The sequence below is a fragment of the Coregonus clupeaformis genome, chromosome 11 (genome assembly GCF_020615455.1).
Source record: "Coregonus clupeaformis isolate EN_2021a chromosome 11, ASM2061545v1, whole genome shotgun sequence".
NCBI lineage: Eukaryota > Metazoa > Chordata > Actinopteri > Salmoniformes > Salmonidae > Coregonus > Coregonus clupeaformis.
The window spans coordinates 21,138,166-21,254,958 of NC_059202.1; the positions used below are offsets into that span (position 1 = coordinate 21,138,166).

The following is a 116,793-nucleotide window of genomic DNA, read 5'->3' on the forward strand; positions in this document are numbered from 1 at the left end:
GGCCCAATGGTATCAAACGTAGGGCCCCAAACTGACAAGGGGGGGGTTCCTAGAAATGTGATCCTGGGGCTACTGCGAGCTAGCTCAAGCCTATATCATAGAACTAAATAAGTAAAGAGGAAGCGGAAATGCTGGCAGTCTGTACAGTCTCTACCAGAGGTTGGTCAGTCGAAGCATTAAGATGTGAAAAAAATGTCTGCTCAATGAGCTGTGAGTAAATCCTGTCATTCCTTCCCTATGAGTGGACTCAAGGGAAGACGCCTGTAATAGCTTCTTGCTATGTTGTCTTCAATTCTATTTTTGCAATTCTTGATGACCATCAATAGGGTGATTTAGTTGAGTGCGGAACGTAACGCTGTTGGTTAAAAAATCTTGTCACTACAAATCACACCGGTGGGCCATTGTCCTTATTTAACAAAAAAAATTCTCACCAAAACAAAATTTTATGAACAGTTTAAAGTATTGCTGGAGAAGAAAGGTCACATGGTAGAGAGCTAGATTATACTCACCAAATGTAAGCAAAGAGCACATGCAACATACTCCAACAGCAGAGAGGAGGTACAGGTAACTGCCAAAATAATGTAAATGAGGGATACAAAGTGTATTGAAAGCAGGTGCTTCCACACAGGTGTTAAGAAATTAACATCCCATCATGCTTAGGGTCATGTATTAAAATGCTGGGCAGGCCATTATTTTGGCTACCATGGCTATGCCCCCCCATAGGATGACAATGCCCCCATCCACAGGGCACGAGTGGTCACTGAATCGTTTGATGAGAATGAAAACAATGCAAGTCATATGCCATGGGCATCTCAGTCACCAGATCTCAACCCAGTTGAACACTTGTGGGAGATTCTGGAGCGGCGCCTGAGAGCGTTTTCCACCACCATCAACAAAACCAAATGATGGACTTTCTCGTGGAAGAATGGTGTCGCATCCCTCCAATAGAGTTCCAGACACTTGTAGAATCCATGCCAAGGTGCACTGAAGCTGTTCTGGCAGCTCGTGGCGGCCCAACGCCCTATTAAGACACTTTATGTTGGGGTTTCCTTTATTTTGGCAGTTGCCTGTGTCTCTCACAAGACTTTGTTAGTTTGTGCATCAGTCCATCTTCCATTTTCCTCGCAAGAAAACCTTGGTTTGGACGCAACACTTGAATAAGGGTGCCTATTTTTTTGTTATATATATAGTTGTTTAAGAAGTTAGGGTGTATAACAAAAAAATAGGCACCCTTATTATATAAAATATATTTTGAGCTACAGTTTGGGGTCACTTAGACATTTCCTTGTTTTCGAAAGAAAAGCAAATTTTTTGTCCATTAAAATAACATCAAATTGATCAGAAATACAGTGTAGACATTGTTAATGTTGTAAATGGTTATTGTAGCTGGAAATGGCTGATTTGTTATGGAATATCTACATAGGCCCATTATCAGCAACCATCAGTCCCATGTTCCAATGGCACGTTGTGTTTGCTAATTGATCATTAGAAAACCCTTTTGCAATTATGTTAGCACAGCTGAAAACTGTTGTGCTGATTAAAGAAGCAATAAAACTGGCCTTCTTGAGACTAGTTGAGTATCTGGAGCATCAGCAATTGTGGGTTCTATTACAGAATCAAAATGGCCAGAAACAAAGAACTTACTTCTGAAACTCGTCAGTCTATTCTTGTTCTGAGAAATGAAGGCTATTCCATGTGAGAAATTGCCAAGAAACTGAAGATCTCGTACAACGCTGAGTACTACTCCCTTCACAGAACAGCGCAAACTGGCTCTAACCAGAATAGAAAGAGGAGTGGGAGGCCCCGGTGCACAACTGAGCAAGAGGACAAATACATTAGTGTTTAGTTTGAGAAACAGGCGCCTCACAGGTCCTCAACTGGCAGCTTCATTAAATTGTATCCGCAAAACACCAGTCTCAACGTCAACAGTGAAGAGGTGACTCCGGGATGCTGACCTTCTAGGCAGAGTTGCAAAGAAAAAGCCATATCTCAGACTGGCCAATAAAAAGAAAATATTAAGACACTGGACAGAGGAAGAAAGTGTTATGGACAGACAAATCGAAGTTTGAGGTGTTCGGATCACAAAGAAGAACATTTGTGAGACGCAGACCAAATGAAAAGATGCTGGAGGAGTGCTTGATGCCATCTGTCAAGCATGGTGGAGGCAATGCGATGGTCTGGGGGTGCTTTGGTGGTGGTAAAGTGGGAGATTTGTACAGGGTAAAAGGGATCTTGAAGAAGGAAGGCTATCACTCCATTTTGCAACGCCATGCCATACCCTGTTGACGGTGTTTGATTGGAGCCAATTACCTCCTACAACAGGACAATGACCCAAAGCACAGCTCCAAACTATGCAATAACTATTTAGGGAAGAAGCAGTCAGCTGGTATTCTGTCTATAATGGAGTGGCCAGCACAGTCACCGGATCTCAACCCTATTGAGCTGTTGTGGGAGCAGCTTGACCGTAAGAAGTGCCCATCAAGCCAATCCAACTTGTGGGAGGTGCTTCAGGAAGCATGGGGTGAAATCTCTTCAGATTACCTCAACAAATTGACAACTAGAATGCCAAAGGTATGCAAGGCTGTAATTGCTGCAAATGGAGGATTCTTTGACGAAAGCAACGTTTGAAGGACACAATTATTATTTCTATTAAAAATCATTATTTCTAACTTTGTCAATGTCTACATTTTCTATGCATTTTGCTATATTTCCTATTCAAACTCATTTCATGTATGTTTTCATGGAAAACCAGGAAATGTATAAGTGACCCCAAACTTTTGAACGGTAGTGTATATACACACAGTACATCCATTGGATCCATGTGGTTCGTATTAGAAGGATCTGTGGCCTGAGAGCAGTTCTATCTTCATTCTACCAATCTCATTGCCAACATTGACCGGAACTGACCAGGAACTCAAATGTTGGGCCTGCGTGTTCAAGCCTTTCACTTTTTCCATCTCTCCAACAGTTCAGTTGACCTCAAATCACCCAGTCGCCTAATGAGGCGCCACTATTTCAGTGGGCCCCAAGAGAACGTTAGAAGATAATTGTTTCGTTTAGAAAAAATTGGCACTGGATAAAAGGATGAGGCAGGCCTTAACCTGCTGTAACAGTCTAATGATTTGCTGAAAAATTAAGCAACTGTGAAGCACAGAGCCACGTCAGTACCATAGTAAACACTAAAAGCCAAGCTTACAGATGACCACGACCGAAGACGTGCAAACCGCAGCTTCTCAAAAGGGCTGTATGTTATTTTATACAATTCTGATTTCTACCGTACAACGTTGTATTTATTGATTACAAGGAGCACCCTGTGATCGTATAGTGATTTAGATTAGCCATTTTATTTAGTTGTACGTTTTTTAGCTGATTTACCTGGCTTTGCGTTTAATTAATTTGAGAAACGTAAAATAAATGGCTGGTGGTTTGTCAAGCCCCCAAAAACACATCTTTGAGGTGACTTGGATGGAAAATGTATTCCATATCAGTGTTGAAATTCTCACTGATCCGTGTGGGTAACATACATGCCGGTTGTGTTACCTTTCACATTTGTGCCAATGTCATTCACTGACCTACAGCTGTGAACTGAAAACATGTCATCATTGACAATTCATTGTTTCTCTTCGCTTGCTTACAGAAAGTGCTAGCCCTTTTCCCTAAATCTGAATCAAATCAGTGTCATTTATTACGCTTGGCCTGTAACAAGGTCCTCTGTTGACTTCATAAGGTGCCCAATAAAAGAGAACATATGGATATTCCTTCAATGTTATTAAAACACTTTGTTTTCCCCAAATTAAATTAATCTAATCCCATTGTGAATGATGAAGATCCAATGAGAAATGTGTCCCTTTTAAGACAGGAAAGACATAACAAAATGGCTGGATGAAGTTTGGTCATTTTACACCAACATGGCTGCCAGTGAAACTATCCCCAACTCCTGAAAGCAAAATGGGTTGTGTTGATTCCTCAGCTCAGACATCACCTGTGACAACAGAGCACCATAGCCCTTAATGGCCAAAAAAGGATGTCCTATAACACTGATAATCGGAGGCTTGACCACAGCGCTCTATAAGATGCACCAGTATTAAAAGGGTTTAACCTGAAATAGTGACCACATTGAAATGTGCCTGTGCAGTCCCACTGATCATGTTAGTTAGCTGGGACCAATGGTTTGTAGGCTTCAGTAGTCGAAGGTGATCAACCTCCCTGTATTTGACCATGTCATTGTATTTCCTTACAGTCTTCAATAGTTGTATTCATCATATGAAACAACTATTTTGTAAGAGCAGTCGTGACAGCGAGTGCTCTACCTGATGGGATGCTGAGCCTCAGGCGGCAACGAACACAGTGTGTAATGTTTTTTTTTTAAGTCTCCTTGACATACATATTCAAAGTCATTAAAAAAAGCAAAATTAAAGAAGCGAAGCGGCATGCATTGTGTTGACATGTGGACGGTCTTGCCTTGGGGATTGAGGTGGAATATTATCCAGGCGTCAAAGTAGTATTTTTAGAGGTTCGCCCTTTAACGTCGTCAGAGTTTGGACAAAGTTCTGAAAACGGAGGAGCGCACATCGAGAAAAACAAACAGACGTTGAAATTGTACCCCAGTTCTCCTTTCGATAATTAGCATTACATTTAGTGATCACCACAAACACAAATGAATGCACTGCCTTTTGGCTGTTGGATCTATTCGGACAGGCTTCATGGATTCGTCGTTATTTGTTTGTTTTAAGCCAGTGAAACCCAGGGACGTGGTGCCATGATTACTGACAGTGATATTGTGTGAAATTATAATCACTTGTTATGGAAGAATTGTTTTTATATAGTCTTTTCACACCAGATTGTTATTTTTTTTTTTGTCAGGAGTTGATATTGTAACCAATAAAAAAAAGCTTTTAACCATGGATTTCCGTGTTGAAGTCTATTATATCAACAACAAAACCGCTATAAATTTGTTAACAAATGCCTTTTCAAACATAGTTGCTTGAATGCTGACCATCTACCGTTCAGTAAAAGCTTCTCTTTTTTGAGCAACTGTTACATCCCCTTTCCACTTGTAGGAATGTGAGTCCATTAGAGATTCTACAACATGCTATTCTTGAAAAAAAAAAAAAAAAGCATCTAGAGAATCAATTACATGTTCTTTTAATAAATTCTGGTAAATCAGATGTATTTAAATTTGTTAATCAAGAAAGGAAACCATTTTTTTTTTTAACAAAGTGGAGATTGTTCAAATGTATTCTCATGAGGGGTCTAATTAGTACAAACAGCAAAGGAACTATAAAATGCATCTAGTTAAAATAATATCTACACTGTATTTCCTCGGTCAGACATGCTTTGTCAGTAGTTGAGACTAAGAATGTTGCTTCTGAAGAGAACAATAGCATCTTCTTTCAGTCAAATGGATTTCTTCTGAATTTAAGCAGGTCCTTCACAACAACAAAAAATACATACAGTGCATTCGTTAAGTATTCAGACCTCTTAACGTTTTCCACATTGTTACGTTACAGCCTTTTTCTAAAATGGATTAAATAAATATTTTTCATCAATATACACACGCAATACCCCCATAATGACAAAGCAAAAACAGGTTGAGAAAATGTTGCACATTTATTAAAAATAAAACAGAAATACCTTATTTACATAAGTATTCAGACTATGACACTCGAAATTGATCTCAGGTGCATCCTGTTTCCATTGATCATCCTTGATGTTTCTACAACTTGATTGGAGTCCATCTGTGGTAAATTCAATTGATTGGAAAGACACACACCTGTCTATATAAGGTCCCACAGTTGACAGTGCATGTCAGAGAAAAAACCAAGCCATGAGGTCGAAGGAATTGTCCGTTGAGCTCAGAGACAGGATTGTGTCGAGGCACAGATCTGGGGAAGGGTATCAATACATTTCTGCAGCATTGAAGGTCCCCAAGAACACAGTGGCCTCCATGTTTAAATGGAAGAAGTTTGGAACCACCAAGACTCTTCCTAGAGCTGGCCACTCGGCCAAACTGAGCAATCGGGGGAGAAGGGCCTTGGTCTGGGAGGTGACCAAGAACCTGATGGTCACTGACAGAGCTCCAGAGTTCCTCTGTGGAGATGAGAGAACCTTCCAGAAGGACAACCATCTCAGCAGCACTCCACCAATCAGACCTTTATGGTAGAGTGGCCAGACGGAAGCCACTCCTCAGTAAAAGGCACATGACAGCCCGCTTGGAGTTTACCAAAAGGCACCTAAAGGATTCAGACCATGAGAAACAAAATTCTCTAGTCTGATGAAACCAAGATTGAACTCTTTGGCCTCAATGCCAAGCATCACATCTGGCGGAAACATGGCACCATCTCGACGGTGAAGCATGGTAGTGGCAGCATCATGCTGTGGGGATGTTTTTCAACGGCAGGGACTGGGAGACTGGTCAGGATCGAGGGAAAGATGAACATAGCAAAGTACAGAGAGATCCTTGATGAAAACCTGCTCCAGAGCGCTCAGGATCTCAGACTGGGGGCGAAGGTTCAGCTTCCAACAGGACAACGACCCTAAGCACACAGACAAGACAATGCAGGAATGGCTTCGGGACACATCTCTGAATGTCCTTGAGTGGCCCAGCCAGAGCCTTGAGTGGCCCAGCCATACTTGAACCCAATCGAACATCTCTGGAGAGACCTGAATATAGCTGTGCAGCGACACTCCCCATCCAACCTGACAGAGCTTGAGAGGATCTGCAGAGAAGAATGGGAGAAACTCCCCAAATATAGGTGTGCCAAGCTTGTAGCGTCATACCCAATAAGACTCAAGGCTGTAATCGCTGCCAAAGCTGCTTCAACAAAGTACTAAGTAAAAGATCTGAATACTTATGTAAATGTGATTTCTATTTTATTTCTATTATATTTCATAATATTTTTAATTATTTGCTAAAATGTCTAAAAACCTGTTTTTGCTTTGTCATTATGGGGTATTGTGTGTAGATTGATGGGGGGAGGAAACAAGTTAATCAATTTTACAATAAGGCTGTAACGTAACAAAATGTGGAAAAAGTCAAGGGGTCTGAACACTTTCTGAATGCTGTGTGTGTGTGTATTTATTTTGGGGTACCAGTGCCAAGGGTCAACCAGAACAAATTCAGCTCTGAATGAAAATCACATGCCTACATGTGTCTAAACACTCACACACCCATTTACCTCAGGAGTTAGTGAAAGGCATATTCACAGTTAAGAGCAGTAGCGTCAACCCAACCTCCAATCACAACCAAGGCTTTATGTCCCGACCTTCAGAACAGTATTCACATGTCCGATTCACACAGTTACACAGTTTGTATTGTGTTACAGGTAGTTGTGTTCGCAGAGAACAAACTTCCTGTTAGTTCAACAAAGTCATTCTATAAAGTGCGTGGAAGACTGTACACTTCCGCAAATCTCTTGGAGAAACATCTGTTTGGAGGTGGGGAAATTCTGGGAGGAATACTATCAAGGGTGGACATATTTTCTCCGAGTGGAGTGGAGAGGGGAAGGGAGTACAGGCATGGCGAGTCAATGCCAGAACTGAGGCTCCAGGGAAGCCAGAGAGGCCCAGTCCATCAATGATGGGGATTCAGATATTGGTCTGTAAAAGTCCCCAACTGCCTCTCCAACTCTGTGGCTTTGTGCCTGAAACCATGGAGAAAAAGCGGTTACACACAGACCACACCTATTTGTACAATATTGTTGTAGAACCAATTATACTGGAGGTGAAAATGCCTACTGATAAATGAATGCTGTTCAACAGAAGAGAAACAAAATAACTACACATGCAGTTCAAAAGGGTACAACTCTGACCTTTAACCCTCAATACAACCAATGGTGAAAAAATTACAAAATGTGACATTCTTTTCTAGGCAAAACAAAGACTTACCAAAGCGCCACGGGCATCAAAATGTTAAATGGAAACCATTGGGGACTAAATTACAACAGAGCTATGCAGGGGGGGCAATACCGGACCCAGGAGGGGGGGCAATACCGGACCCAGGAGGCAGCTAGACTGACCGGAGGGTCTTGGAGCGGGACTGGACTGTCTCCAGAGTCTGGACCTTGGCCGTCAGTCGGCTGATCTCTCCCTCCAGCTCCCTCTTCGTCAGGTCAACCTGCTGACACAGCCGGGCAAAGGTCGTGGCCATCTCCCTGGGCAACGCAAAGATAAAAGCATTTTTATCACTTATTTTATTACCCACTTCACAGAAAAGGAGGGGGCAGGACGTAGATTTGTCTATCAGCAGATTCAGCCCCATACAATACATCAGTAGTGAATCGGTTCATAAAGGAAGTGTCTTCAGAAACCTCTACATACGAGGCTCAACTATGAGTTACTGTACTGGGATTGAGGCCTGCAGATTTGTCAGAATGCACAAAACAGGATCTACTCGACAGATGACACAGGAATATTGACTGTCATTAAGATTGCACTGAATGAGCTGTATAAGGCCATAAATCAACAGGAAAACGCTCATCCAGATGCAGCGCTCCTAGTGGCCGGGGACTTTAATGCAGGGAAACTTAAATCCGTTCTACCTAATTTCTACCAGCATGTTAAATGTGCAACCAGAGGAAAAAAAAAAACTCTAGACCACCTTTACTCCACACACAGAGACGCATACAAAGCTCTCCCTCGCCCTCCATTTGGCAAATCTGACCATAACTCTATCCTCCTGATTCCTGCTTATAAGCAAAAACTAAAGCAGGAAGCACCAGTGACTCGGTTAATAAAAAAGTGGTCAGATGACACAGATGCTAAGCTACAGGACTGTTTTGCTAGCACAGACTGGAACATGTTCCGGGATTCTTCAGATAGCATTGAGGAGTACGCCACATCAGTCACTGGCTTCATCAATAAGTGCATCGATGATGTCGTCCCCACAGTGACCGTACGTACATACCCCAACCAGAAGCCATGGATTACAGGAAACATCCGCACTGAGCTAAAGGGTAGAGCTGCCGCTTTCAAGGAGCGGGACTCTAACCCGGACGCTTATAAGAAATCCCGCTATGCCCTCCGACGAACCATCAAACAGGCAAAGAGTCAATACAGGACTAAGATTGAATCGTACTACACTGGCTCTGACGCTCGTCGGATGTGGCAGGGCTTGAAAACTATTAGACTACAAAGGGAAGCACAGCCGCGAGCTGCCCAGTGACACAAGACTTCCAGACGAGCTAAACCACTTCTATGCTCGCTTCGAGGCAAGCAACACTGAAGCATGCATGAGAGCACCAGCTGTTCCGGATGACTATGTGATCACGCTCTCCGTAGCCGATGTGAGTAAGACTTTTAAGCAGGTCAACATTCACAGACGGATTACCAGGACGTGTACTCCGAGCATGTGCTGACCAACTGGCAAGTGTCTTCACTGACATTTTCAACATGTCCCTGACTGAGTCTGTAATACCAACATCAAGCAGACCACCATAGTCCCCGTGCCCAAGGACTCTAAGATAACCTGCCTAAATGACTACCGACCCGTAGCACTGACGTCTGTAGCCATGAAGTGCTTTGAAAGGCTGGTCATGGCTCACATCAACAGCATTATCCCAGAAACCCTAGACCCACTCCAATTTGCATACCGCCCCAACAGATCCACAGATGATGCAATCTCTATTGCACTCCACACTGCCCTTTCCCACCTGGACAAGAGGAACACCTACGTGAGAATGCTATTCATTGACTACAGCTCAGCATTCAACACCATAGTGCCCTCAAAGCTCATCACTAAGCTAAGGATCCTGGGACTAAACACCTCCCTCTGCAACTGGATCCTGGACTTCCTGACGGGCCGCCCCTAGTGGTAAGGGTAGGTAACAACACATCTGCCACACTGATCCTCAACACGGGGGGCCCCTCAGGGGTGCGTGCTCAGTCCCCTCCTGTACTCCCTGTTCACCCATGACTGCATGGCCAGGCACGACTCCAACACCATCATTAAGTTTGCCGACGACACAACAGTGGTAGGCCTGATCACCGACAACGATGAGACAGCCTATAGGGAGGAGGTCAGAGACCTGGCCGTGTGGTGCCAGGACAACAACCTCTCCCTCAACGTGACCAAGACAAAGGAGATGATTGTGGACTACAGGAAAAAAAAGAGGACTGAGCACGCCCCCATTCTCATCGACGGGGCTGTAGTAGAACAGGTTTAGAGCTTCAAGTTCCTTGGTGTCCACATCACCAACGAACTATCATGGTCCAAACACACCAAGACAGTCGTGAAGAGGGCACGACAAAGCCTATTCCCCCTCAGGAGACTGAAAAGATTTGGCATGGGTCCTCAGATCCTCAAAAGATTCTACAGCTGCACCATCGAGAGCATCCTGACTGGTTGCATCACCGCCTGGTATGGCAACTGCTTGGCCTCCGACCGCAAGGCACTACAGAGGGTAGTGCGTACGGCCCAGTACAACACTGGGGCCAAGCTTCCTGCCATCCAGGACCTCTATACCAGGCGGTGTCAGAGGAAAGCCCTCAAAATTGTCAAAGACTCCAGCCACCCTAGTCATAGACTGTTCTCTCTGCTACCGCACGGCAAGCGGTACCGGAGTGCCAAGTCTAGGTCCAAAAGACTTCTCAACAGCTTCTACCCCCAAGCCATAAGACTCCTGAACAGCTAATCATGGCTACCCGGACTATTTGCACTGCCCCCCACCCCATCATTTTACGCTGCTGCTACTCTGTTAATTATTTATGCATAGTCACTTTAACTCTGCCCACATGTACATATTACTTCAACTACCTCACTAGCCGGTGCCCCCGCACATTGACTCTGCACCGGTACCCCCCCCCTGTATATATAGCCTCCCTACTGTTACTTTATTTTACTTTTTTTCTCAACACTTTTTTTGTTGTTGTTTTATTTGTACTTTTTTGTTAAAAATAAATGCACTGTTGGTTAAGGGCTGTAAGCATTTCACTGTAATGTCTGCACCTGTTGTATTCGGCGCATGTGGCTAATAAAATTTTATTTTATTTTGATTTGTCAGACATTTTCATACCTCAAAAGCGGTCTACAATAGAAACATCCCCTTTTAAGCGTATCCTTATTCCCAGAGCTGCAGCATGTACTTACTGCTGGACCTGGTGGCTGCAGTTGGCACTGGTGAAGCTTACAATCAGCTGCAGCTTCTCGGTGGCGTAGTCCACAAACTGGCGCTTGAGGGCGCGCTCCTTGGCCTTGGTGGTCCACGTGAGCTTCTCCCACAGGTAGAGCAGGCCGTACATGGAGGCCGACAGGGCTATGAGCCGCCAGCCCACCGTCCGCCACACCTAGGGGACAGACACGGGAGAGGAGGTGGGTTATAGTTTGAGCAGTGTACCTCTATGGGGTGACAGGCCTAATCTGGGAGGGTGGGTTGTTATACAATAGTTTCCAAAACATTCGAGGGAAGTTGGGAGAGCAGCGCCCATCTACATTGTTGCAAAACACAGTTGTATTTATGTGGGGAAAAAACTAATGTATTGACATGTACTGTATGTATAAAGCCCTGGTGATACGAGCCCTGTATAATGGTAAACAGGTTGCCAGATTGGTGACTTGAAGGAGGGGCGGGTGCAGTACGACTACCACTGACCACTCCTCCGACGATGACCATGCTAATGGATGTGCGGGAGGCGAGGGAGGCCAGGTTGGTGGCCACGGACATCATCAGGTCCTCCTGGGAAAGCGCGGCTTCCTGGGGCTGGGCCACCGCAACACTGGAGGGGCCGTTAGATGGCGTGGTGGACAGGGAGCGCGTCATCTAAATGGGACAGGAGAGACGGACACAGGGTTACTGAGTGTGGTGAGATTACATACATACATACAAACAAAACATGGGCTGTTATTGGGACGATGTAGGAAATTAACTACCAGTTCATTTGAATAAAAAAACCACTAATGATAACCTGGCATCCAAACCGATCTATTGTTTCACCGGTCAAACGGACCATATCAGTTATGAATGGGCAGAATATGAATGGAACATAAGGAGTACGAAACATTTGGTTGATATTTTGAAGTGGTATCGATGCCATGTCCATTCTATATCATTCATTACATGTTAAAACATATCTACTATGGATCTATTCTAGTCATGTTAAAACATACACTATATATACACACACACACACACACAAATGTATTTGGACACCCCTTCAAATTAGTGGACTCTGCTATTTCAGCTACACCCGTTGCTGACAGGTGTATAAAATCGAGCACACAGCCATGCAATCTCCATAGGCAAACATTTGCAGTAGAATGGCCTTACTGAAGAGCTCAGTGACATTCAACGTGGCACCGTCATAGGATGCCACCTTCCCAACAAGTCAGTTCATTATATTTCTGCCCTGCTAGAGCTGCCCGGTCAACTGTAAGTGCTGTTATTGTAAAAGTGAAAACGTCTAGGTGCAACAACGGCTCAGCCGCGAAGTGGTAGGCCACGCAAGCTCACCGAACGGGACCGCCGAGAGCTGAAGCGTAAAAATCGTCTGTCCTCACTACAGTGTTCCAAACTGCCTCTGGAAGCAACGTCAGCACAATAACGGTTTGTCGGGAGCTTCATGAAATGGGTTTCCATGGCCAGCAGCCCCACACAAGCCTAAGATCACCATGCACAATGCCAAGCGTCTGCTGGAGTGGTGTAAAGCTCGCTGCCATTGGACTCTGGAGCAGTGGAAAGGCGTTGTCTGGAGTGATGAATCACGCTTCACCATCTGGCAGTCTGACAGACGAATCTGGGTTTGGCAGATGCCAGGAGAACGCTACCTGCCCTAATGCATAGTGCCAACTAAAGATTGGTGGAGGAGGAATAATGGTATGCGGCTGTTTTTCATGGTTCGGGCTAGTTCCCTTAGTTCCAGTGAAGGGAAATCTTGACACTATAGCATACAATGACATTTGAGACGATTCTGTGCTTCCAACTTTGTGGTAACAGTTTGGGGAAAGCCATTTCCTGTTTCAGCATGACAATGCCCCCGTGCACAAAGCGAGGTCCACACGGAAATGGTTTGTCGAGATCGGTGTGGAAGAACTTGACTGGCCTACACAGAGCCCTGACCTCAACCCCATCGAACAATTGTGGAATTAATTGGAAATGCCGACTGCAAGCCAGGCCTAATCGCCCAACATCAGTACCCGACCTCACTAATACTCTTGTGGCTGAATGGAAGCACGTCCCACACAGCAATGTTCCAACATCTAGTGGAAAGCCTTCCCAGAAGAGTGGAGGCTGTTATAGCAGCAAAGGGGGGACCAACTTCATATTAATGCCCATGATTTTGGAATGAGATGTTCGACGAGCAGGTGTCCACATATACTACATATCTATTCCAGTCATGTTAAAACATATCTACTACGTACAGTTGAAGTCGGAAGTTTACATACACTTAGGTTGGAGTCATTAAAACTCACTCCACACATTTCTAGTTAACAAACTATCGTTTTGGCAAGTCGGTTAGGACATCTACTTTGTGCATGACAAGTAATTTTTCCAACAATTGTTTACAGACAGATTATTTCACTTATAATTCACTGTATCACAATTCCAGTGGGTCAGAAGTTTACATAAACTAAGTTGACTGTGCCTATAAACAGCTTGGAAAATTCCAGAAAATGATGTCATGGCTTTAAAAGCTTCTGATAGGCTAATTGACATTATTTGAGTCAATTGGAGGTGTACCTGTGGATGTATTTCAAGGCCTATCTTCAAAGTCAGTGCGTCTTTGCTTGACATCATGGGGAAATAAGCCAAGACCTCAGAAAAAAAATTGTAGACCTCCACAAGTCTGGTTCATCCTTGGGAGCAATTTCCAAACGCCTGAAGGTACCACGTTCATCTGTACAAACAATAGTACGCAAGTATAAACACCATGGGTCCACGCAGCCTTCATACCGCTCAGGAAGGAGACGCGTTCTGTCTCCTAGAGATTAACGTACTTTGGTGCGAAAAGTGCAAATCAATCCCAGAACAACAGCAAAGGACCTTGTGAAGATGCTGGAGGAAACAGGTACAAAAAAGTATCTATATCCACGTAAAATTAGTCCTATATCGACATAACCTGAAAGGCCGCTCAGCAAGGAAGAAGCCACTGCTCCAAAACCGCCATAAAAGACAGACTACGGTTTGGAACTACACATGGGAATGTGATGAAAGAAATAAAAGCTGAAATAAATAAATCTCTCTATTTTAAGAATGTGAAATGTCAGAATAATAGTAAAGTGGTGATCCTAACTGGCCTAAAACAGGGAATTTTTACTAGGATTAAATGTCAGGAATTGTGAAAAACTGAGTTTAAATGTATTTGGCTAAGGTGCATGTAAACTTCCGACTTCAACTGTATCTATACAACACCCAGAACACCACCAATCCTCACCAATGACTAATGAATGTTCCTCAGCCTTGGGTTTTGATGCTTAAATTAGACAACATGGAAACAGAGGTGGACACAGATGGAAAAGACAGTGAGAGAGGTAGACGCATTGATTGAACACCGATCTCTGGGGTCGTACATTGAGGGAAAAAAGTATTTGATTCCCTGCTGATTTTGTACGTTTGCCCACTGACAAAGACATGATCAGTCTATAATTTTAATGGTAGGTTTGTTTGAACAGTGAGAGACAGAATAACAACAAAAATATCCAGAAAAACGCATGTCAAAAATGTTATAAATTGATTTGCATTTTAATGAGGGAAATAAGTATTTGACCCCTCTGCAAAACATGACTTAGTACTTGGTGGAAAAACCCTTGTTGGCAATCACAGAGGTCAGACGTTTCTTGTAGTTGCCACCAGGTTTGCACACATCTCAGGAGGGATTTTGTCCCACTCCTCTTTGCAGATCTTCTCCAAGTCATTAAGGTTTCGAGGCTGACGTTTGGCAACTCGAACCTTCAGCTCCCTCCACAGATTTTCTATGGGATTAAGGTCTGGAGACTGGCTAGGCCACTCCAGGACCTTAATGTGCCTCTTCTTGAGCCACTCCTTTGTTGCCTTGGCCGTGTGTTTTGGATCATTGTCATGCTGGAATACCCATCCACAACCCATTGTCAATGCCCTGGCTGAGGGAAGGAGGTTCTCACCCAAGATTTGACGGTACATGGCCCCGTCCATCATCCCTTTGATGCGGTGAAGTTGTCCTGTCCCCTTAGCAGAAAAACACCCCCAAAGCATAATGTTTCCACCTCCATGTTTGACGGTGGGGATGGTGTTCTTGGGGTCATAGGCAGCATTCCTCCTCCTCCAAAGACGGCGAGTTGAGTTGATGCCAAAGAGCTTGATTTTGGTCTCATCTGACCACAAGACTTTCACCAAGTTCTCCTCTGAATCATTCAGATGTTCATTGGCAAACTTCAGACGGGCCTGTATATGTGCTTTCTTGAGCAGGGGGACCTTGCGGGCGCTGCAGGATTTCAGTCCTTCACAGCGTAGTGTGTTACCAATTGTTTTCTTGGTGACTATGGTCCCAGCTGCCTTGAGATCATTGACCAGATCCTCCCGTGTAGTTCTGGGCTGATTCCTCACCGTTCTCATGATCATTGCAACTCCACGAGGTGAGATCTTGCATGGAGCCCCAGGCCGAGGGAGATTGACCGTTCTTTTGTGTTTCTTTCATTTGCGAATAATCGCACCAACTGTTGTCACCTTCTCACCAAGCTGCTTGGCGATGGTCTTGTAGCCAATTCCAGCCTTGTGTAGGTCTACAATCTTGTCCCTGACATCCTTGGAGAGCTCTTTCGTCTTGGCCATGGTGGAGAGTTTGGAATCTGATTGATTGATTGCTTCTGTGGACAGGTGTCTTTTATACAGGTAACAAACTGAGATTAGGAGCACACTCTTAAAGGGAGTGCTCCTAATCTCAGTTTGTTACGAGTGTGCTCCTAATCTCAGCTCGTTACCTGTATAAAAAGGACACCTGTGAGCCAGAAATCTTTCTGATTGAGAGGGGGCCAAATACTTATTTCCCTCATTAAAATGCAAATCAATTAATAACATTTTTGACATGCGTTTTTCTGGATTTTTTTGTTGTTATTCTGTCTCTCACTGTTCAAATTATCCTACCATTAAAATTATAGACTGATCATGTCTTTGTCAGTGGGCAAACGTACAAAATCTGCAGGGGATCAAATACTATTTTCCCCCTCACTGTAGGCACACGCGGTAAGAGCCGGCCAGTGTTATCACCCATTACCACTCAACCACCCATGTGTTCTAACTGTGGTTACCTGAAAAGGTCCTGTCGACCAACATCACAACTATTAACCATCTAGTACAGTGATAGCATACCTACATGACATACAACAGAATACAGTACAGATGACACATCCATCGCCCTCATGCCTTACTGGAGGAGGGTGAAGTTGCCCCTACACACTGATCGTGGGTCAGTTTTGCATTCCCCCCCCCCCCTCACCAATGGTTATGGTTTGGTGGAGGAAACTGATCCTCGATCTGCACCTAGGGGAAACTTCACCCTGGAGCCACCCCTTATCCGCGTTACCGGGAAGTTCTTGTCGACCAGCATGAGGGCCCGATTGGCGTTGGTGGGCCCCAGGAAGCGGTTGACCAGCGCCGTCCAACCCATCGAGAACTGGAACTCTATGTTCTCCTGGAAGTCCGAGCAGAGCGTGGCACAGTTCAGGTCGTAGGTCAGGTCAAACTTGTGGCAGGGCACCAGCGTCTGTATCTGGTTCTGAACAGCAGGAGGCAGCAGAGGCTGCAGACTCTCTGGTGGTGGGATGACAAAGAAGGAAACACTGACACCAAGTCTATCAGGGGTATTCAACTCTGACCCTACGAGGTCCGGAGCCTGCTGGTTCTCTCGTTCTACCTGATAATTAATTGCACACACCTGGTGTCCCAGGTCTAAATCAGTCCCTAATTAGAGGGCAACAATGAAAAAAACGCAGTGGAACTCGCTTCAAGGTCCAGAGTTGAGTTTGAGGGGTCTAGATGACATCAGACCCAAATACTTTGAATGCTTCCTGCTTTCCTTGAAGTCAGAGATTTGACAGAACTGGATCAGTGGAAGCTATGTAGTAGAACCTGAATTGGCACCCTATTTAACAGTGTTAAAAACGGGGTCCTCCTTTCCATAACAGTGTCTAAATACACAATGATCTGAGAGGAACAGATGGGTGAGAAGCGAGCAATATGGAACAGTCCTGTAGCGCTAGGCGTACTCATTCAATTGGTTTACACTCTCTCGCAATAGTCCCAGTCCTGAACATCATAGAGGGCCATAACATTTATGTCAGTCTGATTTATGACTGGTTGCCTTGTCACACACACGAGGACTGCTACCTACCGATCATCTCTCTGGGAGGACTGCTACCTACCGATCATGTCTCTCTGGGAGGACTGCTACCTACCGATCATGTCTCTCTGGGAGGACTGCTACCTACCGATCATCTCTCTGGGAGGACTGCTACCTACCGATCATGTCTCTCTGGGAGGACTGCTACCTACCGATCATGTCTCTCTGGGAGGACTGCTACCTACCGATCATGTCTCTCTGGGAGGACTGCTACCTACCGATCATGTCTCTCTGGGAGGACTGCTACCTACCGATCATGTCTCTCTGGGAGGACTGCTACCTACCGATCATGTCTCTCTGGGAGGACTGCTACCTACCGATCATGTCTCTCTGGGAGGACTGCTACCTACCGATCATGTCTCTCTGGGAGGACTGCTACCTACCGATCATGTCTCTCTGGGAGGACTGCTACCTACCGATCATGTCTCTCTGGGAGGACTGCTACCTACCGATCATGTCTCTCTGGGAGGACTGCTACCTACCGATCATGTCTCTCTGGGAGGACTGCTACCTACCGATCATGTCTCTCTGGGAGGACTGCTACCTACCGATCATGTCTCTCTGGGAGGACTGCTACCTACCGATCATGTCTCTCTGGGAGGACTGCTACCTACCGATCATGTCTCTCTGGGAGGACTGCTACCTACCGATCATGTCTCTCTGGGAGGACTGCTACCTACCGATCATGTCTCTCTGGGAGGACTGCTACCTACCGATCATGTCTCTCTGGGAGGACTGCTACCTACCGATCATGTCTCTCTGGGAGGACTGCTACCTACCGATCATGTCTCTCTGGGAGGACTGCTACCTACCGATCATGTCTCTCTGGGAGGACTGCTACCTACCGATCATGTCTCTCTGGGAGGACTGCTACCTACCGATCATGTCTCTCTGGGAGGACTGCTACCTACCGATCATGTCTCTCTGGGAGGACTGCTACCTACCGATCATGTCTCTCTGGGAGGACTGCTACCTACCGATCATGTCTCTCTGGGAGGACTGCTACCTACCGATCATGTCTCTCTGGGAGGACTGCTACCTACCGATCATGTCTCTCTGGGAGGACCGCTACCTACCGATCATGTCTCTCTGGGAGGACTGCTACCTACCGATCATGTCTCTCTGGGAGGACCGCTACCTACCGATCACGTCTCTCTGGGAGGACTGCTACCTACCGATCATGTCTCTCTGGGAGGACCGCTACCTACCGATCACGTCTCTCTGGGAGGACTGCTACCTACCGATCATGTCTCTCTGGGAGGACTGCACGGAGGCGTTGACGGCGTTGGAGCAGCGGAAGGCCAGATTCTTGCCCATGCCCTCCTCGATGTGGCTCAGGAGCTCCTGTAAGGGAAGGGTTGGGTGTCAGAGGGTCACAGAGTGCATAGAAAGAGGTCACTACTGAGATGTGTGAGTCGTGATGCTCCTAACCTAAATGCTCTGTGTGCTACATTTGTGACAACGCTTCCATTTCATGGAGAAGACCGGTGTGTCAGTCATTGGTGTAACGGAAATCAAACTCACTGATTTGTAGCACTTGAGGATGTGGAGCGAGGGGTGGAAGTCAGAGTGGAACTCCTGGACGAGCACGTTGAGACGACAGATCTCCTCGCCCATGGCGCTGGACACCTTGAGAAAACAGCTGTGTTAGTACCTGGCTAAAACAATTTTTTTTTTTTACCATTTGGGGTAAGTAACCCTTGGAATGGATTGAGGATTAGTGCGGTATTAAATCCATAAATTGCCGTTGGCAGTATGACCCTGCAGGGCCATTCCATGCAGTGTTAAGAGGCTTTAGGATATTTCGAAACATATTGTAAACATTAATGTTATCCGAAGGCCACGGTTTACCTTGCTCTCCACCTCTACTGTGACAGCCTTGATCTTCTTCTTGATGTCTTCTATGAGCAGCTGGAGCTGGTTCTTCACAAACTCCAGACGGTCCATCTGGTACTCACGGTCCTCCAATGAGGCCACTCTAGATGGTGCACAGGACGTGGTAAGGTGAGACAAGTAGTAAGTCAGTGCTTCCACAGGAAGTGCAAAGGTTTTATGTTTCAATGTCCAATACTGACATACTACTTAGAAATGTACAAATGTATTGTGCCTGCCCTGTTGGATCCCACCAAAACATCTTAGTCATTGGATAACAATGCTAACTCATAATAAATGTTACCGTTTCCATACAAACTAGTTAAAGTCAGCGCTACCGAAACATTTGGAAATGACTGAATAAACAGAACATCCCGGAAGAAGATGGGTTGGGTTGTGAGCGGATGGATCAGAGGACACTCACCTCTTCTCTGCCGCCTCGATGTTGATGGCGTCCATGATGGATTTGACCGTTTCAGTGATCTGCTTGGCCCTGATAGTGTGCTGCTCAAACTTTGTTTTCACTGCTGACTGCGAGATACACTCCTGCGAGGCCACATAACAACACACGTTACCGTACCGGGGGGGGGGCTGCGACACATCCTACAGGGCTTTTCAATCTACTGAGCCGAGCCAAACCAAGCTGTGCTGGCCTGATTGCGCCATTAGCATCCACCATGGTTGCTTGAACTGTGCTGAAAAGGACCATGCGAAGCCAGAACAGTTTGGTTGGGGTCAGGGGTCAGCACGATAGTGAAAAGGGTATAGGCGGGACAAAAAGGAATAAGATATACAACTGCTGCCGTAACTAATGGTTGGGGGAATTACGGCAGCAGTTCTGCATCTCGAGGCCCACAGCCCCTTGGTTCTTAGGCTCACAGTAACGTGCTAGTGAAGACAAAGCTAAATCATAGGAGAAAAGCCAGTACAACAGAAAAACTACTCTAAGAAAAAGGAGATTAGTATTTCCTGAACATAAAACAACTCCGACGAGACGGAATGCGGGCAACAGAACGGAATGAAACAAAACGAGACAGTGAACAGAATGAAAATTTGAACTGAAAGAAATGGATGATCCTCGCCTAAGTAAATCTAGACTTCAGCAATGAAGACGCAGATTGATGGCAATGTGCACATTGATTGGCCTAAGCAGGGACTTAGCGGGGCGGGCTTGGTTTGGAGACGTGATTGGTGGAGAGACTAGTAGTCCGGTGAGGAGATGGAGAGACTAGGTGTTTCTCACAGCACAGGACCATAGAGATAGTGATTAGAATGGTTCACCACTACTCTCTGCAGTGGTATGGAATATAATATAGTTAACCTCCTATCCAGTACACAGATTTCCCTTTAGGTGTCTGACCCCATAGAGGTAAATGTTTTGGGGCAGCGTAACTAAGCTGGGTTTTAGACAAGGAATTAACTCTATTGCTAATATTTTCTCTACCATAACACAAGCACACACAGACGCAGTTCTGTCCCTCCTCCCACATCACTCCAACACCACGTTCAGAGTCACACTGGCAAAGCCAGGCCAGAAAGTTCAGAGAGAGAGAGAGTTTACCTGGTATGCCTTGCGCCACATGTCCTGAGGAGCAGCCATGGTGTTGTTTGGCTTGACTACACATTGTTTTAACTTTCATCTTGATTGCTTGGAATATGCGTCATTGTAGTTCTGTCATTCTGCCATTTCATTTTACATTCATTACTTCATACTGCTTTTTCATTCAATTAGAGATGTCGTATTTAAAAATCATTAAACAATTTGGAGGCTGAGAACGAGTGGTGTTAGACGTTGTCGTCACACCGCACACAGACGCACACACACACACACACACACTTGCCTCAAATATCCTCTCGAAACTCTGGAACTCCTTGAGCCTCTCCTGGAAACCTTCTGCTAAAGCTCCACCTGTGAAAACGGCACATTGTCATCCAAAGACCACCACATCACATCTCTCCAAAACGGAGTCTAGTACCATTTTGCCTTTAAACTACTACAAAACTTAATAATTTTAAAAAAAGGAACATTTCACTTTTGTTGTATCAGTTAGCAGAGAACTCAAAAGTACGGGGAAAGCGCTATGCAGGGTGCCGCTTTGGTCCACTCGCTTTTGAACGCACCGCTAACTGATCCAATCCATTCCACTAGCATTGCTACATTCTCCAAAAATGCTAGACGTTGCTAAATAACCAGCTAACACAATTTGGATGAAACGGCAACAGGTACGTTGAAAATAAGCTAAAAGTTCCAGAAAGTGAAATATCCCTTTAACCTAGAAAGGATCAGATAAACTACATCAACACAGACTGAGAAGATGGACGCCAGGCTAAAAACAGAGCTCAAGACCGACACCACCCAAACAAAAGGTCATGTTGGAGCATGTGAGCCAATGGATTGCATAAGTGCCTTGATCCCATGTAGCTGGTGTTAGCCAGAGTTGATAGTGAAGTTTAAGTTTGAATGTTTTATAGCTTGGCTGGGGAGGTGTTGTTTGGAGACACTCTGGATCTAATTTAGAGAAGCCCATCAGTGTGGACAGGACAAAACCTGTGGCCTGAGTGAGCCTGCCTGCCCACCCCACACACCCATCGATCCACCTATCCGTCCACACAGTCACCAACACAGTACACACCCAACAATTGACCCACCCACTGACCGACCTACCAACCAAACAAACAAACCACCTGGTTTGACCACAGCGGACACGATGGTTTGCCACTATTCACACATGCTTGGCTACCCACCCACTAACACACCCTCCTGGTTTGACCACCACCACCGGCCGGGCTTACCGGACTCTGGCATACCCTGGGCGCGCTGCATACGGGAGTTGAGCACCTCCTTGGCTGACACAAAGAAGATGTGGTTGGGTGCCTGCTCCCGGTCCACCACCTTCAGCTCCTCCACTAGGAAGTCGACACAGCGGTCCATGTGCTGCTTGCGCACCTGTAGGTGGGGAACATTACTGAACTGTTACTACAACATTACCACAATGGTAAGAGCCCATAGCAATAACAGAAACTCTGAAGCCTAGGGTTGTAATGGTCATGGAATTCTGGGTAACGATTAATTGTAATGCAAAATGGCCACAGTTATTGTCATAATAGTCATTCTTGTTGAAAAATGTTTTGAGTTTGTAATGAATCTTTGAAAATTAACTACGACATACCGAATGAATACAAAAGCTTTGGTGACAACCCAGTCTCAAACTAATGGTTTTGACAGCTTGGAATTTTTGGAAATGAAGCTTCTCCCGACCATTCCGTTCTGGTCGTAAAATGATTACCCAGTAGCAGTTTTTCATTTTTACATGAGGGTAAAGTAGGTCAACTATATCTACATAAAAATCAAGTTGAATACACCCCCCCCTTTTTATTCTTAAACTCCCTAGTCCTTGCCAATGACAAGCATACCCATAACATGATGCAGCCGCCACCATGCTTGAAAATATGAAGAGTTGTACTCCGTGACGTGTTGGATTTGCCCCAAACATAACGCTTTATATTCAGGACAAGAAGTTAATTTCGTAGCCATTTTTTTGCAATTTTACTTTGTTCTTTTTACTAATGTGCAAATATTGTACAATCCAGGTGTGCAAAGCTCTTAGAGACTTACCCAGAAAGACTCACAGCTGTAATCGCTGCCAAAAGGTGCTTCTACAAAAGTATTGACTCAGGGGTGTGAATACTTATGAAAATAAGATATTTTATTTCATTTTCAATAAAATGTCACTGTCGTTATGGGGTATTGTGTGTAGATGGGTGAGAATTTTTAAAAAAAAATATTTTTTGATTTCAGGCTGTAAGAAAATGTGGAATAAGTAAAGGGGTATGAATACTTTCTGAAGGCACTCTACATGGAACAAGGAAACACATTCACCAGGCACCATAATATACATTTTTCATTCTATTTATTAACATTTGATCCCCCCAAAATAAGCGATATGAATTTTAAAACCAACAGTTTGCAAAGTATTTTTGAACGTTCTGGACGTTTGACGTTCTGAAACAGTGGACTTTGACGTCACTCGGTGAACCAATCAATCAACTGCAGCATACAGTGAGGGAAAAAAGTATTTGATCCCCTGCTGATTTTGTACGTTTGCCCACTGACAAAGACATGATCAGTCTATAATTTTAATGGTAGGTTTATTTGAACAGTGAGAGACAGAATAACAACAACAAAAATCCAGAAAAACGCATGTCAAAAATGTTATGAATTGATTTGCATTTTAATGAGGGAAATAAGTATTTGACCCCTCTGCAAAACATTACTTAGTACTTGGTGGCAAAACCCTTGTTGGCAATCACAGAGGTCAGACGTTTCTTGTAGTTGGCCACCAGGTTTGCACACATCTCAGGAGGGATTTTGTCCCACTCCTCTTTGCAGATCTTCTCCAAGTCATTAAGGTTTCGAGCCTGACGTTTGGCAACTCGAACCTTCAGCTCCCTCCACAGATCTATGGGATTAAGGTCTGGAGACTGGCTAGGCCACTCCAGGACCTTAATGTGCCTCTTCTTGAGCCACTCCTTTGTTGCCTTGGCCGTGTGTTTTGGGTCATTGTCATGCTGGAATACCCATCCACTACCCATTTTCAATGCCCTGGCTGAGAGAAGGAGGTTCTCACCCAAGATTTGACGGTACATGGCCCCGTCCATCATCCCTTTGATGCAGTGAAGTTGTCCTGTCCCCTTAGCAGAAAAACACCCCCAAAGCACAATGTTTCCACCTCCACGTTTGATGGTGGGGATGGTGTTCTTGGGGTCATAGGAAGCATACCTCCTCCTCCAAACACGGCGAGTTGAGTTGATGCCAAAAAGCTCGATTTTGGTCTCATCTGACCACAACAATTTCACCCAGTTCTCCTCTAAATCATTCAGATGTTCATTGGCAAACTTCAGACGGGCCTGTATATGTGCTTTCTTGAGCAGGGGGACCTTGCGGGCGCTGCAGGATTTCAGTCCTTCACGGCATAGTGTGTTACCAATTGTTTTCTTAGTGACTATGGTCCCAGCTGCCTTGAGATCATTGACAAGATCCTCCCGTGTAGTTCTGGGCTGATTCCTCACCATTCTCATGATCATTGCAACTCCACGAGGTGAGATCTTGCATGGAGCCCCAGGCCGAAGGAGATTACAGTTATTTCGTGTTTCTTCCATTTGCGAATAATCGCACCAACTGTTGTCACCCTCTCACCAAGCTGCTTGGCGATAGTCTTGTAGCCCATTCCAGCCTTGTGTAGGTCTATAATCTTGTCCCTGACATCCTTGGAGAGCTCTTTGGTCTTGGCCATGGTGGAGAGTTTGGAATCTGATTGATTGATTGCTTCTGTGGACAGGTGTCTTTTATACAGGTAACAAACTGAGATTAGGAGCACTCCCTTTAAGAGTGTGCACCTAATCTCAGCTTGTTACCTGTATAAAAAGACACCTGGTGCCAGTAATCTTTATGATTGAGAGGGGGTCAAATACTTATTTCCCTCATTAAAATGCAAATCAATTTATAACATTTTTGACATGTGTTTTTCTGGATTTTTTCGTTGTTATTCTGTCTCTCACTGTTCAAATAAACCTACCATTAAAATTATAGACTGATCATTTCTTTGTCAGTGGGCAAACGTACAAAATCTGCAGGGGATCAAATACTTTTTTCCCTTCACTGTATTACTATAGCAGAGGCCATAGAATAAAAACTGGGAAAGGGATGAATATTTATGAAATCGATACCCGATTACCTAATACCAGTATTAAGATGGACCTCCCTATTCATTTTTATAGGTATCTGATTCTAGAAATAAAAATAAATCTATTTTGAGCATCCACATATGCAACAGGCCTATATGATCAACGGCTTGCACTTCACATTTGAAACATTGATCATGCAATGCAATGCAATGCATGCACAGTCGGGAGCTAAAATAATCACAGTTGAAAAATGGATCATAAACGCATTTAGGTCTACTGGAACATGACTGCCAGCCAAAAAGGTAGGCCACTTCTTTTTTAAGTACTTTACTGATTTATTGAAATGACCGTAGCATTTGTCAATACTGCGACCACAATACAGTACTCTAGTAGTTGCTACAGTATCCTAGTAGTTTGAAAGTTGGCGCTGAAATGTGGAGACGAGGGCGCTCAAGTTGATTACAAGCGACGCCCGGTCCATCAATCAGGAGAATGTCCACCAGCTTTGCATAGTTTCTGTAATCTACACACAAAAGGTATGTGGTGTCGTGACTTTAACATTCATCTGAAGACTTTTCTCTAATTAACCAACTATGTTTAATTGTTACCCTACTAAATTAATCATGTAACAATTCACTCATTAGTATCTGGGGCACCACGAGAGTGGTTCTTTGAAGAGTTCCCATCTCCCGAATTAAACTCTAAAAAAAGGTATTTACCTATCACATCTATAAAAAACAGTCAACTTATCATAACCTCGTATCATATCATTCTGAAAGTCGTTACCTCCTTGCATCTGTAAAAAGCAGAGCCTTAGGATTCAGTACTACACAAATTGGTTTATTTATTTACTAGCTAATTAAAAAATGGGAACAGAGGATAAACATACACTCTGCACTGGTTACTGACTGGAGAAAACAGGTCCTTAGAATGACAACAATGATGCTTGAGTGGCGCAGTGGTCTAAGGCACTGCATCGCAGTGCTAGCTGTGCCACTAGAGATGCTGGTTCGAATCCAGGCTCTGTCGTAGCCGGCCGCGACCGGGAGACCCATGGGGCGGCGCACAATTGGCCCAGCGTTGTCCAGGGTAGGGGAGGGAATGGCCGGCAGGGATGTAGCTCAGTTGGTAGAGCATGGGTTGTGGGTTCGATTCCCACGGGGGGCCAGTATGAAAAATTAAAAATGATGTATGCACTCACTAACTGTAAGTCGCTCTGGATAAGAGCGTCTGCTAAATGACTAAAATGTTAAAAGAGAAAAGGAAGATAAAGAGAGAGAGACACTTAACCTTGATACACTCCGAAACTACTCTCACCTACAGTTATTACATACATTGGCACACGAACCGCTGCCCTCTTCGAGTAAGAAATCTAGAATGTATTCACGTGAAATGCCTGGTTCGCCGTGTATCTCAGTGGACAGCGCCACCCTGGAAAGCGAGTTGGGCCATCTCGCGGCACGCTTGTAAGGCTCAGATTGTCCAAAAAAGGTTCCAACAAGTCTTCTGTTGTTCTCTTCTTCCTAGTTGTCCGGTCTCCGATGACTTGTCGTGTAGTCCTGAACAGAACTACAGAACTGATTTACCTTCCATTCGCTCGAAGATGCTTCTTCGAAGATAGGCTAGCCAGCCGAATCGACGGTTCCCAGTACCCTACTGATGGGCTTGAGCAGAATAATAGGATGGGCCTAATTAAATTAGCTTCCGAAGATCCTTTACTTAGGACAGCTAACCAGCCGTACCGGTGATCGTCCGGGGAGGCGAGTTTATTATCTCCACAACGTGTTGAGATCCATAGTTCCAACCATTTAAAAACGTGTAGCTGCCGCTTTCACTTATTCTGGTCTAAGTGTGTTAATTCGTAACCCATCTTTTACACACTTTGGTCGAAAAGGGCGGTTCCGTCAGGCTGACACTCTCGGACCTCACTCGGGGCGTGACTTGTCCCTGTGCAAAGCTTATGGAAAACAATGATCTCATACAGCTTCTCAAATCACATCCCTCTTAACAAAAACAATTTCATAATTTTTCATATTACATGCACAACGTATATGATGGAACATTCCTACATGTAGTGGGTATACTTTCCAAGCTACAGTATTTATTTTATAACATTATTAATGACATCACAAAACACCAAACAGAATGACCTTAGTGTCCAATAGATCACATTTACGTCATTTAGCAGACGCTCTTATCCAGAGCGACTTACAAATTGGTGCATTCACCTTATTATGTAAAGTGGTTGTCCCACTGGCTAATTATTATTAATATATATATATATATATATATAAAAAAAATATTTTCATTTGTTATATATATTTTATTTATTTATTATACATTTTATTATTATTATTTAAAAAAAATTGTGGTAGGGTAGAAGGATTACTTTTATACTATCCCAGGGATTCCTTAAAGAGGTGGGGTTTCAAGTGTCTCCGGAAGGTGGTCATTGACTCCGCAGTCCTGGCGTCGTGAGGGAGCTTGTTCCACCATTGGGGTGCCAGAGCAGCGAACAGTTTTGACTGGGCTGAGCGGGAACTGTGCTTCCGCAGAGATATGGGGACCAGCAGGCCAGAGGTGGAAGAACGCAATGCCCTCGTTTGGGTGTAGGGACTGATCAGAGCCTGAAGGTAAGGAGGTGTCGTTCCCCTCACAGCTCCGTAGGCGAGCACCATGGTCTTGTAGCAGATGCGAGCTTCAACTGGAAGCCAGTGGAGTGTGCGGAGGAGCGGGGTGACGTGAGAGAACTTGGGAAGGTTGAACACCAGACGGGCTGCAGCGTTCTGGATGAGTTGTAGGGGTTTAATGGCACAGGCAGGGAGCCCAGCCAACAGCGAGTTGCAGTAATCCAGACGGGAGATGACAAGTGCCTGGATTAGGACCTGTGCCGCTTCCTGTGTAAGGTAGGGTTGTACTCTGCGAATGTTGTAGAGCATGAACCTACAGGATCGGGTCACTATTTTTGATGTTAGCGGAGAATGACAGGGTGTTGTCCAGGGTCACGCCAAGGTTCTTTGCACTCTGGGAGGAGGAAACAGAGTTGTCAACCGTGATGGCGAGATCATGGAGCGGGCAGTCCTTCCCCGGGAGGAACAGCAGCTCCGTCTTGCCGAGGTTCAGCTTGAGGTGGTGATCCGACATCCACACTGATATGTCTGCCAGACATGCGATTCGCCACCTGGTTATCAGAAGGGGGAAAGGAGAAGATTAATTGTGTGTCGTCTGCGTAGCAATGATAGGAGAGACCATGTGAGGATATGACAGAGCCAAGTGACTTGGTGTATAGATAGAATAGGAGAGGGCCTAGAACTGAGCCCAGGGGGACACCAGTGGTGAGAGCACGTGGTGCGGAGACAGCTTCTCGCCACGCCACCTGGTAGGAGCGACCTGTCAGGTAGGACGCAATCCAAGAGTGAGCCGCGCCGGAGATGCCCAACTTGGAGAGGGTGGAGAGGAGAATCTGATGGTTCACAGTATCAAAGGCAGCAGATAGGTGTAGAAGGATAAGAGCAGAGGAGAGAGAGTTCGCTTTAGCAGTGCGGAGAGCCTCCGTGACACAGAGAAAAGCAGTCTCGGTTGAATGACCAGTCTTGAAACCTGACTGGTTTGGATCAAGAAGGTCATTCTGAGAGAGATAGCAGGAGAGTTGGCTATAGACGGCACACTCAAGAGTTTGAGAGAAAAGAAAGGGATACTGGTCTGTAGTTGTTGACATCGGAGGGATCGAGTGTAGGTTTTTTGAGGGGTGCAACTCTCGATTCCCCACATTCTAAGTTAGGAATATTATTCCAGTATTCTCTTTTGAACGCGTTAAAGGTTTCAGCAGGAAAAAGTATGTTGAAAACAAAGAACATTCCATTGGTTAATCTTGAAGCCGCAGCCTGAATGTTCTCCTTTGATTTACAACAGGGCGTGAGCTGTTGATCACCACTAGTCCTTCCTTCCTTCCCCCCCGTCTAGGAGCAAGAACGGCTCGGCCGCAAAGTTGTAGGCCACACATGCTCACAGAACAGGACGGCCGAGTGCTGAAGTTCGTAAAAATTGTCTGTCCTCTGTTGCAACACTCACTATCGAGTTCCAAACTGCCGCTGGAAGCAATGTCAGCACAATAACTGTTCGTTGGGGGCTTCATGAAATAGGCGAGCAGCCGCACACAAGCCTAAGATCACCATGCGCAATGCCAAGCGTCGGCTGGAGTGGTGTAAAGCTCGCTGCCATTGGACTCTGGAGCAGTGAAACGCGTTCTCTGGAGTGATGAATCACGCTTCACCATCTGGCAGTCTGACAGACAAATCTGGGTTCGGAGAACGCTACCTGCCACAATGCATAGTGCCATAAAGTTTGGTGGAGGAGGAATAATGGTCTGGGGCTGTTTTTCATGGTTCGGGCTAGGCCTCTTAGTTCCAGTGAAGGGAAATCTTAACGTTACAGCATACAATGACATGCGAGACGATTCTGTGCTTCCAACTTTGTGGCAACAGTTTGGGGAAAGCCATTTCCTGTTTCAGCATGACAATGCCCCTGTGCACCAAGCGAGGTCCATACAGAAATGGTTTGTCGAGATTGGTGTGGAAGACCTTGACTGGCCTGCACAGAGCCCTGACCTCAACCCCATCGAACACCTTTGGAATGAATTGGAACACCGACTGCGAGCCAGGCCCAATTTCCCACACTAGCAAGTGCTTTGTTAACTTTATTAGAAGTAGCCGACTTTTTGAGAAGGGGAAATTGAACCCAACCCTTAAGAAACCAACCCAACTCCTCTGATGTAAAAAGAAACTTGAGCGTGTGGTCTCTGACAAACTCTCTCAGAACAATATTTTTTACCCTAACCAGTCAGGCTTCAAGACGTTTCACTCAACCGAGACTGCTCCTGTGCCACAGAGGCTTTCCGCACTGCCAAAGCTAAATCTCTATCCTCTGTTCTCATCCTCCTAGATCTATCCGCTGCCTTCGACACCGTGAACCATCCGATCCTCCTCTCCACCCTCTCAGGGATGTGAGTCTCTGCACACTCTTGGATTGCATCCTACCTGGCAGGCCGGACCTACCTGATGACGTGGAGAGGATCTGTGTCTGCACCACATACTCTCACGACTGGTGTCCCCCAGGGCTCGGTTTTAGGCCCTCTCCTCTTCTCTCTATACACCAAGTCACTCATATCCTCACATGGGCTCTCCAATCATTGCTATGTGAATGACACAACTACTTTTCTCCCCTCCCCCCGCAGATAACTCAACTTGGATGTCAGCCCACCACCTCAAGCTCAACCTCGAGAACACGGAGCTGCTCTTTCGTCCGGGGAAGGCCTGCCCGCTCAAAGACCTCTCCATCACAGTTGACAACTCCACTGTGTCCCCCTCCCAGAGCGCAAAAGAACCTTGGCATGACGCTGTACAACATCCATAGAGTATAACCCTACCTCACACAGCAAGTGGCGCAGGTCCTAATCCAGGTACTTTTCCCTCTCCCGTCTGGACTACTGCAACTCGCTGATGGCTGGGCTCCCCGCTTGTGCCATCAAACTCCTGCTACTTATCCAGAACACTGCAGCCCACCTGGTGTTCAACCTTCCCAAGTTCTCTCATGTCACCCCACTCCTCCACACACACTCCACTGGCTTCCATTCGAAGCGTGCATTCACTACAAGACCATGGTGCTTACCTATGGAGCAGCAAGAGGAACTGCCCCTCCCTACCTTCAGGCTATGCTCAAACCCTACACCAACCCGAGCGCTCCGTTCTGCCACCTCTGGTCTCTTGGCCCTCCCACCCCTACGGGAGGGCAGCTCCCGCTCAGCCCAGTCCAAGCTCTCCTCCGTCCTGGCACCCCAATGGTGGAACCAGCTTCCCCCTGAAGCTAGGACAGCAGTGTCCCTGCCCGTCTGCCGGAATTTGAAACCCAACCTCTTCAAAGAGTATCTTCAATAATCCCTCCCAGTGTGATATTACAGCTGTTATGATCGGCATGGTTTGATTCCCACGTGGGACCACTACGAAAATGTTTGCACTCACTACTCTAAGTCGCTCTGGCTGAGAGCGCACGCAAAATAACAAATAAAAGTAAATAATAAACTCAGCAAAAAAAAGAAACGTCCTCTCACTGTCAACTGCGTTATGTGTAAATATTTGTATGAACATAACATTTCAACAACTGAGACATAAACTGAACAAGTTCCACAGACATGTGACTAACCTGTCCCTGAACAAAGGGTGGGGTCAAAATCAAAAGTAACAGTATCTGGTGTGGCCACCAGCTGCATTAAGTACTGCAGTGCATCTCCTCCTCATGGACTGCACCAGATTTGCCAGTTCTTGCTGTGAGACGTTACCCCACTCTTCCACCAAGGCACCTGCAAGTTCCCAGACATTTTTGGGGAGGAATGGCCCTAGCCCACACCCTCCGATCCAACAGGTCCCAGACGTGCTCAATGGGATAAGAGATCCGGGCTCGTCGCTGGCCACCTCGATCCCGCTCCAGAGTACAGGCCTCTGTGTAACGCTCATTCCTGCGACGATAAACGCGAATCCGACCATCACCCCTGGTGAGACAAAACCGCGACTCGTCAGTGAAGAGCACTGTTTGCCAGTCCTGACTGGTCCAGCGACGGTGGGTTTGTGCCCATAGGCGACGTTGTTGCCGGTGATGTCTGGTGAGGACCTGCCTTACAACAGGCCTACAAGCCCTCAGTCCAGCCTCTCTCAGCCCATTGCGGACAGTCTGAGCACTGATGGAGGGATTGTGCGTTCCTGGTGTAACTCCGGCAGTTGTTGTTGCCATCCTGTACCTGTCCCGCAGGTGTGATGTTCGGATGTACCGATCGTGTGCAGGTGTTGTTACACGTGGTCTGCCACTGCGAGGATGATCAGCTGTCCGTCCTGTAGCGCCGTCTTAGGCGTCTCACAGTACGGACATTGCAATTTATTGCCCTAGCCACATCTGCAGTCCTCATGCCTCCTTGCAGCATGCCTAAGGCACGTTCACGCAGATGAGAAGGGACACTGGGCATCTTTCCTTTGGTGTTTTTTTAGAGTCAGTAGAAAGGCCTATTTAGTGTCCTAAGTTTTCATAACTGTGACCTTAATTGCCTACCGTCTGTAAGCTGTTAGTGTCTCAACGACCATTCCACAGGTGCATGTTCATTAATTGTTCATTGAACAAGCATGGGAAACAGTGTTTAAACCCTTTACAATGAAGATCTGTGAAGTTATTTTGATTTTTACGAATGATCTTTGAAAGACAGGGTCCTGAAAAGGGGACGTTTCTTTTTTTTGCTGAGTTTATATTTTGTGATGAATAGGCCTATACCTTGCAAATCACCTTGTCATCTGTTTATCACTATCGACATCTGTAAATGATCCAAAACGTGATATGTAATTTGACTACTGGGCTATTGTGTCAGAACATTTTGTTGGGAAATATCTTCATAGGATAGCTACATGACCTAAAAATGCACTCACTACTGTAAGTCGCTCTGGATAAGAACGTCCGCTAAATGACTCAAATGTAAATGTGTGCAATGCCAGTGCACTCAGTGGTTCCCCCCAGTGATGTCACAGAGCAATTGCCAGAAATCCAGAATGTCTCTGCAAATGCACAGAAAGTTTTTTTTATTTTTATTTATTTTTATTTTTTTAAATGGGGTGAAATTAGATTACTATAGGTTGTGAATAGGCAAATGGGTGGTTGGAGTTATTTACCCTGTTAATATTTTTTATATACACCTTTTAATACTTTTTTTTTTGTCCATAAATGTCATTTACACACACACTTCTGATTATTGTCCTACTGGAGCAATAAACGTAATTTCCACTTCAGGACCTGTGGCTAATTTGACTAATTCTAAACTTTTATTAATGCCCAGTTATTTGTTGGTAAGTCACTCACATCCTCCATGTACTCTGGCTCATTGGCTGAGGCGTCCCAGCGGTTGTTGAGAATAAAGATGTTGGGTTTGGAGAGCTTCTCGTTCACCTTGTGAAAGAAATGCTTCTCCTGGAAAACAAGAAAAATGCAAGGTCAGGAATAGTTAGTGCACTAATTAAGTCTTATTAATTCCAAAGTGTTGTGTTAACCTTTATTTTGCATTTATTTCTATTTCTTTCTGAGGAGAACTCCGAACTCCTTCAGTATTTTATTGACTTAATTTGACAGGACAGTTGGAAGAGAGACTGGGGTATAGATATTGGAGGAGGGGGCACAGACGGAAGGGCACAGACCGCAAGGGCACAGACCGCAAGGGCACAGACCGCAAGGGCACAGACCGCAAGGGCACAGACCGCAAGGGCACAGACCGCAAGGGCACAGACCGCAAGGGCACAGACCGCAAGGGCACAGACCGCAAGGGCACAGAAAGCTGGCTGACGTGAAGCTGGAAACCTCGTTGCCAGGGCTATTTGCATGGAGTTAAACTTTACAGCCTACACCAGACTTCCCCAGGTGTTTAACCTTTACAAACAATTCAGAGATAAAGGTGTCCCAATGCAGTTCTGTGTAAATACAGCATGTATGTGTGTGCATGCAGGTGACCCACATACATAAACACTCCTTTACTATAGAGAATGTGCAGTACACACTTTCACACAGTCTATCGGGGAAGGAGATAAGAGTTTGTCAAGGGCGTTTGTAAAGGGTCACGAAGATACTGTAGGTCATGACATAGCTAATAAGCTAGAAAAGGGCTCCATTCATTGAAACACTGTTATTGTCTGTTGTTTATCAAACAGTTGAGTTTACTTCCTAAACTAAACCAGAACAAAATGCTTATTTCACTTCATCTGTGTAACAAGTGTCCAGGTGCATCGCATTATCACAGTCGAATAATGCTAATCGAATGTACTTTATAGAGTACTTACAATCTCTAGGGTTCTGTGATTGAAAAATCAACAGAGGCTGGGCATCCTAGGGTGCATAGTCAAAATGGTGGGTGATGAGAGGGGGAAACAGGGCTTGTCCCTTGAAGAGATTGGGCACAGATAACGAGAGCCCAGTGATTGACTACGTGCCCTGACATAACGTGAATAAGACAAACAGAGCTGGGCCTGAGCGATGGAGCAAAATGGAGCCGGCCGTATCCTAGCACTGACGACTATAACAAGCTTTGGAAAGAAAACATCCTCCCCTTCCTTACAAGAAAACACCTCCTTTACTGTCAGTTAACATACCAATTCTGACAGTTAAAGTTACAACCCCTTAATCCCCCTTACACATGCTACATATACACTGCTCAAAAAAATAAAGGGAACACTTAAACAACAATGTAACTCCAAGTCAATCACACTTCTGTGAAATCAAACTGTCCACTTAGGAAGCAACACTGACAATACATTTCACATGCTGTTGTGCAAATGGAATAGACAACAGGTGGAAATTATTGGCAATTAGCAAGACACCCCCAATAAAGAAGTGGTTCTGCAGGTGGTGACCACAGACCACTTCTCAGTCCCTATGCTTCCTGGCTGATGTTTTGGTCACTTTTGAATGCTGGCGGTGCTTTCACTCTAGTGGTAGCATGAGACGGAGTCTACAACCCACACAAGTGGCTCAGGTAGTGCAGCTCATCCAGGATGGCACATCAATGCGAGCTGTGGCAAGAAGGTTTGCTGTGTCTGTCAGCGTAGTGTCCAGAGCATGGAGGCGCTACCAGGAGACAGGCCAGTACATCAGGAGACGTGGAGGAGGCCGTAGGAGGGCAACAACCCAGCAGCAGGACCGCTACCTCCGCCTTTGTGCAAGGAGGAGCACTGCCAGAGCCCTGCAAAATGACCTCCAGCAGGTGTCATGTCTGCTCAAACGGTCAGAAACAGACTCCATGAGGGTGGTATGAGGGCCCGACGTCCACAGGTGGGGGTTGTGCTTACAGCCCAACACCGTGCAGGACATTTGGCATTTGCCAGAGAACACCAAGATTGGCAAATTCACCAATAGCGCCCTGTGCTCTTCACAGATGAAAGCAGGTTCACACTGAGCACATATGACAGACATGAGTCTGGAGACGCCGTGGAGAACGTTCTGCTGCCTGCAACATCCTCCAGCATGACCGGTTTGGCAGTGGGTCAGTCATGGTGTGACATTTATTTGGGGGGCCACACAGCCCTCCATGTGCTCGCCAGAGGTAGCCTGACTGCCATTAGGTACCGAGATGAGATCCTCAGACCCCTTGTGAGACCATATGCTGGTGCGGTTGGCCCTGGGTTCCTCCTAATGCAAGACAATGCTAGACCTCATGTGGCTGGAGTGTGTCAGCAGTTCCTGCAAGAGGAAGGCATTGATGCTATGGACTGGCCCGCCCGTTCCCCAGACCTGAATCCAATTGAGCACATCATGTCTCGCTCCATCCACCAACGCCACACAACAGACTGTCCAGGAGTTGGCGGATGCTTTAGTCCAGGTCTGGGAGGAGATCCCTCTGGAGACCATCCGCCACCTCATCAGGAGCATGCCCAGGCGTTGTAGGGAGGTCATACAGGCACGTGGAGGCCACACACACTACTGAGCCTCATTTTGATTTGTTTTAAGGACATAACATCAAAGTTGGATCAGCCTGTAGTGTGGTTTTCCACTTTAATTTTGAGGGTGACTCCAAATCCAGACCTCCATGGTTGATAAATTTGATTTCCATTGATAGTTTGTGTGATTGTTGTCAGCACATTCAACTATGTAAAGGAAAAAGTATTTAATAAGATTATTTCCTTCATTCAGATCTAGGATGTGTTGTTTAAGTGTTCCCTTTATTTTTTTGAGCAGTGTAGAAAGATTGTCTTGAAAAAATAAATATGGTTAGAATATGTTGACAATTCCTTCTATAACTGAACAAAAATATAAAAACGCAACATGTAAAGTGTTGATCCCATGTTTCATGAGCTGAAATAAAAATGTTTACATGATGTTAGTGAGCATTTCTCCTTTGCTAAGATAATCCATCCACCTGACAGGTGTGGCATATCAAAAAGCTGATAAAACAGCATGATCATTACACAGGTGCACCTTGTGCCGGGGACAATAAAAGGACACTAAAATGTGCAAATAACAGCTCTGGTGGACATTCCTGCAGTTGACTGCAGCTATGTCCACCAGAGCTGTTGCCAGAGAATTGAATGTTCATTTCTCTACCATAAGCTGCCTCCAATGTCCTTAAAGAATTTGGCAGTAAGTCCAACCGGCCTCACAACCGCAGACCCCGTGTAACCAAGCCAGCCCAGGACCTCCACATCCGGCTTCTTCACCCGTGGGATCATCTGAGACCAGCCACCCGGACAGCTGATGAAACTGTGGGTTTGCGCAACAGAAGAATTTCTGCACAAACTGTCAGAAACCGTCTCAGGGAAGCTCATCTGCGTGCTCGTCGTCCTCACCAGGGTCTTGACCTGACTGCAGTTTGGCGCAGTAACCAACTTCAGTGGGCCACTTGCACGCTGGAAAAGTGTGCTCTTCTGGATGAATCCCAGTTTCAACTGTACAGAGCAGATGGCAGACAGCGTGCATGGCGTCGTGTGGGCGAGCGGTTTGCTAATGTCAACATTGTGAACAGAATGCCCCATGGTGGCATGGTGTTATGTATGGGCAGGCATAAGCTACAGACAATGAAAACAATTGCCCTGTATATAGCCTCGGTATTGTTATTTTAATAGTGTTACTTTTTATTTAGTAAATATTTTAACTATTTCTTGATCTGCATTGTTGGTTAAGGGCTTGGAAGTAAGCATTTCACGGTAAGGTCTACACCCGTTGCATTCGGCGCATGTGACAAATTAAATTTGAATTGCATTTTATCGATGGCAATTTGAATGCACAGAGATACCGTGACGATATTCTGAGGCCCATTGTCGTGCTATTCATCAGCCGCCATGATCTCATTTTCAGCATAATAATGCACAGCCCCATGTCACAAGGATCTGTACACAATTCCTGGAAGCTGAAAATGTCCCAGTTCTTCCATGGCCTGCATACTCAGACATGTCAGCCATTGAGCATGTTCGTGATGCTCTGGATCGACAGAGTGTTCCAGTTCCCACCAATATCCAGCAACTTCGCACAGCCATTGAAGAGGAGTAGGACAACATTACAGGCCCCAATCAACAGCCTGATCAACTCTATGCGAAGGAGATGTCACGCTTCATGAAGCAAATTGTGGTCACACCAGATAATGACTGGTTTTCTGGTCCACGCCCCTACTTTAAAAAAAAAGTTCTGTATTCCCAGTCATGTGAAATATGTTAGGGCCTAATTAATTGATTTCGATTGACTGATTTCCTTATATGAACTGTAACGCAGTAAAATCTTTTAAATTGTTTCATGTTGCGTTTATTTTTGTTCAGTGTAGTTGCGTAGAATAACTTTTAAAGTCTTGCTTCATAGAACACAAACCTCTTGATAGAATTGTTAACATGACTAAATCAAATCATTTTGTATTTCTCATCTCCAAAAAGAGGTGTGGTTGAAAAAGAACTCCAAGGAATCCATTTAAAAAAATCCATTAGCACACAGCTATCTGAGCTCTTGGAAGCTCTGCTACTTGACAAGGTTGTCAATCTTTCAGATGGACGCATTGATTGGTCAGATCTGTCTAAATACCATTGGGATTGGTCAGATTGTGAGCTCTGTTACCGTGTTCATGAGGGTTGATTCAGAGTTGGCCACCAGCACAAAGACATCAGCGTCCAAGCAGAACTTGTCGATCCAGCTGTCCAGCTGCGTGGTGACATCTGTTCCAGGGCTAAAGAAGATGGAGGATGGGGTTAGAAGGTCAACCTCAGCTTAGTCAACCTCAGCTTAGTCAACCTCAGCTTAGTCAACCTCAGCTTAGTCAACCTCAGCTTAGTGATGGTCAGTCCTTACCATGGGGCTTCGGACACTGGTGGTTGATGGCTATTCTAGTTAGGCTACTTAGCAATAGTACAGATCGTACCGTATGGACTCCAAGCAATCTACACACAGAGCTACAATTGCAATCCTCATATACAGGGAGGCACACAGAAAAGCAAAAAATATTAATGCAGGTTCACGTCTTCAGCCTTTATCGCTGTTTAGTTGATAGTGATCGTCATATACACAGATCATCAGTGTCTGGTCGAATAACAAACACAGCCAACATACAGTGTACATCTAGATATTCGTAAAGCTCTGGTGTACTGTACAAGCTGTCGGGACCAGCGGTGTAATTGGAAGTCAAGGTGTGGCGGAGTTGTCAACATTCCGTTACCGTACCTGTCTACGAGGACCAGGTCGTCTCGGAGAAGGGCACACTTGGTCTTGGGCCAGAAGACTCGGACCAGGCAGCCTGCGTCCAGACTCTGGTCCATGTGCAGCGCGTGACCCAGCTGGTTCACAGTCTGGAGAGTAAGAGGAGAGAGAGAGAGGGAGGCATATTATCATTTAATGGATTTCAAATCACTCAAACTCTGCCCGACTGACAATCTGTATGTAATGTTCAAAGTTGAGGCTGTGTCTTAGGTCAAAGCGAAGACTGCATAATAACCTTATCTAGACTAAAGTTGTTTAATAATGAATTGCTTAGGGTCAGAAAGGAAAAACGTGACTGAGGGTACTATGTACGAGTGGTAAAAATAATTAATCTCTAAGTAACTCAATCAGGTAGCACATTTCCAACCTCACTGAGGTGGGTAAAGCCCACTGTACGAGTGGTAAAAAGAGCTAGCCTAATCTTCCATGCATTTAGGCCTAAGCCAGTATATCCACGTCCTCGCCAGTGCACTTACTTTGATGCTCTTCTCCTCCTCTGAGCCCTCTGTCTTGAGGTAGGCATGGTCTGCGTCCGTGCCCTCCACACTCAGGAAGCAGTTGGTGGTGTGACCCATGCCACTGGGCAGCACCCGGTCCCTCAGCATGGCATTCACCACTGTACTCTTACCGTTACTCGTCCTACGCAAAGGACACAACGTAAGAGGTCTATAGAGACTCCTCATTTTCATCATACATCTCATGGGGACATTACTACAGGAATGTTGACCTGTTATGGTTTACGGGCTTATGGATAGGCAATTTGTCATTATGAATCTTGTCCAATAGCTAGTTTGCACATACAGAATGGTAAATTACCACATAGGTTGAGACTATTCATAAAGAGGTCTGGTTTTGTATGATAAAAGCCTAATGGAGCGGCGCGGTTTCAAAGAAAGTGCGCTTCAATGAACCGGCAATAGAAAGATAAGTGAAAGCTGCACAGCACCTTTTCCTCGTCATCCTCACGTAGCAATGCTGAAAGCTTGGGACACAAGCGTCTCCTAGAGTACAATACAGTGCTTTGTACGAATGGTGTAACAAGAATAATCTTAACTGATCAAACCAAACTCAATGTCACGATGCATTGAGCTTTGCTCAAATGTGTCTGCACACGTCGGTCTAGCCTCGAAGCTGTGTACAATAAACAAAAACACATGCAAAACAGTGGAGAAAACTAAATGCATCAGACTACACACATTTACCTGCCAAAGAAGGCCACCTTCATGTGTCTGCGTGCCAGCACATCTTTTATAGTTTGCAGTTTCCCGGCATACGCCCGAATCTGCTCCTGTTGCTCCCGACTTGCAATGTTCTCCAAGGCGTCATTTCGACACGTTTCTGACAATCACACAGCAAAGGAAAAGTGAGAAGAGAACACCGTGACTCACTCACAACATAACAAAAAGCAAACCCTTTCTGCATTTGATTACTTTGACATTCAAAATGTGTCCAACGCATCTGATTTACTATACAGCACATTCACCTTCTACAAACACCAAGCCTTCCGTCACATACTCCAGCAGTTGATCAAACACGTCACTGATCTTCTTCTTGGCTACTACAAAGCGTTTGAGTGGAGAGAAGTCCCCCTGAGGCGAATCCATGCTTCAGCTTTCTGATCTTGGAGAGAAAGTATGCAAATTACAAAAGGTGGAATGTTTGTCATAATTTGCGCACTATCGAATGGCACCTCATACACTGCAAGTTCTCCTTATCCCCAAATACTGACAAGTCTGTTCTTTGACAGACTAGCCCTGATGCATGAGCCTGGACCATGCTAACGTTAGATACTTATCATAAGTAAGCATTTCACTGTAAGGTCTACACCTGTTGTATTCAGCACGTGACAAATAAAATGTGATCATTACTTTCCCAATGTGCACACAGCTAGATAAGACATTCACACCCCAACTTAAAAATAACTAATAATTAAATATCAGCCTTCATGAGTCAATGCCAAATACAGCTGTTAGTTTTCATTACATGTAGTGGAGAAACCTAGCTTGCTTCCCACAAATACCTGCAGCAAGTGTTGTTATGAAAGCCATTGTAAGACTAATGTATGACAACTAGCTACATGTCTGGGTTGGTTAACAGGATCTGGTTTGCAAACAAAAACTGTGGTTGGCAAAAAAAAACATTCCATCAGTCAACAAACATTAGCAACTAGCTAAAGCTCGAGCAACCGTACACTGACAAGTGACAGATATTGAATGACATGTCAACAAACATCTTGGCTAAAAGAATGTGGCTGGGTAGCTAACGTTAGCTAGTTGCACCCAGCTAGCTAACAAGTCATTAGTGGAAACCAACTACCCACCCAACATTGGTGTAAACATTCTTTACATTACAAACGATGCTATTTGTATATATCACATCGCTAACTAACAAGTTCGTGTTATTTCGCATTATTGAAATTCAGCTGTTTTGTAACGCGTGTCATTATTTAGTGTCAGCTAGTTAGCTAACGTTAGCTAGCTATCTTCATGGTATTCAATTGAATTCCCCTTACCACAAGGCGAGATGGCCAAAGTCACCTTTTCATACCACAGACAGGAGTAAACCTTATTGTCGATATTTGGTAAAGTTATTTCTACAGGTAGCTCGCTAACCTTTCATCTGTCATTCAGTCCCAGCAGCTCCAAACAGTCAGAGCAAAGGGGTGGGACTATATAATCAACGAGTTGACATGTGACCATGAGACATCCAATCAATGGCCAAAGAATGCAGCCAACTCCTTGGTGTCCCCAGTTTCACTTTTGGCAAAGGGCCCCAACAAGTATTATGACATTTCTGTGGCCACTAATGAATTGTTTTGACAGAGTGCATTAAAAACCAAGCGTCAGAGTTTGTCTTATTTAAGATGATGGTCTCTGCTTCAACTCAGGGCCAAAGTTGAACATATGTCACTGCAAGATATGTATGTCAACGTCATTACCAAACAGCTGCAGATAGTAGGCTAATTGGTAGAGAGACAATGTACTACTGTGGATAGTAATGTTACTTGCTGTATCTGACTCAATCTGCCAGAATATATTTGTTTTAGTTAGGCACATTTTATTAAATAGAAAAGTAGTTGTAAATGAGAACTTGTTCTCAACTGGCTTACCTGGTTAAATAAAGGTGAAATTAAAAAAATTAAAAAATAGAAAAGTAGAGGAGCAGAAGAAAAATCTGCACCTTGTCTGGGTTGGTTAACAGGATCTGGTTATTTGTTACTTTTATTTGGTATTATTTTATATTGGATTTTTTTGTGATTTGTCTTTGGTATTCTTTCTTAAAACTGCATTGTTGGTTAAGGGCTTGTGAGTAAGCATTTCACTGTAAGGTCTACTACACCTGTTGTATTCGGCACATGTGACAAATACAATTAGATTTGACTTTTAAGATGTGGTTCACTGGATTATGAATAGTTAATTAGCTATGTCATGATGATTCTTGTCCAATAGCTAGTTTGCACATAGAGAATGGTAAATTACCACATAGGTTGAGACTATTCATAAAGAGGTCTGGTTTTTTCAAATAAAAGCCTGAGGAAGCAGAGCTGTTTCAAGGAAATTGTGCTTCAATGAACCAGCAATAAAAAGGAAACTGAAAGCACCACACTTCTTTTTTATTTTCAACTTCAAACAGCAAAGTTGGAATCTTGGAAAACAAGAAAACGCTATGCTTTGTATGCATGGTGCAACAACAATAATATTAAACTGATCAATAGCCAAGACTACAAAAGGCTGGAATGTATCAATATGAATATTTTCCCCTTAATGTTGAACATGACTGCAGTATGCTGAGAATAATACTTCCATAGGCTATGTTTAAAAGTGAGATAACGTGTAGCCATAGTTAAACTAATTGTCTTTATGTCCATGGGTAACATTTCATGTTTAATTTAGTAGCCTATATCAAGCTTTGTCCGATTAAATATCACTGACTACATAGTCTAAAGAAAACAAACACAGGCAGGTAGGCTATGCTGCCCTCTGTTGAATAATTAATGTATAACTCAATAATTTTTTTCAATTGGAATTACATTATAGCCTATTCAAAGCAGAAATTATAATTCATAACAGAAAAAAATATTCAAGTTCACGAAAATTATCTACCTTTTAATCATCAAGCCACAAACGTGAATTATGTGAATAACTTCCATGCCAGTGATGATGTGCTGCAGGGATGAATAGTCAGTCATCAATACTACATAATATCAAGGCATTCTTTATTTTACAAATTGATACATGAATGAACGGTCCGTGCAATCAGAATCCTTGGGACGTCCCTACCCCATTGAAGTTGACATTTAAAACGGTTAAGGTACTTGTTATGGTTAGGGAAGAGTTAGGGTTTGGTTCGGGTTAGAGTAAGGGTGTGGACGTCCCAGGGATCCCAGATAGTATGGACCTGAATCAACGCTGTCAGTGCTGCTACGGAAGTTATCGCCTTCTAGCATCAGTGGCCTATGGATGCTCGTAACCTGGCGACTGTCATCATCTGTCAAAGTCGATACATGAAACACTACCTACCTGTAGGACCTCAAGCACCACTTTAATTTTCGCCAAGCAATCAGAGGGACTATAATCCGAATAAATTGGATTTTCTCTCAGACAACCGACCATCTCAAGGACTTGGATACAATTATTTTTCTCATTTGACTTTTAAAAGGTGCGGATATAAATCATGGAACACTAACATGGAGAGGAAGAAAAAGGTATTGGTATTTGAGTAAGTATTGCCTCAAGTCTTTGTATTCAGTTGAATAGTAGTTTAGTTATAGTAACGTAGCACATACTTAAACTATTGGCATATAGAGCCTCTATTAAACTATGTCAAGTAGTTACATTTGAAGCACTAAAATATTGATGTGTTTGATAATTTAGAAAGAAAACATGTATGGCATTTTTTTTATCTCCCCTTTACATGTTTTGTATTGGACTTTATTGTCTTTAGTTTTCCAATGGACTCACAATTATGTTATTGAACTGTGACTTTGACACTTTAGATAGGTTTTTTCCAATGTCAAAGTCAGATTATTTTCAGTGGTGACAAACTATTTTTCTAACAGTTTCTCTATTATGTAAGTGCTATTGTGACTGTGTGTGGCACAACCGCTTGTGTGTATTGTCTGTGTGTCTGTGTGTGACCTTTGCTCTCTACATTGTACCCTGTTCTCCAGCACTCTCTCTGTGAAATTAGTTTACCTACCCTGAGAGTAGAATATTACCACAAAAACATCAAAATCCAATTAAATAGTCTATCTCACTTTTCCTTTTTATTGATTGAACATATTCTTCAGAGAATGGTTGCTATTGAAATGCCATTCGGGTATAACGGAGTTATAGTGCACTGCGTGCATGCAGTCAATAGCACAAAGAGAACTACAGGGTATCTCAAACAGAGGGGGGAGGGAGGGAGGGGTGACGTGGTTTCATTAATGTTTCTGTTTTCAGAATTTGTGGAAGCATGATGTGGGATGGATAGAAAAAACGCAACCTCTACTGTGAGTATCGTTTTGTGTGTGAAAGTTTCTTATTTTCACCTCACAACTATATTTGTTATTGTGATGCGTTATTAATATGTAGGCCTATACAATATATTTGATTAATATGTAGGCCTATACAATATATTTGATTAATATGTAGGCCTATAGAATATATTTGATTATCATGTGAGCCTATACAATATATTTGATTAATATGTAGGCCTATACAATATATTTGATTAATATGTAGGCCTATACAATATATTTGATTAATATGTAGGCCTATACAATATATTTGATTAATATGTAGGCATAGGCCTATACAATATATTTGATTAATATGTAGGCCTATACAATATATTTGATTAATATGTAGGCCTATAGAATATATTTGATTATCATGTGAGCCTATACAACATATTTGTCTACTCTATGACCCTGTCGACCTTCTAGGTAAAGCGTTGTTGGGGCGGGTTGACCATATATGGATGGACAAATTTACATTTTAGTCATTTAGCAGACACTCTTATCCAGAGCGACTTACAGGAACACCTAGTCGGCTCAGGGATTAGAACCAACAACCCTTCGGTTACTGGCACTACGCTCTTAACCACTAAGCTACCTGCCGCCTTACCTGATTTAGCCATTAGGATTTTCTTTCATTTTCTTCAATTCCAATTCTTTTATTTTTAAATTTCCAACTAATTCCCTTGACGACTGATTTCGTTTGAAATTAATTGACAGGAGAGTGTGCAACTGCCATTCTCTACACAAAGTCTATACATAAGAAAAGTATTTTCGGGTGCAGAGATAAATTGATAAATGTGCACTCACTGAATACAATTTTGATTGATTTATCATTTTAACCAGTAGCAGTAGTGACAGACACTGCTGTGTTTTATGCACGTTGTCAGGGTACATGTCTGTCTTTGTAGCCTCAGAGTACAAGAATATTGTCTTCAGTGAGGAAAGGTTTGCTCTCGTCATTGAACTTCATTGACCCCATAGTGATAGGAGAGAGTTTGATGGTTAAATTAGCTGTAACATTTTTTACATTTTAGTCATTTAGCAGACGCTCTTATCCAGAGTGACTTACAGGAGTGCATACATTTAGACCCTTTCACATGTGGAGTGAGTTTGTGGTTTGTGAACTATTTGAACTGGTTTAGATACTAAATAATAGTATATTGATTGTAAATGCAGGCAATATTCACATTGTTGATCATGTGTGTAAATCTTCTGACATCACTTCCTCCCCCTATAGATGGCCTCTAATGACCCTGACCCCCCCGGTACCCCCCAGCCTGGTGACCTCATTGAGATCTTCAGACCGGCCTATCAGCACTGGGCTCTGTACCTGGGAGACGGTTACATCATCAACTTGACACCTGTTGGTCAGTGAAAGCAGTGTTGACATGAGACTAAATCCTAACTTGAGTTAGAATATGTCGTATGTGTGTTTCAAATCTCAAGTTTAAAAGTTTGTCACATGCACATATGTTGTATGTGTTTCGTATGTGTTTCGTATGTGTCGTATGTGTTTCGTATGTGTTTCGTATGTGTTTCGTATGTGTTTCGTATGTGTTTCGTATGGGTGTTGTATGTGTCGTACTTGATGCTGCAGAATGTAAACGCTTCCAATGCACAATCTGCTTAAAACATTTGAATTAAATCACACTTATCTTACGTCAAGATTATAGCCTTTGTGAATGTATTCAGCATTTTCAAAGGGTGTGATTCAATCAAATCCACATTTATCCATACAAGTTTGATTGAATTTCAACCACTAATAACTGCAACATAATAATGCTAGTTCTTCACGCCCCCTGAATATTGTCTCCCTCCTGTAGATGAGAGTCAGGCTGCAGCCATCTCCAGTGTGAAGTCTGTGTTCAGTCGGAAGGCGGTGGTCCGAATGCAGCTTCTAAAGGAAGTGGTTGGAGACGACTCGTACCGGGTCAACAACAAATACGACGACGACCACACTCCATTGCCCGTCGAAGACATAATTCAGCAATCTCAAGTCCTCATTGGCCAGGAGGTGTCTTATGACCTGTTGGGCAGTAACTGCGAGCACTTTGTCACCTTGCTGCGCTACGGAGAGGGGGTGTCTGAGCAGGTATTTTACTCATTTTTTCTCTCTTTCTCGCACTTCCTGTCTCTTTCTTCCTGTGTATACGCTGCATTCTCTCTCTTTCTCTCACACTTCCTGTCTCTTTCTTCCTGTGTATGCGTTGCATTCTGTCTCTCTCTCTCTCGCTCTTCGCCGATGCCCAATCCGAAATCGATACCTAGCCACTACCCATACGTTTTTGTGTACAATACTCATATGATAAAAGCATATTATACCTTTTTTACAGGGCAGGTGGAGTTTCCGCCATATTTCTGTATACTTATGTAATCCTCTGAGATCTACGTGCCTAGGTGACAATTTGGACATTGGCCATTACTCACTACTTACAATCACTATACCCCGGGCGGCAGGTAGCTTAGTGGTTAAGAGCGTTGTGCTAGTAACCGAAAGGTCGCTGGTTCTAATCCCTGAGCCGACTAGGTGAAAAATCTGTTGATGTGCCCTTGAGCAAGGCAATTTACTCTAATTGCTCCTGTAAGTCACTCTGGATAAGAGTGTCTGCTAAATAATGTATAGGTCAATATGTAATCTTCCTCTCCACCACCATACACTTATAATTTCATGATGTTACATTAGGCGTTATTGTATTTACCAGGTACAATTGTTATTTTCTCTTGTGTCCACAGGCCACACGGGCCATTGGGGCCATCAGTTTGGTGACAGCTGCAGCAAGTGCCTTCTCTGTGCTCGGACTGATCAACACACGCTCCAGAAACCGACCCTTCTGAGGCCCCTCAACAATAGCAGCATTGTCCTGTGCTACTGGTCTGGGATACAAACTTCCTCTCAGTCTTTTGGTTAAGAGGATACCTCATCTTTACCCACTGTCATAAAAAATTATGCATTTACCTATTTTATCATCCTTTGTATTGAAGGCCAAGAAGACCAAGTACTGTATACAGTAGAGATGTTGCCTACATTAAAATATATGCGATCTTGCTGGAGATACACATTTTGAGATGTTGAAAGGATTGGTTGGGTGAAAATTATCAAAAATTATCAAATGTAACAAAGGAATCATTAATAAAGAAAACTGAAACATTATTGGAGTATTTAGTCTTTATTATTACAATAATAACCCCTTCTTTTCTTTTCTTTATATAACACAATTTTGTTAAGCACATACATAGTTTTGAATAGCATCTAAAATTCTAACACAAAAAGAAAACTGACAGAACTAATTGAATCATAATAAAAAATAATGAATTGTGAATTTTTTTTAATCAACTGTTATGTATGTTGACACACTTTACATAAAACATAAAGGCCTACATCAAATACAGTGCAGAATGAAGATAGGCTAAGACTACTTTTCCAATAGAAATCCCTGATCACACTTGTAGGCGATGTAATGGCGACGTTGGCAAGCTAAGCTCATGCATAGAAACCAATGAGATACTGTATATAAACCCTGGATTGCTGATGCCATGTATTGACCATTGAGAGGTTTTTGACCAAGCCACCGGTCAGCAGTATTGGGCTCTGTCCAGGCTCTGTCGTAGCCGGCCGCGACCGGGAGACCCATGGGGCGGCGCACAATTGGCCCAGCGTCATCCAGGGTAGGGGAGGGAATGGCCGGCAGGGATGTAGCTCAGTTGGTAGAGCATGGCGTTTGCAACGCCAGGGTTGTGCTTTCGTTTCCCACGGGGGGCCAGTATGAAAAAAAATAAAAAAATAAAAAAAAATGTTTTTACATATAAAGGAAAAAAGTGAAAAATAAAAAATATTAAAAAAGGGAAGAAAACATGAAAATATACAAATTATGTATGCACTCACTAACTGTAAGTCGCTCTGGATAAGAGCGTCTGCTAAATGACTAAAATAAAAATATTGGCACTCCACAGTAGGAGCAGGAATGAATGGAATTCTACAGTATTTCAATGAAACGTTTCAAAGACAAAATTACATGTATTTAAGTATTTTGTTGTTGTTGTGGGGACAGTAACATTAGTCATCTCTAAAAATTATACTTTAAGGAAAATGTTTAAATATATGTTTTATTTGTATGCTTAGCTCATTTACATTTACATTTACATTTTAGTCATTTAGCAGACGCTCTTATCCAGAGCGACTTACAGTTAGCACATACATTATTTTATCGAACCCACAACCCTGGCGTTGGAAACGCCATGCTCTACCAACTGAGCTACATCCCCTGCCGGCCATTCCCTCCCCTACCCTGGACGACGCTGGGCCAATTGTGCGCCGCCCCATGGGTCTCCCGGTCGCGGCCGGCTACGACAGAGCCTGGATTCGAACCAGGATCTCTAGTGGCACAGCGATGCAGTGCCTTAGACCACTGCGCCACTCACATAATATAATGTAAAAGTATACATGAAGGTGTCTGTAATATAATAAATGTGGCAAAAACGAATGTAGACATTAATACATTATTTTCTATAGCTTCCAAAATATGTTTTATACCGCTGAGGGAGTGCCAAAATGTAAGGCAAGGTGGCTAAAAACAGCGCCCCCAATGAATTATCTAGAATATATATAAAAACCACTGGGACACGTCCTTGGGTCACCGTCGTCTCGCGCCGAACTGCGCAAGTGCTGGCCGTCAACTCAAAGGCACTCCTTCGATATAAAGTTGTTTTTGACGAAAATGAAAACCTGTTAGTTTGTCACTTTCACGAGGTTGGAGTAATAACATGTTCAACTACTTAAGACATCGGTTCGAATCTAGGTTATGCCTTTAGATTTCGAGAAAATTAACAACTACGGAATAATTTTTAATTCTCAAACCCCAAACCCCTGCCTGGTCTGTCTGATGTTTCGCAAGCGTTCCCGGAAGTCTATGTTGAGCCTTTGGGTTTAGAAACTGTGCCTACATTATATATTTTATTTTTATTTTTATTACATTTACATTTACATTTAAGTCAATTAGCAGACGCTCTTATCCAGAGCGACTTACAAATTGGTGCATTCAACTTAGGATAGCCAGTGGGACAACAAATCAATACAAAAAGTACACAGGGGAACACAAGTATGTATAAAGAATATACAGAGGACAATTGGGCTAGGGGTTACAAAATCACATTACATAAAGACCTTAAAAGACATACACACACTTATAATTCTAACAGCTTTTTTGTTGGTAGAATATTTAATTGTCTTAAAATATACTTCAATTTATTTTTGTAAGGTAAGAAAATGTGGTGTTTTGTTTGTAAATTTACATTTGAGAATATGAAATTTGGCCAAAAGAATAATGAAATTAATTATGTAAAATTGTTTTAATTTATTTATATCGTAGGTAAAGAATCCAATCAGTACATCTCTCACATTATTTTATAGTTGCAGTGAATGTATCTGTCTGTTCCATGGTCTGTTCTGTTCCTTGGTTCAATAAAGTTTCCAGGCTTCAAACATATATGTGACGTAGATATCATGCGCAGAGAAGCCACACGTGTTATGTTTTCATGGAGGTGGTTGGTAATCTGCTTCGGTAATTTGTAAATCGTAATATTCTAAAGGAAACGCACAATTTAAATCATAAGTGATCAACAAAACCAGCAAACATGGGGAAGAAACTCAAAGTTGGAAAGACCAGAAAAGATAAATTCTACCACTTAGCAAAGGAAACGGGTAAGATTGGTCAACTCAGCCAGAGAACTCATCGTGCTATTAGCCCCATTTAAATGGCCTAACTAAATCAAGTCAACTTAATTGATACAGTAACTAAACAGTAAGCTAGTTGTACTGTGTGCTTTTGAGTTTAAACAGATACTGTATAATGTAACGTTAGCTACCTAGCTAATGTTGCTCATCAGGGATTGGCTACCCTTGATCATATAGCCATCAAAGATTCAAGAATATAGCTATCTAGATAGATACTGTAGCTAACTGGCTTCTCAGGGTTATGATAGTGATAATGATAGTTGAAGCCAGCTGGATCGTGTTGCATTAAAACAGCTGGCTATGTAGAAATGACATTGTCTGGTTATGTGTGTGTAATACTCTTTTCTCCTCTCCCTCAGGATATCGTTCACGTTCTTCCTTCAAGCTTATTCAGCTGAACCGAAAATTCCAGTTCTTGCAGAAAGCCAGGGCTCTGGTGGATTTATGTGCTGCCCCAGGTGGTTGGTGAGTACAGTAGCTAGCTGCATCACTTGTCACATTATTTTTAAAAAAACATTTTTAGTCATTTAGCGACTTACAGTTAGTGAATGCATACATTTTCATACTGGCCCCCCGTGGGAAGCGAACCCACAACCCTGGCATTGCAAGCGCCATGCTCTACCAACTGAGCTACAGGGGACCCTCAATATACTCTCATACGCTACTGACTGTCAAGTCGTACTTTAGCTAGCTATTTGATATGTTAAACATTAACCTGTCCTGTAGTAGGCCTATGAAGTATTGTCGTCTCTTGTTTTGAATAGCTGGGTCTGAATTATTTTACTTTTTGTTTTACATTCTTTCTCTCTGTCATACCTTAGGTTACAGGTGGCGTCCAAGTTTATGCCAGTCTCCAGTCTTATTATTGGTGAGTCAAACCTCGTCTCAGCCATGTCTAATATATACCAACTGCTGTTTTACGTAATACTGAGCCGACATCTTAAACGTGCTGTTATCGTTATTTGATGGTGTCATCACGTTCCTATCTCCTAAGGTGTCGACTTGGTCCCAATCAAATCTATTCCCAACGTGGTCGCTCTGACAGAGGACATCACCACAGACAAATGCCGGCAGGTATGTACATACACTAAGGTCATAGGTCAAATTAGTGAGTCTGTTATTTAAACCACAACAGGATGGTGTTTTAATGTAGGTTCATCACAGTAGAGTGTTGACATAACTCCTATTGAATGTTCTAGGACAGTATTCTCTGATACACTGTTATATGCATTGGTAACTTCATTTTTGCATCACCAAATTGTGACAACTTTAGTCCAAAGAGGACAGTGTTTGATGTAACTGTTGTTTTGGCCAGGCTCTGAAGAAGGAGCTCCAGACCTGGAAGGTGGACGTGGTGCTAAATGATGGAGCTCCAAATGTTGGAGCCAACTGGGTGCATGACGCCTTCTCTCAGGGTAGGTAACGCACTGATAACACCTTTTTATATGCAAACTCAGAGAAAATAAGCTTAACACATGAAACCAAGTTTGTCCGTCCATCAGCACTCTCATAACATATGTACAGTAGAAATGTGTATTAGATTAACAGTACATGAATGACATTCGCATTTAGTAAATAAGTGTCGAGGCGCAGAACACAATCAAAGAAGAAAAAAACCCCAGCTGTTTGTCACTTTGTCTTACTTGGAACCCTCCTCTCCCTACCAGCTCATCTGACCCTGATGGCCCTGAAGCTGGCGTGCGACTTTCTGGCCAAAGGGGGCACGTTTGTCACCAAGGTGTTCCGCTCCAAAGACTACCAGCCACTGATGTGGATCTTCCAGCAGTTCTTCAAGAAGGTGCAGGCCACCAAGCCCCAGGCCTCCAGAAATGAGTCGGCTGAGATCTTCGTCATCTGCCAGGGTGGGTTGGTTCACCCGGACTCTCTCTAGCAGATTTGGAAAAGTGAAAAGTGCCATTGATTTTCATTGAGGATTTTTCCCTTCTAATTGGAATTACTATTCACTTCCTGAATTGACATGGAATTGACTCCAACCCTGCTCCTTAGCACCAGTTATCTAGTGTCAATTGAGAAATATATACTTTGGGTTTATTGTGGTAAATGTTGGTCCTGTTGAGTAACTGAGGATGGGACTTCATTCCATTTCAGGCTACCTGGCCCCAGACAAAATTGACAACAAGTTCTTCGACCCCAAACATGCTTTCAAAGAGGTGGAGGTCCAAGCCAAGGCTATCAAAGACCTGGTGCCTGTGAAGAAACCAAAGGTGTGTGTGCGCCTGTGTGTAATTCTTCAGTCTTCTGAATGAACAGACTATAATTCAGTGGCTTCATTCATTCATGCTGTGTTTCAGGCGGAGGGATACACAGACGGTGATCTGACCCTGTACCACACCTTCTCAGCGACCGCCTTCCTCAAGGCTGACAACCCTGTGGATTTCCTGAGCAAAGCCAATGAGGTGAGACACATCATACATAACTTTACAATGGCAGTCAGCATTGATGGCAAGTTAGTAGTAAGTTAACTTGCTAGCCAGCTAAACAACATTTAGCTACAATAGCATTTTTGTCTCTGAGCAGACTTAAATATTGTATTTATTGGGGTGTCCCTCCAGATCAATTTTGACAACCCTGAGTTGGAGTCTCACGAGGCCACCTCCGACGAGGTCAAAGAGTGTTGCGGTGACATCAAGGTTCTGGGCCGCAAGGAGCTCCGGTAAGCCAATGAGATTGTTGTACTATAATGATAACAATACACTGACTTTATAAAGCGTTTTTTATAGACCCAAATATGTACTGCAACTCGAGTCTTGTCACCGGGCCCCCTCCTCTTGGGCTCTCATATGACCTTTGCCCTCTGAATGTGTGTGTCCCCAGTCTGCTGCTAAACTGGAGGTCCAAGCTGAGGAGATACCTGGCTAAGAAGCTAAAGGACGAGGCCAAACAGCTGGATGAGGACATCAAGTAAGAATCCCTTTGAACATTCCTTCATCTTCATAATTACAGCAAGTTCTGAGATAGACTCCCAGTCCAGATTCAACCCCCTAGACTCCCAGTCCAGATTCAACCCCCTAGACTCCCAGTCCAGATTTAACCCCCTAGACTCCCAGTCCAGATTCAACCCCCTAGACTCCCAGTCCAGATTCCACCCCCTAGACTCCCAGTCCAGATTCCACCCCCTAGACTCCCAGTCCAGATTCCACCCCCTAGACTCCCAGTCCAGATTCCCCCCCCTAGACTCCCAGTCCAGATTCCACCCCCTAGACTCCCAGTCCAGATTCCACCCCCTAGACTCCCAGTCCAGATTCAACCCCCTAGACTCCCAGTCCAGATTCAACCCCCTAGACTCCCAGTCCAGATTCAACCCCCTAGACTCCCAGTCCAGATTCAACCCCCTAGACTCCCAGTCCAGATTCAACCCCCTAGACTCCCAGTCCAGATTCAACCCCCTAGACTCCCAGTCCAGATTCCACCCCCTAGATTCCCAGTCCAGATTCCACCCCCTAGATTCCCAGTCCAGATTCCACCCCCTAGACTCCCAGTCCAGATTCCACCCCCTAGACTCCCAGTCCAGATTCCACCCCCTAGACTCCCAGTCCAGATTCCACCCCCTAGACTCCCAGTCCAGATTCCACCCCCTAGATTCCACCCCCTAGACTCCCAGTCCAGATTCCACCCCCTAGACTCCCAGTCCAGATTCCACCCCCTAGACTCCCAGTCCAGATTCCACCCCCTAGACTCCCAGTCCAGATTCAACCCACTAGACTCCCAGTCCAGATTAAACCCCCTAGACTCCCAGTCCAGATTCAACCCCCTAGACTCCCAGTCCAGATTCAACCCCCTAGACTCCCAGTCCAGATTCCACCCCCTAGACTCCCAGTCCAGATTCCACCCCCTAGACTCCCAGTCCAGATTCCACCCCCTAGACTCCCAGTCCAGATTCCACCCCTAGACTCCCAGTCCAGATTCCACCCCCTAGACTCCCAGTCCAGATTCAACCCCCTAGACTCCCAGTCCAGATTCCACCCCCCTAGACTCCCAGTCCAGATTCAACCCCTAGACTCCCAGTCCAGATTCAACCCCCTACACTCCCAGTCCAGATTCAACCCCCTAGACTCCCAGTCCAGATTCCACCCCCTAGACTCCCAGTCCAGATTAAACCCCCTAGACTCCCAGTCCAGATTAAACCCCTAGACTCCCAGTCCAGATTCAACCCCCTAGACTCCCAGTCCAGATTCCAACCCCCTAGACTCCCAGTCCAGATTCAACCCCTAGACTCCCAGTCCAGATTCCACCCCCTAGACTCCCAGTCCAGATTCAACCCCTAGACTCCCAGTCCAGATTCCACCCCCTAGACTCCCAGTCCAGATTCCACCCCCTAGACTCCCAGTCCAGATTCCACCCCCTAGACTCCCAGTCCAGATTCCACCCCCTAGACTCCCAGTCCAGATTCCACCCCTAGACTCCCAGTCCAGATTCCACCCCCTAGACTCCCAGTCCAGATTCCACCCCCTAGACTCCCAGTCCAGATTCAACCCCTAGACTCCCAGTCCAGATTCCAACCCCCTACACTCCCAGTCCAGATTCAACCCCCTAGACTCCCAGTCCAGATTCCACCCCCTAGACTCCCAGTCCAGATTAAACCCCCTAGACTCCCAGTCCAGATTAAACCCCCTAGACTCCCAGTCCAGATTCAACCCCCTAGACTCCCAGTCCAGATTCCAACCCCCTAGACTCCCAGTCCAGATTCAACCCCTAGACTCCCAGTCCAGATTCCACCCCCTAGACTCCCAGTCCAGATTCAACCCCCTAGACTCCCAGTCCAGATTCCACCCCCTAGACTCCCAGTCCAGATTCCACCCCCTAGACTCCCAGTCCAGATTCAACCCCCTAGACTCCCAGTCCAGATTCCACCCCCTAGACTCCCAGTCCAGATTCACCCCCTAGACTCCCAGTCCAGATTCCACCCCCTAGACTCCCAGTCCAGATTCAACCCCCTAGACTCCCAGAGGCTCCTGGTAGAACAGATACAGGTAGGTAACAGTATGGAAATGGCTCCACCTAGTCTTCTGTTTGTTCCCTCCATATTGTTTTACACCCATCCAGTCTTAACAGATATGAGTGTATCATGATTTGCCTATCTAGGGGTTGGGGCTGATTTTGGTAGACAAGATAATCTCTTTTACAAGGGTATGAGGTATTTGTCAGGTTCTAAATGAATATTATTTGAAGTTGCACATCCCATTATAAAGAGCAGTAGGCATCAACAACATTGGTCTTTATTGTTGTGGTTGTCTGCAGACTGAGTTCAGGTGAGGAGGCGAGCGACGCAGAGGAGAAGAAGGAGGAGAAGAAGGAGAAGAAGAAGGAGGAGAAGAAAATGACGGTGGCTGAAAAGAAGGAAGAAGAGGCCGAGTTGGAGGAGGTAGAGATGGACCAGAAGCTGGCCGAGCTGAAAGCCGAGGAGGTGGCAGAGCTGAGACGGTAAGTCTTTATACTGAGGAGGTGGAAGAGCTGAGACGGTAAGTCTTTATACTGAGGAGGTGGCAGAGCTGAGACGGTAAGTCTTTATACTGAGGAGGTGGCAGAGCTGAGACGGTAAGCCTTTATACTGAGGAGGTGGCAGAGCTGAGACGGTAAGTCTTTATACTGAGGAGGTGGCAGAGCTGAGACGGTAAGTCTTTATACAGAGGAGGTGGCAGAGCTGAGACGGTGTCTATACTCACTGCTCACCTACCTGCTCTCTAATGCATATACCAACAATGGTATTTGATGGATCAATATAGAATAACTTCACTTTTCCCAAGGGGAACTTGGTGTGGCATTCGGACTAGACAGTACAAAACATACATAATAGCACTGTGCACAATTCACACATTACAGATACAGTACACAAGTCCCAAGAATCAATGTTCATTAAAAAGCCTTACTGATGCCAGCCCAAAACTGGTCTCTTGGTCTTGAGAGGTAGAGATCTGAGTCTGCGGCCTGATGGCAACTGTTTCCTCATTGTTAAGGGGGAGTTATGATATGACCGATATGCTATATATTTCCTGTTGACATGTTTGTTGGTGTATTGTGTGACCAGTGCTGTATTGTCCAATGTGAGGTGTTGTGCTGACGTGCGTGCTGGTGTGTTGTGCCAACCAGGAAGAAGAAGAAGCTTCTAAAGGAGAGGAGGAAGCAGAGGGAGAGGGTGGCACTGAAGATGGACCTGCCGGGAGTCTCCATCGCAGACGGCAATGACTCCTCCATGTTCTCCCTCGCAACCATTAACAAGGCCAAGGTAACAGACGGATATGCATGCACACACACACACACACCAATTGACCATGGACAGAATGGACATTGTTTTAAATAGATTTTATAAAGGTTGTTTTTGTTTTTGACTAATAAAATGGTAATATATTGTTTCTCATCTTTCTGGTAATATCTCTTGATTCTGAAAAGTTTGAGTGCTATATAACATTCCTTCCTCCCCTCATTCCCTGTCCCTCTCCTAGGCCCTGTGTGAGATCACCAAGGGGGACATGAAGTTGGCTGATGCCATGGTGGAGGGGGAGGAGGACCTGTACTTCTCTGACGACGCTGACAGTGACGAGGTCTCCCTGGTCTCTGACCTGGACGATGACGACTTGGATGAGATCATAGAGAAACAGAAGGAGATGGCCAAGGACAAGGCCACCAAGAAAAAGTAAGTATTTCACTCAGTCTCTCTCTCTCTGCATCTGTCTCTCTCTGCATCTGTCTCTCTCTGCATCTGTCTCTCTCTCTCTCTGCATCTGTCTCTCTCTGCATCTGTCTCTCTCTCTCTCTCTGCATCTGTCTCTCTCTGCATCTGTCTCTCTCTGCATCTGTCTCTCTCTGCATCTGTCTCTCTCTGCATCTGTCTCTCTCTGCATCTGTCTCTCTCTGCATCTGTCTCTCTCTGCATCTGTCTCTCTCTGCATCTGTCTCTCTCTGCATCTGTCTCTCTCTGCATCTGTCTCTCTCTGCATCTGTCTCTCTCTCTCTCTGCATCTGTCTCTCTCTGCATCTGTCTCTCTCTCTGCATCTGTCTCTCTCTCTCTCTGCATCTGTCTCTCTCTGCATCTGTCTCTCTCTCTGCATCTGTCTCTCTCTGCATCTGTCTCTCTCTGCATCTGTCTCTCTCTGCATCTGTCTCTCTCTGCATCTGTCTCTCTCTGCATCTGTCTCTCTCTGCATCTGTCTCTCTCTGCATCTGTCTCTCTCTGCATCTGTCTCTCTCTCTGCATCTGTCTCTCTCTCTGCATCTGTCTCTCTCTCTGCATCTGTCTCTCTCTCTGCATCTGTCTCTCTCTGCATCTGTCTCTCTCTGCATCTGTCTCTCTCTGCATCTGTCTCTCTCTGCATCTGTCTCTCTCTGCATCTGTCTCTCTCTGCATCTGTCTCTCTCTGCATCTGTCTCTCTCTGCATCTGTCTCTCTCTGCATCTGCTCTCTCTCTGCATCTGTCTCTCTCTGCATCTGTCTCTCTCTGCATCTGTCTCTCTCTGCATCTGTCTCTCTCTGCATCTGTCTCTCTCTGCATCTGTCTCTCTCTGCATCTCTCTCTCTCTGCATCTCTCTCTCTCTGCATCTCTCTCTCTCTGCATCTCTCTCTCTCTGCATCTCTCTCTCTCTGCATCTCTCTCTCTCTGCATCTCTCTCTCTCTGCATCTCTCTCTCTCTGCATCTCTCTCTCTCTGCATCTCTCTCTCTCTCTCTGCATCTGTCTCTCTCTCTCTGCATCTGTCTCTCTCTCTCTGCATCTGTCTCTCTCTCTCTGCATCTGTCTCTCTCTCTCTGCATCTGTCTCTCTCTGCATCTGTCTCTCTCTGCATCTGTCTCTCTCTGCATCTGTCTCGCTCTGCATCTGTCTCGCTCTGCATCTGTCTCGCTCTGCATCTGTCTCTCTCTGCATCTGTCTCTCTCTGCATCTGTCTCGCTCTGCATCTGTCTCGCTCTGCATCTGTCTCTCTCTGCATCTGTCTCTCTCTGCATCTGTCTCTCTCTGCATTCTTCTCTCTCTGCATCTCTCTCTCTCTGCATCTGTCTCTCTCTGCATCTCTCTCTCTCTGCATCTGTCTCTCTCTGCATCTGTCTGTCTCTCTCTGCATCTGTCTCTCTCTCTCTGCATCTGTCTCTCTCTCTCTGCATCTGTCTCTCTCTCTCTGCATCTGTCTCTCTCTCTCTGCATCTGTCTCTCTCTCTCTGCATCTCTCTCTCTCTGCATCTCTCTCTCTCTGCATCTCTCTCTCTCTGCATCTCTCTCTCTCTGCATCTGTCTCTCTCTCTCTGCATCTCTCTCTCTCTGCATCTGTCTCTCTCTCTCTGCATCTGTCTCTCTCTCTGCATCTGTCTCTCTCTCTCTGCATCTGTCTCTCTCTCTCTGCATCTGTCTCTCTCTCTCTGCATCTGTCTCTCTCTCTCTGCATCTGTCTCTCTCTCTCTGCATCTGTCTCTCTCTCTCTGCATCTGTCTCTCTCTGCATCTGTCTCTCTCTGCATCTGTCTCTCTCTGCATCTGTCTCTCTCTGCATCTGTCTCTCTCTGCATCTGTCTCTCTCTGCATCTGTCTCTCTCTGCATCTGTCTCTCTCTGCATCTGTCTCTCTCTGCATCTGTCTCTCTCTGCATCTGTCTCTCTCTGCATCTGTCTCTCTCTGCATCTGTCTCTCTCTGCATCTGTCTCTCTCTGCATCTGTCTCTCTCTGCATCTGTCTCTCTCTGCATCTGTCTCTCTCTGCATCTGTCTCTCTCTGCATCTGTCTCTCTCTGCATCTGTCTCTCTCTGCATCTGTCTCTCTCTGCATCTGTCTCTCTCTCTCTGCATCTGTCTCTCTCTCTCTGCATCTGTCTCTCTCTCTGCATCTGTCTCTCTCTCTCTGCATCTGTCTCTCTCTCTCTGCATCTGCTCTCTCTCTCTGCATCTGTCTCTCTCTCTCTCTGCATCTGTCTCTCTCTCTCTGCATCTGTCTCTCTCTCTCTGCATCTGTCTCTCTCTCTCTGCATCTGTCTCTCTCTCTCTCTGCATCTGTCTCTCTCTCTCTCTGCATCTGTCTCTCTCTCTGCATCTGTCTCTCTCTCTCTGCATCTGTCTCTCTCTCTCTCTGCATCTGTCTCTCTCTCTCTGCATCTGTCCTCTCTCTCTGCATCTGTCTCTCTCTGCATCTGTCTCTCTCTGCATCTGTCTCTCTCTGCATCTGTCTCTCTCTGCATCTGTCTCTCTCTCTGCATCTGTCTCTCTCTGCATCTGTCTCTCTCTGCATCTGTCTCTCTCTGCATCTGTCTCTCTCTGCATCTGTCTCTCTCTGCATCTGTCTCTCTCTCTGCATCTGTCTCTCTCTGCATCTGCTCTCTCTCTCTCTGCATCTGTCTCTCTCTGCATCTGTCTCTCTCTGCATCTGTCTCTCTCTCTCTCTGCATCTGTCTCTCTCTGCATCTGTCTCTCTCTGCATCTGTCTCTCTCTGCATCTGTCTCTCTCTGCATCTGTCTCTCTCTGCATCTGTCTCTCTCTGCATCTGTCTCTCTCTGCATCTGTCTCTCTCTGCATCTGTCTCTCTCTCTGCATCTGTCTCTCTCTCTGCATCTGTCTCTCTCTCTGCATCTGTCTCTCTCTGCATCTGTCTCTCTCTCTGCATCTGTCTCTCTCTGCATCTGTCTCTCTGCATCTGTCTCTCTCTGCATCTGTCTCTCTCTGCATCTGTCTCTCTCTGCATCTGTCTCTCTCTGCATCTGTCTCTCTCTGCATCTGTCTCTCTCTGCATCTGTCTCTCTCTGCATCTGTCTCTCTCTGCATCTGTCTCTCTCTGCATCTGTCTCTCTCTGCATCTGTCTCTCTCTGCATCTGTCTCTCTCTGCATCTGTCTCTCTCTGCATCTGTCTCTCTCTGCATCTTCTCTCTCTCTTTCTGCATCTCTCTCTCTCTGCATCTCTCTCTCTCTCTGCATCTCTCTCTCTCTGCATCTCTCTCTCTCTGCATCTCTCTCTCTCTGCATCTCTCTCTCTCTGCATCTGTCTCTCTCTCTCTGCATCTGTCTCTCTCTCTCTGCATCTGTCTCTCTCTCTCTGCATCTGTCTCTCTCTCTCTGCATCTGTCTCTCTCTCTCTGCATCTGTCTCTCTCTCTGCATCTGTCTCTCTCTGCATCTGTCTCTCTCTGCATCTGTCTCGCTCTGCATCTGTCTCGCTCTGCATCTGTCTCGCTCTGCATCTGTCTCTCTCTGCATCTGTCTCTCTCTGCATCTGTCTCGCTCTGCATCTGTCTCGCTCTGCATCTGTCTCTCTCTGCATCTGTCTCTCTCTGCATCTGTCTCTCTCTGCATCTCTCTCTCTCTGCATCTCTCTCTCTCTGCATCTGTCTCTCTCTGCATCTCTCTCTCTCTGCATCTGTCTCTCTCTGCATCTGTCTGTCTCTCTCTGCATCTGTCTCTCTCTCTCTGCATCTGTCTCTCTCTCTCTGCATCTGTCTCTCTCTCTCTGCATCTGTCTCTCTCTCTCTGCATCTGTCTCTCTCTCTGCACTCTCTCTCTCTGCATCTCTCTCTCTCTGCATCTCTCTCTCTCTGCACTCTCTCTCTGCATCTGTCTCTCTCTCTCTGCATCTCTCTCTCTCTGCATCTGTCTCTCTCTGCATCTGTCTCTCTCTCTCTGCATCTGTCTCTCTCTCTCTGCATCTGTCTCTCTCTCTCTGCATCTGTCTCTCTCTCTCTGCATCTGTCTCTCTCTCTCTGCATCTGTCTCTCTCTCTCTGCATCTGTCTCTCTCTCTCTGCATCTGTCTCTCTCTGCATCTGTCTCTCTCTGCATCTGTCTCTCTCTCTGCATCTGTCTCTCTCTGCATCTGTCTCTCTCTGCATCTGTCTCTCTCTGCATCTGTCTCTCTCTGCATCTGTCTCTCTCTGCATCTGTCTCTCTCTGCATCTGTTCTCTCTCTGCATCTGTCTCTCTCTGCATCTTCTCCTGCATCTGTCTCTCTCTGCATCTGTCTCTCTCTGCATCTGTCTCTCTCTGCATCTGTCTCTCTCTGCATCTGTCTCTCTCTGCATCTGTCTCTCTCTGCATCTGTCTCTCTCTGCATCTGTCTCTCTCTGCATCTGTCTCTCTCTCTCTGCATCTGTCTCTCTCTCTCTGCATCTGTCTCTCTCTCTCTGCATCTGTCTCTCTCTCTCTGCATCTGTCTCTCTCTCTGCATCTGTCTCTCTCTCTCTGCATCTGTCTCTCTCTCTCTGCATCTGTCTCTCTCTCTCTGCATCTGTCTCTCTCTCTCTGCATCTGTCTCTCTCTCTCTGCATCTGTCTCTCTCTCTGCATCTGTCTCTCTCTCTCTGCATCTGTCTCTCTCTCTCTCTGCATCTGTCTCTCTCTCTCTCTGCATCTGTCTCTCTCTGCATCTGTCTCTCTCTGCATCTGTCTCTCTCTGCATCTGTCTCTCTCTGCATCTGTCTCTCTCTGCATCTGTCTCTCTCTGCATCTGTCTCTCTCTGCATCTGTCTCTCTCTGCATCTGTCTCTCTCTGCATCTGTCTCTCTCTGCATCTGTCTCTCTCTGCATCTGTCTCTCTCTGCATCTGTCTCTCTCTGCATCTGTCTCTCTCTGCATCTGTCTCTCTCTCTCTCTGCATCTCTGTCTCACTGCTTTTGACACTCAGGGCAGTCACTTCTAACTTCGTATGCTTTTACATTGAAGTACTTCTAATCAATCCACTTTTGGCTCATAACTTCATAAGAATGTTGGCAAAACTGCTGTTTCAATGTTACTGTTTTTTTCAATGCTTGGTGTGTGTGTTGCAGAGTGTCCTTCAGTGTGGAGGAGGAGGAGGAGGAGGAGGAGGAAGGGAGTGGACTGATAGTGGAGCTGGAGGGAAAGGAGGAGAAGAGAGACCGTGAGACCAGCATGTGGTTCAGCAAGGTCTGTAGTACAGACACACAACACGCTGTACCCACCCACAACACGCTGTACCCACCCACCCACCCACAACACGCTGTACCCACCCACAACAACACGCTGTACCCACCCACCCACAACACGCTGTACCCACCCACAACAACACGCTGTACCCACCCACAACAACACGCTGTACCCACACACAACACGCTGTACCCACACACAACACGCTGTACCCACCCACCCACAACAACACGCTGTACCCACCCACCCACAACAACACGCTGTACCCACCCACAACAACACGCTGTACCCACCCACAACAACACGCTGTACCCACCCACAACACGCCGTAACCACCCACCCACTAACACACTGTACCCACTAACACACTGTACCCACCCATCCACTAACACACTGTACCCACCCATCAACACACAACACGCTGTACCCACCCATCCACTAACACGCTGTACCCACCCATCCACTAACACACTGTACCCACCCATCAACACGCCGTACCCACCCACCCACAACACGCTGTACCCACCCACCCACACACACACACAACACGCTGTACCCACCCACACACACAACACGCTGTACCCACCCACACAACACGCTGTACACACCCACCCACCCACCCAACACGCTGTACCCACCCACACAACACGCTGTGTACCCACCCACACAACACGCTGTACACACACACCCACCCACACACAACACGCTGTACCCACCCACACAACACGTTGTACACACCCACCCACCCACCCACACAACACGCTGTACCCACCCACACAACACGCTGTACCCACCCACCCACACAACACGCTGTACCCACCCACACAACACGCTGTACACACCCACCCACCCACACACCACGCTGTACCCACCCACCCACCCACACACCACGCTGTACCCACCCACCCACACAACACGCTGTACCCACCCACCCACACACCACGCTGTACCCACCCACCCCACCCACCCACCCAACACAGATACACACACGCTCACCGACACATAACATGCTGTACGCATGCACCCACTAACACACACACTAACACAGACATCCTTGTGCACAGAGTACTTTATAATACACTTTGTTTTCTCATGCCTGTGACCTCTGACCCCCACAGGACATCTTCTCTGAACTGGATCTGGACGGAGATGCAGAGAGCGAGCTGCGGCAGACACAGATGCTACAGAACAAGGACCCCACAGGTACAAGAAGAGTACAGCATCTCAAGACTAAACATGTCTTCCTCCCCTCCTGTTTGATAGGTGTAAATTCCCAGTAGGTGTCCACCATATTGCTTTCAGCCCATTGTATGTAAAAGGGAGGAGTCCACTTTAGACTATTGAGATTCGTCCGTAGTGAGAAAAGAGTGTTGGATGAACCTTTGTCTCCTCCAGCCAAGGGGAAGAAGAGGAAAGCCCAAGAGGAGCCTGAGACGGCCCAGCCTGAGGGGGAAGAGGCGGGGCCTTCACAGGAAGCTGGGGCAGAGGGGGATAGCGACAGCTGCTCTGATGACGACAGCAGTGACGAGGATGATGAGAGGTCAGGGTTCATGACTTATTAAAGAATAGACTAGAACTTTGTCAACATTTGTCATTGTTAACAAAATATCCTTTCAATGATTTTTCAGGATTCTGATAGCCAACAGATTGAAAAATGATTGGAGGAATTATCTTCGATTTGATTTTAGATTCATATTAGATGGCACCGTCTTCTATTTGACAGATTCCAACAGGGGTAATGTAGGTAGACATTATGATTTGGCTTATGACCAAAATATGCACTTTCCCTGATGATCTAAAAGTGTAAACGTGTGGTCTACAGGAGTATCGCTCAGATGAAGAAGGCTAAAGGGTCCGGCGGTATCCAAGGAGACGCTGACGGCGACGACTTCCAGGTGGTGCCAGTGGAGAGCACCAGTGAGTAAAGAGAACATGGCTAGGGGCGGGCCTTAGAGTGACTGACCTCTGTTTAGACCAGGGTTCTTCAATTCCGGTCCTGGAGGGCCGAAACACTTCTGTTTTTTATTTCTACCTGGTAGTTAATTGCACTCACCTGGTGTCCCAGGTCTGAATTAGCCCCTGATTAGAAGGAGAGGATGAAAAACAGAGGTGTTTCGGCCCTCCAGGACCAGAATTGAAGAACCCTGGTTTAGACCAATGGCAAGATTTAAGCGGTCCTAAAGCTTTAACTGGTGTGTGTTCCCCCAGGCAAGCGTGCTCGCATCATGAATGCAGAGGGTTTAGCCCTGGGATGTCAGATCGCCACCTCCAAGAAGAGAGGGAGGGACCTGGTTGATGGTTCCTTCCACAGGCAAGATTAGCGGATTACTGTGTGTGTGTGTGTTCACTAATGATGCATGCAGGCACACCATATGAATGAACAATACTACTTATTTATCCATGCATTATTTGTGTGTGACGATGTATGTGTTCAGGTTTGCTAGCTCAGAGGACCAGTGTGAGGTGCCCGAGTGGTTCGTGGATGACGAGAAGAAACATAGGAATAAGCCTATCCCCGTCACCAAGGAGATGGTGGAGGAGTACAAGGCCAAGTGGAAGGAGATCAACGCCAGGCCCATTAAACGAGTGGCAGAGGCCAAGGCCAGGAAGAAGAGGAGGGTAAGAGAGAGAGATGGTGATGGAGGAGAGAGGGGAAAATAATGTAATGGGGGGTGGATGGTGGAACAAGAGGGGGGAAAATGGAAGGGAGACAGGGGAATGAGAAAGATGGGGGGAAGAATATTGAGGATAGAGGAGGAGGATGTAGGGTAAAAAAGGTGGGAGCAGATGGAGAAAGGGTGAATAGTCATGGTGGAGGATGCAGCATACAGTATGTGACCTTTTGTTTATCTGTGTGGTGTGACAGATGCTGAAGAAGATGGAGTCAGCCAAGAAGAAGGCGGAGGCAGTGGTCAACACAGTGGACATCGGTGAAAGGGAGAAAATGGCCCAGTTAAAGAGGTACGACTGCCATTTACACCACCAAAACCACTGCAACTACATGTACCATAACCATTTACAATGCTACGTCTGTGGCAGTGACCTGTACCAACACAATATGACTTTGCTACACCGGTGACTAGCTAAATAACTACCACTTTACTCTACTACACCTGTGGCAGTGACATGTACCAACAACAGTCTCTCTCTGTTTTAGTATCTATAAGAAGGCAGGCGTGGGTAAGGAGAAGAGGGAGGTCACGTACGTCGTGGCCAAGAAGGGCTCTGGAACCAAGAGGGTGCGTCGTCCGGGCGGTGTCAAGGGCCAGTTCAAAGTGGTGGACGGCCGCATGAAGAAGGACATGAGAGGCATGCAGAGGAAAGAGCAGCGTGAGAGAGGGGGCAAGGGCAAAGGAGGAGGCAAGGGAAAAGGAGGAGGCAAGGGCAGAGGTGGAGGCGGCAGAGGTGGAGGCAGAGGAGGTGGAGGAGGAATGAGGGGGGGAAGAGGACGTCCTGGCAGGAAATGAGAAAAAGAACCGCGCTTTGTCCCCTCCTTTTGTTTTCAGGGGGTTAAATTAACTTTGCCCTCACGATTTTGTATCTGAGCGTTGTCAAATAGGGAAGCTAAGATGGCCACCACACTGCTGCTTCTGCTACAGTGGAATTGTGGGTAACACAGAACTTCGCTGGTGTACTTTAAGACCCTCTACCGTACTGAAAAACATAAAACAATACATGCTTAAGTCTTAGGTATCTTCCAATCTTTTGGGTAAATAAAAGGAGTGCTATGTGTACATCTTTCTATGGGAGGATTACATACTTGCTTGACATCCAGTGTTGACTGGAGCTGTTTCAGTGTAAACCCTGAACCACTCTGTAATAAATGGTTTTGATCAAGATTTCACATGAATAGTAATGTGTATTAAAATACATATACATGTGCTTTCCACAGATGTTCTGACAAATCTTGTAAATACTGATTTCACAATAAACGTATTTTGATGAAACACGTTAATTGATATTGTCTGTACCTCACCATGTCCAGTACCTCCCTGATTCTCTTTACGAACTAAAGTTTTCATCCAATGTGGTGCTTGTGGTCGTGGTGACCCCTACATCAGAGATTTGGAATTCAATATTTGTATGCCTGATACTCATGTTAATCTGATGGATTGTCAACCCTTGCATCTCTGAAAGTATGGCTATGTTCGCGCCATCATTTGCTCATGATTGGTGAATGCATGGGTCAACGTCACCATCATCGGCCCGCTGGATGGGCGGGGTTTTCACTTTTAGTCCAATGGTAGGACATACATCGAGTGTGTACGGAAGTGGTTCAACGCGGGTGTTTTGTCGATTTTGCGAACAGCTGAAAAGACGAGAAAAGGTAGCTAAACTGCATCAAAGCTGCTTTCTTATTGAATTAATATGGCCTATTAGAAAGTGTACAAGCGTAAGAATAATTTTGATAGCCAACCACACTTCTGTCGACTAAAAATGCAGTCTTACAATTACTGCTAATGTTAGCTAGCTAACCCGTTAGCTTAGTCAGGACTTCCACTAGAGGATTTGGGCTACTTCTAGTAGCTAGAGAGAAGTAACGATAGCTATACATGAAAGTCCATCTATTAATTCGACTATTGAAATTTGGCTGCGTGCCAATCCGTTTGTGCCATCATCCCAACTCATTGTTTGTCTCGACAATGACAGCAACGGGGTTGGAAAGAGCACAAACCGATCTGGGACCAGGCTATAGTAAGAGGACCGACCTTTCTCGCTTCCCCCTCTCACCACATATCTTCTGATCCCTCCAATTAGTCATTTTATCCGTCGCCTCTCGTTCCTCATCATATAGGCCTAATATATCCGCTTATTTTTTTGTCAGAGTCGTTCAGGTGTGAAGTAAGGAGGATGGACTTTACTGAGTGTTACAGCGACACAGTGTCCAGTCTTGCCGTGGCAGCACGTGATAGAAATGTCAGGCGTGTGAGCTTACTGATCCAGAGAGGCTGCAGTGTGGACAGTAGGGATAACCGTGGCTGGAACGCCCTCCACGAGGCTGCAGCCGCTGGCACCATCGTATGTGTGCGGCATCTACTTAAGGCTGCCGGTAAGGTTTGAGTTGAGAGGGGGGAACCATCTCTCATTCTATGTCTCTTTGGAGAAAAAAAAAATCCATCCTCCTTTCCTTCATTGCTCTGATCTGAAGGAACTGACCAGGTGAAAACCAACTTAACAGTGGAGGCTGCTGAGGGTGGGACGGCTCATAACAATGGCAGGAATGGAGTCAATGGAATGGCATCAAACATGTGGTTGGTACCATTCCATTGACCCCATTTCAGCCATTATTATGAGCCGTCCTCCCTTCAGCAGCCTCCACTGCAACCTAATGATGAGCTTCCACCATATTGTTTTCACCTGTCAAGTCTTTTCCAATTAGTGAAGGGGAGGAGACAAGTAGAGGATGGTTTTTAATTAATTGGAATATAGCGTATCTGAACAGGGCACCTAAAAGTGCATCCTTCACTAACCTCCTTGGCTCCTCTTTCCATTGGCTCTGCAGCAGGAGCCTCCCGTGGTTGCCGTGCCTACGTGGGCTCTCTGACACATGAGGGTGAGTCTGCGTTGTACCTGGCCTCGCAGCGCAGACACCTAGCCGTGGTCAAGCTCCTCCTCAGAGCACACGCTGACATCAACCAGCCAACCAATGACCTGTCCTGCCCTCTCTACGCAGGTAAGACACACAGACACAGACAAAACACTTGGAACTGTGTTATAGGTTCTCTTAAAACGGTGTGTGTGTGTTTGTGTGTGTGTAGCAGTAGACTGTGGGCACACAGATATCGTGGAGTTGCTGGTGCGGAAAGGGGCAGAGGTTAACGGAACACACACAGCCTCCTGCTGGACCTGCCTTCATCAGGCTGCCTATAAGGGTCACAGTGACATTGTGCGTATCCTGGTGGGTGTGTGTCGCCTGGAGGTGTTTGACGACCACATGATCACACCCCTGTTTGTGGCTGCACAGTACGGACAGAAGCAGTGTCTCCAGATCCTCGCTGACGCAGGTAAACATCTGTGGGTGTGCGCTTTCTGAAAACATGTTTTGTTAAATCAATATCTGTATGTTAAAAGGCCCACTTCAGTCAAAATTCTGTTTTTTTTTTAATATCATATTGTACAACAGCTGATGAAACAAACACTGTAAAAGTGTGTAAAAATTGGATCAGTGTTATTTCCTGATAGTTGCTGGTTAAAAATACAATCTACACAGGACCTTCTAATCAGCAGGTTTGCATGGGCGAGAGTTGCGGCTTTCCACGGTGACATCACCATACAGTAAATTGGTTATTAGACCAATATTAAAAAGTTCAAAAACTCTGCCAATTACAGCTAGTTTTCAGTTTTCCCCTCCCTACACAGACCACTCCCAGACAGCCCCAGCAAAATTATTGCCAGAGTTTTTTTTTGGGTGCAATTTTAGCCTGTTTTAATGGAGATCTATAGGCCTTTTCACACTGCATTGTTCTTAGCCCCAGGCTAGACTGGCCCTGGGCTAGCTTATCCTGTGTTCACACAAGCATGTGTTAACCCTGGGCTAAGCTTTAGCCCTTGGCTAAGGAGTCACACTTGTATTCCAAAGCCCTGGGCTAACGGACAAACACACATGCGACCTTCGCCTCTCCCGAGCCCGTTGGGGAGTTGCAGCGACGAGACAAGATGGTAATCACGAAAAAGGGGGTAAAAATTACAACAAAAATCTAGAAAAAAAGAAAATGGAGTGTTCGCTGCCCTTCCAGCTATAGGAGTGTTTGCTGCCCTTCCAGCTGTAGGAGTGTTTGCTGCCCTTCCAGCTGTAGGAGTGTTTGCTGCCCTTCCAGCTGTAGGAGTGTTCGCTGCCCTTCCAGCTGTAGGAGTGTTCGCTGCCCTTCCAGCTGTAGGAGTGTTTGCTGCCCTTCCAGCTGTAGGAGTGTTTGCTGCCCTTCCAGCTGTAGGAGTGTTTGCTGCCCTTCCAGCTGTAGGAGTGTTTGCTGCCCTTCCAGCTGTAGGAGTGTTTGCTGCCCTTCCAGCTGTAGGAGTGTTCGCTGCCCTTCCAGCTGTAGGAGTGTTTGCTGCCCTTCCAGCTGTAGGAGTGTTCGCTGCCCTTCCAGCTATAGGAGTGTTTGCTGCCCTTCCAGCTGTAGGAGTGTTTGCTGCCCTTCCAGCTGTAGGAGTGTTTGCTGCCCTTCCAGCTGTAGGAGTGTTTGCTGCCCTTCCAGCTGTAGGAGTGTTTGCTGCCCTTCCAGCTGTAGGAGTGTTTGCTGCCCTTCCAGCTGTAGGAGTGTTTGCTGCCCTTCCAGCTGTAGGAGTGTTCGCTGCCCTTCCAGCTGTAGGAGTGTTTGCTGCCCTTCCAGCTGTAGGAGTGTTCGCTGCCCTTCCAGCTATAGGAGTGTTTGCTGCCCTTCCAGCTGTAGGAGTGTTTGCTGCCCTTCCAGCTGTAGGAGTGTTTGCTGCCCTTCCAGCTGTAGGAGTGTTCGCTGCCCTTCCAGCTGTAGGAGTGTTTGCTGCCCTTCCAGCTGTAGGAGTGTTTGCTGCCCTTCCAGCTGTAGGAGTGTTTGCTGCCCTTCCAGCTGTAGGAGTGTTTGCTGCCCTTCCAGCTGTAGAGTTTTTGGCTTCAGTTGGCTAGCTAAGTGAGAACAATGTTAGCCATAACAAGCAATGTTTTTGCACAGATTAAAGTATTTAGTTTTTTGTCAAGTTTTTGTCTGCAGATGGAAGGATGAAATAGTATAAATATACTTATTCAAATAGTGTGCAGAACGCATCACAAGCATGTGCAAATTAAGTATTTTGGCACCGTGTTTGAAAAAAAGTCGGTAACCCTGCTCCGGAGCAGGGCCAGCTAGCCCTGGGCTAAGGTTGGTGCTAGCCCACATTACAATGCGCAAGTGTCAACACTCGCTTAGCCCAGGGCTAAAATGCAGTGTGAATGCGCCTTATACAGTACGGTATTTAATCGTTACCCAGAAATTATTTGATATTGATATAAAAATGGCTGCATTGGGCCTTTAAGTCGCTATATAAACATTGTGTGTTGTTTGCATGTTGGGGTTGTAGGTGCCAATGTGAACGCCCAGGCGTCAGACTTGGCAACACCGCTGCTGATTGCGTCACAGGAGGGCCACGAGGGCTGTGTGGAGATTCTTCTGGACCACAATGCCAACCCGAACCTGTCTTGTTCCGACAACTGGCCACAGCTCCCCATCCACGCAGCTGCCGAGTTCGGCCACAACTCTATCCTGGCCAGGCTGATTGCTGTGACAGACCGGGTGTGTGACCGTGGAGAGAGTGAGTTGAGTCCGCTGTACTCTGCTGTGAAGAACAATCACAGCCACTGTGTAGATCTGCTGCTGAGGGCAGGCTTCAGCCCAGACGCCCAGGACTGTAGCTCCCTCTTCAGCTCAGACACCACATCGCCACTCGCCTACACCCTCGCCTTGAAATGCACATCCTCCCAGCCCTTCAGCGATTCGGCGCGTTTGTTGGTAGCCGCAGGGGCCACTTTGACCGGGCGGGAATGGTTCTACATTCTGGCCACGTGCAAATCCGATGTGCTGCAGTATGTCTTACAACACAGGAGCATCCCCGGACCAGAGCAGCTAAGCAGGACCATCTCGCTCAGCTCTAGGACAGAGCAGCAGAGCAAGATCCCACTCAGTCCAGAAGAGTTGCGTGGGCTGGTGTGTGAGGCGCTTGATATGGTGTGCCATGCCTCCTACTGGCTGCCACAGCTACTTCGGGCAGGGCTGGAGCCATCCCTACTGTTGCAGCAACCTTACATGCTGGGGAAGGCGGACAGTGAGGTTGTGAATTACTTCCTGCAGTTTGTCAATTGGTCGACTCTTTCCCACCCGCTAAAGGACATACTGCTACACCGAGAGGAGGTCACCTGGAGACCACTCGCGTACCACGGTAAGAAACACGTACAAATGACATTTTTAGCATTTAGCTGAACGTCTTATCCAGACTGACACAATAAGGGCATTCAACCACTGGATATTATGCACATAACTAAGACCGACACATGCACACACACACGGAAAACTGTCAACAGATAAATAATAATGGTGTGTGTATGTTACTGTGTGTGTGTGTAGAGTGTGTGCCCCCTCTCTCTCACCTCTGCAGGCTGCGGGTCAGGGAAGAGTTGGGTTCAGTGGTTCTGATGCAGACGGATGTGGTCCGACAGCTTCCTCTTCCCCCTCCACTGCAGACATACCTCCAGTTCAGAGACATCCCACCACCCTCACACGCAACGACAATCCCACGGAGAGGGTTTCCACAGCGACTAGAACGATGACATACAAGGCTTCATATAACCTGCCACTGAAGAGATGTCCTCAATTAAGAAATATCCACACACACACAGAGTTCCCTATGCCTTCCTGTTCTGTTGATGTGTATTATGTGAATAGATCAGCTCTATTTGTATACTGATGTTAGTGAAAATGAATACGTTTTCTTTGTAGAATTGCCTGTATGGTTTGTGTTTTGATTATTGTTAATTAAAACAAAACATCAAGCTGTTTTTGAATAAAATAAAAAATAAAATATCAGTTCCATTGTGGTTTTAGTTTGGGGGGAAAAGGTGTGCTGACAGTATGGTTTATAAAACGTATTTTTCTTGTTCAAATACCTTTTTTTTTTTTTTTTTCTAACCTTACCTCAACAATCATTTAACGCTAACCTTCACAATTAGGTATTTTATCTACACCGGACGAAAAATGAGGCCAGAATGAGGCCACGATCAGGATGCATGTTAGCACCAGGTATTAAAGTAATGTTCCTGTGTTCGCAGAGATTGCAGCGTTTATCGTGAACGCAATCAGAAATGGCCTATAACCCCGTGATCGGATTGAGTCCCGGCCTTACTCAGTTTGGCCCGACGTTCAGCACACTGCAGATGTAAATGCAAGGTGTACACAACCCTCTACTCCACATGATAGAGAAACTTTTCCATCTGCTCTGCTGAGTCCAGTTGGACCTTGCTCCAACTGGACTCACAATGACCCAACTCCTATCCGAACTGGGATGATCTCTGCATTGTCTGTTGGGGCCCTCCAAGACCTATACTTGGCAACAGACAGTGACTACTCCAGGGCCCTCCGAGACCTATACTTGGCAACAGACAGTAACCAGAGGGTTGCTACATTTACATTTTTGTCATTTTAGCAGACGCTCTTATCCAGAGCGACTTACAGTTAGTGAGTGCATACATTTTTTCATACTGGCCCCCCGTGGGAAACGAACCCACAACCCTGGCGTTGCAAACGCCATGCTCTACCAACTGAGCTACAGGGGACTACTGAAGGGTTGTCCAACTCCAGTCCCGAAGAGCTACTGGCTGTGCAGGCTTTCAATCCAGCCCTGTTGTAATGCACCGGGTTCAAGTATTCAGTATTGAACTATTAAGGTCTTCTCTCTGAACCATATTTAGCTGAAACAGATGTGATGGTGGGTGCTGAAACAGATGTGATGGTGGGTGCTGAAACAGATGTGATGGTGGGTACTGAAACAGATGTGATGGTGGGTGCTGAAACAGATGTGATGGTGGGTGCTGAAACAGATGTGATGGTGGGTGCTTATATTTGTGTCCTAGTGTGTATTATAAACGTGTGAATTGGAAATGTTTATAAACACACTCGGAGAGTGGTGTTAATATAGGCCCTGGAGAACCCTGGACCAGGCCCTGGAGAACCCTGGACCAGTGTGTGACCATGTACTGTACAGTGTGCCACTCTGACCCTGGATAGTACCCACCACCACTCTGACCCTGGATAGTACCCACCACCACTCTGACCCTGGATAGTACCCACCACCACTCTGACCCTGAATAGTACCCACCACCACTCTGACCCTGGATAGTACCCACTACCACTCTGACCCTGGATAGTACCCACCACCACTCTGACCCTGGATAGTACCCACTACCACTCTGACCCTGGATAGTACCCACTACCACTCTGACCCTGGATAGTACCCACTACCACTCTGACCCTGGATAGTACCCACCACCACTCTGACCCTGGATAGTACCCACCACCACTCTGACCCTGGATAGTACCCACTACCACTCTGACCCTGGATAGTACCCACCACCACTCTGACCCTGGATAGTACCCACTACCACTCTGACCCTGGATAGTACCCACTACCACTCTGACCCTGGATAGTACCCACTACCACTCTGACCCTGGATAGTACCCACTACCACTCTGATCCTGGATAGTACCCACTACCACTCTGACCCTGGATAGTACCCACTACCACTCTGACCCTGGATAGTACCCACCACCACTCTGACCCTGGATAGTACCCAGTACCACTCTGACCCTGGATAGTACCCACTACCACTCTGACCCTGGATAGTACCCACCACCACTCTGACCCTGGATAGTACCCACTACCACTCTGACCCTGGATAGTACCCACTACCACTCTGACCCTGGATAGTACCCACCACCACTCTGACCCTGGATAGTACCCACTACCACTCTGACCCTGGATAGTACCCACTACCACTCTGACCCTGGATGGTACCCACTACCACTCTGACCCTGGATAGTACCCACTACCACTCTGACCCTGGATAGTACCCACTACCACTCTGACCCTGGATAGTACCCACCACCACTCTGACCCTGGATAGTACCCAGTACCACTCTGACCCTGGATAGTACCCACTACCACTCTGACCCTGGATGGTACCCACTACCACTCTGACCCTGGATAGTACCCACTACCACTCTGACCCTGGATAGTACCCACTACCACTCTGACCCTGGATAGTACCCACCACCACTCTGACCCTGGATAGTACCCACTACCACTCTGACCCTGGATGGTACCCACTACCACTCTGACCCTGGATAGTACCCACTACCACTCTGACCCTGGATAGTACCCAGTACCACTCTGACCCTGGATAGTACCCACTACCACTCTGACCCTGGATAGTACCCACTACCACTCTGACCCTGGATAGTACCCACTACCACTCTGACCCTGGATAGTACCCACTACCACTCTGACCCTGGATAGTACCCACCACCACTCTGACCCTGGATGGTACCCACTACCACTCTGACCCTGGATGGTACCCACCACCACTCTGACCCTGGATAGTACCCACCACCATTCTGACCCTGGATAGTACCCAGTACCCACCACTGTGGTAATGAACATAGTGAACCCAGCCCTGGTATGGTTGAACCCGGGGGGTCGTGGCCCTCGCCACAAAGTCCCATAATGTAGAGCGCTGCCTGCCAGGGCTGATCAGCCACTTTCTGAGAGGAAAGATACAAAGAGGACAGAGAGAAGAGTTAAGGAGGAGGGGAGGCCATGAGGGAAGGTTTCAGACAGATGGAGAGAACTAGCAAGCGTACAGGTTAGAGGGAGAGAGGGGAGGCCATGAGGGAAGGTTTCAGACAGATGGAGAGAACTAGCAAGCGTACAGGTTAGGAGGGAGAGAGGGGAGGCCATGAGGGAAGGTTTCAGACAGATGGAGAGAACTAGCAAGCGTACAGGTTAGAGGGAGAGAGGGGAGGCCATGAGGGAAGGTTTCAGACAGATGGAGAGAACTAGCAAGCGTACAGGTTAGAGGGAGAGAGGGGAGGCCATGAGGGAAGGTTTCAGACAGATGGAGAGAACTAGCAAGCGTCCAGGTTAGAGGGAGAGAGGGGAGGCCATGAGGGAAGGTTTCAGACAGATGGAGAGAACTAGCAAGCGTACAGGTTAGAGGGAGAGAGGGGAGGCCATGAGGGAAGGTTTCAGAGAGATGGAGAGAACTAGCAAGCGTCCAGGTTAGAGGGAGAGAGGGGAGGCCATGAGGGAAGGTTTCAGACAGATGGAGAGAACTAGCAAGCGTACAGGTTAGAGGGAGAGAGTCGGGAGGCACAGGGCCCAGGGGTAATGGTGTGCAATAGAGAGATGGTAAACGAGGGAACGAGAGAGTGAGAGAGAGGGATTACCATCATTCACATGTTGCCCTCGATCATTCCCTCTATTGTACAGGCAGACAATGAGGGCCATGGGTGGAGGGCTTAAAAAGGACAGACGCACACAGACAGCCAACAACCCTGGACAGAGACAGCAACCAACAGGTATCTATCTGAAAACATTTTTATGGACTTTATACAAAGACATGTCTTTGGAGACACCCCTGGGTTTGGGGCCCTTTCCTGTTATTCAAGTTTATGAAGAATTAAAACAAATTAACTTTTTTGGAGTATAAATGGGCCGGTTTACATTTGTTTTAGAGCTTTTGGTCTTCTGATGAATTGAGGCTGCTGCAGGAATTGAAACGGCAACTATGGAATATTGTACCTTTTCTCACTATCGAGCTGCTCTGAACTGTACTGGGATGAAGTGGATATTTCTTCAAATCATATCTTTTCACATTGCCCTTTCCAGCAGGGTACAAGCAGCTATGGTGGATTCATAACTAGGCCAGCACAGGTACAATTCGGCACAGCTCAGTAGAGCGAAAAGGGTATTTGTATGGCACCCCATCACGCTGGTCACAGAGCAACATGCTGACAGATCTATTGCTCAGCATCAGAAGATTAGTTGTGAAGCGTTGGGGGAATTACTTGGAAACAATGGTTTGAATCAGCTTGTTCAGCATTCTCATTGACATGGCGGCATTTTGTGTTTTTGCTTTGGCACAATTTGCTGGTGTTTGCTTTTGTACTTGGTTGCTCTTGATCAGATGGAAATGTGCATTCAAAGATATTGAAATGAAATTACATTTTAGAATGGATTAGAAATTAGGTTTCAACTTGAGCAATTTATTTTGCAAAAACACAGCATAATGACTAGAAGTGCAGAGGTCATTGGTGTGCTTATATTAGGGTAGGTGTCACCACCTCCACATGCCATAAAACTACAGATGTGTCCACTCTAAAGCGTAAAGGTGTTAGGGTTGACTTCCAAATGAAGGCCCTGCTTGAATACTTCAAAAATGCATCCTTCCCTTCAGTCCTTCCTTTAAGCCTAATCACAGATCAGACTAAACTGCTTTCCACCGTGAAAGTATGCCAGATTAGACCCAAGGAAGGATGCATTTTATCAAATTGAACTCATGGCTGAAACAGTGAACAATGCCACACACCGTTGCGGCGTCTACTCCAGCAGGTGTCCACCCCAGCACGTGGGGAGGGTAAAGCAAAGGGCTGGTGGATAGCCTAGTGGGAACAATGTGCTGATCTGAGCTGTGTGGAAAGTTCACATTCATCACAGTCACCTTGCCCTCAGAGCCAACAACAAAAAGAACCTGAAGTATCACCAGAATTCTGTCATGCAGATTTTAAGGGGACCTTCCTTTACGTTTAGTTTGAACTTAGACTTGCTCGGTTAGACTGCAACTGTTGAACAGAGTTTTTAAAAAAAATAATCTGTTTCGCATTTGACGATGGTTTGATGTATTTCGATGTCTCTGAACCTGCTATAAAGGGCTTCTCTATGTGATCATATAACTTTATGGCTTGTTTTCTCAGAGGTAAAAATGATTAATTCCACAGCAAGTCTCTTCTATGTAATGCATGTCATGAGTATGAAGCATGGTTCCCTCTGATCTATTATAAAAATAACTTTAACTTTTAAAAAAAGTAACTGAAACGTTACCCTATACTTGGAGATGTACAGGATATAACAGCATACAGTGTATATAACCTCCCTACCGCTGTATATAGCCTCCCTACTGTTATTTTATTTTACTGCTGCTCTTTAATTATTCGCAAAACATATTTTTTCTTAAACTGTATTGTTGGTTATGGGCTTGTAAGTAAACATTTCACTGTCATGTTGTATTCGGCATGTGGCAAATAAAATGTGATGTGATTTGATTTGATTTGATTAGAGTGATAACACAGTGATGAACCATTTTCTATTATTCTCTCGTTTTTGTAGCTCAAATAGTTGCAGTGCATTTAGGAGGACTGTGCTATCCCAGGGTTCTCCTTGATGCTGTACACTTTAGCAGGAGGGGGTACACTCTGTGGTGTGGCCGCCCTCGTGCTCCTCATCGTCTCCACGGCGACCGACTTCTGGATGCAGTACCGCTACTCGGGAGCGTCGGCCAATCAGGGCCTCTGGAGGTTTTGCATCAATCACAAGTGCCACGCCCACACCATCACTGTGGGTGAGTACCGAGTAGTAGAGCGTACAAACTACTTTTAAACTTGTTGTTTTTGGATCCTCTCTATTAATTTGTCATACTTTGAGGTTGATTTGAGCATGCTACCTGGGGTCCATTGATTCTCAGTGTGTTTTTGTTATCAATGCTAACGTGGCTAATGCAGATGGCGGCTATGGTATCGCTATGTATACAAACACGTGGGGATCACACTTTTTCTTGGCCGATAGACTACTATTAAGGTATGGTAACATACAAGTTATTTTGTATTTTGGGTGAACTACCCCTTTAACCTCAACTATTGTGACCCAGTGCTATATACTGTCCTTTGTATGTATAGAGCATTCGGAAAGTATTCAGACCCCTTCACTTTTTCCACTTTGTTACGTTACAGCCTTATTCTAAAATTTATTAAATTACATGTTTTCCTCTTCAATCTACACACAATACCCCATAATGACAAAGCGAAAACAGGTTTGTAGAAATGTTTGCAAATTTATTAAAATTAAAAAAAGAGAAATACGACCCTAAGCACACAGCCAAGACAATGCAGGAGTCTCTGATTGTCCTTGAGTGGCCCAGCCAGAGCCCGGACTTGAACCCGATCTAACATCTCTGGAGAGACCTGAAAATAGCTGTGCAGCGACACTCCCCATCCAACCTGACAGAGCTTGAGAGCTTGAGAAGAATGGGAGGAACTCCCCAAATACAGGTGCCAAACTTGTAGCGTCATACCCAAGAAGACTCAAGGCTGTAATCGCTGCCAAAAGTGCTTCAACAAAGTACTGAGTAAAAGGTCTGAATAATTTTGTAAATGTGATATTTCAGTTTTTTATTTTTAATAAATGTGCAAAAAATTCTAAAAACCTTTTATTTTTTTGCTTTGTCATTATGGGGTATTGTGTGTAGGTTGATGAGGAAAAAAACTATTTAATACATTTTAGAATAAGGTGTAACAAAATGTGGAAAATGACATACCCAAATCTAACTGCCTGTAGCTCAGGACCTGAAGCAAGGATATGAATATTATTGATACCATTTGAAAGGAAACACTTTGAAGTTTGTGGAAATGTGAAATTAATGTAGAAAAATGTAACACATTAGATCTGGTAAAAGATAATACAAACAAAACATCATGCGTTTTATTTTTTTTGTTCCATCGTCTTTGAAATGCAAGAGAAAGGCCACAATATAATATTGCAGTTTAGATTTTGGCCACTAGATGGAAGCAGTGTCTGTGCAAAGTTTCAGATTGCTCCAGTGACGCATTGCAATACTGGACTATTTTGTATCAAGTCTACCCAAATGTGCCAAATAGGTAAATTGATACACTTTCAAGCACATAACTATAGAGAACATACAAAAATGATATGGTAATACAAAATGTAAGTTTACACTCTCCCAGGAATGTCATACATGTCGGATCATTAGCTTATACACTAACTTTCACACATCTAGATGACCGGGCGGGGTGGGTGTGGAGCCAGAGACAGCAGGGGTTCAAACTGTAGAACCCAGTTCCTACATTTGAATATAAAAATGGATTTGATCAAACAAAACTATGCTACATTTTATCTCTGGGACCCTCAGGATGACAAATCAGAGCAAGATTACTGAACGTAAGTACATTATTTACCGTCAGAGGTGAATGTATCAAACCAGTTGCCATGATAAGTTCTGTTGTTGTGCACTCTCCTCAAACAATAGCATGGTATTTTTTCACTGTAATTTCTACTGTAAATTGGACAGTGCAGTTAGATTAACAATAATTAAAGCTTTCTGCCCAAATAAGACATGTCTATGTCCTGGAAAGTTTGCTGTTACTTACAACAGTCATGCTAATCACATTAGCGCACGTTAGCTCAACCGTCCCGTATATGGGACACCGATCTCGTAGAGGTTAATATACTTACTTAAATGACGGTGTCCTCTCTGCACAGCCTTCTGGGATGCGACAAGGGCCTTCATGCTACTGTCCGTGCTGAGCTGCTTTGCTGGCGTATTGCTGGGCCTGAGTGCCTTCGTCAACGGCACCAAGAGCAGGAGGGTCCGGACGGGGGGCTTCGCTCTGCTCCTGTCAGGTAAACACCCCATCTGAAAAGACAGGAAAGTTAAACGCATGTAAGACCTACAGGGGGTTTACTTTGACCTGTCCAGTTCCTTCAAGGAGGGGAGAGGATAGGTGGATGAGAGGAGAGGGAGAGGAGGGGTGGATGAGAGGAGAGGGAGAGGAGAGGAAAGGTTGAGAGGGAGAGGAGAGGAAAGGTGGAGGAGAGGAGAGGGAGAGGAGAGGTGGATGAGAGGAGAGGAAGAGGAGAGGGGAGAGGTGGATGAGATGAGAGAGGTGGATGAGAGGAGAGGAAAGGAGAGGGTGGAGGAGCGGAGAGGTGGATGAGAGGAAAGGAGAGAGGTGGATGAGAGGAGAGGAAAGGAGAGGGTGGAGGAGTGGAGAGGTGGATGAGAGGAAAGGAGAGGGTGGAGGAGCGGAAAGGTGGATGAGAGGAGAGGAAAGGAAAGGAGACAAAGTAGGAAGTATGGGATAGTGTAGCAGTCAGGAATTACATTTAGTAAATTTGTTTATAGACTTGACATCACCATTCTTCAACAAGCGTTTCTGTTTTGGCCACAACATGTTTCTCTCTTCTTCCACCACTCGGTCTCATCCCTCAGGTTTCCTAGCTCTGTTAGCTCTGGCCATCTACACTGGCGTGACGGTCAACTTCTTTGGCAAGCGCTTCCTTGATTGGCGCTTCTCCTGGTCCTACATCGTAGCTTGGGTGGCCATCATCTTATCTTTCGCTGCTGGTAAACTCCTTCTCTAATAAACCCATCGGTCTTTAAATGTGTTTTAGATAGCATGTCTTGTACATAAGCTATATTTCAACGTATTGTACAGTCTGTAGTGGGGGTTTGGATCCGCTGCAATCGATCTTCGATTAGCAACACGCACTCCTTCAACAGATCTGTGGTTAGGATGGATCTGCCAGCAACGGACAGTGCAGGTGCTGTAGATTGTGTCAAGGTCACATTGGCTGCAAATAGCTTTTCAGGCCGTCCAAATTCAGACTTGCCAGAAGTCTTAGTCCCTCTAAGTACATGGTGTTGGCATATTGTCAATGTAACGCAGTGACTATTTCCTTGTTGCTCGAACTTTCAGGTGTGTTCCAACTCTGTGCCTTTCAGAAGAACATTGCAGAACCGCCCCCTACCAACGTTCAAGAAAGCTAAATGGAACTCATCTTTTACCTGCATACTAAAAGAAAAATCTACCAACCACTAGTCTTTACTATTGTCACTGATAGCAATGTGACAACAGCTATGGAAACAACCTGTGTCTGGTCAAATCTGCTGAACAGAATAAAATTGAATATTTGACTCCAGCCTGGTCTCTAGTTCATTGCTTAGTCTTAATCCGTTTTCTGGTTAATAGACAATGAAGCCATTTTTATTTTATTTTTTAACAAATGCAAATTGACCACCTTCCAGGTCACTGAGTCACACCCTTAAGCCTGGGGCGTGGTTTAAAGTAGGGTTAGGGTTGTACTTCAACATGTGTAATTTTCTTCCACAAATTCTTCTCTACTCACCTCTGGGTGGTGCTTTAAAGGCAATATAGTGATAGAAATATTCAAACCGCAACAGGAGCCTTCAAATACTGTAGGCTACATTTGCAGGCCAGAAAATATCTTTACATTAACATATGCATTTAACTGGGCGGCAGGTAGCCTAGCGGTTTTAAGAGCGTTCGGCCAGTAACCGAAAGGTCGCTGGTTTGAATCCCCGAGCAGACTAGGTGGAAAAATCTGTCGATGTGCCGTTGTGCAAGGCACTTAACCCTAATTGCTCCTGTAAGTCACTCTGGATAAGAGCGTTTGCTAAATGACAAAATTTCCAAATGTAACTTTTGCATTTAAACAAACGGATACAAATACAGTTGTTCTTGCAACAGTTGATTTATTGTTGAACAATACCAAAGCAAAATCTCACAGAGACTACTACTTTGAATTACATAGAATGCAAATAAATACAAGAATGAAGTAGAATGAAGGACATAAATTATTTACAACACTTCAATAAACGCAAAACCACACAAATACTGGGCTCGTCATTGAGATTCTTGCATTGTGTCCATTTGAATATATTTGACATGTGCTATCCACTGATGGAGAAGGAAGACAACGGACAGTACTGCTTTATGGCATGTAGGCATACATCTTTTAGCCCAACATCTGATTACAACTACCCAATCGTTATAACAGACGTCACTTCAACGCTCTTCATGTCCCGTCAACACAGAATACCCAGTACTGAGCTAGTCAGTCAGATGTTAGATTAATTGTCGATATGTTTCAATTTGTTCGTCGAAAAACATGAAAAGAAAAAAAACTAACAAACAACTTAAAACAAAAAATCACAGACTGATATATTGCAAAGGTACAATGTGATTCTCAATGAAAAGTGGATAGGGCATTCTCTCTGGTGGACAAGGACAAACTGTGTGTGTGACAACCCCGATCCTGAGTCGTGAAATGGCGAAGGAAAAGCAGTGACCCTGAAACTGTGGCAGGTTGCACCCACCCCTGAGAAGAACACCATCAAATAGTAACTAGAGAACAAAACACCTGCTTCCCCACCACCTCAGTCAAATGTGATGTCTTTGGATTTGGGCAGGTTCAACAACTGTTAAAGTGCCCTGGCTCGCTCACCAGAACCATTAATTTTCCCCTCATGTTTTTTTTTTTTAACAAACAATTCTCACCTCAACAGACTCCATTTAAAAAACAAAAACACCTACAGGTTACTAATCTCCCCCGGATAATCTTTATTACATATTGAAATTTATTTTTTGGACCACCTCTTTTCTTTCTGTTGAAAATAGGACCTCAGTAACAATGTCGCATGATAGTTACACTTTTATGTATGTTCTCTCAAAAGGTGACTCAAATGAGTGTGCATAATCCATCAGTCACTTATCTGATGTTCCAGACAGAATAACATAAAATACAGTACGTTGCTACTTGAACAGTCCTGAAACGTCTGAACCAGCAGGAACAAGCGTTTGTTCTCAACAGGCCTGTCAACGACTAGAGGTTAGATTTTTTGCTTTTTAAAACGCGTCAGTTCCTTCTAAACAGTACATAAGTCATCAGATATATTAAATCTGAACAAGACAATAGTATTGGTTTGGAATTTGCCAAAACTACTTTGATGATCGAAGTAGTAGAAGATGTAGGAAATGTTACCGAGACGACGACCTGATCATACTCGTTGAAGATGCATCCAGCGAGAATCGAGGGAGTGGCCTCCAAAGGATTGATCATTAAACAGGTTTAGAATTATGCGAATGGCAGGATTAATACTGCTGATCTTAAAAAAGAGAGGAGAGGAAGAGACTGTCAGGAGAGAAAATTAAAATGGCTGCTCGGCTAGCTGATCCGTGTAAGACAAGATATTAATCATGGCCGATTACCAGAAGAATCATCCAAGAGTACCCGCAGATGGCTTAGTGGTGAAAGATTAAATACAGATCGACTTGCAACTCCCTAATGAAATGATGGGATGCCATAGCAGGAGATAAAGTCAAAGTCATCTCCGTGCGCTCATGCAAAAGACGTGCACTCTGTATCTTTGGCTCTGCATAACACTTGTACCTTAGGGGAGGTGTTAAAGCAAACGCAGGACTACGCTGGATTCGGGTAGTCTGCACAGACCACATGCTCTTGAAGAGAATACGTAGAATGGAAATGCGTACATATTCCAGAGTTCTCTGGAAAATCTGAGAAATCGCTTCTTGTCAATCTGATCTGAGAGCAGATTGAGTTGACTATCGCCTCCCCTCTTCAGTTTGTGCTCAGTTTGAGCCAGTTGGCTTTGGTTTCAAGTCACAGACACACAGCAGGTCATTTGTGTTTGTGTGTGTGTGTGTGTGTGTTGGCTTGGTGCCGCTTGCTGCGAGTCGTGGCTGGCCTGGGTCTAGCGCTCTTAAATATAGCCCTTTGAGATACCCGTCTGTCTGAGATCATACAGGGAGGTGCTTCTACAACTCCTATATGCAAGGAAGTGACGGACCAGCACTAGAACACTGTCAAAATGTCTCCTAGTTCTTCCTTCAAGTTCTTCTGGGATGAGGACAGTATATCTTCAACACGAGAGCTCCAGTTCTCTTTTTTCATTGGTAGATCTTCAACTGGCACCATATTGTCACGTCCTCCAACATCTCCTCTGGCCAATCAGGGTTATGTGTCCTTGTACCTAAGAAAGAAGGCAGTTGAGTATAATTATTTTAAAAAATTAAGGCCTGAAAACACAATACGCCTCTTTGCGATACAAAATAATTTGGCTTTTCATCAGCTGAGCTCCATCTCTTATGGGAATTTGAGTCAGAGCTCTGAAAGGGAGGGAGAGGCAACTTGCACAACCACAAAAGAGCAGATAAGATATCTTAGGTAATCAAAAGTCTCAGTCAAGAGTTGTCTGAAATCACACCTGTGTATAACCACAGCACAGAGATACGGCATATCTTCCATTGAGCAGCAGCCTGGTCTAAGATCTCCATCTGCTTGAGCCAACTCCGCTGACCAGGTCCTACCATGCATTGTATAGCGATCAAAGATATTCAGAGGAGTTGGCTAAAGCCGATCAGAATCTGGCGCCAGGCAATGAAAATAGTTATGCTTACGTTCATATATAAAAGGTTGCTAGTTGTGGTTGTGGTATGTGGAATGGTTGCTGTGTGGTTGGGTGGGGTCGTCTTACCCACTCTGTGAGGAGAATTCAGGGAGGGCGCCCAGAGAGGTCAGCTGTTCCTCCAGAGCCACAATGCGGAGGCCGATGTACCCCGACGACAGCAGCAGCAGTACCACCCTAAAAAACACCCACACAGAATGTTAAAGTCACGCTCCCCAATACACTTCTCACGCAGCTTCATTTCACATCATTCAAAGTAGACATAGGTCATGCAAAATGAGTTTCCTCTAAATCTAAAACGTCATCGCGTGGTCCTTTGTAGCTCAGTTGGTAGAGCACGGCACTTGTAACGCCAGGGTAGTACGTGTGTCGATTCCCGGGACCACCCCTATGTAAAATGTATGCACGCATGACTAAGTCGCTTTGGATAAGAGCGTCTGCTAAATGTCATATATAGTCTTGAAAGAGCACATTCCAATGGTTAAACACAGCAGGTAGTCCCAGATCATCTAGATATGACGCTGCAGGGCCTTCTGTACTCAAACAGGTCAGAACCGTTACGCAAAGCTGCAATATCTAACTTTTTGGGGCGACCTGACAATTCGCAGAAATGTGAGTTATAGTTCTGTCATTCTCATTGAAAGCCAGTCTAAGAAGCGGTAGATCTGTTCTATATGTGCTATTTCTATACTTCCTGTTTTTTTAAGTTTCATTTTTGCATCTTTTACTTTCGGTTTTGTACACCAGCTTCAAACAGCTGAAAATACAATATTGTTGGTTATGGAAAATATATTTCACAGCGGTTTAGATGGTACAATGATTCTCTACACTCTACTTGCTTGTTTTGTCACAAACTGAAATTAGGCAAACTATTAGGATTCTAGCAATTAGGAAATGGCGGAGTGATTTCCACATAGTGCATCTTTAACCAGTGGCATAGCTTTCCCTCATGTCGTCATTTTATCACGTCACTAAGCACATGTATGCAAATGCTGTTAGGAACATATTGGTTACCATGCCTGCAGAGTATATGCCTAGAAACGTGTTCTGTGAAACGAGAGGCCCTCAAGTTTATACACCCACGAATGCCATTCAACTGAACAAACACAGAAAAGACTACGTGTATAGTAAAGATGTTAGAGGTCACTTACAGGTTAAAGGTTATTTAGAGGTCACTTACAGTATTAGGTATATGAAGAGGAGAGTGTTGAGGCTGCCGGCGTCTCTCTGGATGAGAAGGGAGCGGGCTTTTTCCACCACACTCCACACCCACGAGCCACCTGACCCGGGAGAGACGGAACACTTGGTTAGCACCTGTATGTAATCTCTAGCCAGGACGGCTTTGTATGCATTTATTTGTATTTTTTTAAATCGCCAAATAAAATAAATCCCACTTTGGCACACACACACGACTAACTGAAATAACTGGCTTGTCAGTGGCTCGCTGCGTGAAAGCTTTTGTAAAGTCACGTGTATTTCTGTTTGCATGAGAAAAGGAGCCAGCTGGAAACATAGGCCTACGTTGTGTGTGTGTGTTTACCTGAGAGGTCCTCTGAGGAGCTGTCTCTCTGCTGTGCGTTTATGCTCCTAAGGGTGGATCTGCTCTCTTGAGGCACAAGGTCTGAAGAGGAAAGGGGAGAAAAAAACAACCTTGGACTTTGCATATGGAGGTCAGGTATGTACACAACAGATAACGCTCACATGTAGCCAACTAAAACTTTATCAGTCTACACATTAGGACCTGTAGGAGAGGTTGAACATTGTGCTTAACATTAAACCTAGTCCTAGACTAAAAAGCATGCTCAAGGGAAACAGGCCATTACTGGCCACAGGGGTATCCTACGAAGCAAGCCAGATCTACTCAGGGTTTTCTAAAGCTAACCAGCTTCAGTTAGCTTCACATTCCAGCTCAGGCTTCATCTGTACTACGACGGTGGATATTCCACTAACTCTAGCAGGCTTGTAACTGTGCACGCATGTCACACAACTCCTCATTGAGACAATGCTGAAACATCAATCCATGGGCGAGTCAGTGTCACATTTTAATTTGTGCCGAAATCAAAATGAAAGAAAAGTTATTGCCGTTTCAGCAGGCTATTGTGTGAAAAAGGCTTTTAGAAGTGCAGTCTTTATTTTATTACTTATGGTTAATGCCGACTTGTGTGTTTATCAACGTACAACAACAAGCACCTTTTCCCCCACTCCTATCGACAAAATAATTGTATTAAGTCATACAAAATTGCAAGAGGGAGGGAATCTGATTTCATTGGTCCTCAACTCGTGGCTCAGACACTTCATTCAGGGTAAATGGAGTTAGCCCGCCCCGGAGCAGGTTAGTGCTGAGGGATTCGTTGCCATAGAAATGTACCTGGTTAAAACGTGACCCACTTTCGTATGACCTGTTATACCGAGTTGAACTCAGAGCTGACCAAAGTTATCTATATATACAAATAAATATCTCCTCAAACCTGCTTCGTAAAATACCACTCTGGTCTTCCAGTTAGGCTTACTCACCTTTATTTGGTGTGGGTGAGTCAAGAAAGAGCTTGGGGTCTGACCCATCCAGCTGGTCAAAACTGTCCTCTAGACTGGACTGACTGGAGTTCTATGAGAGAGGGACATGGTGAGAGACAGTGGGTTAAAACCAGCTTCAAAAACAGAGCCCAAAACAGCTACAGTGGAATATGAGGAAGTATCGGTGAGTTACGAAGGACCTCTGTAGTATCTGCAGTACTGTCGTTCAGGGAAATCCATTAGGCTGACTTTAAACTTTATAAAATGACATCTTTATGAACTTGAAGATTATAACTTACCACCAGCTTGTCCTGATCAAAACTATTCTCAGCAGAGGAGAATACAGGGCTGCTGTTAGCACTTCCATCCTTCAGTTGAGGACACACGGACCGCAGGAGCTTGTAACACGCCTCTCGGTTCCGCAAAGACACAAACAGGTACTGAAAACACACAGGAGAGAGACATTTTAGCCTGGATGCCCTTGTATGCCCTGGAACATGCAAGGATGCAACCATTCACCTTCAAATGAACATTATGTTAAATAAGCCAGTCATTAATCAGATTAAAATCTTACATGTCATCCATCAGAGGTCAATGTGTGTTACGTAACTTGTCTGATGACTTAGACAGCCCTCTATTAAATATTGCTATTAAAACCACCAGTATAGATCTAATCATCAGATTAAGGTGGCAGAGTCTAATGGTGGACTATGCACTGTGCCAATGGGACAGCTGAGGAAGTGACCTCTGACCTTTTCTCCCTCGGTGCGGATAGACAGGGCGTTGGGCACCAGCAGGGCAGTGTTCTGCTTCTTCAGAATTTGCACGCTGGTCACAGGGATCACCAACTGTAGAAACCGACAGAGGAGCAACAGACCATCACTTGATACAGTAACCGTCACAACGCACTAAGTCAAATGCCTTTTGGGCTTTATTTTCATGAAAAAAGAACAATTGCATTTTATCAATGGCCATTTGAATGCACAGAAATATCGTGAGGAGATCCTGAGGCCCATTGTTCTTAAGGTATCTGGCAAACAGATGCATATCTGTATTCCCAGTCATGTGAAATCCATAGGTTAGGGCCTAATATATTTATTTAAATTGACTGATTTCCTTATATGAACTGTAACTCAGTAAAATCTTTGAAATTGTTGCATGTTGTGTTTATATTTTTGTTCAGTATATAAATAAAACTGTGTTAAACATGAACACGTCATTGGGTAAGAAAGCTGGGGGATATGTATACATTTCTCCATTAGCTAGTAATAGGACTGCCAAACTGTCCATTTACAAATAGGACAAACTTCAAACAATGTTGTTTAACTGAAAAGCCTAGTCCATTTTCCATACAGAACAGCCTACTGCTATGCCATGTAAAAAATCTATTATACAGACAAACAATCAAGGGTCAGGGTCACCCATTCAGGGTCAAGGGTCACTTACCTTGGTGTCCTTGAGCAGCACGGAGGAGTGGAAGCACGCGTGATGTTTGGTGACATAGAGCCTGCCGTGGTAGAGTACTTCCTTCTGCAGGGCACAGATGTACGCTGTGGGAGAGAGGGAGGACATGGGAGCGTTAGTTACAGAAGTCCTGGCAGCATGATGACACAGCAAGCGCTGTCGGTCAGCGTGGGTATAGGCCAAAATGACTGCCAGATTAACGTGCACTATTGTCAGTTACTATGGCAACCCTTGCCGCAGCTTAGCCTAACCATGCCATCGTTTGAACGATTAGTTTATTTTTTTTAAGTCACCGCTCATGGTTTTTGCGATTATGACTTTGTGAGACGCATGACTAGCCGTTTCCATGACATGACTATTTGGCACAAGGGTCACATTTCGTTTGGAGAGCCACCTTTGGCCACAGAGAATATTCAAAACTTCACTTACCATGTAGCAAGTCTTCACTCTCTGGAATGTCAGGAAACAGCTTGTGGAATGTTTTGTTGTGCTTTATAAAACTCTGTAGAACAGAAGAGGAAAAGCATTACTAAATCAACCATGTTACTGAGAAGTCTTGAAAACTTAATAAAGTAAAGCAGCGGAGTGTAGCCATCCCAACCACAAACAGTGTCAAAAAGTCAGTAGTGAACGTACACTTTGTAAACCGATGCTTACAGTCCTCTCCAAACGTCTGTCCACATCGAACGTCTGAGACCTGTGGAAGACAAGAGATCATCAGCATGACGTTACTGGTGAAGTCTGTGGCTTTAGCAGGTTCCTGACAGACCAACAGTCACACAGAGGCCTTAGCTTCAAAGAGAAAACAAAACAGGTATGTTTATGCGACTATGAAAAGGCCCAAGTCTTGAGTCTACATGGTTGCACAGTGTCAGTGTAGTTACCTGACCGGGGCTCGTCTGGTGAGAGTTCTGCTCTGCTGCAGCAGCTCCAGTTGGGCCTCCTCCAGACTCAGGGCTTTCCTGGTCTTCTCCACAGTCTTGCTCTTACTTGCCTTCTTCACAGACAATCCCCCGCTCTCCACCTGGTAGCTGAAGACAGGACCAGAAGGGTTCAGTAACAGAGCAAAACAGATCAACCTATTTTCCATCAATCTTAAGCCACCGATGTTTGAGGGGCTAAAGAGAGAGATGATAGATGAATTTGTATGTTTAATGTAATGACAAAAATATTCCACCCCGATACTGTATAACTGTGTGAACTGGGTTAGAATTATAAGACAATAATCCATTAAATATGTGTGACTAACCTTTTCAGACAAGATAGGAGAAGTAGCCTGGTTGACAGCAACTTATGAAACCACTAACAGGGAAGGGAGGCTAGAAACTGTTAAAGATAAGAAATTCCATACTGTGGAAAGTTACAGCCAGCCTAAAGGTGGGTGGGGTTATCTACAGATATGTAAATGAGGGCCTTTGTGGGTACGGATATAAAAAGGACTGTGGGCAGCTCACCCTGCACTATCAGCTCCAATATAAATTACATGAGCAAGTCTACTTCTTATAAGCTTCCCAGTAAAGCATTAAAAACAATCAAGCAACCCAGAAAAGTGCTAGAAATAGCCCATATTAACATATGCAGCCTGAGAAACAAGGTCCATGAAGTCAATAACTTTTTTTTTTTTTTTTTTGGGGGAATGGATCAGCTTAATATTGCAGATAGATTGTATCTTCTATCAATGTAATTGTCTGCATCACTTCCAATCCCCCATGTTTATTTTTATTTTTTATATATATACTCCCCTTTATTACTTTTCAACCCCACCATCCTTTCCCTACTTGGAGTAAATTAGTGAACAACAATGCCCAGGCCTCTACTTCCGGTCTATACTTACTATCTACACCTTATGGACAGAGTTAATTTTACAATAATTCTATTATATATATATATATATATTTTATTTTTTATTTTTTGCTCCTGAACTTCTACTCTCAACCTCTCCGATCATTTTCATGGTGTCCATCCGGTTTGCTTCTATATGGCATATCTTTCTAACTGTGCTCCTTCCCAAAAGCTCCCAACATACAACCTATATACTTATTATGGACACAGTATGCTTACATTATTAGCTATCTTTGTTATTATTTGTTGTTATTTGTTATTATGAAGTCAATAACTTGCTTGTAACAGATGATATTCATATTCTGACTATCTCTGAAACTCACTTGGATAATACCTTTGATGATACAGTGGTAGCAATACATGGTTATAACATGTTCTTATGCCAACAGGGGCGGTGTTGCGTTCTATATTCAGAACCACATTCCTGTAAAGCTTAGAGACGATCTCATGTTAAATACTGTTGAAGTAATATGGCTACAGGTTCATCTGCCTCACCTAAAGCCCATTCTGGTGGGAAGCTACTATAGACCACCAAGTGCTAACAGTCAGTAACTGGATAACATCTGTGAAAATGCATGATAATGTATGTGATATCAACAGAGAAGTATATTTCCTGGGTGATTTAAATATTGACTGGCTCTCAAGCTGCCCACTCAAGAAAAAACTTCAAACTGTAACCAGTGCCTGCAACCTGGTTCAGGTTGTCAGTCAACCTACCAGGATATTTACAAAAAGCACAGGAATTAAATCAACATGTATTGAGCACATCTTTACTAATGCTGCAGAAATGTGCTTTAAAGCAGTATCCAAATCAATAGGATGTAGTGATCATCGACTCAGTGGGTTTTGTCCAACATGTCTCTGGACCTACTCACTGCCACAGTCATACTCTGGACCTAGTTTTGTCCCATGGATTAAATGTTGTAGATCTTAATGTTTTTCCACTTTTTTCCATCTACGTAACATTGCAAAAATCAGAAATTTTCTGTCCAAAAATGATGCAGAAAAATTAATCCATGCATTTGTTACTTCTAGGTTAGACTACTGCAATGCTCTACTTTCCGGCTACCCGGATAAAGCACTAAATAAACTTCAGTTAGTGCTAAATACGGCTGCTAGAATCCTGACTAGAACCAAGAAATTTGATCATATTACTCCAGTGCTAGCTTCCCTACACTGGCTTCCTGTTAAGGCAAGGGCTGATTTCAAGGTTTTACTGTTAACCTATAAAGCGTTACATGGGCTTGCTCCTACCTATCTTTCCGAGTTGGTCCTGCCGTACATACCAATACGTACGCTACGGTCACAAGACGCAGGCCTCCTAATTGTCCCTAGAATTTCTAAGCAAACAGCGGGAGGCAGGGCTTTCTCCTATAGATCTCCATTTTTATGGAACAGTTTGCCTACCCATGTGAGAGACGCAGACTCGGTCTCAACCTTTAAGTCTTTACTGAAGACTTATCTCTTCAGTAGGTCATGTGATTGAGTGTAGTCTGGCCCAGGAGTGTGAAGGTGAACGGAAAGGCTCTGGAGCAACGAACAGCCCTTGCTGTCTCTGCCAGGCCGGTTCCCCTCTCTCCACTGGGGTTCTCTGCCTCTAACCCTGTTACAGGGGCTGAGTCACTGGCTTGCTGGTGCTCTTTCATGCCGTCCCTAGGAGGGGTGCGTCACTTGAGTGGGTTGAGTTACTGACGTGATCTTCCTGTCTGGGTTGGCGCCCCCCTTGGTTTGTGCTGTGGTGGAGACCTCTGTGGGCTATACTCGGCCTTGTCTCAGGATTGTAAGTTGGTGGTTGAGGATATCCCTCTGGTGGTGCGGGGGCTGTGCTTTGGCAGAGTGGGTGGGGTTATATCCTTCCTGTTTGGCCCTGTCCGGGGTTTCTTCGGATGGGGCCACAGTGTCTCCGGACCGCTCCTGTCTCAGCCTCCAGTATTTATGCTGCAGTAGTTTATGTGTCGGGGGGCTGGGGTTAGTTGGTTATACCTGGAGTACTTCTCCTGTCTTATCCAGTGTCCTGTGTGAATTTAAGTATGCTCTCTCTAATTCTCTCGTTCTCTCTTTCTCTCTGAGAACCTGAGCCCTAGGACCATACGTCAGGACTACCGGGCATGCTGACACCTTGCTGTCCCCAGTCCGCCTGGCCTTGCTGCTATTCCAGTTTCAACTGTTCTGCCTGCGGTTACGAAACCCCTACCTGTCCCAGACCTGCTGTTTTCAACTCTTAATGATCGGCTATGAAAAGCCAACTGAGAGACCTGAGCCCTAGGACCATACGTCGGGACTACCGGCCGTGGTGACTCCTTGCTGTCCCCAGTCCGCCTGGCCTTGCTGCTATTCCAGTTTCAACTGTTCTGCCTGCGGTTATGGAACCCCTACCTGTCCCAGACCTGCTGTTTTCAACTCTTAATGATCGGCTATGAAAAGCCAACTGAGATTTATTCCTGATTATTATTTGACCATGCTTGTCACTTATGAACATTTTTGAACATCTTGGCATGGTTCTGTTATAATCTCCACCCGGCACAGCCAGAAGAGGACTGGCCACCCCTCATAGCCTGGTTCCTCTCTAGGTTTCTTCCTAGGTTTTGGCCTTTCTAGGGAGTTTTTCCTAGCCACCGTGCTTCTACACCTGCATTACTAGCTGTTTGGGGTTTTAGGCTGGGTTTCTGTACAGCACTTCGAGATATTAGCTGATGTAAGAAGGGCTATATAAAATAAAATTGATTGATTGATTGATCACAATATAGTAGCCATATCTAGGAAAACCAAAGTTCCAAAGGCTGGGCCTAATATAGTGTATAAGAGGTCATACAATATGTTTTGTAGTGATTCATTTGTTGATGAAGTAAATAATATTTGCTGGTCTGTGGTGTGTAATGAGGAGCAACCAGACACATTTATTCCAGTTACTAATAAGCATGCACCCATTAAGAAAATCACTAAAAACTGTTAAATCCCCTTGGATTGATGAGGAGTTGAAAATGTTTATGGTTGATAGGGATGAGGCAAAAGGTATGGCAAATAAGTCTGGCAGCCCAACTGATTGGCAAATGTACTGCAAATTAAGAAATCATGTGACTAAACTAAAAATAAATGATATAAAGAATGATAGTAAAATCTTTGGAGCACCTTAAATGACATTTTGGGAAAAGAAACGACAACTCAGCTCCATCATTCATTGAATCAGATGGCTCATTCATCACAAAACCAACTGATATTGCAACTGATAATACTTTAATTATTTTTTCATTGGCAAGATTAGCAAAATTAGGATAGACATGCCAGCAACAATTGCTGACACTACACATCCAAGTATATCTGACCAAATTATAAAAGACAATAATTGTACTTTTGAATTCCGTAAAATCAGTTTGGAAGAGGTGAAAAAAAAGTGTTGTCTATCAACAATGACAAGCCACCGGGGTCTGACAATCTGGATGGAAAATTACTGAGGATAATAGCGGACGATATTGCCACTCCTATTTGCCACATCTTCAATTTAAGCCTACTAGAAAGTGTGTGCCCTCAGGCCTGGAGGGAAGCTAAAATCATTCCACTACCGAAGAATAGTAAAGCCCCCTTTACTGGCTCAAATAGTCGACCAATCAGCCCGTTACCAACCCTTAGTAAACTTCTGGAAAAAATGGTGTTTGACCAGAGACAATGCTATGTCACAGTAAACAAACTGACATACTTTCAGCATGCTTATAAAGGAAGGACATTCAACAAGCACAGCACTTACACAAATGACTGATGATTGGCTGAGATAAATTGATGATGATTATTGTGGGGGCTGTCTTGTTAGACTTCAGTGCAACTTTTGACATTATCGATCATAGTCTGCTGCTGGAAAAACGTATGTGTTATGGCTTTACACCACCTGCTATATTGTGGATAAAGAGTTATTTGTCTAACAGAACACAGAGGGTGTTCTTTAATGGAAGCCTTTCCAACATAATCCAGGTAGAATCAGGAATTCCCCAGGGTAGCTGTCTAAGCCCCTTACTTTTTTCCCATCATTACTAACGACATGCTTTGAGTAAAGCCAGTGTGTATGTATGCAGATGACTCAACACTATACACGTCAGCTACTACAGCAACTGAAATAACTGCAACACTTAAAGAGCTGCAGTTAGTTTCGGGATGGGTAGCAAAAAATAAGTTAGTCCTAAATATTTCCAAAACTAAAAGCATTGTATTTGGGACAAATCATTCACTAAACCCTAAACCTCAACTACATCTCGTAGTGAATAATGTGGAAATTGAGCAAGTTGAGGTGACTAAACTGCTTGGAGCAAACATGGATTGTAAACTGTCATGGTCAAAACATTTTGATACAACAAATCAAATCAAATTTTATTGGTCACATGCGCCGAATACAACAGGTGCAGACATTACAGTGAAATGCTTACTTACAGCCCTTAACCAACAGTGCATTTATTTTTAACAAAAAAAGTAAAAATAAAACAACAACTAAAAAAGTGTTGAGAAAAAAAGAGCAGAAGTAAAATAAAATAACAGTAGGGAGGCTATATATACAGGGGGGTACTGGTGCAGAGTCAATGTGCGGGGGCACCGGCTAGTTGAGATAGTTGAAGTAATATGTACATGTGGGTAGAGTTAAAGTGACTATGCATAAATAATTAACAGAGTTGCAGCAGCGTAAAAAGGATGGGGTGGGGGGGCAGTGCAAATAGTCCGGGTAGCCATGATTAGCTGTTCAGGAGTCTTATGGCTTGGGGGTAGAAGCTGTTGAGAAGTCTTTTGGACTTAGACTTGGCACTCCGGTACCGCTTGCCGTGCGGTAGCAGGGAGAACAGTCTATGACTAGGGTGGCTGGAGTCTTTGACAATTTTGAGGGCCTTCCTCTGACACCGCCTGGTATAGAGGTCCTGGATGGCAGGAAGCTTGGCCCCAGTGATGTACTGGGCCGTACGCACTACCCTCTGTAGTGCCTTGCGGTCGGAGGCCAAGCAGTTGCCATACCAGGCGGTGATGCAACCAGTCAGGATGCTCTCGATGGTGCAGCTGTATAATTTTTTGAGGAATCTGAGGACCCATGCCAAATCTTTTCAGTCTCCTGAGGGGGAATAGGCTTTGTCGTGCCCTCTTCACGACTGTCTTGGTGTGTTTGGACCATGATAGTTCGTTGGTGATGTGGACACCAAGGAACTTGAAGCTCTCAACCTGTTCCACTACAGCCCCGTCGATGAGAATGGGGGCGTGCTCAGTCCTCTTTTTTTTCCTCTATCCGCAATCATCTCCTTTGTCTTGGTCACGTTGAGGGAGAGGTTGTTGTCCTGGCACCACACGGCCAGGTCTCTGACCTCCTCCCTATAGGCTGTCTCATCGTTGTCGGTGATCAGGCCTACCACTGTTGTGTCGTCGGCAAACTTAATGATGGTGTTGGAGTCGTGCCTGGCCATGCAGTCATGGGTGAACAGAGAGTACAGGAAGGGACTGAGCACGCACCCCTGAGGGGCCCCCGTGTTGAGGATCAGTGTGGCAGATGTGTTGTTACCTACCCTTACCACCTGGGGGCGGCCCGTCAGGAAGTCCAGGATCCAGTTGCAGAGGGAGGTGTTTAGTCCCAGGATCCTTAGCTTAGTGATGAGCTTAGAGGGCACTATGGTGTTGAATGCTGAGCTGTAGTCAATGAATAGCATTCTCACGTAGGTGTTCCTCTTGTCCAGGTGGGAAAGGGCAGTGTGGAGTGCAATAGAGATTGCATCATCTGTGGATCTGTTGGGGCGGTATGCAAATTGGAGTGGGTCTAGGGTTTCTGGGATAATGCTGTTGATGTGAGCCATGACCAGCCTTTCAAAGCACTTCATGGCTACAGACGTCAGTGCTACGGGTCGGTAGTCATTTAGGCAGGTTATCTTAGAGTCCTTGGGCACGGGGACTATGGTGGTCTGCTTGAAACATGTTGGTATTACAGACTCAGTCAGGGACATGTTGAAAATGTCAGTGAAGACACTTGCCAGTTGGTCAGCACATGCTCGGAGTACACGTCCTGGTAATCCGTCTGGCCCTGCGGCCTTGTGAATGTTGACCTGCTTAAAAGTCTTACTCACATCGGCTACGGAGAGCGTGATCACATAGTCATCCGGAACAGCTGGTGCTCTCATGCATGCTTCAGTGTTGCTTGCCTCGAAGCGAGCATAGAAGTGGTTTAGCTCAACAGTAGCTAAAATGGGGAGAAGTCTGTCCATAAATCTGCCTTCTTAACAACACTATCAACAAGGCAGGTCCTACAGGCCCTAGTTTTGTCACGCCTAGACTACTGTTCAGTAGTGTGGTCAGGTGCCACAAAGAGGGTCCAGAACAGGTTAGCATGGCTGGCCCTTAAATGTACACGGAGAGCTAACATTAATGACAGGCATGTCAATCTCTCATGGCTCAAAGTGGAAGAGAGATTGACTTCATCACTACTTGTTTTTGTAAGAGGTGTTGACAAGCTGAATGTACCGAGCTGTCTGTTTAAAATACTAGCACACAGCTCCGACACCCATGCATACCCCACAAGACATGCCACCAGAGGTCTCTTCACAGTCCCCAATTTCAGAACAGACTATGGGAGGCGCACAGTACTACATAGAGCCATGACTACATGGAGCTCTATTCCACATCAGGTAACTGATGCAAGCAGTAGAATCAGATTAAAAATAAATAAATAAATAAATAAAATAAAATACACCTTATGGAACAACGGGGACTGTGAAGAGACACACAAAAACGTACAGACATGCATATTGTTGTATGGTGGTATTAAACATTTGTATTGTAGATATGTAGTGGTGTAATAATGTTATATTTTGTTTTATATGTAATGTAAGTGCTTTAATATGTTTGGTCCCCAGGAAGAGTAGCTGCTGCCTTGGCAACAGCTAAATGGGGATCCCTAATAAATACAATTTTCTTTAGAGTTTTTGTTTAAAAAAAATCTGTTATTTGATAAAGTAGGGGTTGTCAAGAAATATGGGTGTATAAACCCCATTTACAGTGGGTATCAAGTATTCACTGTATAAACCCCATTTACAGTGGGTATCAAGTATTCACTGTATGAACACCATGTACAGTGGGTACCATAAGTATTCACCTCCTTTGGATTTTTTCACATTTTGTTGCGTTACGAAGTGGGATTGAAATGGATTTAATGTTTACAAATTAATAAAAATTAACTAAAATAGTAATTGCATAAGTATTCACATCCTTCGTTTAGGCAAGCCTAAATTAGTTGAGGAGTAAAATGTGGTTTAACAAATCACATAATAAGTTACATGGAATCACTGTGTGAAATAATAGGGGTTAACATGATTTTTAATGAGTACACACACACACACACACACACACACACACACACACATACATACATACATACATACGGTCCCTCAGTCAAGTATTGAAGCACAGATTCAACTACAAAAGACCAGGGAGCTTTTCAAAAGCCTCAAAGAAGGGCAGTGATTTGTAAGAATAACAAAAAAATCTGACATTGAATATCTCTAAGCATGGTCAAGCTGTGGATGATTTATTAACCCACCCAGACAGTCTTCTGAACTGTTCTGCAGGACAGGAAGGAAATTGCTCAGAGATGTCACCATAAGGTCATTAGTCATTTTAAAACAGCTACAGAGTTCATTGGCTGTGACGTGAGAAAACTGAAGATGGAACAAATTGTAGTTACTCCACAATAATGACCTAAATGACAGCGTGAAAAGAAGAACAAAGAATACTAATATTCTAAAACACGCATCCTGTATGCAACAAGGCACTAAAGTTATATTGCAAGAAAACACGCCAAAAGGAATAACATTTTTGGCCTAAATGCAAAACCTTATGGTAATAACTACATTAATAATTTTATTTTAAATCTATTCGTTTTCAGTCTTTTCATTAGGTGAGCAATGTAAAATATGAGAATGAAAACTTTTGCGTTGGTAGTTGTGGAAATTGTGGTAAAATGCCTAATATCTAATCAATAAACATTATTAAATAGACAAATACAGATCCTAATCTTAGTGACACAAAAGGAATTATATACATTTCTTTGTCAACTTTTTGTCAAGTGCCAGTTGTGAAAATCACCCATATAGGCCATATGAGTGCAGTAAACATCTCCAATCAATTCCATTTCTAAATGTACGCTAGCTCAAGTCTAATCCAATGAAGGAGATACAAAAGTATATCATAGACAGAGTTGATATTCTTTTCACAGGACAGAAATGGAACATAAAATTGAAATGAATGAATTTAGGCTACAACACCCTCTAGACAAAGCTCTACGCAACATGACAAAACAGGTCTCAACCTGAAACGTCAATGTCTATGCAGCAGTCCAAATAATTTGCCTGAAGAGTATTTTACAACCAAATTAGCACAAACTGCCGTCTAAAGTCTTACCCGTTCAGACGCAGTCTCCCAGATGACCGAAAACTCATATACCTATTCATAGCAAGACCTCCTTATCAGAATAGAAATGCACTGTAGCTCCACTGACTTCAATCCATAATTTGCCGTCAGTCAAAAACAACACACACACACAACTAAAACAATGGTAAAAGAAAATAAAAAAGTCTTCCTGCTATGATGGAATGGTTTTTCTGAGTGACTTCTGAACCAGTTCAGTCTGGCCACATCCTTCAAGTGAAAGCATTTTTTCTATTACCTAAAGGAAGTGGCTTTGTGTTGAAAATGGTGTGACACTTCGCAGTGGGTGACGTCAGCCTAAGGGCCCACGCCTCCTGCTCTTAGTGGCGTAATGCACAGGTGGGGACATGTAGAACAAGCCCTTCCCGTACTTTAAAAAAAGGTTCCACTAGCTCAGAGTGGAAATGAATGACCTATGGATCCTTTTTATATAGGCTAGCCTGTGGATCTTGTTTAGCTTGAAAACATCCAGTTCAGGGAAAGTATGAGAAACCATAGGGAGGTGTGTGAGAGGTCTTTACGGATCCACCTGTACCCGAATACCAGAGACTCGAACCAGACCCGAGCAGGTCCGGATCAAGAAATCTAAATAATGTCACGGATCTGGGTCAGATCTGATTGTCACGGTTCTCGGGTATGTGTAATTTTAACGGACTTGTCCGGAAGGACTGGTACAGATCCAAACACTACTGCTGCAGCAGAGCGAGAAATGTAATAGTTTATGCGGCTGCGCTTGCTTTTCATGAGAAAGGTGCGTGTAGTTTGTCGTTGGCCAATCAGAAGTCAAAGCAGCAATAAGCTCCAGTCATAGAGCACCCGTGTGGGGCAAAAGTTAGGAGATATCTAAATCAATGGAAGATGGAATTAAAAATGGGTTGTTGTTTGTAACTGTGTAAGACGAGAAAGTGCATACCTCGATTAGCCTGGCTAGCTTCTCCTGGCTTGATGCTGTCAAGACTTACTACGTAATCATATTGGTGATAAATAACCTAGCTATGGCAGCTATTAGTCTACTATAGAGGGTCTGCTTGGTTGGTGGTTGTCCCTCGTCTAGATCTCCCGGTTTGTGTCACTCACAGTTGCCTACACACACAGCATGGCCCCTGCTAGAGCATCACCTCTCTCTACCTCTCCCTCACGCTTTATCAGCTCCGATTAATAAAGTAGCTTAAAAATGGACTTCTCTCACTCGGATCAGACCTGGATCCAACCAGTTCTATACGGAACGGGTCTAGTTGTCCTCGGGTCCGTTTGAAACGGGTCTCTATATTTTGAAAATTAATTTATGCATATCGGGACCGGGTGGGAAAGCCCCAGGTCAATTTCGGAAGGGGTCCACGAAGCCCTCAAGTGTGTGGTGATGTCAGAGAGCTGCTCAAAAGCACCTCATCAAGCCCTTCTCTTTGACTAGCGAGTGTGGAGCTTCAACTCCCTACTCCCCCTAGGCTATGGGTCTACTACAGTACAGTACAGTACCACGTGATGTGTAGCACATGAATATACTCATTCAAAAGTTCTCAAAAAGAGAACACCAGTCAGACTCACTAGTAGCTGTCCATAGAGAAGTTTGGGCAGAAGAACAGACTCGAGGTGAACGACTGACTCAATGTTTACCCTCCACTGTTCTTTGTAAAAAAGACACACTCCAGCTATTTTGGAACTTCTCCTGTTGAAAAACAACATGCCGAGTATAAATACAGTAATGTACACACAATTAAGAGGAAATAAATATGTTGAGCAATAGTTCAAGAGTTGACCATTCAAAATAATTGGTCTGATGGGTTTACTCTCATCGCCCCACCCCCCATTACACTAGATGTCATTTCCTCGAAAAGGGATTTAATAAAATATGTTCGACGGCCGCCCACGCTTGATACACACGCAACTCTTATTCCTGCCAAGTGAGTCCTGTTTAGAAAACCGGTATCAAAAAAGAACCGTTGGTGACAGACACAGCATACCAGCATTGTCTATATACCACCGTCTACTCTAGACTTTACCTGCATTAGTTCCTTCAGGACATATATCCTTAGGCTTAGCTACATGAGCGGTCACCAATTGCCAATATGCCACTCACTAAATGTATGAACTTCCAATTATACCACAGGCACACAGTGCTTTCAATAATCACTAGGCCTAGGCTATATCAGATGTTGTATATATATATATAAAAAATAAAAAAAAAGTCATGGGCAATAAAACAATGAGTTGACTGGAAAACTACTTACAGTGGGGAAAAAAAGTATTTAGTCAGCCACCAATTGTGCAAGTTCTCCCACTTAAAAAGATGAGAGAGGCCTGTCATTTTCATCATAGGTACACGTCAACTATGACAGACAAAATGAGAAAAGAAAATCCAGAAAATCACATTGTAGGATTTTTAATGAATTTATTTGCAAATCATGGTGGAAAATAAGTATTTGGTCAATAACAAAAGTTTCTCAATACTTTGTTATATACCCTTTGTTGGCAATGACACAGGTCAAACGTTTTCTGTAAGTCTTCACAAGGTTTTCACACACTGTTGCTGGTATTTTGGCCCATTCCTCCATGCAGATCTCTTCGAGAGCAGTGATGTTTTGGGGCTGTCGCTGGGCAACACAGACTTTCAACTCCCTCCAAAGATTTTCTATGGGGTTGAGATCTGGAGACTGGCTAGGCCACTCCAGGACCTTGAAATGCTTCTTACGAAGCCACTCCTTCGTTGCCCGGGCGGTGTGTTTGGGATCATTGTCATGCTGAAAGACCCAGCCACGTTTCATCTTCAATGCCCTTGCTGATGGAAGGAGGTTTTCACTCAAAATCTCACGATACATTGCCCCATTCATTCTTTCCTTTACACGGATCAGTCGTCCTGGTCCCTTTGCAGAAAAACAGCCCCAAAGCATGATGTTTCCACCCCCCATGCTTCACAGTAGGTATGGTGTTCTTTGGATGCAACTCAGCATTCTTTGTCCTCCAAACACGGCGAGTTGAGTTTTTACCAAAAAGTTCTATTTTGGTTTCATCTGACCATATGACATTCTCCCAATCCTCTTCTGGATCATCCAAATGCACTCTAGCAAACTTCAGACGGGTCTGGACATGTACTGGCTTAAGCAGGGGGACACGTCTGGCACTGCAGGATTTAAGTCCCTGGCGGCGTAGTGTGTTACTGATGGTAGGCTTTGTTACGTTGGTCCCAGCTCTCTGCAGGTAATTCACTAGGTCCCCCCGTGTGGTTCTGGGATTTTTGCTCAGCGTTCTTGTGATCATTTTGACCCCACGGGGTGAGATCTTGCATGGAGCCCCAGATCGAGGGAGATTATCAGTGGTCTTGTATGTCTTCCATTTCCTAATAATTGCTCCCACAGTTCATTTCTTCAAACCAAGCTGCTTACCTATTGCAGATTAAATCTTCCCAGCCTGGTGCAGGTCTACAATTTTGTTTCTGGTGTCCTTTGACAGCTCTTTGGTCTTGGCCATAGTGGAGCTTGGAGTGTGACTGTTTGAGGTTGTGGACAGGTGTCTTTTATACTGATAACAAGTTCAAACAGGTGCCATTAATACAGGTAACGAGTGGAGGACAGAGGAGCCTCTTAAAGAAGAAGTTACAGGTCTGTGAGAGCCAGAAATCTTGCTTGTTTGTAGGTGACCAAATACTTATTTTCCACCATCATTTGCAAATAAATTCATTAAAAATCCTACAATGTGATTTTCTGGATTTTTTTCCCTCAATTTGTCTGTCATTGTTGACGTGTACCTATGATGAAAATTACAGGCCTCTCTCATCTTTTTAAGTGGGAGAACTTGCACAATTGGTGGCTGACTAAATACTTTTTTTCCCCACTGTACATCACACAACCTGTGACAGCTACGTCACCGGCTGACAAATCACCTAGTTGGCAAACAATAACCTGCACAACTTCCCAATAGTTAAACACCTTTCCCTGTTCCAGGAGCACAGGTTAAAACGCTTTATGGTTTCCCTTTAGGCTGCCGATAATCTAGTTCTAAAATATAGAGCAGGGTTCCCCAACTAGCAGCACTAGTAGCACAGTGTTGCATTTTCATTCTTGAACATAAGACTAAAAACACTAGGAAATCAGCTCCAAGTGAATTTTTGGAAATCTGTTCAATTATTCTCACGTATAATAGACATGTGATCGTATACAAATGTAAGCAAGGTTTGAAGTGATTATGTTTTAGTCAAATATATTTGTTTGGGCTCCCCGACCATCTGCTCAAGAAAATAAAATAGCCAGCGGCTCAATCTAGTTGATGATCCCTGGTATAGAGCATGTTATGTATAGCCATTACTGTAAAAACATACATTTCAACCTTTCCACCTCATTGAAGAATCTCTGACAATTAGATCATGCCTGTCATTGTGTTTTTCCGATCATGAAAAGGAGGAAGCCAATAGAATCTGATCGAACAGGTCCTGTCTGTGGTACGGAATGTGTACGCTTAGATGGTGACGGTTGAACTCGCAGGCCCTGCCACGTAACACATTTTGTAGCATGTGCTTTTTGAGCGTTGGCTGGCAGCCAGTCATACAGGACTGCTGACTACACTGTTTGTTGTGGAGGCCTTCCAAAAAAGAGAGAGAGGTTTGCTGCCTGTCTGCCAGGTTTGAGACGAGAATTCTGGAGTGTCTCAATGAATCCACTGTACTGCAGCCAAACGTGACATGGAGCAAGTGAGGCCCAAATCACAGAATACAATTTTTCGAAATGCAACAGCCAATGAAATGCAAGGGATTAACACAAAGTCAAGCAACCGATTTGTTGCATGCTGGAAGTTGTATAAGGGAAATTGTAGTCCACTAAAGTAATTCACATTGTCATACAACAGCGTTTCCCCCCACAGAAATATTTATATGATGTCCCTTATATTCGTTTAGCTGCAGCACACCGCCCAGATGACAACCTCCAAGGTAACTAGCTAGCAAGTAAACTAGCGTGTAATCCTGGAAGTGTAGCCAACCCTATTAATAGATGTATAGCTGTATGAACCAGGAAGACTCAAGGCCAATAGGCCATGATCTGGAGATGGTTCCACTCCCTCTGGTAATGGAGTTAGACATGGAGGCCATGACTAATCCTGGGCCACGTTCAGCAACCAAACGTTGTTGAATGTTGCAGATAGAAATGCAATGACTAGAGCTGATGTGATTCCTTATTCTACAAATCAGAGGCATGTTTGTTCTACATAGCCTATTTCTATCTGAACTTTCCATAACGTCGCGTCCTGCTGAACGCACCGCTGGTTGGAGTCAAGGAAGCAGTGTGGCTAAATCCACAGTCGACAGAGGGAGAAAAGTCATACTCAAGTAAATGCCCTACCTCGCCCCGTCCCCTGCACGACGACGGTCTGCAGCATCCTGGTCGTACCACTGGCTGTTTCCTCTCTCCATGACCAGCCAAGCTTGTCCTAAACCAACTCTTCTTCTGTTGCTACAGAGAGAGAGAGAGAGCGCCCACTGGTCCGAGCACAAGCAGCGTGTGAGAAAAGGAGAGCTTTTTGCCCTTCGGTCTGGACCCGGCAGCAGCTGAGGCAGTCAAAAGGGTGTAAAGGTCTTTCTCTTTTACGGCTGCATTTCAAAACAACACGGAAGGGTTGGAAGAGTAGCAGCACGCACAGAGAGAAGGAGAGTGTGGGGGATGAAAAAAACAAAACAAGAGGGCTGGGTTCCAAACCACACTGTCCTGCTCTGAGATTGTGTCAGCTGGAGTTACCTTGGAAACAGCTGACATTGGGAAGGGAAGAGTGGGAGGTGGGGAAATAACACCAGCCTCTAGGCTCGCCCCAGGAACACCACCAGCCTCTAGGCTCGCCCCAGGAACACCACCAGCCTCTAGGCTCGCCCCAGGAACACCACCAGCCTCTAGGCTCGCCCCAGGAACACCACCAGCCTCTAGGCTCGCCCCAGGAACACCACCAGCCTCTAGGCTCGCCCCAGGAACACCACCAGCCTCTAGGCTCGCCCCAGGAACACCACCAGCCTCTAGGCTCGCCCCCAGGAACACCACCAGCCTCTAGGCTCGCCCCAGGAACACCACCAGCCTCTAGGCTCGCCCCAGGAACACCACCAGCCTCTAGGCTCGCCCCAGGAACACCACCAGCCTCTAGGCTCGCCCCAGGAACACCACCAGCCTCTAGGGCTCGCCCCAGGAACACCACCAGCCTCTAGGCTCGCCCCAGGAACACCACCAGCCTCTAGGCTCGCCCCAGGAACACCACCAGCCTCTAGGCTCGCCCCAGGAACACCACCAGCCGCTAGGCTCGCCCCAGGAACACCACCAGCCGCTAGGCTCGCCCCAGGAACACCACCAGCCTCTAGGCTCGCCCCAGGAACACCACCAGCCTCTAGGCTCGCCCCAGGAACACCACCAGCCTCTAGGCTCGCCCCAGGAACAACACCAGCCTCTAGGCTCGCCCCAGGAACACCACCAGCCTCTAGGCTCGCCCCAGGAACAACACCAGCCTCTAGGCCCGCCCCAGGAACACCACCAGCCTCTAGGCTCGCCCCAGGAACACCACCAGCCTCTAGGCTCGCCCCAGGAACACCACCAGCCTCTAGGCTCGCCCCAGGAACAACACCAGCCTCTAGGCTCGCCCCAGGAACAACACCAGCCTCTAGGCTCGCCCCAGGAACACCACCAGCCTCTAGGCTCGCCCCAGGAACACCACCAGCCTCTAGGCTCGCCCCAGGAACACCACCAGCCTCTAGGCTCGCCCCAGGAACACCACCAGCCTCTAGGCTCGCCCCAGGAACACCACCAGCCTCTAGGGTCGCCACAGCATGAAATGGCTTCAAATGACACTGTGCGTCACTGAACAGCAGTCAAATTCAAAATGACTCAAGGGATGGTGCTCAAAGCAACCAGTACAATGAGCAAGGTAAGGGAATCAAAATACACATGGACAATGGTGCCTGTTAACCTCTTAAGGATTGGACCCTCTTTTTCAATTTTCACCTAAAATGACATACCCAAATCTAACTGCCTGTAGCTCAGGACCTGAAGCAAGGATATGAATATTCTTGATACCATTTGAAAGGAAACACTTTGAATTTTGTGGAAATTTGAAATTAATGTACGAGACTATAACACAATTGATCTGGTAAAAGATAATACAAACAAAAAAACATGCGTTTGCTATTTTTTTCCCCCATAGTCTTTGAAAATGCAAGAGAAAGGTCACAATATAATATTGCAATTTACATTTTGGCCACTAGCTGGCAGCAGTGGGTGCAAAGTTTCAGATTGATCCAGTGAAGCATTGCAATACTGGACTATTTTGTATAAAGTCTGCCCAAATGTGCCGAATTGGTCAATTGATACATAACTATAGAGAACATACAAAAATTATATGGTAATACAAAATGTAAGTTTACACACTCCCAAGAAAGTCATACATGATGGATCATTAGCTTATACACTAACTTTCACACATCTAGATGGCCGGGCGGGGTGGGTGTGGAGCCAGAGACAGCAGGGGTTCAAACTGTAGAACCCAGTTCCTACATTTGAATATAAAAATGGATTTGATCAAACAAAACTATGCTACATTTTATCTCTGGGACCCTTAGGATGACAAATCAGAGCAAGATTACTGAATGTAAGTGCATTATTTACCTTCAGAGGTGAATACATCAAACCCGTTGCCGTGATTAGTTTTTGTTGTTGTGCACTCTCCTCAAACAATAGCATGGTATTTTTTCACTGTAATAGCTACTGTAAATTGGACAGTGCAGTTACATTAACAAGAATTTAAGCTTTCTGCCCATATAAGACATGTCTATGTCCTGGAAAGTTGTTACTTACAACAGTCATGCTAATCACATTAGCGAACGTTAGCTCAACCGTCCCATATATGGGACACCGATCCCGTAGAGGTTAAAAAGGACACCTTTCAGAGGCATGAGTTCAAATTCAGTCCATAGGTTCATCCAATTTGAGTAGGCCTTCAGGTTGAATGCATTTTTGGGGTCACAACTGTAACGTTGGTGGGGGAAAGAAAAAAACACGTTGGCGTCGCCCATACGGCAGCTGTGTTTTCAGGAGGACACAAGGAGAGGTAGCCACTTTGGATTGAGGCTTTGGGCCATGGCTATGACTTACCAACTCATCCCAGAGACTTCCAGTCTGCACTAACGCTAGCTGATCCCAGAGACTTCCAGTCTGCACTAACGCTAGCTGATCCCAGAGACTTCCAGTCTGCACTAACGCTAGCTGATCCCAGAGACTTCCAGTCTGCACTAACGCTAGCTGATCCCAGAGACTTCCAGTCTGCACTAACGCTAGCTGATCCCAGAGACTTCCAGTCTGCACTAACGCTAGCTGATCCCAGAGACTTCCAGTCTGCACTAACGCTAGCTGATCCCAGAGACTTCCAGTCTGCACTAACGCTAGCTGATCCCAGAGACTTCCAGTCTGCACTAACGCTAGCTGATCCCAGAGACTTCCAGTCTGCACTAACGCTAGCTGATCCCAGAGACTTCCAGTCATTGCGCCAATGCTAGTTAGCAAATCGGTCCAGAAAAGACCTTGAAAAATGCACACAGAGACATAAATTGTATCCATGAGTTATCGGACTCTGGGTAAGGCCAGACAAAATTGATTCACTGTTTAACGGATTTCCCCCCCAGAAAAGTGAGGCGAGCGATAAAAAAAGAAATACGTGGATAAGGAATAACAGTACTTTACCACATTGTCCTTGTGCAAGAGTTGTATTATTCGAAAACCTACACTATTTTTCTTAAAAAGAATGCAGATGTTACAATGTTGTTATAACCATGAGAAATAAAACAATGGGAAGTATAACTTGTGAAAGTTTCTTTATTCCTAATTCTGAACCACATGTAAAAATGTTCTCATCCAGAATGCGTTGGACTGCTTTCTGTCGTTCTTTAGGACAGCTTGCTTTTGGCATACAAGCACCTTGGTTTCTCACATTCAACACAGTTGATGGTCGCTCTCACCTTTGCACTGACCATGGCAGCACTCCTCTCTACATGTTCTAGATTTGGTGTCAGAGAAGGCCTATCCTTGTCAATAGTGTCCAAGCTGTACAGATCATCACATTTCTGGTACTCACGTCTGTCTGCTGTCAATGCTGGATCAGGCACAAACCTTAAATTTCTTAAACGGTTCTTCTGGCAAGCGTGGAGGATTCATTAAGCAGTACCAGCATGGATCTTCTTCTACCCTTTCTTGATCTGTACCATGTATTGTGACATCTTGCTTGATTCACCTTCTTCAAGTGGGATGCATAAGCTACTATGGACTATGTTAAGACACACCATATCTTCTCTGAGATCTAATGTGAACAAGCAATACAGGCAGTTTCAGTTGAGAGGTTTAAAACGTTTCAAAATTTCCTGAATAAATGGTGACATTTTACAATATTAGACACAGTATGTTTGACATGAATCTACAAGGACTAGCAGTGAGCCACAAACTTAACTGATATAGAAAAATGACACAAGACATTCATTAAAATACCTGTGAAGTGATTCCGGCGTGCCCAGGGCTGGGATAATGACATAGAGAGCTGACTGCAATGACCCCTTAGCTGATCTTGACTTAGTGCTGGTGCCTTGTGTCGTGTTTCCTGGTATCTGTTGTAGGATCCAAGGCCTTGTGGTAATTGCAGCAATCTGTCTGGTATTGCTAAGCCTCTCTCTTTCAACTTCTCTAGATGGGGGTCCGTACATCAGTGTGCTTTTGATAATCTGGTAACGAATGTCCAGGCTATATGGACATGAAGAATAGGAGAAACCATTTCATTTCAGGCTCATTATTATGAATACACTAATTAACATGAATTAACATTATTCACATAGGATGTATAATAGAATGCAATATTCTATCATATTCAAAAATTACTGGTGGGGAAAAGTAATGTAAGAATGTATTATCAGTTCATTAATCTACTTAATTGGTTAAAGCCTTGTTAGGCTATACAATTAAGACAATTTAGATATAAAGGCCTATCATAGGCTACTCTTTCTAAGAAGAATATGCTATTGTTAATAAAGGGCAATCATTCGAATTAGGTCAAATGAACGTAACACTGGAAAAAGTGCAATCCAATCTGGTAATTGAATGTGATGTATAGGGTAATAGACTAGACTATTAAAAAAAAAATGTAATTCAATAATAATAGACAAATCATTGTAATCAAATGTAAATGTTGATGTATAATAATGAGTTCACTACCTGAATGCATCTCTGTAGTCTATAGGCGTATAGAATATGATTAGGCCTCTCAGACTAGGCCTTGTAGAAAGAGGGTCAATCAAGTTCAGTCAGCCAAATTAATGTAGCATTGGAAAAAATACATACATCCAGCCATAGAGTAAAGCCTATCATCAAAATAAATAAAAAATGTAGGTTTATAACATGTACAATTAGAAGCATCAATCTATATAGAGCAAGCTTGACTAAATTCGAGCCCAGTAACTTCGCTCACCGCATTCTCCTTCGATTGTCTCGTCTGGCTGCCACGAAAAGCCCCCCACATCATTGTGGATTCATTGTGGATTCGCTGATCTGCACGAAGTGTGCGCGTGCCACTGGCGATGTACTTTGCTAGACATGCTAGCTGTTTCCGGCGGCGCATCATCACTTCAAACGCATTCCGTCTTGGCGTTATCGGTTGGCCTACTACTTCTGGTAGTACCGGTAAAATGTCAATTATGAATCGCAAATCACCATACAGCACTTCGATTTCATAAATCATTTTGACTTCAATTTTTGGTTGCCCAAAATAATATCAGCTTGCACTGAGTCTTTGCTGATGAACGCCCTGATCTCTGGCCAGTCAATTGGTTCAATGACGTTGTTTCGTCTATGTAATTGCTTCTAATAGAGCTGAAAATGGTGCATTAACCATGAATATAACTGACTGTGTTTATAATGAGGGATGTCCCCACGTTTAACCTGGCCACATAAATAGTAGGAATTTGCGCTGGCTTCAGCCATGACCGCATGAGAGAGAAATGAAACATCTGCACGTTGCCTGCAGGTGCGAGCGTGTGTGTTTCGAACATGATCTGAGCGCGTGATCCAAGGCTGTTTGGTCTCTTGCGCATTAACTTGGGAAAGCCTCAAGGGAGAAAAGACAGTGCATTATAAACAAAGCACCGCATATATTGCCCCCCCCCAAAAAAAAACACATCAGATGTATTTGTTTTTGATTTTTTTGTGGGGTGTGGAGAAAAGTAAGGCTGGGCATCCGTTAAACAGTAATTCAACTTTGTCCGGCCTAAGTTAGAAAAAAAAAAGAAGGGCCTACATCTCTCACTTTCCCTTTAACCGTCAGTCTGACCCAAGACTGCTTAGCACCTCCTGGACAGACAGATTCCACAACATAATGGACAGCAGTCTTAAAATTAGCCCTTTACAGTAAATCCACACACATATATGACATTTATCAGATGCTTTTATCCAAAGCGACTTAGTCATGCGTGCACACATTTTACATAAGGGTGGTCCCGGTAATCAAACCCACTATCCTAACGTTGCAAGCGCCATGCTCTACCAACTGAGCTACAGAGGACCACTTAAAATAGACTCCTATAACAGGCCTTTACTGAGAGGACTGTGAAAGAGTAAAATGCAAAGGGTTACTTTCTAGCATGTGTGTAGTTTACATCTCTTCAGGGTAATTCAGGGTAATTAGGTGGAATGACATTTTAGCATGATGAAGAGAGTTATCAAGACTTGTTGGTGGAAAACAAGAAGCAGATTGGCCTATCAGCTGATGAGCTCTTCCTCATCAGGCCCCATTGCTGACCAGGTCAATTCAATGACATTTGAAATGAAAAGGACTTCACTTGCATGGCAAAAGGCCAATTGTTTGCTTTGGCAACGAGACAACTAAAATACGGTTTAAACATCTGGTCAACTCTGTACTTTAAAGGCTGCCAAGTAGGCAAGGGGGCGACTGACCACGTCTCTGCTGAAACAACACTGTCTAGTACATTAGGCCAAGTCGGCATACCTGTGCACACATCGTACGAGCTTGGACCAACAGTACCTTCCTCCCTATCCACATCATTTGTCCGCTTCAGTTTTAAAAAAATCGCTTGGTATGATTTATATTGGCTGCTATGGTCACACGCGGAGGCGTGAGTGCTTATCGCAAAACAGCGCTTGCCATTGCCATTCCCCTCCATTATACATCAGGTTAGGGCCGGGTATCGCCTATATTCTCACCAATAACTAGGGTACGGTGCGGGCAGGGCTCGGCTATCACTAGACTGATCACTAACATTTTGAAGCTGAGCCATTTGCACGTGCTCCGCTGCGCAGTACAGTCATAACTGACTAAGATCATAACATGGAGTCAAATGCTTCAACCTCGTCAAATATAAAAACAGGAGAGATTATTTCACAGAAAATAATAGTGTTCCTTGAGATTTGTCAGAGTTGAGTGACGAAAAGTAGCTAACAGCTAACTGCTCTCTCATGTCTCTTCATTGAGGAGAGCAGCCAAAGTGGAGCCGTTGCTATGGATACCAGACTCAGAGCGCCATGAGCAGAGCGGGTGAGACAGAGGAGCCGCTAATTCATTTATCCTCACAGAGGAAGTTATTTCAGATTTTGGGCAGGGCCGGGCCTTAAATTTGAAAGAAGCAAATCGGCCCTGGGTAGGGTCTGAATGTCGCAGGCATGGGTAGGGCTCTAACCTAAAACACACTTCTGGGTATCAAACAAAACACCCAGCCTCCCGATAGGAGCGGCTTTAGAGATGTGGGGGGCATAAAAACAAATCTATTTATATCAGTTTGTACAGACTATGTGCGGATGGGAACCGTGTTATGGAGCTGGTAGTACACGGTCTCCTCATTGAGGTGGTGTACGATATCATCTCAAGTCCGCGAAAGCAGCTGCATTGCATAAACTAAAGGGCAGGCTAGATGGGTTCCTCGTTTTACCACATCAGGGGGGAGAGGTGGGGAGGCATTTCAGAGTAGCAAAAGTTGTCCCACGACTCGGCGAATCCACGGAACGGAAAAGGTTAGGAACCGCTGATCTAGTGGACAACAGCAAAAATTGTCCAGTCCAGTGAACTGCTGATTTTCTATCATCCAATCATATTGGGTGCAGCCAAACGCAAACACCAGATGACAAGACGGGCTCTCCTGAACTTAATAAAATAAATGATTTTCAGTGCTCTGATTAAAAGCACGGGAAAGTACAAATTCCAAAGCTTTCACACATGGCCTAATCATACATCAATATTTTGTACAAATAACTAAGGTTAACAGAACAATCCAAAACCATTTTTGTTCAGCCTAATCTGAGTGCCACAACGGCAAACAGCACAGTTCAAATCAAAATCGAAAATGGGAATCAAATATTTCAAGACTAAAGCGAACATCCTTGTAACAATTCAAGTGAATATACCAAATCCACTTTAAATCCCAGTATTGGGCAAGAGCAAAACAGTCAGCCACTCAAGTGGTGTGGACTGAGGCCAGTGAGGGTGCCGCTTTGCTCTGCAGCAGACTGGTCCAGGAGGACAAGACAGGGTGCCAAAGGCTGGAGCCAAACAACAACGTGCGGCTTGTGGCGCCTCGCCAGGCCCAGGGCTGGCAGAACAGAGTGTGTGTTTGTGAGTGTCATGCGGCATGCGGGGCTCTCGCCACCTCCATGTTCAGCCGACGGAGACAGAAGGCAATTCTTCTAGCAGAGCCTCATGATCGTCACAACACCAGGCAGGAAACTCACAGCTGGCTCTCACACCATGTAGGTACAAAAATGAGTATATCAAAACCTCAAGAGTTAGGCCTAGCCTTAAATAATAATATTTACAAGTTTTAGTTAAGTGCCCTTAGTCTGATAATGTAAAACCTTCCCTGCCCCCTGGATGTGAGCCACCAAATCACCCCCAGCTTCCAATTGGCTCATTCATCCCCCTTCCTCTCCCCTGTAACTATTCCCCAGGTCTTTGCTGTAAATGAGAATGTGTTTTCAGTCAACCTACCTGGTAAAATAAGGGTAAAATAAAAAGCTCCTTCCTGAAAGCATCTTCAAGGAGCCAAATGGACGCCTGGGGAGAATTTCAATTGCATTTCCTTGATTGCTCATGTCATGTCTTCTCTCCTTGCCTCCTACTCAAAACCCATTGGATGAGAAGGTCAGAGGTGCAGGACCTCAGACCTTCTCATCCAATGGGTTTTGAGAGGGAGGTGAGAGGACCAGAGGAATCAAGGAAATCCAATTGAGATTCTCCCCTGGACTGCAGCTCCTCCCTGTCTATTCCCAGTGTCAATGAAGGACTATTAGAATTTCTAAACTAAGTTTCCTCCCTTAGACAAGTACACAGTGTTATCACTGTTCACTCAAGGACCTGACAGATTACCCCCATCAATGTCACTTTCACATACCATAGCCCATTAACAGCGAAAGAGATAACCTAGAGCAGGGTTCTTCAATTCCGGTCCTGGAGGGCCGAAACACTTCTGTTTTTTATTTCTACCTGGTAGTTCATTGCACTCACCTGGTATCCCAGGTCTGAATTAGCCCCTGATTAGAAGGAGAGGATGAAAAACAGAGGTGTTTCGGCCCTCCAGGACCGGAATTGAAGAACCCTGACCTAGAGGGTCAGGGATAATAGGGTTTCTTGTTTTCCAGGGGACTGAGGGGGGAAAGTGTGACAGGATTCATATTGTATGGGGCTTAAACGGGGATATGCTACAGCCATCATATAAAGGGAAAGACCACTTGTGGTTGACCCATGGGGACTAAAAAATTATGCGTTTCCAGTGATTATTTACCCTGGTGTTTTACCCAAAAGACTCAGACTTTTCTGTTTATACTTACACGGACCGGCAACCGTGTCTCATGGCTCCGGCTGACCTGCCCTTAATTGGGGCCAAGCCCAGACCCTGGCTACTTTAACTTTCATTTACATAATGGCTAACTGAACTTTAACACCTTGTCACAAAGCAACTGTCTTGAACGACACAGAGGTTGATGATTCTGATAGCCACAAGTCTGTAGTGTCACACTGCTCATGGAAACAATAACACAAGAGCTGACATTAACATAAAAACACTGGCGACACACTGGTGTGGGGGTAAGTCACAATGGAAAAGAGAACACGGCCCCAGTATGTCTCCAGTGTGTGTCCCCTGCTGTAACATCGGTCCATGCAGTCTCTGGTTATTTTCAGAGCAGGATCATCCCTGCCATCAGCAGGATAAATAAATAGTAGTGTCATTCTGACCCACATAGAGGAGCAGGAGGATGATGAGGTAATGTGTTTTCCTCTGCGAGAGGCAATGAGATTTAGAACTGTCCAGAATCCGAGCATTGGAAGAGGCAATAACAGAACAATGTAAGCTGTCCGTTTCCATAAAACGCAACACATACCACTTCAGCTAACATATTGGTGAAAAGCCAATATTGTGGGCCTGTTTTGAATGTAAAGAAATTCACTTCCTTGAGTTTGGCTAGCTAGGCCAGCATATCATCGACACCCTAAGTGTAAACAGTATTCAATTGCGACCTAATTAAAGCATAACATCCAACACTAGCTATATTTCTCCAACACATTTTAAATCAGGAAACTCTATGCATCAAACTACACGATTTTACATTACCTTGCACAATGAATGTTCCTTTTTGAGAGACACTCCAACCAGCTGACAAGCATTTATTTGTGAGACAGTAAATATGATTACCTCTGAAAATGTGTTCAGTAACTTTACTTAGACAGCTAACGTTAGCTATGTCACCTAGGGGGTAACTAACTAGGTTCCTAGCAATGCTTAGCTTCATCACAAGCAAGTTAAATGCCAGCGTGTTATCCCCGCAAGATCGCACAGGGCTATTGTATAGGCACCGCTTGAGGAACATAAACGAATCACGCAATAATAGTAATAACTATATAAAGCAATTCAGTACACATGCTTAATGCAATGACACAATTAGCTAGTTACGTTATATTGACTTCTAAACGTTGAGATTAGCTAACTAGTTCCTTATAAGAAGCGGATTGCCAGCTAGCATCTGTTTGTTAGCACATCCACCCATTGGTACAGAGCGCTAAAGCTGGGCTAGCGGTTTTTGTAGAACAGTTAGTTAGCTAGCTATCCTTACCTTTCTTTCATGAAGTGCTTGATTCTGACAATTGCCTTTTCATCTATCTTCCTCAGGAAGGTTTTCAATCGATCTGTCTTGTTTTCAAGCATTCTTCCTCCAACCGGTGTTAGACTCGAAACGCAGCTCCACCAAAGATGTTACACGCCGACTCTTCTTTGGATTTGTCTAGCATCCTCTTTTTTTTTTTTTCTCCCACTCAATCTATGAGGATATATTAAATTAGTTTAAATTGGACCAAGCCAATCGACCAATGGGAGAGAGAGGCAAGTTTAAAAAAAAACCTGTCATGTCAGACTAATCCTCTAATCAGATCACAGTACTTCTCTCCTCGTCTCCACCCATTGCCTTTTATGGGACAGAAAACTGCGTCGTTGTGCTATTAAAACGAGAGGGTGTGGCCCAGAGATTGTACCGACAATTTGAAAGCATTTGGACCTAAAAAAAATTTTTTTAGGGCTTTTAGGCCAGTCTACTTCAATGATCTATTCTATGGTCATTTCAGTGAGGTACTTTTTTGTTGTTGTTGTTGATAATCTCCAGTGAAGAGAAGTGTGTGTATTAGGGGTAGTAGCGTATTGTATGACTCATATTATAGAGTTATGAACCTGGTTCAACCACCACCGCTGCAGGTAGTTATTTTATTTTATTTTATACATTTCTAAAACATTCAAATACATTAAGGACATGCCTGCCCTATGGTATATTATGCGCATCCTATGTAGACTGGCTTCTGTTTGTACATTGGTGGACGTTAATGGTAAAGCAGATTCAACCTGTACATGATAAATCTAATAGCTTTTTAAAGCATCTGTTTATGGTATTGTTGTGTTTCAACATGACATCCTCTAAAACAGTGGCTCCAAAAGGAATTACGTGATGCCCAAAAAAGAGTGGCTAAAAGCAGAGTCAGCTGCATCAAGTATGAATAGGTAATTAATTTAATTCATCAACTAAAACGTGTTATGAATAGACCAAAGATTAGTGATTCACAAGACTGCGGTGGCAGTCAAAAAGTCAGTTGGTGCCTTTTGTCTTACAACCATAGGACATCGGGCTGTGGCCAGTGACCACTGTCTGTCACCCTCCCTTCCCCCACTTGCTGTGGCCAGTGACCACTGTCTGTCACCCTCCCTTCCCCCACTTTCTGTGGTCATGATAACACCGTTTTTCTGATTCATGTCATTCGGTTATAGTGTTCCCTGAAAATTCACATTACATTCAGTCATTAATATGCTGGAAGTCCTCATGATAAGACGTTTAAAACAAAAAAGTTATTTATGACTCATAGGCAGTGGTACTTTTTTGGGGAAGTAGAACAGGCATTTATTTGAAAAGGCTTTTTGGCAAACCAGCTCCTATAACTACAGAATATGTAGGAACCGCCTCTCCACATAAGGAAACAGAGGAGGCACTGCAATGCCACGTAACACAGCAAACACGCTGCCGTTCAGACGTCCAGCCTCCAATCCCTTACGAAAAAAGATTGCGGTCAGAGTGCAGTATATCTGCAGTCTGCAGAAAATACTGCGTCCAAACTAAAACAGTTTTTTTTTTTACTGCCGTAGTTTTGCAGTGTAACTGCAGTTGTTCTGCAATTACTGCGTCCAAAATACTGCAGTTTCAAAACTGCAGTCTTTTTTTGTAAGGGATAGATCCCCAAGTCCGCCTGACCAGGAAGACAAAGAGGGTGCTTACAGTAGAGGGTTAGGAAACCAGGTTTATTAAAGAGCTGTGAGAGGTTGATGGCTTAGACTTCGGCTTCGAATTTCTGCTTGCCTCTAGAAAAAATGTCGTGTGCCCGAACAGCCGAAAAAACCCTAACCGAAGACCAAAACGAACAAAAACGTCACAAAAGTCGTCATAATATATGCACAAACACTTCCTACCTGTTCAGGCTGTGAAGCATGCGGACACCTTTATAGAGCTGGGAGAGGTGGATGGTGATACATTGAGGATATTCTGAAAAGGAAATGCTTTCATAATAATATGGGGTGGTGGTCAGCAACACTGAGGCATGCATGAGAGCATCAGCTGTTCCGGATGACTATGTGATCATGCTCTCCGTAGCCGATGTGAGTAAGACTTTTAAGCAGGTCAACATTCACAAGGCCGCAGGGCCAGACGGATTACCAGGACGTGCACTCCGAGCATGTGCTGACCAACTGGCAAGTGTCTTCACTGACATTTTCAACATGTCCCTGACTGAGTCTGTAATACCAACATGTTTCAAGCAGACCACCATAGTCCCTGTGCCCTAGGACACTAAGATAACCTGCCTAAATGACTACCGACCCGTAGCACTCACGTCTGTAGCCATGAAGTGCTTTGAAAGACTGGTCATGGCTCACATCAACACCATTATCCCAGAAACCCTAGACCCACTCCAATTTGCATAGCGCCCCAACAGATCCACAGATGATGCAATCTCTATTGCACTCTACACTCCCCTTTCCCACCTGGATAAGAAGAACATCTACGTGAGAATGCTATTCATTGACTACAGCTCAGCGTTCAACACCATAGTGCCCTCATAGCTCATCACTAAGCTAAGGATCCTGGGCCTAAACACCTCCCTCTGCAACTGGATCCTGGACTTCCTGACGGGCCGCCTCCAGGTGGTAAGGGTAGGTAACAACACATCTGCCACGCTGATCATCAACACGGGGGCCCCTCAGGGGTGCGTGCTCAGTCCCCTCCTGTAATCCCTGTTCACCCATGACTGCATGGCCAGGCACGACTCCAACACCATCATTAAGTTTGCCGACAACACAACACTGGTAGGCCTGATCACCGACAACGATGAGACAGCCTATAGGGGAGGAGGTCAGAGACCTGGCTGTGTGGTGCCAGGACAACAACCTCTCCCTCAACGTGATCAAGACAAAGGAGATGATTGTGGACTACAGGAAAAAAAAGAGGACTGAGTACGCCCCCATTCTCATCGACGGGGCTGTAGTGGAACAGGTTGAGAGCTTCAAGTTCCTTGGTGTCCACATCACCAACAAACTATCATGGTCCAAACACACCAAGACAGTCGTGAAGAGGGCACGACAAAGCCTATTCCCCCTCAGGAGACTGAAAAGATTTGGCATGGGTCCTCAGATCCTCAAAAAGTTATACAGCTGCACCAACGAGAGCATCCTGACTGGTTGCATCACCGCCTGGTATGGCAACTGCTCTGCCTCCGACCGCAAGGCACTACAGAGGGTAGTGCGTACGGCCCAGTACATCACTGGGGCCAAGCTTCCTGCTATCCAGGACCTCTATACCAGGCGGTGTCAGAGGAAGGCCCTAAAAATTGTTAAAGACTCCAGCCACCCTAGTCATAGACTGTTCTCTCTGCTACCGCACGGCAAGCGGTACCGGAGCGCCAAGTCTAGGTCCAAAAGGCTTCTCAACAGCTTCTATCCCCAAGCCTGAACAGCTA

At 44.9% G+C, this 116,793-nt stretch overlaps 6 protein-coding genes across 13 annotated transcripts; 4 read left to right on the forward strand and 2 right to left on the reverse strand.

Moving 5' to 3' along the window:
• Positions 1-7,008: 7,008 nt before the first annotated feature.
• Positions 7,009-40,770, reverse strand: LOC121576524 (mitofusin-1). Of its 3 annotated transcripts, none has more exons than XM_041889729.1 (18): positions 40,722-40,770; positions 39,593-39,729; positions 39,312-39,447; positions 38,586-38,748; positions 38,074-38,198; positions 37,474-37,582; positions 32,755-32,862; positions 21,973-22,126; positions 21,021-21,088; positions 19,604-19,725; positions 19,159-19,285; positions 18,832-18,936; positions 18,549-18,651; positions 16,492-16,718; positions 11,589-11,756; positions 11,087-11,283; positions 8,019-8,153; positions 7,009-7,643 (listed from the first exon to the last, which is right to left on the reverse strand). In XM_041889729.1, exons 2-18 carry the CDS (start codon positions 39,711-39,713, stop codon positions 7,574-7,576), a joined length of 2,238 nt encoding a protein of 745 aa, XP_041745663.1. In that variant the 5' UTR covers positions 39,714-39,729; positions 40,722-40,770; the 3' UTR covers positions 7,009-7,573. The 3 variants fall into 3 exon arrangements, with proteins under 3 accessions (XP_041745663.1, XP_041745662.1, XP_041745664.1); XM_041889728.1 differs by having other exon boundaries at positions 40,622-40,763; XM_041889730.1 differs by having other exon boundaries at positions 39,593-39,724; positions 40,722-40,756.
• Positions 40,771-42,536: 1,766 nt separating this feature from the next.
• On the forward strand, positions 42,537-46,763 carry LOC121577249 (phospholipase A and acyltransferase 1). Of its 2 annotated transcripts, XM_041891011.2 has the most exons (5): positions 42,538-42,828; positions 43,554-43,603; positions 44,850-44,979; positions 45,436-45,704; positions 46,346-46,763. In XM_041891011.2, exons 2-5 carry the CDS (start codon positions 43,577-43,579, stop codon positions 46,445-46,447), a joined length of 528 nt encoding a protein of 175 aa, XP_041746945.1. In that variant the 5' UTR covers positions 42,538-42,828; positions 43,554-43,576; the 3' UTR covers positions 46,448-46,763. The 2 variants fall into 2 exon arrangements, with proteins under 2 accessions (XP_041746946.1, XP_041746945.1); XM_041891012.1 differs by lacking the exon at positions 43,554-43,603 and having other exon boundaries at positions 42,537-42,828.
• A 2,358-nt stretch (positions 46,764-49,121) lies between these two features.
• ftsj3 (FtsJ RNA 2'-O-methyltransferase 3) lies at positions 49,122-65,163 on the forward strand. The gene is made up of 21 exons (XM_041889731.2): positions 49,122-49,310; positions 49,703-49,808; positions 50,165-50,211; positions 50,338-50,417; positions 50,659-50,758; positions 51,011-51,205; positions 51,453-51,568; positions 51,656-51,760; positions 51,917-52,017; positions 52,179-52,265; positions 54,603-54,785; positions 55,452-55,587; positions 55,805-55,995; positions 61,091-61,208; positions 62,327-62,411; positions 62,604-62,748; positions 63,031-63,125; positions 63,417-63,519; positions 63,644-63,827; positions 64,075-64,169; positions 64,366-65,163. The coding sequence occupies exons 1-21, from the start codon at positions 49,244-49,246 to the stop codon at positions 64,673-64,675; spliced, it is 2,649 nt and encodes an 882-aa protein (XP_041745665.1). The 5' UTR covers positions 49,122-49,243; the 3' UTR covers positions 64,676-65,163.
• Positions 65,164-65,459: 296 nt separating this feature from the next.
• On the forward strand, positions 65,460-70,707 carry asb3 (ankyrin repeat and SOCS box containing 3). Of its 2 annotated transcripts, XM_041889734.2 has the most exons (7): positions 65,460-65,535; positions 65,859-65,903; positions 66,034-66,258; positions 66,712-66,882; positions 66,968-67,213; positions 69,243-70,097; positions 70,283-70,707. In XM_041889734.2, the coding sequence occupies exons 3-7, from the start codon at positions 66,060-66,062 to the stop codon at positions 70,483-70,485; spliced, it is 1,674 nt and encodes a 557-aa protein (XP_041745668.2). In that variant the 5' UTR covers positions 65,460-65,535; positions 65,859-65,903; positions 66,034-66,059; the 3' UTR covers positions 70,486-70,707. The 2 variants fall into 2 exon arrangements, with proteins under 2 accessions (XP_041745668.2, XP_041745667.2); XM_041889733.2 differs by lacking the exon at positions 65,859-65,903 and having other exon boundaries at positions 65,468-65,535.
• A 3,473-nt stretch (positions 70,708-74,180) lies between these two features.
• LOC121577250 (lens fiber membrane intrinsic protein-like) lies at positions 74,181-79,695 on the forward strand. Its single transcript, XM_041891014.1, has 5 exons — positions 74,181-74,287; positions 76,095-76,326; positions 78,261-78,401; positions 78,991-79,125; positions 79,478-79,695. The coding sequence occupies exons 2-5, from the start codon at positions 76,149-76,151 to the stop codon at positions 79,546-79,548; spliced, it is 525 nt and encodes a 174-aa protein (XP_041746948.1). The 5' UTR covers positions 74,181-74,287; positions 76,095-76,148; the 3' UTR covers positions 79,549-79,695.
• A 562-nt stretch (positions 79,696-80,257) lies between these two features.
• LOC121576527 (GRAM domain-containing protein 2B) lies at positions 80,258-113,620 on the reverse strand. 4 transcript variants are annotated; one of them, XM_041889735.2, is made up of 12 exons: positions 113,364-113,620; positions 87,870-88,016; positions 87,622-87,682; positions 87,415-87,487; positions 86,968-87,071; positions 86,274-86,369; positions 85,821-85,961; positions 85,522-85,612; positions 84,548-84,628; positions 84,188-84,287; positions 83,081-83,184; positions 80,258-82,572 (listed from the first exon to the last, which is right to left on the reverse strand). In XM_041889735.2, exons 1-12 carry the CDS (start codon positions 113,453-113,455, stop codon positions 82,490-82,492), a joined length of 1,173 nt encoding a protein of 390 aa, XP_041745669.1. In that variant the 5' UTR covers positions 113,456-113,620; the 3' UTR covers positions 80,258-82,489. The 4 variants fall into 4 exon arrangements, with proteins under 4 accessions (XP_041745669.1, XP_041745672.1, XP_041745670.1 ...); XM_041889738.2 differs by having other exon boundaries at positions 83,077-83,184; positions 113,364-113,616; XM_041889736.2 differs by lacking the exon at positions 113,364-113,620 and adding an exon at positions 102,588-103,398.
• Between the last annotated feature and the right edge of the window lie 3,173 nt (positions 113,621-116,793).

Bases quoted from the DNA above. Each gene is read 5' to 3' on its own strand.
- LOC121577250 (XM_041891014.1), top strand. From the start codon at position 76,149: ATGCTGTACACTTTAGCAGGAGGGGGTACACTCTGTGGTGTGGCCGCC. The intron at 76,327-78,260 runs GTGAGTACCGAG...CTCTCTGCACAG, and splicing joins CGCCCACACCATCACTGTGG to CCTTCTGGGATGCGACAAGG. The intron at 79,126-79,477 runs GTAAACTCCTTC...TCGAACTTTCAG, and splicing joins CATCTTATCTTTCGCTGCTG to GTGTGTTCCAACTCTGTGCC.
- ftsj3 (XM_041889731.2), top strand. From the start codon at position 49,244: ATGGGGAAGAAACTCAAAGTTGGAAAGACCAGAAAAGATAAATTCTAC. The intron at 52,266-54,602 runs GTAAGAATCCCT...GGTTGTCTGCAG, and splicing joins CAGCTGGATGAGGACATCAA to ACTGAGTTCAGGTGAGGAGG. The intron at 64,170-64,365 runs GTACGACTGCCA...TCTCTGTTTTAG, and splicing joins AAAATGGCCCAGTTAAAGAG to TATCTATAAGAAGGCAGGCG.
- LOC121576527 (XM_041889735.2), bottom strand. From the start codon at position 113,455: ATGCTTGAAAACAAGACAGATCGATTGAAAACCTTCCTGAGGAAGATA. The intron at 87,488-87,621 runs GTACGTTCACTA...TCTGTTCTACAG, and splicing joins TAAGCATCGGTTTACAAAGT to AGTTTTATAAAGCACAACAA. The intron at 87,072-87,414 runs GTAAGTGAAGTT...TCTCTCCCACAG, and splicing joins GAGTGAAGACTTGCTACATG to CGTACATCTGTGCCCTGCAG.
- LOC121577249 (XM_041891011.2), top strand. From the start codon at position 43,577: ATGGATAGAAAAAACGCAACCTCTACT. The intron at 43,604-44,849 runs GTGAGTATCGTT...CTCCCCCTATAG, and splicing joins GAAAAAACGCAACCTCTACT to ATGGCCTCTAATGACCCTGA. The intron at 44,980-45,435 runs GTCAGTGAAAGC...TCCCTCCTGTAG, and splicing joins CATCAACTTGACACCTGTTG to ATGAGAGTCAGGCTGCAGCC.
- LOC121576524 (XM_041889729.1), bottom strand. From the start codon at position 39,713: ATGGATTCGCCTCAGGGGGACTTCTCTCCACTCAAACGCTTTGTAGTA. The intron at 39,448-39,592 runs GTGAATGTGCTG...TGTGATTGTCAG, and splicing joins AGGCTTGGTGTTTGTAGAAG to AAACGTGTCGAAATGACGCC. The intron at 11,757-16,491 runs GTAACGCGGATA...TGTCCCATTTAG, and splicing joins TGGTCGACAAGAACTTCCCG to ATGACGCGCTCCCTGTCCAC.
- asb3 (XM_041889734.2), top strand. From the start codon at position 66,060: ATGGACTTTACTGAGTGTTACAGCGACACAGTGTCCAGTCTTGCCGTG. The intron at 66,259-66,711 runs GTAAGGTTTGAG...TTGGCTCTGCAG, and splicing joins GCATCTACTTAAGGCTGCCG to CAGGAGCCTCCCGTGGTTGC. The intron at 67,214-69,242 runs GTAAACATCTGT...TTGGGGTTGTAG, and splicing joins CCAGATCCTCGCTGACGCAG to GTGCCAATGTGAACGCCCAG.